Here is a 144,179-nt window from a genome sequence, read left to right on the forward strand (position 1 = left end):
TAAAGCAAAAGTCTATAGCTGCTCTATTTTGTAATACGGCATGATTAACACTTTGTACACCTGTAATTAATAAGTCTAAAACTTCTGTCGTTTTATTTGGCCCATTTTTGGCCCAACATCTCAATCGTTTAGCTCACTAGCAATAATACAACAGCAGCAATGAAATGCATCTCGTGTAGCTTTCACTTCTTTTCTCCCTTCTTTCTTTTGAGTTTTGCTGTTCCCCACTTTCCTACCTTCAATCTCTGAAGGTTCTCGATGCACTGATCTAATGCTTGGTCAGGATCCCCCTCAAAGGGCCCTACCACAGATGTTTGGGTCAGTGGGACTTGTTGTCTACACCGGGCAGCTACAATGTGAGAATTTCTCTTTATTTCTAGTCCCTTTAGTTCGTGATTCAAACGCCACCTTACAAAAGCAGTAATTATTTGCTCTGCACTCTCATACAAATTAAGTCCCTCTCTTCTTGGCAAACTTGTAAATTTACTTAACGCTCTAACTCAGTTACGTTCTCTTACCCATTGGCTACGACACCTCCAACACCAAATTTGCCACACAAGTGCCTGATCATACCAGTAAGTATACTCGCACCCAGCACACTTTAGAGCAACCCAAGCACAGCAGAACATATTACTACAAGCACAACAGGTTGTACTATTCAGTGGTTTGGATTCATCAAATTGCGTGGTAAGAACCCAGTTTATCTAATCTTGTGGTGGGTTCGTTAGGGCTCTGGCAGCGGGTTCACTATATTGCGCGAGACGCTGGAGGTCCTGCTGTACATTAGAGAAAAGCTTTCTCAGCAGTCGCCGTCCTTCATCTCCTGCTGTTATTCTACTCCACCACTCGTCATCTCAGATACGTAAGGCTTCACTCATTTAGCAGGTATCCAGAGAGTCTCTCGAGAACTCAATGATCAGAGTTGTAAAGGTTTGAGGTGGAGTCAGAATTATGATGTCTGCTTCTCTTGTTTGTTCTCCGGAGCTTTCTTGACCCGTGAGAGTGGATCCACGTGGGTCGCTCCTTGATCTGAACTGCAGTGAAGGTAGTCAGCAGCACTTGGAAAGGTTCCTCCCACTTTTCTTGTAGGGGTTCTCTTAAAAGATTCTTAACATACCTAATCACCAGGATTAAACGGATGCAATTTGCAATCAGGTTGTTTGGGTTGGTGCTCTATCATCACAGTAGCATTTTTATGCTGTTTGATAAGATAATTCATCTTTTCCACTTGCCCACTGGCCTGTGGACAGTAAGGCGTGTGTAATTGCCATTTGATTTGTAATGCTTTACTTATTGTTCTTACTACTTTTGCACAGAAATGTGTACCCCTATCCGAAGAAATGCTCTTCGGTACCTCAAACCGTGGAATAATTTCATTCAACAGTACTTTAGTTACCTCTCTTTCCTTATTTGTCCTACAAGGGAATGCTTCAGGCCACCTAGAAAATGTATCAGTTAACACTAACAAATACCGAAACCCCCCCTTTTTCTTGGGAGTTCAGAAAAATCAATTTGCCAATTTGTTTTCCAGACACTGCTCGCACTGGGACGTAACGTGTTTTACTGCGGTAAATAATTTCGGTCCTGCTATCCTGGTCCGCAAATATTGGTAAAGCGGATCTAGACCCCAATGGGCCTTCTCATGTTCTGCTTTTACAAACTGCCACATCACGTTTCCTGGTACTACTAACTGTCTTGTTTCTAATTGACCCCAACCATTTTCTAATATTTTGCCCTTATTTCTTTGAATCCATCTATGATCTGATTCCTGGTAATCTGGCTGGATATCGGTATCCAGCTCTCCTGGTATTAGGGTCACTATTTCCACTTCCCTAGTTCTTGTGGCAGCTAATTTAGCTTCTGTATCTGCCTTCCTGTTTCTTATTTCTGGAATAGTGTTACTTTTCAGATGTCCCTTACAATGCATTATGGCCACTTGTGCTGGGAGTTGGATTGCCTCTAGCAATCGCAGAACTTCCTCTGCATGTTTAACTGTTTTTCCTTGTGTAGTCAACAGTCCTCTTTCTTTCCAGATGGCCCCATGAGCATGTACAACGGAAAAGGCATATTTAGAGTCTGTCCATATATTAATTTGCATGTTTTCTGCCAATTCCAGGGCTCGAGTCAGAGCTATCAGCTCTGCCTTTTGGGCTGAAGTTCCTGCAGGCAAGGGGTTCGACTCAATTACCCTTTCTGTAGTAGTGACTGCATAGCCAGCCATTCTTACTCCTCGCTTCACGAAGCTGCTGCCATCTGAGAACCAGTTGTCTGCATCTTCGAGCGGCTCTTCTTTGAGATCTGGGCGACTGGAGTAGACGGCTTCAATTGTTTCCAGGCAGTCATGCTCGATGGGTTCTGCTGGGGCTCTCCCTTCTAGAAATGAAGCTGGATTCACAATGTTAGTTACTTGAATGGTTACATCATCTGATTCAGCCAGAATGGCCTAGTATTTTAGGAATCTGGAAGGCGACAACCAATGGTTGCCTTTCTGTTCCAGCACAGCCGACACAGTGTGAGATACTAACACAGTCACCTTTTGGCCCAACGTGAGCTTCCTGGCTTCCTCTATGTTAATTATCACTGCGGCCACTGCCCTCAGACAGCCTGGCCATCCTTTACTTACTTCATCCAATCGCTTGGAGAAGTAGGCCACAGCTCTCTTGTGTGGTCCCAACTGCTGCACTAGGACTCCTAGGGCTATCTCTTGTTGTTCATGGGAGAACAGCCAGAATGGTTTTGATACATCTGGGAGACCTAAGGCCAGTGCTCTCATTAGTTCCAGCTTCAACTTCTTGAAGGCCTCTTCTGCCTCGGGAGTCCAAACTAGAACGTCCTTAGTTTCCTTCAACAAATCATACAGTGGTTTAGCGAGTATCTCGTACTGGTAGATCTATAGCCGACACCAACCTGTCATTCTCAGAAAAGCACGCAGATCTCTCACTGTCTCTGGTTTAGGCATCTGACAGATGGCCTCTTTTCTAGCTGCCCCCAGGGATCGCTGTCCTCTGGAGACCCCGTATCCCAAGTACACCACTTCTCTTTGCACCAGCTGTGCTTTCTGCTGAGAGACTCGATATCCACTTAAACCCAGGAAATTTAACAAGGAAATAGTCCATTCAATGCATTCTTCCTCTGTCACTGTTGCTATTAGGAGGTCGTCTACGTACTGCAGAAGGGTGCCATCTCCCAGCAGCCTTTCCCACTGTTCTAATTCTTTGGCTAACTGATTCCCAAAAATCGTGGGAGAATTGATCTCTCCTTAGGGCAATACCGTCCAGGTAAGTTAGGTCTTTCTTCCTCTATCTACAGATTCCCACTCAAAGGCAAAAATCTTTTGACTCTCGGGAGCTAAGGGAAGGCAGAAGAATGCGTTTTTTAAATCTAATACGGTGAACCAGGCCAAATTATCCTTCAGTCTAGTTAAAAGCATGTATGGGTTAGCAACCACTGGATGCAATGTCTTGGTTATTTCGTTTACTGCTCTCAGATCCTGAACTAGTCTATAAGTTCTAATAGGTTTCTTTACTGGCAGGATTGGTGTATTAAAATCCAATTCACATTCTACCAATCCCTTTCTTGTCTTCTATCTTCAGAGGGTACTGTTTCTTTACCACCGGTCTTGCTCTAATTTTAAGTTCAACGACAATCGGTGCTGCTTGCTTTGATTTCCCAGGTATATCAGTAGCCCACACCAATGGGTATGCCTCGCTCAGGATTCGCTCGAAATTGCGATTCTCAGGTTTAGGTTCCACACAACTGATTGTTAGGCTTAGAGCCGTAATCAGTTGTTCTTTATTTACTTGAAACTCCAGTTTGTCCTTGTTGAACTTTATTATGGCTCCCAAGTTCTCCAATAGGTCTCTTCCCAATAAGGGCTTTGGCGAATTTAGTAAATACAAAAAAAAACTGATGAATTCTCATTTGTTTCTCAATATTATAGTTAATGGGTTTCAAAAAGTATGCCTTTTCTGGTTGGCCTGTTGCTCCCACAAATTGTACAAATTTGTGATGACAAAAAGTGATCACAAAAGGCTCTTGTTTCTCAATATGTCCGTCTATACAAGTTATCTAAAATCTAATGTGCCACTGGTTTTGGCATCATAATTCTATCATCAAGAGAAACTCACTTTTCTTCCTTAAATGTTGCTCCTAATTTCTTTATAGCTGTTAATTTTACTAGCGGAAAGGAAAGAGTCTCCTGCTGAATTTCTGTTTTTTGTAAGGTCATGATTTCAGCATCTCCCTTTCTTAAGGTCGCTCTTTTTGCTTCTTTGTCAGCCAAATTATTTTTCTGACTCTAATATCCCTCCCCCTCTGGTGTTCCTTTATATAAAATATAGCTTTTTTTTTTTTTTTTCTTTTTTTCTTCTCTTCAAAATTATCAATCTCTCATATATTAACCCCTTCCTTTGAGTGTTTATAAGTCCCCTTTCCTTCCAAATTTCTCTAAATGTATATACTACACTAGAAGCATATTTGGAGTCTGTGTAAACAGTCCCTTCTTGCCTTTTTTAAAATTCACAGGCTTGCGCTGACCAGGAGGGACTAAGGGGACCAGACTCCTTCACCCTAAACTTTTTCCACTTCACCTGAATGCCAACCCGTGCCATTAATTTCTAAATTATCTTCTTCAGGTAAAGAATAAATTTCAAGTTTTCCTTCGCAGTGTTTTATCTGTAAATTTAGGGCTATTATTAGATCTCTGCCTAACATATTCTCCTCGGCCTCTGGTATCAACAATAAATCGTTTACTCCAAATCTGTCATTTGTTTCAATTTTTGCTCCTTTTATTACAGGAACAGGGAAAGCTTCTCCTGTAATTCCGATTATTAAAACTTGCTCACAACTTATCTCACATCCCTGGGATAATTTTGTCACTGTTGACCGAGAAACTCTTGTATTTACTAGAAATACAAATTCTTCACTCTGAGGACCTACTCTTAGATTTATTATCAAGGGCTCTTCTAGATGTAATTCGGTCCTCTTCGTTAAACAAAACTGTTGCCCTCTCCGATTTTTCTGAGAAGTTTTCTCATCTTGCTGTTTCTTTCTGCAATTTTTTTGCAGGTGCCCCTTTTTATGACAATAAAAACAGGTAGGTCCCGCACCCTTTTTTTTCTTATTTCTACTACATGCATCACAGCAACGTTCCTTAGGCTTTGGACCCTTCTTGTCCCTTTCCAGGGCTAATACTAGGGGATCCTGAGGGGCTACATCAATTTTGCATTCTTTTTGCCACTCGGGTTTATTCCTTAGGGTGAAGAACATGTCTGCATACATTATCTTATCCCATTTATTGAGCCGGCGGAGGAAAAGCATTAGTTGTAAAATAGTGTTATAATTAGTTGTTCCTTCCGGTGGCTATTTTTCATTGTCATCTAACTTATACAACGGCCACCACTGTGTACAATATTTAAGGAGTGTCTTTTTACTGATGTTTCCCCCTGGAATCTCTCCCAAGTCCTTCCAGTGCTTTAAGATACATCCTGAGGGGGTTTTCATATTTACATCCTTACTCTGTTGACCTCCCATGGCTATTCCCTGTGTCTGTTTAACCGGATCAGTCCCTTTATCGCAAATACTATATGCCAATGCAGAGTGGGACTCCCTCTCGCTTCGCAGCGATGCTGCGTTTCATTCACTCTCACCCACACCCACACACCTTTATGAAATAGTTCCTACCTTATGGTCTATATCAGAACAGACTGTTTTACCAGGTTTGGTCACGAGAGGTTGCCTACAGACCGTGAGATACCGGTTTGCTAGATTCATGCAATCGCAACCGTAAACAGTATAAAGATGTTTCCTGTAAGATTTTGCAACAGACACATAGAACAGACACAAAAAGATCACCGGCTGACAGACCTCTCAGAGAGCAATCTTAGTTCTTAACCCTTAATCCACAGTATTATAACATTAAACACAATGTTAAAAACAGTTTTTCACACAGTAAAAACAGACCAAAGATACCAAGATAAACAAATACTCCTTCCAGCAGGACTTTAACCTGCGTTTTCTCTTTTTTTTTTTTTTTTTTTTTTTTTTTTTCTCTTCTACGTTCACAAAACCAAATGCTGGGACTCTAACCCAGTAGCAGGACTTTAACCTGCGTTTCTATTACCGGGACTCTAACCCAGTAGCAGGACTTTAACCTGCGTTTCTATTACCGGGACTCTAACCCAGCTGGGATTCTTTACCGGGGCGTCCCCCAGCTTTCCCTTCAGGCAGTCACGTCTGACCCCCGTTTCCCAACAAAGCGCTTTATTCCAAAACCAATAAACAATTGAAATACCTCTTAATTGGAGCAGGAGATGCAGGGTACTCTTCATCCACCAGAAGCACTGGTCCGGGGGGGAGTCTCTTCTGACAAAAATTCGTCAGGGGCGCCCAGAGGATCCCGACCCCGGACCCGGCTCGGGGAGGACCCCTCAAGGCCTGGATCTCCTGTCTGGTCTCATCTGGGTCGCCAGAAAATGATGCCGAATTTTGCCCCAAAAGGCGAGAATAACTGCTTAAGAGACTCAGCCTAAGTCAGATAAGCAGGAGGTATTTTATTGCGACGCGTCGGAGAAATCACAAAATGGATTTCTGAGTTTCCTGTAACAAAGCAAGCCTTTTATACAGTTTTGAATAGAGGATTGCATCAGATCATATACATAATCATATCTTTGCATGAATATTCATAGGGGGCGTGGAGTAGGCGGAGCGTGGGCGGGGACACTTCTTTTGAGGATCATCTTGGTGGTCGTTCCGGTTGCCTTCATCATGGGCTGGGGTCTCCTGATGAGTCTTCCTCTTTAAACCTTTGAACTCTTCTCCTAATTTGGTCAATTCTCGGTGTACTTGGCTTGGTCTCTATGGCTTGGCAAAGTCCTTAGGGTCAGTTTGACATTGTTGGCTCTGAACATGCTTAGCCCATCAATTCTCTTAACCCTATCTCTTTCCTGTCATAGTGTTCTATGCTTTAGCTGATTAATAATTACTCTATGTGTTTCCTAATATTATGCCTTCCTCAAATACCTCACATTCTATGTTTTAACTCATGATTTCTTGAAGGCTATCTGTTTTGGGGCTTCAGGCCGGGAAACGGAGGCCATAGACAGTGGAAAAAAAAACCTATAACAATAATATTTTGGGGTTTTTTTTGTTTTGTGGGCATATTGGTAATTCATAATGTCATTTGGGGTGGAAGCTTGCCGGTATTTCTGGTCCCTAGGGGTTGTTGAAGTTTTAATACTTTTGTGGTCCCTCGGGTTATTTCCTTACCCAGAAATACTTCTGGTGTTGTCCCTAATAAGTAGCTTTTGTAAGCGGGGAGCACTAACCAGAATAGTCATTGGGCTGGTCTTATGTGTGATGATTTGTCGGAGGTTTATAAAAATGCTGGACTTTGTTTCAGGAATGTATGGGTTGTTGTTATGGCTGTGTACTCAGTTTGTTTGGGGAGAAGAAGGGGAAGGGACTTTTCAGCCTTTGTCTTCCTTCTTCTCCTCCAAATTGTTGACATCTCTATTAGAAAATACTGAATTTCCCCTGAGTTTAAAAGAAACCATCTTTCTGGCATTTAATTTATTAAGCCTTTTCTATACTGTCTGGAGTGTATATAAAATGAAAGCTGAGATTTCTAGAGGGGTTAGAGAGACTCCTGATTTAGGAGTAAAACAAAGCAGGAAAAATCTTGACTGGAGTTGGAAATGGGAGGATATGGGCCAGACTTTAAAGGAATTTTCTGATCCTATAGACTGGGACTTTCCATCTGATCAAATTCAAAACCCAGTCGAGGTGGCAAAGTATTTGAGGGAGAAGTGCCATGGTAATACTAAGGAAGAAAGGATTACTGCAGTGAGCTGGGCCTTGGCGTTTGTTTACCGTACTCTGCTAGATACTGTGGAGCAGCAGATAGCAGAAAGGGAACAGGGAGATAAGTTAGTTACTATCCCAGTGACCCAGGCTGCAGCTAACATCCCAGGCTCCAGGCTAGCAGCTGAATCAGACAATAGGCCTCAACCCATGGCTGTTGCAGCTAATACAAGAGGTGGAAAGTGTAAAGGCAAGACCGATCGAAAGGTGGAGGATGATGATGATGATGCGACTGATCGAAAGGTGGAGGATGATGATGATGATGCAGGAGAAGGACCCTCACCAAAATCAGAGGCCACATCAAGGGGCACAGAATCTGGAGCTAAGATTGACTCCTTTTCTCTGAAGGACCTCAGAGGCCTAAGAAAGGATTACAGACGACAACCTGACGAATCTATAATTAGTTGGTTAGTCCGCCTTTGGGATGCTGCAGGGGAGGTTACGATTTTGGATGGTACTGAAGCAAGGCATTTGGGATCCCTGTCACATGATCCTGTCATCGATCAAGGTATGATGAGGAGGGCTAACCCTCACAGCCTCTGGGAACGGGTCCTGGATAGTGTAGCACAAAGATACTTATGTGCAGATGATCTCTATATACAACAGACACGATGGAAGACCATAGAACAGGGGATCCAATGCCTGAGAGAGATGGCGGTGGCAGAGCTCATTTTCTCAGATGATATAACAACTAGGAATCCAGACCTGGTACCATGCACACCTGTAATGTGGAGGAAACTTGTGTGACTTGGGCCACCTGAATACGCTTCTGCCCTAGCAATAATGAAGTGGGATGATACATATGAGACTGTGCTCGATATGGCAAAGAAGCTTTGAGCGTATGCAGATGCTGTGCATGGTCCAACTCATGCCAGAATTGCAGCAGTGGAAACCCGACTGCAGAAACTGGAGGACAAAATAGAGGAAAATCATAAGAAACTCCGGGAAGAGATTAAGGATCAAATCTTGGCTGTACAAATTAGAGGCCCTGGTCTCCAATGCTGGCGCTCCTTTGATGGGGGGAGAAGGTACATCCCACGGTCTGAGTTATGGGTTTTTCTGCGTGAGTCTGGAGAAGACATGAGTATTACCGCACCTGTGTGGGCGCGGGTGGTGGTGAGAGAGGCGGTGAATCTTGTTTCTTGATCAGAAGGCTTGATTTATTATATATTATATAGAATACATTATAACTATGCTAATAGAATATAGAGAGAGTTTTGCAGAGCAGCTAGGCTAGGCTAAGAATCGATAAAAAGAATCTACAACAAAGCTGTGGCCAAGGACTCAGTCCCCTGGCTTGCACTTTGTGATTGGCCCTTAATTATAAACATAGAAAATGAGCCAATCAGGAAACTCCTGTTACATTCCACAGCATCTGATAATAATTGTTTACCTTGTCTTCTGAGGCCTCTGGCCTCCAGAAGGCACAGAAATCTGAAAGAAAGGATTTCTGTGAAGAAATGTCTGCGACAACATGAGGAGATGGGATGGAAAACCCACTGCTGCTTTGGCACAACGGGTGCGTGATTTGAAGGAAAGAGGAAGTATCACCAAAAAGAGAGCAGCTCCGGTCGCTCGTAGCCGAGATGTTAAGTATGCTGATGACGATGACATGTCTGATCCCCTTGAAGGAACTTCTAAGGCATACGCCCAAGGAAAGAAGGACAATCTGGCTTAGAGGGGCCCTGCCTCCAGCCAGGAAGAGGCACGGGAAAACCGGGTTTTTTGGAAGGTGTGGATCAGATGGCCTGGCACATCAGAGCCACAAGACTATGAAGCATTGGTTGACACTGGATCACAGTGTACCTGTGGTAGCTAGGGAAGAGGCGCTGCGGAAGATTTCGCGATGTCACGGAAAGCTAGGACCCTCGGTTCCCCATAGATAAGACCCTCAGGTACTCATAGATAAGAAATTAACATAGGAATGTGGTCCCACTAACAATAGGAATGTTGCCCCACTGAAGCCAGTAACTTTCCATCCCTTACCCAGTACTTTTCCATCCCCTACTAACCATAGGTAAGAAGGACAAACCCCTTTTTGACGTAGAGACCCCTAAGACTATAAGACCCCATGAGAAGAAGTAATAAACGCCTTTTGACCGTCCACCACATTGGTGTCTGCGTATGTCATTGGCCCGAATGGCCCTAGAGAGAGGGCTGTCGAGCTGTACCTCAGAACCAGGTCGCCTGCCTTGATCCAGAAGGCAACATTTGGTGCCGGAACCCGGGACAGCGGCTTGCGCCCGGCCAACGGGGACACTCCTGGAACGAGGACGGCGGCTGCGACAGCGGGACTGATCGCAGCGGGGAGGACGCTCCCGGACCAGCTTGGACGATGGAAGCCATAGCGAAGGTCGTAACAGAGATGCATGCACAATGGGGTATAGAATGTAAACTTAAGGATTTAACTCTCGCATTGACGAGATTGATTAATCTTGGGGCTATTGAAAGCCCCGTGGACGTCCTACATTCGGACGTGTGGGATAACTGTACAAAAGCCCTGGCGGAGGATGCTATGTCCTTGGGCTCAGGGAAAGCCCTAAAATCGTGGGGCAGAGTTGTCCAGGCTCTGAAAAAAGCTCGACAAGAGCAAGAAACCTGGAAAGCCGCGCGAGCTTGTTTATTAGCCGTGCCGCAGTTGGGGGTGGGCGCGGCGACACAAACCGCGGAGGTGCTTGACCCAGGCGGGCGCGCGGAGGCGCGAACGCCGGATCCCCCTCAGGGAGCGGACTCACCATCGGAGGGGGGGGAACACACGCAGGCGTTCTGGCAGGGGCTCGCGGAGGAGGCGCGGAACGCGGCCAGAATGTCGGACCCCATAGGGACCGATAGAAACGCCCCCCCACCATATGCGTTTGAAAACGGCGCCGGACCGCATGGTCAGGGCGGAAAGGAGGAGGCGGGGGGCGGAAACGCAGTCAGCCCGCTGAACAACGCATGCGCGGGCGAGCGGGGAGACGGGGCAGCCCCCGCGGAGGCGCGTAAGACCAATCAGAGCGCTTTATTCAAATTAAGTCCTTGTAGGGCAAGGACCTCCCCCAGCAGGAGGCGGGGGGACCCCAGGGGGAGGGAACGGCCCGACCCCCGCAAGAAGGGGCGGGGTCGGAGCCCAAGGAAAAGGCAGAGCAGCCCGGAAGCGTCTCTTTACTCGACTTCCGGCTCGGACTCGGACGCGAGCTCGGAGCCCGAGACAGGGTCGGAGGATTCCGACTCAGATTCTAGCTCTAACAGAGAGAGAGCAGCGGCATGTAAGGTCATTAGCCACAGCGCTCCTGCACGGGTGAAGGGGTTACCTGAGAAAAACCGAACCCCGCTTACAAACTGGCGGAAAATAAAAATGGCTTGCACGGAATGGGCTCCGTCTGCCACTCTGGTGTTCCCGGTTCGTGTGGGGGGGGGCAGGCGGAAACCAAAGGATTTATTCACCGGTTAATCCAAAAGATGTGCAGGCAATTGTTAAAGCGATTGCGGATAAGGGAATTAATTCTGCCATGGTTTGCACACTCATTGATGGCCTTTTTGGTGGGGACGATATGCTTCCCTTTGATATTAAGCAGACGTGTAGAATGATATTTGATGGTGCGGGAATGATCGTTTTTAAACAAGAATGGGAGGATAATTGCCTCAAACAGCTAGCCTTGGTAACGGGGGCAGACCACCCACTGCACGGCTCCAGCATACAGAGGCTAATGGGCACAGACCCCACTATGATCACCCCCCAGCAACAGGCTGAGGGTTTGCGTGCCCATGAGGTCATGACAACCACCCGTGCTGCCCGAGAAGCCATCCGTGACACTTCGAAAGTGGTAGCTAAACCATCCCCGTGGTCTCTCATAAAACAGGGTGAGAGTGAAAGCTTCACTCAGTTTGTGGACAAACTTCAGGCTGCATTAGATTCCTCTGCGTTACCCCCAGAGGCGAAGGGTCCCGTGCTGGCAGACTGCCTACGCCAGCAATGTAACTCAGCCACCAAAGACATTTTAAGGTCACTGCCGCAGGGGTCCAATATAGCTGCCATGATCAGACACGTTGCAAAGGAGGAACATCTAGTTCCCATTCAAGCAGCAGTTCACACCACAATAACCAGTGTGATGGCGTGCCTTAAGTGCGGCCAGGCAGGCCACTTGGCAGTAAACTGCCCCCAGCCAAGGCGCCTATCAGCAGATGCTCCACCACGCCAAGGGGGAGGTAGGGGGCCGTGCTGGGTGTGCGGAAGGAAGGGGCATTTAGCTAAGGAATGCAGATCCAGGTTTCAGGGAAACGGGAGAGGGAGGGGGCAGCCAGGCCGTATCCAGCCCCCTCCCACCTGGAACATGCAGCGGCCCAGCTACAGCAGCCCCCAGTGGGGCAGGGGACCCTCATACCCTATGGCCCCACAGGGAGCAGTCAACTTTGCATCCCCTCCAGCAATACAATGGCAGAGTTGCGCAGCACCGCCCTCAATACCCTCGCACCCCCCACCGCCACAAGCCGCGCCGGAGTCACAGGAACAGCAGGGGACGTCCCAGAGCGGGATCCCTGGGTGGCCTTGGTCATGAAAATAGGGAAGGAACCCCTGATGGTGTGGGGGACATGCCGCCTTTATGGTAGTCAAGATCCACACGTCATAGGGTTCCAGTTCTGGGCGGACACGGGATCAGACTGCACGATTATTCCCCAAGCACACTGGCCCGGACATTGGCAAATCAAAGAAGTCCCTCCAGTGAATGGAGTGGGGGGGCAGTCCCGGGCATGGAAAAGCACCCAGCTGGTGGCTATAACACTTCACACGAAAAAGGGACCAGAACAGACAGTAGCAATTTACCCCTACATTTTGCAAAATTCTCCACCCCTGTTGGGAAGGGATGTTCTTTCCTTGCTAGGATTTCGGATTACAAATTTATCCTGAGGGCCACTGCCGTGCACCCCCCGCTGCCAATCAAATTGACTTGGAAATCATCAGACCCTGTATGGGTTGAGCAGTGGCCCCTGACAGAGCCTCGAATGGCAGCTTTGCTGGAACTGGTCGACCGCGAACTGCAAAAGGGTCACATAGAACCCTCCACCAGCCCATGGAACACCCCTGTATTCGTGATCCCCAAGAGGTCCGGACAAGGCTATCGTCTCGTCCACGACCTGAGAGAGGTGAACAAGACGATCCGACCCCTGGGTCCAGTTCAGACACTGCTACCCGCGAATTCAGCCATCCCCGAAGGGCAGCCGTGCGCAGTACTGGACATCAAGGACTGCTTCTTTTCAATACCCCTGCACCCTGAGGACAGAGAACGATTCGCCTTTTCCGTGGCGTTTCGGAACGGCGAGCGGCCCAACCTTCGCTTCCAATGGAGAGTGCTTCCACAAGGCCTAGTCGACAGCCCGACCATATGCCAGATCACCGTGGACAAAGCACTGATGCCAGTCAGACACTCCAATCCCACCACAACCATCATCCAGTACATGGACGACATCCTGGTTGCAGCACCATCAACAAGCCAAGTAGATGACCTGGTGACCACAATCACAGAGACCCTTCAGGCCAACGGCTTCGAGATCGCGAGCGCAAAGATCAAGAGAGGACCCTGCGTGACCTTCCTGGGAGTAGGAATCACAAGCTCCTACGTGACACCCCCCGAGATGAAGATCAACCGAGAAGTCAAGACGCTCCACGACGTGCAACGCCTGGTGGGATCGCTGCAGTGGCTTCGCAACGTCGTCCTGATTCCTCCCGAGGTCATGGACCCTCTATACGACCTCCTGAAAGGGAAGAACCCCTGGGATCCCAAGGAGCTGACGCCGCAAGCAACGAGCTCCCTCGACTTCATCGAAAACCAGATGTCCGCTGGCACGCTTGCCAGGTGGAACCCAGCCATGCCACTGGACTTGTAGGTCCACTTTACACCGAAGGGGGGAGTGGGAGCACTGGCTCAAGGACTTGCTGAAAAGGTCCGACCGATCCAATGGGTGGTCCTTGGAAGACCCGCTTGTGCATTTTCCCCAGGAATCGAATGCATCGCCAGTCTCATCATGAAAGGCAGGAGACTCGCCTTGAAACACCTAGGGACAGAGCCGACAAGCATCCACCTTCCGTTTCGCAAGCAGCCGACCTCGGAGTCAGCCACAATATCAGAGTACCTGGCCCTTGCTCTCTCCGGTTTCGGAGGAGAAATCTCCTACTCCTCCAAGCCACCCTGGACAAAGCTGCTGACCGCAGTCGACATGGACGTGCCACCAAAGGTCAAGGACAGACCGCAGCCAGGACCAACGGTCTTCACAGACGCTTCCTCCACGACTTCAACCGCAGCAGCAGTGTGGCAGGCAGGAGAACAATGGCACTGCGTCAAAGCGTGTGACCCCACACTGTCGGTGCAACAGCTGGAGGCAGCAGCAGTGGTTTTGGCGTGCGCACTCTTCCAAGACGAACACCTCAACATCGTAACGGACTCTATATTCGTGGCAAGGCTCTGCCTGTCCATGGCAGGACCAGGAGTGTCGACATCAGCAGCAGCCCTAATGCTGGAAGAAGCACTTTCCTCGCGACAGGGCACCGTGTCAGTCATCCACATCAACAGCCATGACCCAGTCAAAGGCTACTTCCAGACCGGCAACGATAAAGCGGACGCCGCAGCGAAAGGCGTTTGGACCCTGCAAAGAGCTCGTCGACTGCACGAGTCGCTCCACATCGGAGTCAAAGCACTGGCGAAGAGATGCGGAATCCCGACGACGGACGCGAAACATGTGGTAGCCACTTGCGCTTGCTGCCAGAAGTCACCCCTTTGGACCTACGGAGTCAACCCGAGAGGTCTCAAGCCCTCAGAAATCTGGCAGTCGGACTTCACCTGGTGCGAACTGATGAAGCCCCGAGCATGGCTTGCAGTGACAGTAGACACTTATAGCGGGACGATCATAGCCACACAGCACCCCAAAACCAACTCCAAAAACACAATTCAGCACTGGCTGACAGCCATGGCTTGGCTTGGTATCCCCAAGCAGATCAAAACGGACAATGGCTCCAATTTCATCTCTAAACAAGTACAGGAATTCGCTGCGAAATGGGGCATCACGTTAGTGCAAGGCATCCCACACAACAGTACCGGGCAGGCCATAGTTGAGAGAGCAAACCAGACCCTGAAAACCAAGATAGAAGTATTGGCAAAAGCAGAGGGCTTTGCCAATGCCATTCCCCCAGGAGATCAGGCACGTATGCTGGCAACTGCTTTGCTGGCACTGAATCAATTCCCTAGGGGAGACGAAACAAACAGTCCCGTCCAAAAACACTGGGCCACTCGAGCGCTAGAAGAGGGCCCACAGGTGGTGATCAGAAACGAGCTAGGCGAGTGGGAACGGGGTTGGAGGCTGATGCTCACGGGGAGAGGGTACGCAGCTGTCAAAAAGGACGGCAAAATCAGGTGGTGTCCACTTAAGTCGATTAAACCGGACCTTCATAGCGAGCAGAATGAGACTGACGAGAATTGCGAGTCTTTGTTTACAGGACCTGCTCGTGGGACGTCCTCGTGACACATACATCCCGGTTCCAGACGAAAGTGACAGACCACCAAGCCGTCAGGCAGCACCCGAGAGACCCGCACGGGTGAGACCCAAACACCAAAGGTGCTTCTGTGTGATTTTGCTGTTGGGGCTTGTCATCAGAGGGCAAGCCAGCCCAGACCACTACCCCCATCGGCCCTTCAGGTGGGTCATGCGACACCTTAGTAGTGGCAAAGCACTCAGAGAAATCACCACACCGAACACTCCATCCTTCGTGCTCCGCATCACCGACCTGTTTCCAGGACAGCCAAGGGCAAACCCTTATTCCCTACACGCCAAACACTCGTACCTATCCTACTGGTGCCCAGCTTCAAACCCTGGGAAAAGCTACTGCAATCACCCAGGGTGGGGATATTGTGGGCACTGGGGCTGCGAAACCATAGTCACAGATGCCAGACCGTCGGGACCTGGGTGGGATCCACAAGAGCCAGACGAATTCTTACAGTTCACCTGGGCACCCATTGGCTGCAAAATACCCTTCTTCTTTCGCGAAAACCCCCATCGAAACCAAATTAAAATCCCTAACTTTCGGGCATGCACTGATTACAACATGACGGTCTTGCAGCCAGACCACTCTAGCTGGGCCACAGGCAGAACGTGGACAGTGGTCCTTCAAGGGTCAAAAGAGAGGGTGAACGTGCAAATTATCAGGCTCCAGCCGTCAGCACCCCGAGCAGTTGGACCCAACAAAGTGATTAAAAGCGTGCCGAAAGGGAGAAACATAACCTACCCCAAAACCTTACCCACAGGGGTCAGCAATGTCCCGACCGGTCAAGCGGAAACCTTTCAGATGAGTCGCTTAACCGAGTCAGACGCAGACCCAATCCTTCGTATGTTAGAGGCTACCTTTGTATCCCTGAACGAATCCAACCCTAACCTAACCGAATCCTGCTGGCTTTGTTACGATGTCAAACCCCCTTTTCACGAAGGAGTCGCTTTAGACACTCCCTTCAGTTATTCCTCAGCCGACGCCCCTCACCAGTGCAGATGGGACACCCCTCGCAAAGGAATCACCCTGAGTCGAGTCACAGGCCGAGGCAGATGCTTTGGCAATTCAACCCTAGCTAAGCGGGGAGGCAACATCTGCACCAAAATTGGCAGGCTGAACAGGAAAAACAATAAGTGGGCAGTCCCATCCGCATCGGGGATGTGGGTTTGCCAGCGATCCGGAGTGAGTCCTTGTGTGTTCCTTCCCAAATTCAATGACTCTAACGACTTCTGTGTCCAAGTTCTGATTGTTCCTAGGGTCTTGTACCACTCAGACGAAGAGATGTACCATCTTCTTGAGGGACCCAGCCGGATCCACAAAAGGGAAATAATGACAGGTATAAATATCGCAATGCTGCTCGGCCTGGGAGCAGCAGGAACGGCAACGGGTGTCTCAGCCCTAGCGACACAGCACCAAGGACTGTCCCAACTGCAGGCAACGATTGACGAGGACCTGCAGAGGATTGAGAAATCCATCTCCTATCTAGAGAAGTCAGTCTCCTCACTCTCAGAAGTGGTCTTGCAGAACAGGCGGGGCCTGGACCTCCTGTTCATGCAGCAAGGGGGCCTGTGTGCCGCCTTGAAAGAAGAGTGCTGTTTCTATGCAGACCACACGGGAGTCGTGAGAGACTCCATGGCAAAACTCCGGAACAGACTGGCTCAGAGGCAGAAAGACAGGGAGGCCCAACAGAGCTGGTACGAGTCCTGGTTCAATCAATCACCATGGCTAACCACTTTGATTTCTGCCCTGATAGGTCCTTCCGCGATGCTGTTTCTAACAGTCACCTTCGGACCATGCCTGCTGAACAAGCTGGTCTCATTCGTTCAGAGCCGCCTGGAACGGACCAACATCCTGTTCATAGGGCGACGACAGTTGCTGTGAATTCAACCAGGGAATTCAACCAAAGAACACTGCCAGTCACAAGATTTTCCAAACTTGTCTGGCAAAAGCTTACTCAGGTTTCCCAAAATCCCTTTCCCTTGTCAAGTTACAACTTTATACCTCAATTCAGTATCTATGTACACGACTACCTCATTCATTTGTGAAAAGGGAGGGGGAGATGTGGTAGCTAGGGAAGAGGCGCTGCGGAAGATTTCGCGATGTCACGGAAAGCCAGGACCCTCGGTTCCCCATAGATAAGACCCTCAGGTACTCATAGATAAGAAATTAACATAGGAATGTGGTCCCACTAACAATAGGAATGTTGCCCCACTGAAGCCAGTAACTTTCCATCCCTTACCCAGTACTTTTCCATCCCCTACTAACCATAGGTAAGAAGGACAAACCCCTTTTTGACGTAGAGACCCCTAAGACTATAAGACCCCATGAGAAGAAGTAATAAACGCCTTTTGACCGTCCACCACATTGGTGTCTGCGTATGTCATTGGCCCGAACGGCCCTAGAGAGAGGGCTGTCGAGCTGTACCTCAGAACCAGGTCGCCTGCCTTGATCCAGAAGGCAACAACCTTAATGCCATCGGGACACGTGGGGACAGAACCTGTTTCCATTGCTGGAGTGACGGGGGGATCACAACAGTTGACTTTGTTGGAAGCTGAGGTGAGCTTGACTGGGAAGGAGTGGCAGGAACATCCGATTGTGACTGGTCCAGAGGCTCCGTGTATTTTGGACATAGACTTCCTCCGGAATGGCTATTACAAAGATCCTAAGGGATTCAGGTGGGCTTTTGGAATAGCTGCAGTGGAGATAGAGGGTATTAAACAATTGAATACCTTGTCTGGACTATCAGAGAACCCATCTGCAGTAGGACTCTTGAAGGTAGAGGAGCAACGAGTGCCAATTGCCACCTCAACAGTGCACCGCAGGCAGTACCGGACAAATCGAGATGCTGTGATCCCCATCCACAAGATGATCCGAGAGCTGGAGAGCCAAGGGGTGGTCAGTAAAACCCACTCACCCTTTAACAGCCCTATCTGGCCTGTGCGAAAATCTGACAGAGAATGGAGATTGACTGTGGACTACCGTGCCTTGAATGAAGTGACTCCACCACTGAGTGCGGCTGTACCGGACATACTGGAACTGCAGTATTAGCTGGAGTCCAAGGCAGCCAAGTGGTACGCGACCATCGACATTGCTAACGCGTTTTTCTCCATCCCTCTGGCAGCAGAATGCAGGCCTCAGTTTGCTTTTACATGGAGGGGAGTGCAGTATACCTGGAACCGACTGCCCCAGGGGTGGAAACACATTCCTACCATCTGTCATGGACTGATCCAGGCTGCACTAGAAGAGGGTGAGGCTCCAGAACATTTACAATATATTGATGATATCATTGTTTGGGGGAAGACGGCAATAGAAGTGTTCAAGAAAGGAGAGAAGATCATTCATATTCTCCTGAAAGCCGGATTTGCCATTAAGAAGAGCAAAGTCAAGGGACCTGCCCGAGAAATTCAGTTCTTGGGGGTGAAGTGGCAAGACGGACGGCGTCAGATTCCTGCGGATGTTATTAACAAAATCACTGCTATGTCCCCACCAACTGATAAGAAGGAAACACAAGCTTTCTTAGGTGCTATAGGTTTCTGGAGGATGCACATCCCTGAGTATAGTCAGATTGTGAGACCCCTTTATCTGGTTACCCGCAAGAAGAACGACTTCCATTGGGGCCCTGAGCAGCAGCAAGCTTTCGTCCAGATCAAGCTGGAGATCGCTCATGCTGTAGCCCTTGGTCCAGTCAGGACGGGACCAGATGTGAAGAACGTGCTCTACTCTGCACCCGGGAGCCATGGTCTGTCCTGGAGCCTTTGGCACAAGCTGCCTGGCGAGACCCGAGGCCGACCATTGGGATTTTGGAGTCGGAGCTACAGGGGGTCTGAAGATAACTATACTCCAACAGAAAAGGAAATCTTGGCCGCCTATGAAGGAGTCCAAGGCGCCTTGGAGGTGATTGGTACAGAGGCACAACTCCTTCTGGCACCCCGACTACCGGTGCTGGGATGGATGTTCAGAGGAAAGGTTCCCTCTACCCACCATGCCACCAGTGCTACTTGGAGTAAGTGGATTGCCCTCATTATGCAGCGCGCTCGAATTGGGAAGTTAAATTGCCCTGGGATTCTGGAAATAATTACAAATTGGCCCGAAGGTGAAAGCCTTAGTGTCGCGGATGAGGAACAAGAGCCAGTGACCCGGGTTGAGGAAGCTCCGCCATACAATCAGTTGCCAGCAGAAGAAACACGTTATGCTCTATTCACCGATGGTTCTTGTCGCGTCATAGGGATGAAACGGAGGTGGAAAGCAGCTGTATGGAGTCCCACTCAATGGGTTGCAGAGGCTACTGAAGGAGAGGGTGAATCCAGTCAATTTGCTGAAATCAAAGCTATTCAACTGGCCCTAGGTATTGCAGAGAGAGAGAAGTGGCCAAGGCTCTATTTGTATACCGATTCTTGGATGGTAGCCAATGATCTATGGGGATGGCTGAAGAGATGGAAAGAGGCCAACTGGCAGCGCAGAGGAAAACCAATTTGGGCTGCGGAAGAGTGGAAAGATATCGCTACTCAGTTAGAGAAGTTACCTGTGAAGGTTCGCCATGTAGATGCCCATGTCCCCAGAAGTAGAGCTAATGAAGAGCAGCAAAACAACCAGCAAGTACATCAGGCTGCAAAGATAGGGGAGTTGAAGATAGATCTCGACTGGGAGCATAAGGGAGAGTTATTCTTAGCACGATGGGCCCATGATGCCTCAGGCCACCAGGGTAGAGATGCCACCTATAAGTGGGCACGAGACCGAGGGGTGGATCTAACCATGGACAGTATCTCTCAGGTTATTTGTGACTGTGAGACGTGCGCTGCCATTAAGCAGGCCAAGCGGGTGAAGCCCCTCTGGTATGGGGGGCGGTGGTCTAAGTACAAATACGGGGAGGCCTGGCAGATTGGTTACATCACACTGCCTCAAACCCGCCAAGGCAAGCGCTATGTACTAACCATGGTAGAAGCCACCACGGGATGGTTGGAAACCTACCCTGTGTCTCATGCTACAGCCCGTAACACTATCTTGGGCCTTGAAAAGCAGGTCCTTTGGAGGCACGGTACTCCTGAGAGAATTGAGTCAGATAATGGAACTCATTTTAAAAACAATCTTATTAATACTTGGGCTAGGGAACATGGCATCAAGTGGGTATACCATATCCCCTATCATGCACCAGCTGCAGGGAAAGTGGAAAGGTACAATGGATTGTTAAAAACCACCTTAAAAGCATTGGGTGGGGGGTCTTTAAAAAACTGGGAGCAGCATTTGGCAAAGGCTACCTGGTTAGTTAACACTCGAGGTTCCACCAACCGAGCGGGTCCTGCTCAGTCTGAGCTCCTTAATATAGTAGACGGGGATAAAGCCCCAGTGGCTCATGTCAGAGGTTTGTTGGGAAAGACAGTATGGATCAACCCTGCCTCGAGTACAGACAAACCCATCCGTGGGACTGTCTTTGCTCAAGGACCAGGTTATACATGGTGGATAATGCAGAAAGATGGAACAACATGGTGTGTACCTCAGGGAGACCTGATTGTGGGATGAGACTCATATATGAATGTCATTGTTTGTTGAATGTGAGACAGGAGGAAACCGTAAGTGTCAAAGGTCTGAGCAAGTAAGATGAGAGGAATGCGTAAGTGTCAAAGGTATGAGTAAGTGAAATGAAAGTTTTTTATTGTATGTTCACGATATGGGATAAGGGGTGGAGTGTCGTGGGTTGACAGCCTTTATCCCAATATCGTGTGTTGTGTCTGGCAGCTGTGCCTTTTCTCTCTTCCCCCCCCCCCGCCCCCGGCCGTCTTGCCGCGGCGGGGAGGGGAAGAGAGGAGGGAGTGTGACTGGGCACTTTCGCTTTTGGCTTCTGGCTGCTTGGCTTGGCTTGCCACTGCTTGCTTGCTCCTGCCTCGGCCCCTAGCTGATAGTTTTTTTGCTGCTTTTGCTTTCTGCGCTGTTTTTTTCTTTTCTTTTGTTCCCTCTTTCTTACCCTCCCCTGAAGATACTGGACTGGCTCCGGACCTGACCTGGGACGTCCAGGACCGCCCCCTCGGAGTCTGCGAGAAAAGCTCAGCGCCCTCCGCAACACTGCCTGGTTTCTTTTCTTTTCTTGTGTTGGGGAGTGTTCTTTTGTTACTTGTTAATAAATAGGTTTTGTTTTCCAATTTGCTCCTCCGAGGAATTCCTTCCCGAACCTGGTATTGGGGGAGGGGTGGTTGGAGGTTTGTTTTTTGGGAGGCTCCCTTTTGGAGATTTCCCCTAATTTGTCCTAAACCAGGACAGGGGGGGAGGAGAAAATCCCTTCTGCGCAGGCTCCTCGGGAGAAAGAGTAAAAAAAACTTCTTCACGCGGCGCAGTTTCGCCCCCCCCCCCCCCCGCTGTGAAGCAGGGGGGGCTGGGAAGCAGAATGTCATCCCCCACCGGGTCTTCTGCCGGGGGGGTGGAAACGGGGCCTGGCCATAACAGTTAGAAATCCATTGAAAGGCAGCTGCTCTGCGTTTCAGAACTGGAAAAAGCTTTATAAATGCTGGGTAGATAGAAGGAAGAACACGTCCCTGGCTCCAGATGCACTGGATAATCGAGTCCATGCACTCCCAGACAAAAACATCCAAAGCGTACGGGACATCAGTAAAGAACCCAAAAAGCTTTGCCCATCGAAAGAACTCATAGAGATCTGTTGCTGACAGAAAAAACCCATCTTCTCTACACCAGTGTTGCCAGAGGGCATAAAGCTTCTTCTCTGAAGGAGTAAAACGAACCACATACTTCAAAGGGTATCTCCCCCATATAAACAGCCATAATTTTCTCGCGGCTGAACCCTCAGGGAGAGAAAAGTGAACAGTACCTTTTTCAAATGTCCAGCTTGCTCTGGCCAGCTCTGCAGGTATGCTGCTCTTGTCTACCATCTTTCCTGAAGGTTTTCCAGAAGAAGGTTCTCTTTGTGGTCACCCTTGGCTGTGAACTCTGTCCAAATCAGGATCTTCAGTTCTTCAGCTCCTGGCTTGAATCCACTTCTGTGGTCACTTCAAAGCAACCATCAAATGCTACACATACAGGATTTTACCCAGTGCAGCAATTTTGCTCCTCTGGTCTTATCAAATTAATCTTTGCTCTGACATGAGGGGTCACCAGATATTACAGCATCCTGAGTGTGTCGCTGCTGGTGAGAGAGAGACGGTGAATCTTGTTTCTAGATCAGAAGGCTGGATTTATTGATATATGATATATAATACATTATGACTATATTAAATAGAATAAAGAGAGAGGTTTGCCGAGAGCTTGCTAGAGCTAAGAATAGAAAGAAAGAATCTATAACAAAGTTGTGTCCAAGGACTCTGTCCCTAGCTTGTTCCTTGTGATTGGCCCTTAATTATAAACAAGAAGCATGAGCCAATCGAGGTGAATCCTACTGCATTCCACAGCAGCTGATACTAATTGTTTACATTATCTTCTGAGGCCTCTGCCCTCCAGAAGACACAGAAATCTGAAAGAAAGGATTCCTGTGAAAAAATGTCTGCGACAGCCAATTATAGTCCAGCTGTATCGGACTGTCTGGTCACTCACAAGATTTTATTATCATTCCATTCTTTCTTTTCCTTGCAAGCCTTCTGATGAAATCTTTTCTTCTATTCTTTTAGTATAGTTTTAATATAATATATATATCATAAAATAATAAATTAGCCTTCTGAAACATGGAGTCAGATCCTCATCTCTTCCCTCGTCCTGGGACTCCTGTGAACACCACCACTTGGGCCAGTCAGGACAAGACAGGATGTGAGGAACATGCTCTACACTGCAGATTGGAAGAATGGTCCTTCCTGGAGCCTCCGGCAAAAAATACCTGGGGACACTCGAGGATGACCTCTGGGATTCTGGACTTAGGAGTGCAGAGGATCTGAGGCCAGCTACACCCCAACTGAGAAGGAGATCCTAGCAGCTGATGAAGGTTTTCAAGCTGCTTCAAAAGTGATTGGCACTGAAGCACAGTTCCTCCTGGCACTCTGACTGCCAGTGCTGGGCTGGATGTTCAAAGGGAAAGTCCCTTCCACGCATCATGCCACTGGTGCTTCATGGATTAAGTGGATCACTCTGATCACACAGCAAGCTCAGAAAGGAAATCCTAATTGCCCTGGGATCTTACAGATCACTGCAAACTGGCCTAAAGGTGAAAATTTTGGATTATCATCAGAAGAGGAGGAGGACAAGGTGAGAGGTGCTAAGGAGGCCCCAGCATATAATCAGCTACCCAAAAATGAAAAGCAATATGCTCTCTTCACTGATGGGTCCTGACATATTGCAGGGATATATCAAAAATGGAAAGCTGCTCTACACAGTCCCACACAATGAGTCACAGAAACTATTGAGGGACAAGGTGGATCAAGTCAGGTTGCAGAGATGAAAGACATCCAGCTGGCTTTATATATGGCTGAAAGAGAGAGATGGCCAAGAGTCTACTTCTACACTGACTCCTGGATAATAGCAAGCACCTTGTGGGGATGGGTGGACCAATGGAAGAAGGCCAATTGGCAGCACAGAGGAAAACCCATCTCGACTTCTGAATTGTGGCAAGAGATCGCTGCCTGGATAGAGAAGTTGACTGTGAAAGTACATCATGTAGATGTACACGTACCGAAGAGTAGGGCTAAAAAGGAGCATCACAACAACAGACAGATTGACCAAGTTGCCAAGAATAAAGTGTCTCAGGTAGATCTGGGCTGGTAACATAAAGGTGAGTTATTTCTAGCTCAGTGGGCCCATGACTCCTCAGGTCATTGGGGAAGAGATGTAACACACAGATTGGCTCATTACCTGGTGGACTTAACCATGGACATCATCTCCCAGGTTATTCATAACTGTGAAATGTGCTGCAATCAAGCAGGCCAAGCGGATAAAGCCTCTGTGGTATGGGGGATGATGGTCAAAATATAAATATGGGGAGGCCTTTCAGATTCTTTACATCACACTCTTGCAAACCTGCCAAGGCAAGTGTTAAGTGCTTATCATGGTGGAAGCAATCACTGGATGCCTGGAGACGCACCCTGTGCCTCACGCCACTGCCTGGAACACCATCTTGGGACTTGAAAAGCAAGTCCTGTGGCTTCATGGCACCCCAGAAATAATTGAGTCGAACAATTAGACTCATTTCAAAAACAACCTCATAGACACCTGGGCCAGAGAGCACGTTATTGAGTAGGTGTATCATATTCCCTATCATGCATCAGCCTCTAGGAAATTTCAACAGCAGAATGAACTATCAAAAACCACACTGAAAGCAATGGGTGGTGGGACCTTCAAACACTGGGATCTGCATTTGGCCAAGGCCACCTGGTTAGTTAACATCCGAGGTTCTACCAATCAAGGTGTCCCTGCTCAGTCAGGACCCTTATGTACCACAGAGAAAAAGTCCTTGTGGTGCAAATGAGAAACAAGAAAGACAGATTGGATTAGCCCTGCCTCAGGCAAAGACAAACTTATCGGTGGGACTGTTTTTGCTTAAGGATCTGGTTGCACTTGGTGGGTAATGCAGAGGAATGGAGAAGCACAATCCCTCAAGGGGATTTGATTTTTTGGTTAGAACTGTCTGTAATGTTGAATTATATATGTAATATTGGTTGTTGAATGACGCTCCCATTATATATCATAAATACTCTGGCCAATGAATTTGGACTACTCAAGTTACACTAGTCATGGACTAAAAATAAAAAAATTATTGGGGGAACTGTCATTGAGCACTTAAATAATAACTGTGTTTGTATATAGTTATTTGTATGTGTATGTGCATACATTTAAAAGCTATAAAATCTGGGCATGAGTTGCATGGTATAGAATAAGGGGAGACAATGTCTTGGGTACAGAGACAAGGGGGTGGAGCTTTCAGTGCTGTTTATTCAATATTCAATACCATTTTGCATCATAACCATAGGCATGTGTTGGGATTTGACACTGGCTAGAAGCTAGAAGCCAGGCACCCACAAAAAACCACTCACTCATTCTCCTCTGCTATAGTTGAGCAGAGGAGGGGGAAAGAACAATCAAAGGGGCTCATGAATTGAGGTAAGGATTGGGAAGAAACACTCTAAGGGCAAAACTGGCTCAAAACTTGAAATCTTGAAAGAAAAATTTATTAACAGAATTAAAAGAGGAAAATGTGAACTAAAATAAACTTTTAGAACACCTTTCCCCTCCCCTCCAGCCCTTCTTTCCTTTCTACCGACAATGAAAGGAGGCAAAACATGGGGTTTTTAGTCAGTTTGTCACTTCTAAAAAATCTTTTTTCCGTTTTCTTAGGGAGAGGAGTCTCTTTTCCTATGCCGTGGGGTCTTTTCCATGGGAGCCAGTTTGCTGAGAACTTTTCCAGCATGGTTCTAATTTTCACAAGTAGCAGTCCCGCCTGACCTGCTGCAACGTGAGTCCCTTCCACAGGCAAACAGTGGACCAGTGTAAGAAGGCCAATTGGCAGCACAGACTTCTGAATTGTGACAAGAGAAGTTGACTGTGAAAGTACATCATGTAGATGTACACGTACCGAAGAGTTGGGCTAAAAAGGAGCATCACAACAATAGACAGATTGACCAAGTTGCCAAGAATAAAGTGTCTCAGGTAGATCTGGGCTGGTAAAATAAAGGTGAGTTATTTCTAGCTCGGTGGGCCCATGACTCCTCAGGTCATCGGGGAAGAAATGTAACATACAGATTGGCTCATTACCATTTGGGACAGGTTTATACATGGGAAGAGCTTGAACCTTGCCTTGTGTCAGAACATGATCCTCCCAAACCACCTGTGCCCCCCTCACAGATGCCAGATAAGGTGTCTTACCAACATCTGTAGCCCCTTTGCCCCCAGATCAAGTGTGGTGTCCGCTGTACACTGTGGCCTACCTGCCCTGTCTGACACATCCCCATCTCCAGCTTCTGAAACTCACATCTTAACTGTGTCACAAAAGCTGCAAGAGTTCTTGGGGCGCACAGGGAGGCAAAGTCCAGAAATTATGCACGGATGATTATTCCGCCTGTCGGTGCCTGCATTCCACCACCAGGGCCTGCCACTTCTAGGAGGCTGGCCACTGGCATTTATCGCTGTTGCTGTCCCCATCCAGGGATGGGGAGGACAGCCTGCAAGCAGCAGGGAGTGGTGGGTTGGCCAAAGGCTCTGAAGTCAAGGGGCTGGCCGTGGAATGCAAGGCTGAAGGGCTGGTTGCAAACCTAGACACACAGAGGCTGGCTGCTGCCAGGGGCCCAGCCGCAGATGGCACGGCCATGGCTGGCAGCACTACCGCCGCTGCTGCGGGCTGCAATGGCAGAGGTGCAAAAGACATTGTGAAAAATGCCAATAACTTGTTTTTAAAATGTTAAAAGTTTAATAGTAATAAAATGGTTATAAAAATGGTCATACAATTGGAGTAATAATAATTTTAACAATTTGAATTAGGACAATATGAGACAATAAAAACAAAGAGTTCTGGACATCCGGGTACCTTTTCTGGGCAGCACAAGCCCGGCAAAGGACGCAAGTTAACAAAGGATTAACCCTTAAAAAAAATACCCCAATGCATATTCATACACCTCATACATGATGCATAAATTCCATTAAAATAGAGGATTCTCTCTGGTCATAGTCAACTTCTTCCTCTGAATCCTAACAGCGCCTTCGAGGTGGGAAGAAGTTAGTTTCTTCTGATAAGAGGGCAATAAATTCTTTTTCTCTGAAAGATTTAGGTGTCCTGTGGCTGCTATCTTACTGTGAGTACTTTCTTTAAAAAAAGTATCCTAAATAGCATAGTTTCTATTTTAACATTTCTTATAACCTAGAACTATATTAAACACACTACTTAAGAAAATTAATACAGCATTAATTTCTAACATAACACATATAATATTCATTTTAATATTTGTGAAAAGCCAATCATAAAATATGCATTTTTCACAATCCCCACTCTTATTCTTTGTAAATTGTCACAGACATTTTTTTCATAAAATCCTCTCTTTTAGGATTTGTCCTTTCTGGGAAGCTGGGGCCCCAGAAGAAAAACCTAAACAATAATTATCTGCTGATGTGGAATGTAACAGGTGCATCTGTGATTGGTCTTCTGTGAGTGTTTGGATTTGGTGACCACTCACGGGAGAGTTTGTCCTTACTTTCTGCTGGACACAGAACTTTGTTATTCATTCTTTCCTATTCTATTCTTAGCTTAGCAAGCCTCTGCAACTTCTCTCTTTATTCCTTTTAGTATAGTTATAATGTATTATATATCATATATCAATAAATCCAGCCTTCTGATCATGAACCAAGATTCTCGTCCATCTCTATCACCCTGAGGAGACCCTCATCAGGTCGCTGTAATAGTAAATCATTTGGCTTGAGCAATATTTCTTGTCTACTTGCATCTTCTGGACTATGCTGGCAAAATAAAACAGGAGATTACAGAAGGAAGAAATATGAAAACAGTTGTAACACATAAAATAAAAAAATCTTAATTTCTTCTAATACATTACCCCACTAGCTAGGTTTTAACATTGTTTTCTTATTTTTGGACTGGTACCTGGGTTATTATACATATATTTTTTTCTTTGATTTCTTTTTCTTTTCCTAGAATGACTTTTCTGTGGTCATCAGTTTTCAACAATCTGATATATTAAACTTTCAACAAACACCCCCTTCTTTAGCCAATAAATAGTCCAAAGCCAATCTATTCTGATTCACTACAGTTTTTGTTGGGCTTTGCTGACTTGACATTAACTCTAATGCCTGGGCGGCTTTATTCGTTATCATTTCTATAACTGCTTGGAGTTTTGTAATACGACTCAATAGATAATTTGGGGTCAATACAGTGTTAAATTGCTGTACTGGCTTTACCTTTTTGTTTACTATTTGGTTTTTTTTTAACCAAATCTTGAACCGTATCTTTAAGATTAAATGTAAAACAAATCCGTCTCTCTCCTTTTGGACATTTAATTCCAAATCTATTACCACTTTTTCCTAAGTTCCCTGTAATCCAATAATTTTCTCCTTTTTGCATACAGGTTCTTAATTTGGATGGGTTATAACAGTGGCTGTTGACCTAGTGTTTTGTGGACAAAAACAAAAATCCACAACTTTGTGAAAGTTGTAAATCCGGTATGTTTATTGCAGTGCTGGAAGCACGTGGAGATTACTCTCCTTAAAAGACATGCATACCTCTGGGAACTCCAGATCCCTTTTTATCCCCCTCTCAAATACATATGCATGCAATTTCACAATAGGTTCATATATATTAATTTTTACAAATTTCACGTGACATTTGTCCCTAGTTCTTCTTTATCAGAAAGAATTCCTAGGTCAGGTTGACCCGCTCCCATAGCAGTTTCTCTGTGTCTCTGTCTCCCCCCCTTATCTCTGTCCTTCACCGAAGCAGTTTCTCTGAGCCTAGGCTTTTTACGAGAACAGGCAGTCAGACAAAACAGCTATGTTTTCAAACTACAGACTTAACTCAAGGATGTACATTTCACCTAAATCAAAATGGATTTATACTCTGGAAAAATTTTACTCTGTCTCAATAGGTGTGTTTAATAAAAGAGGAACTTTGGTTTTCTTCTATGTGATGCTTTCTATAGCATTTGTGACACGATCTTGCTGGTGTCCTGAAAGGGAAAAGACAACAAACGAGTGCCAGAAACAGGAATAACAGAGGTCCAGTATGGCTTATACTCCCACCTCCCATGCCTGTGAGGTTGCAACCCACAGCAGGTGCATTTGATCTTCTTGGTGGCGAATACAGAGGCCAATCTGGTCTTGCCCTCTATTTCCTTGTCACTTTCTCTTAACTAATTTCCAGACAAATTGTTTTTGACACCCTTTAACTGCGGTTTCCCACTGTTCCTCAGGTGTCTCCCATTCACCAGGCACTAACAATTCCCATCCACAAGACAAAGTTATTACTTTAACACTTTTTGCAATAAGAGCATAAATTTTGTGAACTACAATACTAATTATTCCCAGAATTCAAGCATTTACTTATAATCCAGATAGCATGTCCAATATCAGGATGAATCAAATAAAGTTTACAGTATGGTACTGATGGAAATATTAATTCCCCTTCTTCCCTGTACAATTTATGGACTGAGGTCAGAATACAAAAACAGTCTTGACCCCTCTGTCTGAAGTATTCCTCCCCAAGGAGATGTTTTATTCAGGCAGTGCTTGAAACCAGTGATACAAGCGGTTCCTTATTTCTTAATTAGGTGTTATTCTTTGTACATTTCTTGGATCATTGGGGTTTTCCCAAACTATTACCACTCAGTCCCCATTGGAAAGTCAGTTCGGTATCACCCAGTTTAAATGTGATAGCCCATTCTTCAGATTTTTTTACAAGTCCTTTGATTCTGCTGGCATGAATTCACCCTCTTTCCGTGATTCATACTGTTGCTTCAGTAGTACCTGGAAAGGACTTCCTAATAGCATAGTAATAAGAAAACAATACTGCATTAACTTTTACCATTCGTTTTTCTTCCAAACTTTCTGGGTTTAGCTAAAAGCTTTCTCCACAGCAGCCTCTTCTAATATCCATCTGTGCTAATAGCTGCAGAGGTAAATTCTTCTTTCTGTGAGTTTCAGTTAGTTAAATAAGAAAGGCCAGGCCGATTTTAACATGAGATGTATCACATCTATTGCTTTTTATTTTTGGGCAACATTTAATTGTTTAAGTCTTACACACCCATTCTTCAGGAAAAAAATTTCTTCGTTTAAACAGTAAAGAAAACAAAAAACTTCTTACTTAAGAAAAACAAACTACTTTGTGAAGTTTGGAGAGTCAGCAATCTCTGCTTTGATTTTATCATTTAGTGATAGCCCCTTCTCCCTCTCTTCACAGCCTTGCTGTCAATGCTGTTCTTCGCCCTTCCCGCACTGCTGCCACTTGGCTGCAGGGCTGGAGCAGGGGAGAACAGCCATGGGCATGGGGACCCTGGGGGCATGCCTTGGGTCTCTTTTGCCCCCTCTCTCTCTCTTCTTGTCTCTCTTTCTCTCTTTCTTTTTCTCTCTCTCTCTCGACCCACTTACTGGGGCCGGCGCTACCATCCTGGACTCGGGACCCCGACAGTCTGGGAGCCACTCCGGCAGTTCTGCCACTGAGCCGGCCCGCTCCTGGCCGGCAAGCCTGTGTAATCTGCTCCTAGGACCGCCGCCGGGTCACCTCCATGAATCGGTCCCTGCGCAAGTCCCCGAGACCCTGCCGCTCGAAGGGAGCGGTCAGGCACCTCCCAATCTTGACAACCCCAAAACTTGGCGTCTTCAGGTGCTCCTGACATTCTTTTTCTTTCTATAGTCAACTTATCTTCTTTTCCCTTCAAGCAGGGCCCGTTCTGCTAAACCCTTTCTGGACCCCATTTCGGCTCTTAACAACCATGTGTTAAGACACTTGCCTGCCTTTCATCCAAAAAAAAAAACAAACCCGCATTCACACTTCTGCTCTCTTCTAGCACCAAGATGTCATCACTCCACATTCCAACATCCCAGAGTTTGCTAACCACCCCCCTACTTCAACTTGTCTCTTTCTTCTCTACTTACTTTTTTTTTTTTTCTTTGATTCAACACACCTCAGACAGTACAAGGTGTACACGACTAGTTTATTTCCAAAAGTAAGCTTACAACTGTCTTTTACTAGGATTGCAGTAGCTGTTATAGCTTAAATACATACTGGCTAGCTGTGGCTTACTGAGTGTAACATCTTTGTGATATATATATATATGCTACTAGATTTTTACTCTTCCTCGCTCCTGAATTAAAATTTTATGAGGTACTCCATTTTCTGTATTTATGTATAAATGATAAAGGATTTTTCTAACAAGGGTAAGCTTAAATCTGGTACTTAGGCTAGTTTTAACTTCAACTCTTAATTTAACAATATCTTCCTTGGTCGTTTTATATAATTTCCCTCTGTCAAATTTTCATACACAAATTTTACTGCCTGTATGTACCCCTCAATCCATAATCTATAATATTTCAATAATCCAAGTAATTTTCTGATCTCCCTCTTTCAAGAGGGAGGGAGAAGGGATAAAATTCCTGCAATTCTCTCATGGCTGAGTTTCCAGCTACCTTTATTTATTAAGTGTCTAAGATATTTTACCTCTGGTTCTACAAATTGCAGTTTCCCCAAGAAAATATAAAAGTTGTATAGTAGCATCTCTCACTTCAACTTCAGCATCCTCAGATAGTAAAAGATCATCCACATATTGGATAATTTGTATTCCAGGAGGAGTAGGGAAATCTTGTAGTATTTTTTCTAAAGCTTGCCCAAATAAGTTTGGGGATTCCGTAAACCCCTGTGGTAAATTTGTCCATCTTAATTGCTGCTTTGTCTGAGTTTTTGGATCCTCCCATTTGAAGGCAAAAATATCTCGGCTCTCCTTGGCTAGTGGGCAGGCCCAAAAAACGTCTTTAAGATCCACCACACTAAACCACTGATGCTGGGGTGGGACTTTACTTAGAAGAGTATAAGGGTTTGGTACCACTGGGTAGCAAGTCTGAGTTCTTTTATTAACCTCCCTTAAATCTTGTACTAGTCCATAACTCCCATCGGGGTTCTTTACTGGGAGAATAGGGGTATTATGAGGAGACATACAAGGTTCAAATGTCCCATCCTTTATTAGTCCTTCTATTACTGGCTTCAAACCTTCCCTTCCTTCTAAGGATATAGGATATTGACGTACACGTATAGGACAATCTTCTCTCTCAGTCATAACCCTTATGGGGTGGATATTTAATCCTCCCCTATTTCCTTCCCGAGCCCAAACTTCCTTGTTGATTTTTTGTCACAGACATTTCTCCACAGAAATCCTTTCTTTTGGATTTCTGCGTCTTCGGGAGGCCAGAGGCCCCCGAAGAGAAGGTAAACAATTATTATCAGCTGCTGTGGAATGCAACAGGGACACCTTGATTGGCTCATTTCCTATGTTTATAATTAAGGGCCAATCACCAGGGCAAGTGAGGGGACTGAGTCCCTGGACACAACTTTGTTTGGGATTCTTTTCTATCTATTCTTAGCTTAGCTAGCAGCTCTGCAAACCTCTCTCTATATTCTATGTAGTATAGTCATAATGTATTATATATCATATCTTAATAAATCAAGCCTTCTGATCAAGAAACAAGATTCATCGTCTCTCTATCACCAGCTGCGCCCACACAGGCACAGCAACAATTTTTCTTCATCCTCTTGGCCTAATTTTAAAACTCTAGCTGTCTTTTTCCCATTTTCTGGTATAACTCCTATTCCTAATTGCACTTGTATGTCTCTTCCCAATAAGTTGCTACCTGCCCCTGGGACCAATAAGGCATCTCCCATCCAAATTTTAGTTTCCCTCTCAATTACCACATCTTTAATGACCAGAACTGTAAAACTTCCTCCTTTTGCCCGTTACTTTCACTGTATGTTTGCTCACACTATAGCCTTTTGGAATATTTAACAGGCAGGTTCTCTCTGCCCCTGTGTCAACTACAAATTCCAATTATTCTTCTTGGGGACTCACTTTTAAAGTTATCACAGGCTCTAGATGGTATTTGTCCCCTAAAAATACCAAAATATAGTCTATGACCCCCCCCAGTCCTCCTCTGTGCCCATCTCTTTAAAGATTTTCGGATCTTCTGCTTGCTTAGGACCTATTTCTCTTAAGTTTGTTTATCTATTTAGTTGGAGTTTCTTCTTTTCCCTCTGTTATAAATGATCAAATCAGGACCCAAATTTATAAAAATTTGACAAAGATTTATTAAGTCAATTAACAAAAATAGAAAATTTCAAAAAATCACCCACAGCCAAGACAGCGTCTGCCCTGGACACAGGCACTGGGTGAACTAGGGTCCACTGACAAAGTGGCAGCATGTCCCTAGGAGTTCACCCCGAGTGCTTCCAGCAGCTGGTTTATATACAGTTTATTCTGCCTGAGGCAGAGATGACTACATAGTTCTTTGTCTTTCTTGGCATGTAAAGTTGGGTCCATACATGTGTAGAATTAGACAAAGAAAGTGTCCAAAGCCCAGACGAAATGTCTGAGTATTCCAGGGGAAAGCCATTCACATGTAATAGGTGATGTCATCTCGGGTCCAGGTGTGAGACCTTGTGAGCTTCCTGAGATGTCTGTTCATCATCATCCAGGAAATTCCAGATGATATCTTTCCAGGTGTAGAGTAAATCGACCCCAGCCTGTCTCTTGCATCTGATAATGGGTCCAGCGCACTCCCGGAGCCAGTCCGGGAACTGGTTAACATGTGAATAGCCCTAGCCCCGGTATAGACAATCGCAGGCACCGTGGCTGGAGCTGCTCTGTTCATATGTGAACAGGGTTTGATTTTATCTTAACTCTGTCCGGGAACTGGTAACAATATGAATAACTTCTGTTCCTGGACAGGAGAGGGGGGAGTTTTCACCAGCTTATGTTTTAACCTTCACCAATATTTTATACACAAACATGAGTTTAGACTCTACTAATATTTTATACAAACATATTTATATTTCTTATAGCATGAATTATCTACACTACATATAACAATCCCTCCCCATTTATTTCACCAATTTAATTCATGCTACCCTTTAAATTCTCTTTTTCTACCCATCACCAGTGAGGGACTCCCACCAATAAGGTATCTTTTACACTATTCGATAATCTCCTGGTGGGAGACACTGATACTCCACATTATTCATTTTAACAGATGTTTTTTTCTCAAATTTTGCCAGTGCTTCAGCAGCACTACTGGCATACTTCCTTTCTCCTAGTTGCATGATCTTGGATGTGTTGTTTCTGGAAGCTCCCTCCAATTCCACAGGAATTATAGCAATCTGCATTCCCTGGACAATGGAATGGATCAATCTGATGGAACAGGGGATCAGACAGGGAAGGAACAGGATCCCAGCTACCGAACAGAGTACAAGAAACATTACTTTGTTTCACCATGCCCCATTGAATAGTTTGTCCCACCAGGTCGATTGTAAGATCGAGTTCCACTTCTGGATGGGGACATGGGCCAGCTTTTTGATCTCAGCTGCCAGACCTCTTATGGTTTCCCCATAATCATTGATCTCAATGCAACATTCGGATTCATTGAACTTCCCACACACCCCTCCCTCTTCGGCTAGCAAATAGTCCAAGGCTATCTGATTCTGGTACACAAAAGCCCGTACCTGGGTGTGCTGCCGACTTAGCAAATCCAGAGCCTCAGAGGTGTGATTTGAAACGACTTCCATCACTGCTTGCAGCCTAATCAATCTGTTCAGTAGGTAAATCAGAGTCCTGTACCCGTAGCTTCCATCCTGAGCCCAAGTGGCCGGCCCATAATAATCAATTATTTGTGATGCTGGCCACTCATCCTCCCCCCAGGTCTGCTTACCACTTATCACCAATATTATCTTTTTCAGGCTCCTCTCTCTCCTCAGGATCTCGTATAATGGAGCCCCTAGCAGGTTACTTTTTGCTCTTGGGAGAGTGAAGAAAACTGGACGAATCATACCTAACGTGCATGATCCTTTCCATCTAGAGGGTACTGTATGCCTTTTTGCCACATATCCAATAAATTCCATCAGGGGCCCTCCATTTGAGGGTAATTTTCCCTGGGTTTCCCCAGTACTCTCTCATACCTTCCAAGGATTGGAAAGGATTAGCTCCTGGACTTTTGATCCAAAACTGATGGAGAATTTTGCTCAGACATGGCTTAAAGAAAGAGGCCATGAAAATATACAGCTGATGGAAAAGTAAAAGGCAGCTGTAAAGCAGCAGTTCTCAAGCCCGTTTCTGTAAATAACTAGGTTCTCAGGCACATTTTATAAACAGCAGGATTATCAGACCGTCTTCTCATAACAGGTAAACATTCTGTCCTTGGGAACAGACATGGAGGTTGAGAACCCTTCATATCAGGGTGAGAACAAAAATCTTGGTTTCAATAAACAAACCACAGGTATTGAAAACAGAGGGAGGGGTTAATGTTTGCTTGGTAGCCTATCGTGAGCTCGAGTTTTGCAATATGTATGATCTTAATTAACACCGTTAAAAAAACGTGCCTTTGGATCAATAAATTTGGAGTCGATGCTGATCAACAAGGATGGGTCGTCTCCCTTCGCTTTCAACACAACACAACCCTATTCTTTGATCCCATTCACAATTTGTTCCATTCTTCTGGCTCCAGTACCCCAAAGGAGGGACTGGGTGCCAAACTCTGCTTTTGGTGTCTGAGTTCACTGTCAGAGTGGTGGTACATGGGGTGTACCCCACCATTTCAGTGTACTCTTTTCCCTCCTGGCTGACACAAATTGTACCTATCACTCTTTGATCCGAAATCCATCCCTCAGGTTTCTGTGCCAATTTTTGCCAACTTGTTTCTTTTCCCAGCTCTGATGTGGTTGCTCTGGATTCACACAAAGCTGCCAATGCAGATAATAAATGTGGAAAATTATTTGAAATTAAAATTGCAGACAGATTTCCCTTGTCCACTCCAGCTTTGCCCTGAGATTTACTGTCTGAAAAATGCTTCCTTCCCAGAAGCTGTCACTCAATTTTAATTTTAAACTGAATTACAAATCCAGAAGACACTACGAGTTCCAAGAACAAAACTTCCAAGGGGCATTTATGAATCAGTAGTTGTAAGGACTCATTTACTTTTCACATAGTTCTTGGTATCAAAATATAGACCAGGGAGGGCTGGATCCTCATCTGCTGTTCAGTTTTAGTAAAAGGAAGACATTCACCTTCTTTGCACCAAATGACAAAAGTAATGCAGGGTTTGTCCATCACAAGTTTGCATTCGGCAGGCATGCTGCTCCTTTCCTTTACAGACAGAAGGGAAACTGCATCCCTGGGATACTCTGGAGAGAAAGCCACAGCAGCTGACATTCATAGATTAAGATCCTAAAAAGGAGAGGCAAAACCAAGTAGTATTTCAGCAAATGGAGGTGATGCACTCAGCAAAGGACACCATTTACAGATTCTCCAGGGAACTGGGGAACTAATTCAATTAATAAAAAGCTTTCAATCCCCATTTCAAGGCAGATAAACTAAATTTTCAGCCACAAAATTAATCTGCATTGCAACAAATTCACTGGAGAAAACAATACAAAATCTAACCTCTTTGGGTAGTTTTTATCAGTTTTTATTTTGCCCCTGAAATGACAATTTCCCCAAAGCCATGTGACTCCTACATAAAAGCAAAGTGGCCTGAGCCACAAGGTGCCAAGTACTGCACAAGGAATTTGAAGCTTTTCATTCAATGTATCCTTAAGTCTAAAGACAATGAGTATGTCTTGCTGGTGGAAAAAAATATTCAGGAGATGTGTCAGTTCTCCTCTTCCCACATCTGCACCAAACTGCACAGCAGTTTTCCCTCAACTGGTGATAAATATGAAATAAAATCCAAGTCTGGTGTCTACCTCCACAACCACCACCAGACCCAGAATTTGTATTTTCAAGCTTCACAAAAGCCAAGAACTCAGTGAGGCTGAAAACCAACTCAATTCACTCTCATTGCCCATCTTGATATTTAAAATACATGGATAAATGTCTCTCCTCTCACCACTGAGAACCTTCTCACAGGATACAAACATCGGAACTGAAGCAAACTCCCTATTTAGCTGGAAATGTAATGAGTTGTTATTATTATTGCTATTTCCATATTGCCTATGAGAAGACTGGCAGGCAGTGGGACCCCAAGTTTAGCACAGCAGTTATTCTTACTATCCTTCTCTTTACTTGTGGCTGTAAATTCCCTGGTATAATTTAGTGGTAACAAAATGCAGTTCAGCCTAGCACCACCTCTTGTGGTCTGCACGGACCTGCCCAGACCTTCATAGCTAGTCTACACATCCATTTCGAACGGCAGTAGGTCTGAGCTTGTCAGCACTGTCTGTGTGAGAAAATCTGAGTGTGACATTGGTCTCATTGACCAGCTGGGAGCTCATTGAAAGCTGGGAGAATGGGACAAGGGGATGCAGTCAGAGAAATACTGGTGTGAAGGTTGCTCAGACACCTTAAGGACTGCTGTGTGTGGGGACATGGAGGCTGTGCAGAAACCACATGCCTAGAAGGGATCCTGCAGAGCACAATGAGCTCCCAACATAAGGAGGATGCGGACCTGTTGGTGCAAGTCCAGAGCAGGTCACAAAGATTCTCAGAGGCCTGGAGCACTTCTGCTATAGAGATAGGCTGAGAGAGTTGGGATTGTTAAGCCTGGAGAAGGTGGCTCTGGGAGGACCTTAGAGCACTTTCCAGTACCTAAAGGGACTACAAGAGAGCTGGAGAGAGACTTTGGACAAGAGTATGGAGGGATAGGACAAGGGGGAATGGCTTCAAACTGACAAAGGGCAGGTTTATATTAGATATTAGACAGAAATTCTTTACTGTGAGGGTGGTGAGGCACTGGCAGAGGTTGCCCAGAGAAGCTGTGGCTGCTTAATTCCTGGCACTGTTCAAGGCCAGGTTGGATGGGGCATGAAGCCACCTGATCTAGTGGAAGGTGTCCCTGCCAACTGTCTTTAAGGCCTTTTTCAACCCAAATCATTGTATGGTTCTATGATGGGCAGCAGCTGCTTGTTACTGGTACCTGGACATCCCCTGACATCCCTCACCAGTGTTACAGGGAAAAGTGATGGTCCTGCCCTAGTCTGACAGATAAAAGCAAGCTTTTGAGTCAGGAAATCACTTTTACATTCTAAATGTGCAAAACTAAACACATTAGAGTGGGGAAAAGTGGTAATTTGGACAGTTGTAACCCAGACCTTAGGGCTTTAGTTTGGTAATGTGACAAAGCAGATTGATGCAAGTGGAAAGAAATCCCAAACAAATTTCTATTATTTAAATAATACACCATTTTATTTTGTCTTTAAATAGTTTAAACTTTATGCTACGGACTTGATTCAAAAAACAGGTCTTATCTTGCACAAAAAAAAAAATATATATATATATATATATATATATATATACCACTCTGTTTTATTATTATTATTTTTTCTTCAAAGATTATTAAATACTAGATGGAAAATGAGAACTAAATAATGACTGTTGAGAACAGTTTAGAATTTTTAACTAGGGTTCCACGTTTTAAACATTTATATCCTAAGCAATGTGTTGTTTTCACTAAAGAAGATTCCAAGTTCACACTCCAGCAATTCAGGAACTGCTAAACCCTGAAGGGCTTGAGGCAATGCATACTAAAGTTCATAAGTTCATGGAAAGTCCCCCATCAACTCCAATGGGTTTTGGATCAGGCCCAAGTGCATTGGTTCTTAGCCATACAATGGCTATCATTTCTGTTTCCTGATGAGAAGAGCAAAATCACACAGGCACCTTTTGCTCTTATTAAAAGAAAAAAAAAAGGAAAAAAAAAAAAAAAGAAAACCAAACAACTTCCTAGGTATCCAGTGATTGCACTTTTCAGATTACTCATCACCCTTTCAAATTTGTTAAGAATAAGAAAAAAAATGTAGTGTTTCGTGTTTTAAATAAAAGAAAACTTGCATCAGACTACAATACATAAATTGTTTAAACAAACACAGTGCACAATTGGAGTAAGCTTGGTTAGGACGCAGTTGTTTTTATATATATGTGGAACTCACATCATATACAAAGTGAAAAACAAGAGCGTTAGCTTGCATTTTTAATAGAAGGACTACGAATGGATTTCTGCAACTTTCCTCACAACTGATGTTCAAAAGACTTTGTGGAATAGGAAAAAGCAGCCACAGTATGTCACTGTTTAAGTTACTGTTGCAAAATGTGTGCTAGCTCACTAAAATAATGGCTGAGTTGTGTGATTAAAATGCAAGGAGAAAAGATTGACAGCCACTACTGATTATAGTGCCCAAATAGCATGGGGCTTTTCCCTACTGCAGTGTGAATGGGCTCCATCCACACTCCCCTCCCTACCTCTTTCCTTCCCCCAGAGAGAGAAATCAGTCACTAGAAGCACCACATACATTTTTCTGGCCATGCAATATATTTATATTCAATGTTTTAGAAAGCTTGAAATTGGAATATCAATCCCTTATCTAATTGTTCTTTAAAGTGCAGTCTGAGCTGGTTTTTTTTGTTTGTTTGTTTTTGTTTTTACCTGCAGATAAAATTATTGGAAGCCAAATAAAATTTATAAACCAGCTAACACAAAAAGAAAACAAAACTTCCCATGTCCTCATTACTGACTGTTCAGCCTCAAATGGCAGAAAATCTGATGACAGAGCGGTACAAAATTCCCACTAGAAACAACAGGAATACAAAGAAATGTTTTAATTACACAACTGACATTTAAAGTGAATATAATCTTGTAAAGTCTAATCTTTGGTTTTTGCCTTGAGAAAGGCTCAAAATGACAGGTGAGTGGCAAGAATTTCCATATACACTACAGAAACTACAGCCTGCTAAAGTAAGTAGTTTTGCTGATTTCAGTAAATATTCTGGTAGAAAGTGTTTCCTGAATCATATCTGAAAAAACAATTCCAAAATTAGTGTAAGAGACATGACCTAAAGCCAGGAAAATAATCCAGATCTATTTAAAATAATAATGATAATGATAATGATAATGATAATGATAATGATAATGATAATGATAATGATAATAATAATAATAATAATAATAATCACAACTTTAAGTTCTTATCCTGCAACACCTTTTAGGACAGAGTTTTAAGCACTTGAGTGGTCCATCTAGTTTCAGCAAACTGTCCTTGCTGAATGTTGCACAGCTGCTAAAGTGCTTTGCCAGACTAGGATTTTGGAACTTGTTTGGGGTTGGGTTTTTTTTGAGATGGTGAATGATGCAAATAAGCAACAGTAGAAATGAGGACTGCAAGCAAAATGTTTCATTTCTCTCCTTCTACTCCAGGCAAGACTCATTTAGGAAAAAAAATTCAGCTCTATTTAAAAAAAGAGAGGGATGCTGGGCTTTTTTATTACTTTTCTTTTTCCTGTGTTTTGCCATAATCATCTGCTACTAAGTCACTACTATTACTATTTTAAACCATAACAAGACATGATAAATGATCAGTGAAACACAGTAGTCAGATAAAATACAACTGAAGAGTGCAAACTATAAATTATATTGAAAATAAAAATGCTTAAAATAAAAGCTGTTCAGTGCATATGTTATGGGCCATTTGCATTAAAGACAGTCCCTCCTGCTGCTAAAATATCCAAATCAGCTTGGGTAAAAATACTCTTGGCCCAATTTTCAGAAGTACTGAATACCCCTCAGTTCCACTGAAATCAGTGAGGACACAGCATTTTTCAAAATCACTGATGCTCACACAGCAAAGCACTAGCTTCTACTAACCAACTCAATATACTGATAAATTAAAAATGTTCTGAAATTGGAGGTGAGAAAGAGTGGGTGGACATAAGTCTGCACACAGTTATTTCTTCAGATTAACATACACATGTTAGAAACTGTAGATGTGTTTTAAATTTGGTGCTATTAGGTTTTAATTGTGAGAGGAATCCTTCTTTGAAAAGGCAAAACCATTTTAAATTATATTGAAATCATACTACATTCTTATGGGAATGAAAAAGATCATGAGTTTGAATTTCTTAAAGCCAAGAAGGGAGCTTCTAAAGTTGAAGCTTTAACCATGAACTTCTATGCCACAAAGGGGAGAAGGGGTGGGGACAGAAACAAAGGGATGCTGCATTACAGTAGATATTTGCGTCTTGTATCCTCATCCAAAGTGAGGTCTACTACTTCTGGGGGTGAAGACCAGTTCTGTTGGGGAGTCACTGCTGTCCATGATTGTGTTTGCTGAGTGTTAATATATTGTGAGCTTGAGCCACGCTTCCAAGATGACACACTCTGAATCACACCTCCCCTGGGATGCACATACCTGTAGCAAGGCAAAAACCACAAAGGAATAAAGCTACTATTGAATTCAGGAGCAAAATTCTTAGCTGCAGTGTTTTATCACATAGGCATCTTGTTAACATGCCCCTCTCTAAAATGTCCTCATGGATTTTCCATTTGTAGAGTCCATCACATCTTAAATACCCAGTAAACAAAGCTGAGACTAAATTTAAACTTGGTGGTGACGATAAAATTATTTTTAAGAACTGAATTCTGCCAGTGGGTATAAAGTGATATTCCTTACAAAATATGTGCACGGATTCCAAGGATCTTGAAGAAGTCTGCCCTATTATGTGTAATACCATGCACTATTGAGAAGCATAGTTTCTTGATAGCACTTTTACCTGCTGCACTTAAAAAGAGAAAAATTTTAAGTGAGGTTGGATGTGACAAAGAAAAGCTATCTTTCTATATGAAATCAAACCCGTGTTAAAATAAGTAGGCAATGATACTTTAATTACAATATTTTAAAAAGAAAGCTTGTCAATTCCATGATTACAGTCATTGCATCTGATATTTATTTTGGTCTTCTTAACTAAAATTACAATAATGCTGAGAAATGCTCACTGATAACAGTACAGCCCAACTTCAGCAAAACAATGAATCTTTCAGTGATTAAAGTCAATGAGAATAAATAATGTATTTAAAGATAAACACACACTCAAGTACCTAGCTGAAGCAAGGTACATATCTACTTATTTGCACAGTATTTTTACTTATTACATTCATAGTAGATATGTTATGATTGAAGTACAAGATAATAATAATTAGTAAAAAAACACAACACAATGAAAGACCAATTTTGTTATATGATGAAGTGATGACAAGAATTTACTGGAGCATTTAAGATGATAATTTCCACCTGTAAGTCTTAAACAAACACTAGGAAAACTTGCTGTCTGGTGCTCCAAAAATTGGTTTGCCTCTTATAAGCACTGATGGTGGCTGCACACATAAGTAGGAGGTGTTTTGGCTGCTGGGGTAAGCTTTTCCCATTTCTTTGTGAATGTGCATGTACTGTATTTCAGGAACCTAAATTTTATGCGTTGCTCAAATATCCCAGGCACATTTTAATTTTTTTTTTTTTGAGGTAATGCAATTTATTTTCTCCAGCACTACTTAGGTTATGCTCATCTCTCTTGGTTCTCGTTATAATTTCATTAAATAGAATGAAAAATCTCATTCTCTGAGCTGTAACTTCTCTGAATATAAATGTCTCATTGCCTTCTCAGATACACTATTTACTTTTGGATGTGATGTTTTGATGTTTAAAATGACTTTTTCATTACTTCTTCAGTGTTAAAAATACATACTTAAAGTATGTATCTACAAAGAATTAGCAATAAGAGACCAGAACTCTAAAAAATGTATCTGATTTCTTTCTTTTAAGAAGAAATATTTTTAAGCATAACTGGAAAAAATTAAACAAACTAAAAAAAATAGTCTTTGTGTCTTAAGTAGATGCCAAGTAATATTCTAATGATGAAAAACTGCACCGATACGTTAATAATCTGAAAAACTACAAATGATGGATAAACTCCAGGGTGTCATGACTCACACCAGTCCAATAATGACATGGAATATGGAGCATGATAAAAAACAGTGTGAGCAAGAGAACAGAATCCAAACACCATGCTAAGCATGTAAAAATACTGATCAAAAACCTAAACCTTTTCCAAAAGACAACCCTGAAAGAAGCCCACCAATATTTCATAACTGCAAGCCTAGACCTGCAAGAGAAATACAATTCTAAATAGGATTTGAACAACTGAGACACATGAGTATTTAACAAAGGCAGTAAAAACTAGTCTGTGGGAGATGACAGATGGTTACATGAACAAAGGAAAGCACAAAAGTGTGCTTTAAGTCTGCCTTTGTTGAAATTATTTCAGTCCATATCTACTAAAACTGATTTTAAATGGCAGTTCTGCATTTACTTCACATTTCCCTTCTTGTACACAGTAAATATTATTGAGGGAAGTGGCATGAAAAGTTTTTGAATAGGGGACCTCAAACAGAAGGGTTGTGCATGCATAGTGCTAGACAGATTTACACAAACTAGTATTGGAGGACAAGTCCACACTGCTTATTATTGGCACAAAGATACTCCAAGCCCTGGGCTGCTGGATAAACAGTCAGGACAGCTACTTCCTAAGGAATTAGTACCTTCCAAAAGTGTTAGCCACTCAAGGACTTTCATTATTCTAAAAGCCAAGACAGCTTCCTGCCTGGGAAACTAAGTCCTACACACCTTCCTCCTTCCTTTCACCAAGAAAGATGTGGTGAAGGGACAACAAAGAACAGCTCTGCTTTGTCCCTCACATGCCTTTTCTGACTCCAAGCATCCACCACATCCACCAGGCAGCAGACTAGTTTTAGAGAGACCTTGTCCATATAGTGTTTTAACTTGCTTTTATTCCACCAAATTGACACTCCATACTATATGCAAATGCCAGTCTTGTTCAACTGCTTCGTGATATCTTAAGGCAAAGGAAGATCATAGATTAAAGATGAAGAGTAACATTAAAAAAATGCCTAGTAAGAATAACACCTGAAGCACAGCTGGACATCTTTCTATCTGAGCTTGAAACCTCTGGTTTCTGTACCCTCCTTTACTTTGGGGATTTGAACTCTCTTGTATCCTGAAATAAAACCAAGATTCATGAAGATATGATTTTCAATCTAAAGGGGTTATCTTAAGATATAAGCTATTGAAAAGTTATTAGCATTTTTACAACTACTGATTAATTAAAGTGGAAGCTGATTAAATGCTTAAAGCTAATATTTTGAAAGGAAAAAAGAACCTATATAAATATTTTAGTTTCATTATTTGCATATTCACACTATGCCTTTAAAATCTGAAGTCCTGATGTCTATACATTTGGTATCTCAATATTTGGTACTTTAATAGTACATATCTTTAGCCTGTTAATGTTTGATATCAAATCACAAGCTTAATATGAATACTTATCAAGTTGGTAGTGTTCTAAAGAAAAATAAACTCTGATATTACCATGACCAGTGGAACAGAAAAAACAAGTGCAACATTTGGTGCCATGATCAAGTTGAGGTGTTAGAACATGGGTTGGACTCGATGATCTTATAGGTCTCTTCCAGCCGAGAATTTCTGTGATTCTGTGATTTGCTACCTTTTGGACATCAGTCATGGATGGATAACTAAAGCAGTGGAAGTCAGCATTTTTTTTTCTTTATTAATTTTGGCAATACAGATATTCTGATAAAATGAAATAAATATTAGAACAAGAAAAAGGAATTCATACCTGGCATGTTCCTGAACTCCAACAATCTCTACTTCACTATCAGAAGAGGCGATATTAATTTCTTTATTGATCTGGGCATTACTTAAAGATATTTTGTCACCTGCAAGGAAGCCTGGATCCAAATGACCTATAGATGGGGAAAATGCAAATACAGCCAATGTTTAACAACTTACATAACTCAGAAATCAGCTGAAAAAGGAATTTCCCAAGTGAACAAAAAAAAAAAAAAAAGACTGAAACACTGCAAATGGAAAATCTTTTTAGATTAAGTTATCCAACTTTCTGTTTATCACCCAATACAAGATGACCGCTGGATTTCTCCAGTCTCAATAGCTCCAGTGATAGTGTTATCACACAAATGTGAACCAAGTCTGATTGTTGCATCAAGAACATTCAATGTAATTAGGATTTCCAGCTGTTCTTTTATGACAATGCTGAGTTAGACTGCCTAAACTCCCGTAAAATAAAGAAACAAGACCATCTAATGCAAATAAATCAAACTCAATGATACTGTGAAAAATAAAGCCTATAGGCTGGACATAAACATCACACACTGAGGAATTTTTTTTTTTAGATAGGGGAAGCCAGTCAATGAAATAAAAAACAATAAACCCATCAGTTTCTGGCCATGCTGCTTCACACATCTGCTCTAACATTATTGCAAAGACTTGTAAAAAAATCTTCTGTTTTTCTCAAGTCCCATATACAGCAGTGTTTTTTTTAATTACAGTTCCTCAATGATATCCAGTTCCTCAGTCTGTCCTCTCTAAACACTAAGAAGGTTCTTAACCCCAATTGGTGAAGCTTTGTTTGGACATATTAAATAATATTTGCATAGAAAACACAAACCAGACCAAATTATTTCTTTTACAGTAAATAGATTATTTTAAAAATCAATTAAAAATAAGATTTAAATTGAAAAAGATAATTTTTATTTTTTAAAATGTTGTTTTAGGGAACAAAAAAAGGCAATTACTTCTACTGTCTCTTTAGCAGTAACCTGGGGGATAATGGGCAGCCTTGAAGCAGATGACACTACCTACTCCTTGGGAACCACTCACTCATCTGTATTACACAAGAGAAGAATCAGTAGTCAAGCAGGAAATTTGAGAGGAGGTGAATATATTATGCATATCTAGCTTGAGTAGGCATGTCTTCAAAGATGAGAGGATGTAACGGTTTTACAGTGATGAAACATTTAAGATTGAATGAGCCCTTTCCCCCTTCCCTCCCTCATGACAGTGGAGGGAAGAAAAATACCAAAAAATGAAACTACAAGAGGTTAAAAAAGGTTAGATACAAATTTTTATTGAATAAAATAGCAATAAACACAACAATACAAAAGAAAATTGTACAAGAGTGGTTTAACCAACAAAAGCAAGGTGTTGATGATGTTTTGGGGTTTGCCTTTTCTTCTTTTATACGTTTTTGGTATTCTTTGCACACATATTTGTAGCTCTGTAGTCTATTGTATTAATAGCTAGTTTTCCCAGTATTTTTCCATGACCTTTCCCTAGGCAGAAAGACAAAACAAATTCCAGAGCTCCAAGCCCCAGGGGGTACAAGGCCCCTATGCTTTCTTGGTTCTTCCTGGGAATCAAGGTTGAGAACAACTCTTCAAGATACATTTTCATGGACTAAGTACAGCTAGTGGTGAAGAGGAGGGACTCCAGAGAAGGGGCTTGACCTGGGGGGAAATTGCATCACCACTTGTCCTCCTAACTGTTGCTTTTTATCAATTATGCTAATTTCCTAAAACCTATAAAAATGTACTCACCCCTGTGGAGGTGGGCTTTTGTGCACATCTTTCCATAACTGCCCCCGAAGGCCTTCAAATAAAGATCTGCTCTTATATTATCTCCTTACTAAAATTATCTCCAGTTTCATTTCCACACTCAGAAAAAGTCAACAATATCATGTGGCCTCTCTGGAACAAAGAAAAGATGGCAGGGACTTACGGAGCAATTCCAATGGGGGATGGGAGGTGCTGGTGCTGCCTGGAACAGCTCCAGATTTGCAGTGGAGGGTTTCCTGCTCTGGCACTGCAGCAGTGGCAGTGGCGGTGGCAGTGAGTATCTCTCCCTGCTGAGTTCACTTTGACACCAGGTTCCTGCACTGCCACTACCACTGGGGGTGTGTGAGGAGGTTGGTTCTGCAACCTTACTGCCTCTTCTTACCACCTCACTGGGCTCCTTTTCGTCTCAGCTGGACTCCCTCTTGGCTTGGCCGGACTCAGTTGAAATCAGTGCCCTTGCTCCAGGTCACTTTGCTACCCTGAAGGGGGGGAAGAACTGGTCCCATGGTGAACTGAAACTGTGCAGCCCTGGCTCCACTGGTCTCAGCTGCATAACAGAGCTGTCACTTCAGCACCATCCCCCAGAGTGGCGCCCATGTCTCTCCTCAGCCCCTTGTTCTGCAAAAACATCCTGGAGGGATGGGAAATAGGGGGAAATGGTGGGGCATGGGGTGCTGGGATCTGCAGGTCCTTTAGCTGGAGTGAGCCAAACAAAAATGGCCCCCTTTCCATTTCTGGCCATGGCATTTTCCCTGCCAAAAGCACGCTATGTTAGTTTAACACAACCTGGCTTTTAGTGGAGGCGGAGGAAGCCACAGGAGCTGCCTCTGAGAGACAAACTCCTAGAAACTTCTACTATGCCCAGCAGAGCCAATCCCTGAAGGCGCTGATGATGGACATATTGGCTGACCCAATTAGAGAAGTTGGAAATGCCTCTGTGATAGCATATTTAAGAAAGAAAAAAGCCATGGGAAGCTCTCTTTCTTCCTCAGAGGGGTGGGTAGGTGCCGGTGCCCTCCTAGCACTGAGAGCAGCCTTGTGGCTGGCACTGGGGGTGGCCAGGGCCAGGAGCAGGCACACAGCCGCCGTCATCTCAGAGCTGGGAGTGGCAGCACAGCTGGGGTGGTGCAGTTGGGGTAGCACAGCACGGCTCGCAATGAACTTTACTTGCTTAGCTACTTTTAACCAGCTGTGCTGTGGACAGAAGAGCAGGGGCAGTGACAATAGCTTCTCCTTCTTGATGCCCCGCATGAACAGAAGCCCTAAATGGCAGCTGGCACCACCTGCTCGGTTCTGGCAGGGACTACGTGGCCAGCAGCGAAGGGCATGGCAAGCAGCTCCCCAACGCAGAGCCCAGATGGGATCAACCTTTCAGCACTGCAGAATTCTATAAAAACTTTTCAATTGATAGAACTTGAGAACAAATGAACCTACAAACACCAATTCTCTCCTGAGTCAAAGAAAAGGTGAAGACACGTGAGGAGAGCAACATGACGACACTAAGGTTGGTGCAAAGGAGGGAGGGAGAGGAGGAGGTGCTCTGGGCATTGGAGATGAAATCCTTCTGCAAGCTGTGGTGAGGACTATAATACAACAGTTTCCCTGTAATTCATGAACTGTATGGGGGGGATGCAGAGTTCACGCGCAGCCCGTGAAAAAGAGTGGTCACACTGGAGGGAATGAATGCCGAAAAACTGTAATATAGTGAGAAACTTGAACAGGGAGAGAAGACCCTTGCTTTCTGAGATAGAGAAAGAGGACCCTAGCTTCCAGACTAGAACAGCTCATCCTTAAAAGACCACACCCCATGATCAAATGACTCCTGAAAACAGTTGTGGGAAGACTGTTTGCCTGTGGAAGGGACTCACGTTGCAGCAGGTCAGGCGGGACTGCTACTTGTGAAAATTAGAACCATGCTGGAAAAGTTCTCAGCAAACTGGCTCCCATGGAAAAGACCCCACGGCATAGGAAAAGAGACTCCTCTCCCTAAGAAAACGGAAAAAAGATTTTTTAGAAGTGACAAACTGACTAAAAACCCCATGTTTTGCCTCCTTTCATTGTCGGTAGAAAGGAAAGAAGGGCTGGAGGGGAGGGGAAAGGTATTCTAAAAGTTTATTTTAGTTCACATTTTCCTCTTTTAATTCTGTTAATAAATTTTTCTTTCAAGATTTCAAGTTTTGAGCCAGTTTTGCCCTTAGAGTGTTTCTTCCCAATCCTTACCTCAACTCATGAGCCCCTTTGATTGTTCTTTCCCCCTCCTCTGCTCAACTATAGCAGAGGAGAATGAGTGAGTGGTTTTTTGTGGGTGCCTGGCTTCTAGCTTCTAGCCAGTGTCAAATCCCAACACATGCCTATGGTTATGATGCAAAATGGTATTGAATATTGAATAAACAGCACTGAAAGCTCCACCCCCTTGTCTCTGTACCCAAGACATTGTCTCCCCTTATTCTATACCATGCAACTCATGCCCAGATTTTATAGCTTTTAAATGTATGCACATACACATACAAATAACTATATACAAACACAGTTATTATTTAAGTGCTCAATGACAGTTCCCCCAATAATTTTTTTATTTTTAGTCCATGACTAGTGTAACTTGAGTAGTCCAAATTCATTGGCCAGAGTATTTATGATATATAATGGGAGCGTCATTCAACAACCAATATTACATATATAATTCAACATTACAGACAGTTCTAACCAAAAAATCAAATCCCCTTGAGGGATTGTGCTTCTCCATTCCTCTGCATTACCCACCAAGTGCAACCAGATCCTTAAGCAAAAACAGTCCCACCGATAAGTTTGTCTTTGCCTGAGGCAGGGCTAATCCAATCTGTCTTTCTTGTTTCTCATTTGCACCACAAGGACTTTTTCTCTGTGGTACATAAGGGTCCTGACTGAGCAGGGACACCTTGATTGGTAGAACCTCGGATGTTAACTAACCAGGTGGCCTTGGCCAAATGCAGATCCCAGTGTTTGAAGGTCCCACCACCCATTGCTTTCAGTGTGGTTTTTGATAGTTCATTCTGCTGTTGAAATTTCCTAGAGGCTGATGCATGATAGGGAATATGATACACCTACTCAATAACGTGCTCTCTGGCCCAGGTGTCTATGAGGTTGTTTTTGAAATGAGTCTAAATGATCGACTCAATTATTTCTGGGGTGCCATGAAGCCACAGGACTTGCTTTTCAAGTCCCAAGATGGTGCTCCAGGCAGTGGCGTGAGGCACAGGGTGCGTCTCCAGGCATCCAGTGATTGCTTCCACCATGATAAGCACTTAACACTTGCCTTGGCAGGTTTGCAAGAGTGTGATGTAAAGAATCTGAAAGGCCTCCCCATATTTATATTTTGACCATCATCCCCCATACCACAGAGGCTTTATCCGCTTGGCCTGCTTGATTGCAGCACATTTCACAGTTATGAATAACCTGGGAGATGATGTCCATGGTTAAGTCCACCAGGTAATGAGCCAATCTGTGTGTTACATCTCTTCCCCAATGACCTGAGGAGTCATGGGCCCACTGAGCTAGAAATAACTCACCTTTATGTTACCAGCCCAGATCTACCTGAGACACTTTATTCTTGGCAACTTGGTCAATCTGTCTGTTGTTGTGATGCTCCTTTTTAGCCCTACTCTTCGGTACGTGTACATCTACATGATGTACTTTCACAGTCAACTTCTCTATCCAGGCAGCGATCTCTTGCCACAATTCAGAAGTCGAGATGGGTTTTCCTCTGTGCTGCCAATTGGCCTTCTTCCATTGGTCCACCCATCCCCACAAGGTGCTTGCTATTATCCAGGAGTCAGTGTAGAAGTAGACTCTTGGCCATCTCTCTCTTTCAGCCATATATAAAGCCAGCTGGATGTCTTTCATCTCTGCAACCTGACTTGATCCACCTTGTCCCTCAATAGTTTCTGTGACTCATTGTGTGGGACTGTGTAGAGCAGCTTTCCATTTTTGATATATCCCTGCAATATGTCAGGACCCATCAGTGAAGAGAGCATATTGCTTTTCATTTTTGGGTAGCTGATTATATGCTGGGGCCTCCTTAGCACCTCTCACCTTGTCCTCCTCCTCTTCTGATGATAATCCAAAATTTTCACCTTTAGGCCAGTTTGCAGTGATCTGTAAGATCCCAGGGCAATTAGGATTTCCTTTCTGAGCTTGCTGTGTGATCAGAGTGATCCACTTAATCCATGAAGCACCAGTGGCATGATGCGTGGAAGGGACTTTCCCTTTGAACATCCAGCCCAGCACTGGCAGTCAGAGTGCCAGGAGGAACTGTGCTTCAGTGCCAATCACTTTTGAAGCAGCTTGAAAACCTTCATCAGCTGCTAGGATCTCCTTCTCAGTTGGGGTGTAGCTGGCCTCAGATCCTCTGCACTCCTAAGTCCAGAATCCCAGAGGTCATCCTCGAGTGTCCCCAGGTATTTTTTGCCGGAGGCTCCAGGAAGGACCATTCTTCCAATCTGCAGTGTAGAGCATGTTCCTCACATCCTGTCTTGTCCTGACTGGCCCAAGTGGTGGTGTTCACAGGAGTCCCAGGACGAGGGAAGAGATGAGGATCTGACTCCATGTTTCAGAAGGCTAATTTATTATTTTATGATATATATATTATATTAAAACTATACTAAAAGAATAGAAGAAAAGATTTCATCAGAAGGCTTGCAAGGAAAAGAAAGAATGGAATGATAATAAAATCTTGTGAGTGACCAGACAGTCCGATACAGCTGGACTATAATTGGCCATTCATTAGAAAACAGCCACATGAAACCAATCAAAGATGCACCTGTTGCATTCCACAGCAGCAGATAATTATTGTTTACATTTTGTTCCTGAGGCCTCAGCTTCTCAGGAGAAAAAATCCTAAGGAAAGGATTTTTCATAAAACATGTCTGTGACACACGGGCTACTGCATGAACAATCTGCTGTTTAATCTGTTCAAAACCTTGTTGCTATTCATGGCCCCATTTAAAATATTTTTTCTTCTGGGTCACAAGATAGAGAGGGCTTAAAATCTGACTTTACTCTGGGATGTGCATCTTCCAAAAACCCACAGTACCTAAAAAAGCCTGTTTCCTTCTTGCTGGTCAGTGGGGACATAGCTGCTATTTTGTTAATCACATCCACTGCAATCTAACAATGTTCATCTTGACAATTTTACTCCTAAGAACTGAATTTCCTGGGCAGGTTCCTTGACCTTACTTTGCTTTATGGCAAAACCAAATGTCAGGAGGATTTGGATTATCTTCTCTCCTTTCTCAAAAAACTTCCTCTGCTCTGTTTCCCCATATAGTAATGTCATCAATGTACTGCAAGTGTTCTGGAGCCTCACCCTTTTTCATGGCAGATGATTGGGCTGTGTTTCTACTCCTGGGGCAGTCAGTTCCAGGTGTACTGGATGGCCCTCCAGGGGAAAGCAAACTGTGGCCTGCATTCTGCTGCTAAAAGAATGGAGAAAAACGCATTAGCAATGTTAATGGTAACACCACTTTGCTGTCTTGGCCTCCAGTTCGTACTGAAGTTCCAGCATGTCCAGCACAGCAGCACTCAGTGGTGTGACATCATTCAGGCCATGATAGTCCACTGTCAGCCTCCACTCTCCACTGGACTTACGCACCGGCCATATAGGACTATTAAAAGGTGAACAAGTCTTGCTGACCACTCCCTGGCTATCCAGTTTACAGATGATCTTATGGATGGAAATCATGGAGTCTCAGTTGGTGTGGTGTTGGCAACAATGCACTGTTGCAGTGGTGATCAATACCTTTTCTTCTTTGACCCTCAGCAGTCCCACAGCAGAAGGCCCCTCTGAGAGACCAGGCAAAGTATTCAGCTGTCTTGTTTCTTCTGTGTCCAGAGCAGCTATCCCCAAATGCCAACAGTACCCTTTTGTGTCTTTGAAATACACTCTCCTGAGGTAATCTATGCCAAGGATGCATGGGGCCTCTGGGCCAGTCACAATGGCGTGTTTTTGCCACTCTTCCCCAGTCAGGCTCACTTTAGCTTCCAGTACAGTCAGGTGTTGTGATCCCCTCTGTCACCCCAGAAATAAGGATAGATTCCATCCCTTCATATCTTGATGGAACATCAGGGCACATTGTGCACCAGTGTCAACTAGAGTCATATTCTTGTGGATCTGATGGCCAGGCCATCAGATCCACACAGTCCAATAGATCTGATTGTCCCTTGCCTCTACCTGGCCAGAGGCAAGGCCCCTCTAGTTCTATTCACAGTGCTTGTTGCTTCCTCCCTGTAAGTATGAACTGGGAGTCCCTTCCAGAGGATCAGACAGCATCATCTATTCTACCTAGGGGCTTGCCCACGAGAGACCAGAGAAGCATTTATCCTTGATGAGTTTCTTGTGGCAGTTGTTCTTCCTCTCAACTCCAGTAACTGTGCTACTAGGGCAGAGGTGGGTTTTCCATCCCATCTCTGTGTCTTCTCCGTGGTCATACAGGTAAAACCACAGATTACCTCATGGTGTGTACCTTCTTTCTTCCCATCTGGGGGATGCCTGCTCCTAATAGCAGGGGCTCTGGTCTGTACTGATGAGACATGGAACATTCCCTCCCTAAGCTACTCTATGAGTTTCTGATGGCCCTCTTCAATTTTTCTCTTCCAGTTTCTGGGTATGCTTGTCCGGTTCTGTTTCCATGGCCAAGACGTGGGCCTTAAACAGGGCGATAGTGTCTTTATCTCCAGTTTGGTAGCCAAAGTACCCACTGTGTCTTCTCTCTCCTTTCATTGCAGGGGTGCTAAGTAGTAGGAATATATGCTCGACCTGAGCCATATGAATTTTGTCCACATCTGTGATGTACACTGGACGCAGTCTGGACTTTTAGGGAATTGTTCATCATCTGAAAAAATTATCTCCATCTCAGCTATTTCTCTCAGGCACCAGATACCTTTCTCCATGCTGCTCTACTGGCCTTGCTGCTCATAGGGGTCTTGGGCTTCCCTGCTGTCAAGGATTGTTGCTGGCTGGATGCCAGGCATCCACCAAAGCTGCTCACTCACTCCCCTCCACAGATGGACAGAGGACAGAAAATTTAAGAAAGAGTTCAGGGGTTGAGATAAAGACCTGGAGAGATCCCTCACCAAATACCATCATGGGCAAAACAGGCTCAACTTATAGATAGTAAGTGAATTTATTGCTAACAAAATCAGAGCAGGATAATGAGAAGTAAAAGAAAACCTTAAAAACACCTTACCCCCATGTCTCCCTCCTTCCCAGCTCTACCTCCTACCCCAGCAGCGCAGGGAGCCAGGAAATGGAGGTTATGGTCAGTTCATCACTTGTGGCTTCTCCCGCTGCTCAGAGAGAGGAGTTATTCCCCTGCTGCACCATGGGATCCCTCCCATGGGAGACAGTTCTCAGTGAACTTCTCTGACGTGAGTTCATCTCACTAAATAAAAGCTCTGCAAACTGCTGCAACGTGAATCCATCCTACAGGCAACAGTACCCCTCAAACTGCTGCAGCATGGATCACTCTTCCACAGGGTGCAGTCATTCAAGGATGGGCTGCTCTAGCATGGGAACAGGGCCTCTCTTTCCATAGGTCTCCCATGGGGTCACAGCCAGGCATCCACCTGCTCCAGTGTGGGTCTCCTCCATGGACTGCAGGTGGAAAGCCTGTTTCACCATGGTTTGCAGAGGAATCTCAGCTCTGGCACCTGGAGCATCTCCTCCCTCTCCTTCTCCGCTGATATTGGTGTCTGCATAGTTTTTCTTCTCACATATTCTCACTCTTCTCTGGCTGAAATTAAAACTGCATCACCACTTTTTGTTTTGATTTTTTCTTAACTATGTTATCACAGTGGTGTTACCATCATTTCTAATTGGCCCAGCCTTGATCAGTGGCACATCCATCTTTGGAGCCACCAGGGACTGGTTCTGCTGGACACTGAGGAAACCTCTAGCAGCTCCTCACAGGAGCCACCTCTGTAGCCCCCAGCTACCAAAAACCAGGCCATGCAAACCCAATACAACAGTGAAGGTATATTTCCCTGACACTTGATAGGAGTCACCTCCAAAGGCTGAGAGATTTTTTTGCTTTTTTCCGATCCCCTTATCAATAAACACATCCGGGGACAGGGATCCTAATTGCCTGACTTCACTACCATCTAGGTTCATGTCTTCAGTTGTGACATTCCAGAGGTGAAACAGCCAGGTCAATGTGGACTCTCTGTCTGGCAGGAGAACTCTCTCTGCAGCTCATGCAGCTCACCCACGGATGTCATAGCATGGAAAGTCGTACAGGATTTGAGAGATAAAGTAGCAAAATATGGGCTTGGTTCTTCAGAAGTTATGCAAGTTATCAGGGTGTTAAACACTGATCTGCTTGCTCCATTTGATATTAAACATCTATGTCAAGTGTTGTTCCAACCTATGCAATTTAGAGTTTTTGAGGACAACTGGAGGCAGGTGTCTGATAAGACTGCAGCAGATAACATGCAATTGCCTCAGGCTGATCCCAGATATGCCGTTGGAGTAGATGCTCTTATGGGGAAGGGTATCTTTTCTAATCCTGATGTTCAGGCGACCTGGGACCCTCGGATTCTTGAGCAGGGTCAAAAGATAGGCATTGGGGCACTGTTAAAAACTATAGAAACGGCTGCTGCCAAGCCACGATATGTGAAAATAACTCAAGGAATAAAGGAACCACTTCGGCCATTTGTTGAGAAAATTGCAGCAGCCTTAGAAAAGCAGGTTGAGGATGACAACTTGAGACAGATTTTATGTAAACAACTAGCAAAGGATAATGCAAATGAAGATTGTAGAAAGATCATAGAAGCTCTTCCGGGTGACCCAACATGAACGGATATGGTCCAAGCATGCTCTAAAAGTGGATTCTGTAGACTATAAAATGTCTGCTTTGGCTGTTGCTTTACAGCCAGCCTGGGCATCCTGTGGGTGTGGACAATAGAGACATGTGAAAAATAAGTGCAAGCAAAAACAGTTAACAGAGAAGCAGAAAGGAAAGAAGGGTCATTTTTTGTGTGCTAGATGTGAGAGGCCAGGTCATTATGCAAACCAATGTAAGTCTAAATACCATGCTAATGGTCAGCTTTTTGCATCAGGCTCGGGAAACAGGAGAAAGAGCGCAAAGGGGAACTGTGCTCTGACACAAGTGATTCCTCAGGGCATGGTATCAGCACAGGCTTACTCAGCCATCTTAGGGGCAGTACCCAAGGAGCAGCCGGGGTGGATGTACACACCGCAGCAACAGTCATCTTAGAATCTTGTCATGTATATAAGGTTCCTCTGGATGCATTTGGACCTTTGGGTCAGGGATTGAGTGCACTGCTTGTGGGGAGATCTAGTGTGACCCTTTAAGGAATCTTTGTGCATCCAGGAGTCACTGATGCTGAATTTACAGGCCAAATTTGTAGCATGGTTTCCACACCCACCCCCTCGTAACTATCCCTGCAGGGACTCGCATTGTTCAACTAGTGCCTTTTCAGTCATGTGTCCCCAGGACTGATCAGCAGAGTCATGGGGATGGCAGCTTTGGATCTACAGGATTGTGACAAGTTTTCTGGACTGCAAATATTTCTACTCAGCGACCACAGATGACATGTACCCTGATTCTACTGGATGCCAGCCCACCTCAGATCCAGCTTCAAGGTTTGATCGACACAGGGGCTGACATGATAATAATTTCCTTCTCTGTGTGGCCTCTTATGTGGTTCTTGGCTTCCATAGGTTCGGCCATCGAAGGGTTGGGAGGTACAACCACGGACCTTTGTAAGCCAACAGTCTGTGTTGGTCAAAATTTCAGAGGGGCAAATGGCTAGAGTTCTACCTTATGTCACTGCAGCTCCACTCAACCTCTGGGAGTGGGATGTATTGGCAGCCTGGGGGGTACGGATTGGGACATATTTTTGATGGTGGCCACTGTGCTGAAGGGTGCACAGTAGCCTATGTTGCCTTTGTGGTGGCTAGTAAACAGACTCATCTGGCAAAACCAGTGGCCCCTGACAAAAGAAAAATTGGTCACCCTTCGTGAATTGGTTCAGGAACAATTGCAGTAGGGACACATTGAGTCTTCCACAAGTCTCTGGAATACTCCTATCTTTGTAATTAAGAAAAAAATCTGGGAAATTGAGGCTGTTACAGGACCTCTGGAAAATCAATGCAGTGATGGAAAACATGGGGGCGTTGCAGCCTGGTATGCCCTCATGCACCATGATCCCTATGGGGTGGAAAATTTTGATCATTGATTTGAAGGATTTTTTTTTTTCACAATTCCTTTGCATCCTGATGACAAGCCAAAATTTGCCTTTACTGCACCTGCAATTAATGATGCTGAACCTGTGCAGAGGTATCAATGGAGAGTTTTGCTGCAGGGCTGTAAGAACAGCCCGACTATTTGTCAATGGTATGTGGCTCAGGCCTTGTCCGGAGTCTGCGAGCAGTTTCCTGAAGCATATTGCTGTCACTATATGGACAACATCCTGGAGGCGGCATCCACCCAGGATGAGCTGCTGAGGATACAGCCTCAGCTGTTCGCTGCTCTGCATTCTTATGAGCTGCAAGAAGCTCCAGAGAAGGTTCGACAGCATCCTCCTTGGAAATACTTTGGAGTCAAAATTTTCAATCAAGTCATTCAACATCAGGAGGTGCAATTCACGGATTCTATTAATACTCTGAATGATGCCCAGAAATTGCTGGGTACCATCACTTGGTTACGTCCTTATTTGGGGCTTACCACAACACAATTGTCCCTGTTGTTTAACATTTTAAAGGGGGACCCTCATCTGAATTCACCCTGGAAATTGACTCCTGAGGCACAACAAGTGTTGGAGGAATTTCAACAAGCTATTTCTGCTCATCAGGTTTATCGAGTAGATCCCTCCATTGATATCACTGTTTTCATTACCAATCCAGATTCTCATCCTACAGGTATCATTGGCCAATGGAGTGAAAAATGGTACTATCCTTTGCACATTTTGGAATGGGTCTTCTTGCCCCATCAACCAAAAGAGACAGCACCCACACTGTTTGAATTGATTGCTCATTTGATAATCAAATGCTGTCAACGGTGTTTGCAATTAATGGCAGCTGATACTGCAAAAATTATTCTTCCAGTAGAGGGGGAAGACTTTGAATGGAGCTTTGCTAACAGCGCTCCATTACAAAGTGCGCTGCAGAACTTTTCAGGGCAGATTGCCTATCATCTGCCCAGTCATAAGTTATTGCAGTTGGGAAAATCACCTAATTTGTCTTTGCAGCCAAAAAATAGCCCAGTGCCAGTGCAAGGACTCACTGTCTTCACTGATGGCTCAGGAAAACAGGGAAAGCCATTGTTACTTGGAAGGATGAATCTGGGTGGCAGGTGCTAGAAGGCCAAGAGTCAGGCTTGGCCCAGTTGGTTGAATCAAAGGCTGTTGCCATGGCATTCCAGCGATTTTCTCAGGTACCTCTGATTCTGGTCACTGATTCTGCTCATATACCAGACATAACCAAACGTTTGGATTTTTCATTTCTGAAGGAAATCAATAATGCAGCATTGTTTCAGTTGTGGTGTGCAATTCAGACCAGAGTTCATCCATATTACATCCTTCACATTCAGACTCACACCAATTTACCAGGTTTCATAACAGAAGGTAATGCCAGGGCTGATAGGTTAGCTAACCCTGCATGGGTAGCAGCTCAGCTTGACAAAACTGCGCAAGCCAAAGCATCGCATGATTTTTTCCATCAAAGTACACATACTTTGCAAAAACAGTTTTGTTTGACACCAACTGAGGCTCATGACTTTGTCAGTTCTTGTGCTGACTGTCATAGACTTGCTGCACCTTTACCAGCAGGGATAAACCCCAGAGGCCTAAAGGCCTTGCACCTTTGGCAAATGGATGCCACTCATATTGCCAAATTTGATAGACTTAAGTATGTGCACGTGTCTATTGACACCTTCTCCTCTGCTATGTGGGCATCTGCTCATACTGGAGAAAAGGGTCACGATGTTATTCGCCCATTGGAGGATGGCTTTTGCAGTCTTGGGAATACCTTATTCTGTGAAAACTGACAATCGCCCCACCTGTCTCACAGAAGACGTGGAAGTTTTTACATTTATGGGGAATGTGGCATGAATTTGGTATTCCGCATTCTCCAACTGGTCAAGCTATTGTTAAATGTGCTCATGGCACTTTGAAGCGTGTTCTTGAAAAACACAAAGGGGGAGTGCCTGGAGAAACCCGACACAGTCGATTGGAAAAGGCTCTATATGTAATTCATCACCTTACAGTGCCATAGAATTCAAACAATTCTGTAATTTTAAATCACTTTCTTTCGTTGCAGTCTTCAGATGAGACGCACCTGCCTCTAGCAAAAGTCTGGGTATTGGATCTAACCAATAATAAGTGTGAGGGCCCGTTTGAGCTTATCACTTGGGATCGTGGGTATGCATACGTTTCCACAGATGCTGGGGTACAGTGGAAACCTGCAAGGTGTGTTTGCCCTGACTTGCGACACCAAAAGCAGAATGTGGCCAACAGGCAACCATCGAATGATGATCAGGATGCTGATCATCAATCGGATGGTCCTTCTATTGATGCCTCAGGTTTTAGCTTTTATATTTTTCAGATTATATTCTGCTTTAGTGTGTAAGTCTAGGCTTCATATTAGGGGACAGTAAACTCTCTCCACAGAATAGGTAGACAAAACAATTCCTTCTCTAGCTGGGGACCCAAGGAAAGTCGATCCAGATCACAGGCCCAAAAGCATAAACAATGGTGGACCGAAGAGAGAAAACAAGAAGGATGGGACTTCATGGGCTAAAGCTGTAACTGGACAATTAGCTCCAATATGTGAATGGACCAAAACTTATGAAAGTGTCAAACCTCGTGACCAATTGTCCAATTGTTGTGGCCATTTTGGGTTGTACTGCCCCAGGTGGATCTATTTGAGATCTCTTAATAAATACCTACTTTATTCTTTAGCTCTGCCTAGTCTCTGTTCTAGGTCAGCCTTCACAAGGCTGAGTAGAGAATGAGCATTCCATCTTTTCCTTTGTTTCTGGAGTAGTGAGTGTTGACAAGTTAGACTGCCAGTTCTTTGAGCAGACTAACTAGGAGAAAGGTAAAGCAGGTTTAAAACTTTAAAAGAGCATAAAGAAAATTTTATTACAAGTAACTAAAAGGAAAAAAGTAGTAAGAATTAAAATAAACATTTAAGAATACTTTTCTTCTTATAACTTTTTTTTCTTATTGAAGATGTAAAGAAACTAAGATTTTTAGTCAGTTTATTACTTTTAAAATTGTTTTTCTTTAGTTCGCTTAGGGAGAGAAGTGTCTTTTGCTAAGGTTATGGAGACTTTTTTACAAGAGGGAAACAGTTTTCTTGTGGTTTTTAATTTTGTTACGAATAGGAGCTGCTTGGGGAACTCTGCTACTGTGAAGTTTTTTTCATTTCTATAAGTCTTCTTATAGCTTGTTGATGGGCTATGTTGACTTATGGGGTATTGTTTTAAAGATGAGCTGTTTAAAGGTAAAAGTTCTTATTATTTATTTCTAAAATAATTTTCATTTTTGGGAACAGAGTTTGTTGTTTGTTTTTTTTTTTTCTCTTGGAAGTACAGGACTACTCTTCTCTCTTTTTCTGTTCAAGCTTTTTATGGGATTACAGCCATTTTGATTGAAGTACTGAAAGGGTTAACATTACGTTTGAGACTTACTTGACCTGCTGGTAACTTGTGGTGGGGGGCTGTGGTTGGGTTGTGTTAGGATGGGCCTCATGGTTGGTTTTTGGTTTTTTTGTATGGGTTGTAGGGCTGGGTCTCTGGTCTCAGCCACGCTGGGAGGAAGAGCCTGATGGCATGATCTTTACAGCTGTGGCTAGCCCTGCTCCAGCCAAGGCTCTGCAGCCTCCCCTGTCTTTTTGCTGGGTAGCTGCTGGGGTCTGGCCCGGCCAGAATGGGGCCTGATGGTGGGAGGTTCAGCAGGCAGCCCGGGGAGGGGGGAAGGGGCCCGCTACCTCCTCACCGACTGGTAAAGGGAGAGTTCCTGGGTTTTTTTTGTCTTTAACATGTGTGTTTTACAGAGGCGTGTCTAGCTTCTCAGAGGTTCAACAGTGTGTCAGTTGCACAAAAAGCTTTGCATCACTTCCCTGAATTTCTTCCCATTCTAAACCATGACACTCTACCCCTTGCCTCTGCAAAATACACATGTTAAAGAACTACTATCAAAATTACATTCCTTACACAACTTTTACTTAGAATAATAAAACTTACTAAATTAAACAGATGGGGAAAAAAACTTCAACTTTCACTCTTAGACTTTTACTATAATTACAATAAAACTTTTTTACTATCATTTTACTTACTTTTATGATCTAATATATGTCTTGCTATTCATTTCTTTTAATAAATTCTCTATTTTACAGTGTTTATTAATTGTTTGTATTTTCTATTAAAAGATGTGGCGACTTTAGTTTGGAACCAGGCAGAAACACCAATTTTGCGTAGTGGTTTTGGTTTACTAATTTTAGATTTTTTTAATTTTGAGATTTCTTAACTAATGAGTGTGGTGGGCTTTAGTGTTGGCTAATCACTAAGGTACTTCTTGTTGTGCGATAGGATTAAGAGAAAGGCAAAGCAGGTCTAAAACTTTAAAAGGGTATTAAGAAAATTTTATTAAAAGTAATTAAAAGGAAAAAAAAGTAGTAAGAATTAAAATAAACTTTTTAGAACACTTCCATTCCCCTCATAATTTTTTCTTTCTTATTGACAATGTAAAGAAATTAAACTTTGGATTTTAAGTGTATTACTTCTAAAATAGTACTTTTTCAGTTTATTTAGGGAGAGAAGTCTCTTTTGTTAAGGTTATGGAGACTTCTCTACAAGAGGGAAAACCAGTTCTCTTGTGGCTATTAATTTTGTCACAAATAGCAGCCGCTTGGGGAACCCTGCTATTGCGAAGTTTTTCTCATTTCTACAAGTCTTCTTATTGCTTGTCAATGGGCCATGTCAACTTATGGGGTATTGTTTTAAAGATGAGCTGTTTAAAGGTAAAAGTTCTTATTATCTATTTCTAAAATAATTTTCATTTTTGGGAACAGAGACCTTTTTTTTTCTTTTGGAAGTACAGGATTTCTCTCTTTTTTTGTTCAAACTTCTCATGAGATCACAGCTATTTTAACATCTGCTTACTTTAACATGGAGGCTTTTACTCGATATCAATTTGAACACTTATTTCTTTATAGTTTCATGTGTTTTAAGGAAAAGGGGTCTTTTTTCTATAGCTTACAAGAGGATTTCAGCTCTAAAAACAAGGTATTTCTTAACCTCTCTTATCTGGGACTTCTTTACTGACTTTGATGCCTTCAGAGGCTTTGATTCATGTGCTGGTGGCTTCAAACTGACAGAGGGCAGGTTTAGATTAGATATTAGGAAGAAATTCTTTCCTGCGAAGGTGGTGAGGCACTGGAACAGGTTGCCCAAAGAAACTGTGGCTGCCCCATCCATGGGTGTTCAAGGCCAGGTTGGATGGGGCTTTGGGCATCCTGGTCTAGTGGAAGGGGCCCTTGCCCATAGCAGGAGGGTTGGAATGAGATGATCGTTAGTGTCCCTTTCAACCTAAACCATTTGATGTGTTTATGATCACCATCTCAGAGATTCTCATCTCCCCTCTTCTGAATGTCACTGCTGCTACAGCATGATTTTTGGAGGAGATATCTTGTGCATCTAGCCAAGTAAAGAATACCTGCTTTTTAATGCTACATTGGTGTTAAGGAGGTTTTTTTTTATTTTACTGAATTTTTGGTAACAATTTTGGCAACCCAGGTGGAACATACTCCTGAATTTCAACAGATTCAAGGGATCGCAGGACCTCCAGTCAGCATCAAGGGGTTCTCGGAGACAACGTTCAAGTCCCAGTCCATAGAAAATCAAAGCAAGACTCCTGGTCAGATAAAGGCATTCTTTACTTTACTTTAAAGGTGTTAACTGTTAATCTGCCTGTTAGGCCCAGCAAAATCTTTGCAGGGTTGGGTTTGAAGGTACCTAAGGTAGGAGGGAACAGGGAAGGGTTAGAGTCCCTTCTAGGAGCTCCTAAATGGTAATTGGTTGTAATGGGAAACAAAACCTCGAAAGGAGTTTAACAGGTGTCTCCACTGCACTGTATCTTGAAACATTGGAAACAAATTGGAAGTGATCCCCTTCCACAAGAAAAACATATAAAATTTTGTAATCAGTGATGGCCACTTTACATACTGGAAGATAAGAAAAGTGGCCTAAGGATGGAACCTTACAGTATAATACCAGATTGCAATTAATGCTCTTTTGTAGAAGGGAGAATAAGTGGGATGAAGTTCTTTATGTTGACTTGTTTTTTCACATTAAGAAATCATCCAGAATGGCAAAAGGAATGCAGGACAACCCCACAAGATCCATTCATTTTAGCCCTTGAAAAGGAAAAGAATGGCAAATAGTTGAAGATATATTGTTCTGCGTGTAGAATAGGACAGAGGTGCTTAAAGTGCAGGTGAGAAGAGGAGGAGGATTTACAGCTGATGGTTGCTCCTCGGCAAAGAATGGGAGGGGAAATGATCAATCACCCAGGAATATGTTTAGATGTATGAGGAGGTTGTGGGAAAGTGGACTGGAATGTCGACAAGTTTTTAGGGGATGGGAGGATTTTAGTCTGGTTGTGGGATGCACCAGAAGGCAAAAAGGAGACCTTGGGGGAGATGCTGGGAAAGTTCTAATGGTTCCCTTCCAGGAGGTGGTCAGGAATCATGGTCCAGTAACAGTAAAAAACCAATTTTTAATAGTGGATTTAATGTCATGGAGAAAAGTGGCAGGAGTTTATAGGGAAGATCCAGTTAGAGTTGCTAAAGTATTTGAAACCATAATTAGGACTCAGGACGGCCTCACTCGAAAACAATTGGTTGAATATTTTAATAGTTGGTGGCTGAAGTATACCTTGGTTATTGTAATAATTAGTGCTTGAAGTATATTTGGCAATTTGTATTGTAATGATTGGTGGCTGAAGTATATTTTGGCAATTTGTAAAGAAAGGGGACATTGGAAAAGGGAGTGTCCCCAAGGCAGGGGCATTCAGACATAAAAACTAAACCCAACTCTTCAAGCCATCAAGTTCAAGACCTTAAGTGAAGATGAAGAATTACCCTGAAAGGGAACCAGGGGAATCATCTTTAGCTGAGTGCCTGGTTACATTATTGCTGGGGAATGAAAAGGTAAATTTTTAAATTGATACAGGAACAACTTATTCAGTACTGAATATGTGCAGAGGAAAATTTAGTTTGAAACCTGTAAGCACTGTGGGTGTGACAGGGAGGAAAGAGAACAGGCCTTTTTTACAACTATTACTATTTAAATTAAGAAAACAGTGGGGGGACCACAGCAATTTGTATATGCCTAAATGCCCAATCCCCTTGTTAGGAGAGAGATTTATTGGGAAAACTGGTTATTCAAATAACTTTCTGGGATGGGGAAATACAAATACAAATACCCAAATAAAAAGCTGTTGGGACAAAGATTTTATGTCACAGGAATGAAAAGAGTTGGAAGAAATCCTAGAGGAGGTAAAGAATGCTGTAACCATGTTGGTATAGGCAACTAAGGTGCCTGGATGATCAAAGGTGGCCACACCAGTGAGAATTACTCTCAAACCTGAAGCCAGACTGGTAAAGCAAAAACACTATCTTATTAAGTGGGAGGCAAGGAAGGGGTTGGAAAAGCTTAGGGAAAAATTTTTAGAATATGGTTTATTGAAAGGGTATGAGTCAGAATATAACACCCCAATATTATGAGTTAAAAAGCAAAATGGGGAACATAGATTAATACAAGATTTAAGGGCCATTAATAAAAAGTACCTGATATTTATCTAGTAGTAGCAAAACCATACACACTCTTGACGGCACTGAAAAGGGAATACAAATGGTTCACAGTGCTCAATCTTAAGGATGCCTTTTGTTGCAATACCTCTTGACCCAGGTAGAAATTGTTTGCTCTTGAGTGGGAGAATCCAAACACTGGGTGGAAGGCACAGATAGCATGGACTGTGCTACCCCAGGGCTTCAAAAGAGCCTCACTATATTTGACAATCAGTTAGCAAAAAAAAAAAAAAAAATTGGAAACCTGGAAAGAGAAAATCTGGAAAGAACTTTACTACAATGTGTAGATGATAGTCTGACAAGACTGAAAGGAAGTGCCTTGATGTCACTGTAAATCTGTTAAATTTCTTGGGACAATCTGGATACAGGGTGTCAAAGAAAATGGCACAAAATAGGCAGAAAAACAGTAATATATCTTGGTTTTGAGATCTTGCAGGAAGAAAGAATCTTGGGAAGCAGCTGAAAAAAAGCCTTTTGCCAGATTCCAGAGCCAAGGACTACAAGCCTTCTTAGGTATGGCTGGATGGTGTCATTTATGGATTGTCAGCTATGGGGTACTGGCAAAACCTTTCTATGGTCCTCTGCTGGAGAATTTTGCTCAGACATGGCTTATAGAGTTTTGTTCAGACATGCCATAATCATATACAGCTGATTGAAAAGTAAAAGGCAGCTGTAAGCAGCAAATTCTCAAGCCTGTTCCTGTAAACAACAAAATTCTCAGGCACGTTTCTGTAAACAGCAGAATTCTCAGGCTTGTTTTTTAATAACAAGTAAATACCTTGTCCTTGGATAGTATGGGAAAGCAAAGTGACAAACATGGAGGCCTTGAGAACCGTTCATAAACGGATGAGAAAAACAAGACTTGGTCTTAATAACAAACCACAGGTATTGAAAACAAAAGGAGGGGTTGGTGTGTAATCTGTAGCCAATGATGAGCTCGGGTTTTGCAATATGTATGAACTTAATTAACATGGTTATAAAATGTGCATGTTGATCAATAAATTGGAGTTTGATGCTGATCAAAGGATGAGTCGTCTCCCTTTGCCTCGTCAAATGGTGACCCCAACGTGATACGGCAACACACCACGGAGGAGCGAAGACACGGGTCAGGTCCTGAGCAGCCGGGACGGCAGTAAACGCGACTGAGATGCGTCGTGCCTCGGGTGTCGTACAGGCGAGCCCGACTGATACGTGCTGCACGGACCTTGAAGAGGCTGCAATCAGCGCTGACGATTTTAGGTATGGAAAGGCAAGCAGCATATGATTTATTTACTGCCTTTTTACAAAAACAGCAGGTTAAGGGGATAGATTTGCAAAAGGATTTACCAGGACTTTGGACTTATGGCTACGGTAGGGGAGTTTTTATTAACCCCCATACGGTTCACGAGTTAACGGAGTGGCGTAAATTCGGTGATTTATTATGGGAGGCTACTTTAGAGGGTGATAAAACTGCCAAGAAGTTAGGTAAGCTATGCCAGGTAGTGCACAATACACTGCTTCAGCATGTCTCTGAGCGCAAGGCAGCAGCCGCGGCTCGGGGCGCCTGCGGGGCTGTGCCGCTCCGAACTCGGCATGGGCGCTGCGCCATGGAGAGCAGCCGCGGCGAGCGACCGCCTGAAATGCTGCGCTGCAGCAGCGGTAGCAGAGGCAGCCGCGGGGGGAGCAGAGCCGCCACAGGGGGAGCGACCCGCGCCGCCACGGGTGCAGCACTGGGTGCGGCGCACGCAGTGATTCAGCCTGCCGGCGAGTCTCACGAAACAAGGAGCCCAGCACAGGGGGATCGCCTGCTCTGACACGAGCGGCGCTGGACCGGAGCGCTTTTCCAGCGCCAGCGTTTCTCCCTCCGCCCCGTGGCCGGAAAAAAGCTTCAGTTTTAGACCTAAGAGCCGTAATAAATGTGACTCTTGTCAACAAAAAGAAAAGATCCCTACTGCAATTAAGAAACCAGTGATAATAAACAAGCGACACCAAGGAGCATTACTACCAAGATGTTCCTCACCTAAGTTAAAAAGACCTTTTGTTCTTCCTGGCAGAGACTGTGAAAGAGAAATCAGCGTAGTGAATGCGTGGGTCAAATTTCGGCCGATTTGGCTTAGCATCCGTTATGCTGTCAAAATCACCTGTATTAACATAGACTTTAAACATCAGAAGCCCAAATAACTCAGTCGGTGGAACATCAAACTCTGAAATTGTATTTTGAAAAATTTAAAGATGTGTTAAAGTGATTGTATAAGTAAGATGTAATAAGTAAGTTATAGTAAATGCTATATTCTATTTCTATAGTAAGTTTTATCCGTTGCTAAGTAGTTTAAGTTAAATTGTCTATTAGGTGCCATTAAATGTTAAATACTGTTAAGGTTAAGTTTTGTTAAGTTTGTCTCCTGTTAGGTTTAAGTGCTGTTCAGTTTAATTTCTGTTAAGTTTAAGTGTTATTAAGTTTAAGTGAAGTTAGATTCTGTTAAGTTTAAATTATATTAGGTTTAAGTTATGTAGAATTTAAAGTCAGTTAAGTTCTGTTAAAGTTAAGTTTAAGTGATTTTACATGTAAGTTCTGTTGATTTGAAAATCTGTTAAGTTCTATTAAGGTTAAGTTTTTTTAAAGTTAAGGTCTGTTAAACTTAAGTTCTGCTAAGTTAAGTTCTGTTGAGTTTAATTTCTGTTAAGTTTAAGTGATGTTAAGTTCTGTTAAGTTTAAATATTTTAAGTGCTTTAAGTTTAAGTGCATACCCCTTTCCCACCACTCCAAATCAACAAAGGACTGAGAATTGCTCAGCTGGTGCCACTTGAGCCAAATGACTAAGGGATTACAGACTGTAAAAGGACAAGAGAGGGGGGAAATGGTTTTGAATCCACCAGAGGACTTACCTTACTGACTTTGAATCTTTCTGAGAGACCCAAGAAAAAGGGTGGAAGTGCAATTTCAAGGACAGAAAGGATCATTTTCAGGCTTGTTGGACACTGAGGTCGATTCCAGCATTATTAGCCCTAGCTGTTCACCTCCTCTCCGGGTTCGCATGAATGAAAACAGCTAACAGCCTTCTTTTCTTAGTCCAATTACCACCTACCCTGCAATGCCTGATAAGGCAGGACATTATGGCTCAGTTGGGGGTGGTTTTAACCCTTTGGGGTAAAAGCAATCGCTCGGACTGTGGCTGGGGAACCTTATAGAGATACTGGGCGTGCTTTTAAATGCTTTTGCTAATTTTACCTTGTGTTTTTAATTGTATTCAAGATTTGGTCAGTAGAATGATAGAGAAACCCTGGCAGACTAACCTCCTTGTGCAAAAAAGAAAAAGGGGGAATTTGTTGGAGAATTTTGCTCAGACATGGCTTATAGAGTTTTGTTCAGACATGCCATAATCATATACAGCTGATTGAAAAGTAAAAGGCAGCTGTAAGCAGCAAATTCTCAAGCCTGTTCCTGTAAACAACAAAATTCTCAGGCACGTTTCTGTAAACAGCAGAATTCTCAGGCTTGTTTTTTAATAACAAGTAAATACCTTGTCCTTGGATAGTATGGGAAAGCAAAGTGACAAACATGGAGGCCTTGAGAACTGTTCATAACAGGATGAGAAAAACAAGTCTTGGTCTCAATAACAAACCACAGGTATTGAAAACAAAAGGAGGGGTTGGTGTGTAATCTGTAGCCAATGATGAGCTCGGGTTTTGCAATATGTATGAACTTAATTAACATGGTTATAAAATGTGCATGTTGGATCAATAAATTGGAGTTCGATGCTGATCAAAGGATGGGTCGTCTCCCTTCGCCTCATCAGTCCTCCAATGAAAAATTACTTGGTATGGACTCCTGAGAGTCAGAGGGCCTTTCAAGTCCTACAAAAGCCTTAATGCCAACCCTTGCATTGGGATTCCTACACAACCAAATCACTTTAGTTATCTGTGTGTGAAAGGATCCACCTGGCACTAGGGGTACAGGCAGAGCATTTGGGGTCACAGAAGAAGCCTGTACAAACAATTGAATAATGTGAGTAAAGCATGACCCAGATGCTTGAGAGAAGTGGTAGCTGCAGAGAAGCACGAGACAGAGTGGAAATTTTCCGGAGCAGAAATTCATTTCGATTTAGGTGAAATGTACATCTTTGAATTAAGTCTGTAGCTTGCAAACGTAGATGTTTAGTCTGACTGCCTGTTCTCGCAAAAAGTCTATGCTCTAAGAAACTGCTTCAGCCGAAGGACAGAGATAAGGGGGGGGGCTTGAACTCTGAAACAGACGGAGAGGCTGCTGTGGGGAAACAGGGCAGGATGACCCAGGAGTTCTTTCTGATAAAGAAAAATTAGTGTCAAATGTCACATGAAATCAGTAGAATGAATGTGTATGAACCTATTGTGAAATTGCATGCATATGTATTTGAGAGAAAGATAAAAAAGGATCTGGAGTTCCCAGAGGTACTCATGTCAATTTAAGGGGAACAATTCCCACATGCATCCAGCAATTCCCACATGCGTCCGGTGCTGTAATAAACATACTGGCTTTACAACTTTCACAAAAGTTGTGGAGTTTGTTTGCTTCCACAGATCACACAAAAGCTGATATGTGCCCCACATAATAATAGCTGGTTTGGAACAAAAAGGAGGACATTGGATATCGCCAGCAGAATGCTGAAATACCAAGTTGCCCTACTGGAGCAGGACAATGTTGAACTTCAGGTAACCACTGCTTTGAATCCAGCCATGTTTCTCCAAGCTTCAGAAGAAGCCCAGATACTTTTGTGCCATGACTTCATGGTAACTATTGAACAAGTATGTTCTGGCATACTGGATCTCAATAGTGATTCCATCTGGGAGCCAGAACTGGATGTGCACACTGGTAGGAACAGCACGGTATGAAATGGAACATGGGTAGCTGGGTATGTAGTGGGAACCTTGACCCAGGTAATAGAAGCCCAGGCTTTACCTTTTAACACTTCAGCACAAAAAGCAGAATTAATGACTTTACAGTGAGTGCTAGAAATCACTGAAGGAAAAAGAGTAAACATATGGACTGATTTAAAATATATTTTTGAAATAATACACTCCCATGAAACCATATGGAAGAGGATTGTTATTGGCACAGATGTCTCCTATTAAGTACAAAGAAGAAGTTAGTCAACTACTACAGTGTGCAAAAGTAAAAGTCAAAAGAAGTGGCCATGGTGCCCTTGTAAAGCTCATCAGTTTGGAGACTCTCCAGTTAATATAGGGACTCAATTAACTGATAAAAATGCTAAAGACATTGCTGAAAAAGGTATCCTTGCACTAATACCTAGCAAAAGTTGAATGTCCTGGAACAAAAACCAAATTATAGTAATCAGGACAGGCAGCCCCATCATTAGAAGGTGATTGGTAATCTCATGCAGGCAGATAATTGCACCTCCACAATTAATGTATAAGATAATAAAACTAAAACACATTAGGAAATAGACAACATGGTAACTAGTTTACAAAGGCATATAGTAAGCACAAAGATGACAGAAATTCATAGATCAGTTGTTGCAAAATATGTGATTTGTTTTGCCTAATAATCTCAAGGAAGGAAGAAGGCCACCTCCAGGGCTAGTAAAACAGGGGAATTCACCAGGTGATTCTTGGCAAATTAATTTTGAAGAACTGCCCAGGAAGAATGGGAGTTAGTACATTTTAGTATTTTGGTACTTTTTCTAGATGGCCAGAAACTTTTCCATGTCACACCAACAAGGCAAGGGAAGTGTCAAAAGTTTTTCTAAAATTAATATTTAATAGCATTGGGACTAACTCTTTCAAGTCTTAAAAGGTACATCGTTATCAACAGATAAGTGGGGTTGCACTTGCATGTACATCCTTTCCAACCAGAAGATATGGTGTGCATCAGAACCTGGAACTTTGGATCAGTCCAGGAGAAGTGGAAGGGACCATATCAAGTCTTCCTGGTAACCTACACTGAACTCAAGGTAGAAGGAATCAAACACTGGGTTCATCACATGCAGGTAAAACCAGCAACCACACATCAAACACAGCAGAAACAAGACTGACTAACACTGTGTAGGTTTTTTAATATATAAATTCTGTTGTTTTAGGTAAAGAATATGATCTTCTAAGAGGATACTATTTATTGGATCTAGATGAAGATGATAAATAATTGCATACCTATAATAATAATAGAAACTACATTCTTATCTTCTGGGAAGGGGAATGTGGTCTTCAAGTTAGTGCAAGATTTTGGCAGATTACAAAATTTAACTTCTATAACAGCTTGTTTGCTAACACCAACCTCTGCAGAAAATCCAGTTCTATGGGGAGCTTTAGTCAGGAATTTGACAAAAATCTGGTAACACATATGGGAAAGATAAAGGGAACAATAGTGGGATGGATATAAGAATCCATCTTTACTCCTCAAATATCTACCTTTAGGAACAGACTAGCTATACACAATTTGACTCTGCAAATGGAAATTTTAGCAAATGCAACTCAGTGAGGGTTTACTGAAATAGATGAACAATTGCAAGCCATGACTAAAATGGCCTTACAAAACAGATTGGCTTCAGACTTATTGCTGTTGCATGAACATGGAGTATGTAGATACTTGAATTTAAACAATACTTGTGTGCACATTCTGAATGTGACTGCTAAATTGAATGATCAGGTAGAGAGGATAAAATCAGTTGCTGCATCTAGCAGAGAATTAAGGACAGGATTAGAAAGCAGCTGGTTAAATAAAATATTTCAAGGATTTGAATTTTCTCTAACTGGTTGGTTGGCCGGCCTCACATTTGCAAAGTATAATTGTGATCATAGTAATAATTGTTATTATGTTACTTGCCTCAAGCTGCATAAAAAACATGATTGCTAATGCAACATGAGGAACTTATATGATATTAGTGAAAAAGCAAAGTGAGGCTTATGAAGGCTTGAAGGGAAGACAAGCTTCACAAGTCTCAAAGGGGAGGGATGATACCAGATGATAAATTGTCTACACCTGGTGAGATAACACAATGTTTATTCTTCAAAAACCACTGGCCTATGGAATTGCACAATGCCCATTGCAAAAGAAGAACTGGAAGTTCACCAGCTCCAGTGTTCTGCCAGCTTTACCAAGTCAGCTGTAATGCTGGGGTCCCTGACCACTAAGAATGCATGCGTAAAGGGGAGAGAAAATATGTTAACAGTTTTGGGGAAATGATTATCATATGTATGTTTATTCTAGGACAATCAATGAATATGTATGTAAAATACAGAAACTTTCCTGTATTCAGTATGCATGATTTTTGGAGGACATATCCCCTTGTGCATCCGGCCAAATAAAGAATGCCTGCTTCTTAATGCTACATTGGTGTTAAGGAGTTGGGGCTTTTTTTCCAAATTTCTGGTAATACATGCAGCAGAAGAGCAACATAATCCTTGGCCATTGATTCACACAAACTGGTGTGGATATCAACCCACTTTATTATGTTGTATTAATGTTTTGATTACATATCACCATTCTGCACCTTTTGCTTGACAGGGTAATGCCTGGCAAAGGATTAAAGCAAGCTGAGTCTTAAATAGCCCCCAAATTAATCCCCAGGTATATAAAGGGGAGCTCCAAAAGAGCGTCCATATCTTACCATAGCTTTAAGTTCAGACATAAAAACTAAATAGCAGTAGAGAAACCATGCTTAGCAGAGTAAATACTGTAAACGTAGCTGAGTGTCAATCAAGATTATAACATACAGATAAATTTACAGCCTCTAGCCATATTAATTTCATGCCTAGTAACATGCCTATGCTGTTAATTTCTTTTCATGAATATTAGGATGATGTCCAATGTGTTTTCTCTGTCCTACAACATAAAGGCTTGCAAAACAGTCTAAAATATTTGCCTATTGTCCTGGTTTGAAATAAATTTGGGAAGAAACGTCCAAAAGGTGTCTCCTCTGAAAAGGCAGATTCCAGCAGCCCCTCCCCCAACTGCTTTATGAATTAAGAAAAGGGAAGCCCACGTGTCTTTGAGTTAGCCAGGCTATGCTGCAGTGGCTAAAAGGTATGATCCTGCTACTGACTGCCATGGGAGCTTTGACTTGCTCCTTTCCACTTTCTTGAGCCCACGATCCTGACATTAAGAGTCTCATGCTCTACTGACTGAGCTAGCTGGGCTCACTTTCTTAAACCCACAAGAAACACATGCCAAGAGAAAGGAATCCAGGGGAGGAAGTGAAGAAAAAGCATTCCAGCACTTCTCCTCCTCTTTCACTCTTAAAGGCACAAGACTTATATCTGGACCAAAATGACAGATGATGGGAATGCCGGACCATACAGTCATAATAAGATTTTTCACTTAGATAAAGTTTATGTTGTTATTCTCCCATGGGTGCCCATCCTTTAATGTCTGTTAAACTAGATACTGGCTGAAGATGAAATTTGTAAACAAGATGAAAGATTTGAAAATTTTGCTTTCCAAATGTGCAATCCTAGAGACTGTAAGAAAAGGCCAGTACTGAAAAACATGCACTTAGAAGTATACCAAGATGTATTTGGTCTGGTTGAGATAGAGTTCATTTTCCCACAGCAGACCTCACAGTGCTGTGCTTTCTATTGGCAGCTGGAAAGGTAGTGATAACACACCAGTGTTTTGGCTACTGCTGAGCAGGGCTGTCACAGCATCAGTGCTGTCTCTCAACATTACCCCCCCCGTCCATCAAGGGGCCAGGAGTGGGCAAGACCCTGGGAGGGGACATAACTAGGCCAGCTGACCTAAATTGACCAAATGGGGTATTCCGTACCATATGATATCAGCTTAGATATAAAAGCTAAGGAAGGGAGAAAGGACAGGGGGGGCATTTGTTATTTACAATGTTTGCATTCCAGAGCCACTGCTATGCATGCTGAAGCCCTTCTTCCTGGGAAGTGGCTGAACAATGCTTGCCAATGGGAAGTGGAGAATAATTTTTTTTCCCCTTTGCTTATGGGAGGGCAATTTTTTTTTCTTTAGTAAACTGCCTTACCTCAATCTACGAGCTGTTTTCCATCTTATTTTCTATCCCCTGCCTCACTGGGAAGGGGAGTGATAGTGGCTTGGTGGGGAGCTGGTGTCCAGTCAAGGTCAACCCTGTACAGTCCTTTTTGGCACTTAATGTGGAGCCCAAATCCATGATCCTAAGAGTCTTATCATCTACCGACTGAGCTAGCTGGCCAAATTTTAATGATAATTTTTAAATATGTGATTCACACAGGCAAAGGGTGGAATGTATTGGGCTTGCGTGACCAAGCTTTGGTAGCTGAGGCCTACAGGGGTGGCTTCTGTGAGGAGCTGCTGGAAGCTTCCTCCATGTCTGGGAGACCCAATCCCTGGTGGCTCCAAAGACAGATGTGCCTCTGGTCAAGGCTGGGCTGTTATAGATACATATTATAATATTGGCTTTTTGCAAATATTAAAATGGATTTTATATGTGTGATATTAAAGTAACTTTGTTATAAATATATAGTTTTTATTTCTGCTGTTAATTAATCTTAGACATAGTAGTGAAATAGCTATGCTCGTGTAAAATGCCTGGTTGGATGGGATAGCATCCAATGAACATAGGATGAGGACACCTGCTACAGATATGCCAATTATCAGCATTCACTGTCTGAAGAAAGCATGGACCAAGGCCCAAACTGGAAGTGATAAGGAGAAGGAGCCTAAACCACAGCCAAGAAACACGCATGCTCTAAAAAGGCAGACCTGAGGAGGGGCCATGTAAAACATTTCCTGTAATGTGTAAACAATTATGGATATGCATAAGGGTCTAGGAATATGCAAAGGGCTGATGTAATTGGAAAGGTATTTAAGGGGTATCCCCAAAAGTCTTAGCTGAGTTCCAAGATGCACCTGGCTGTAATAACCTTTGCTCTATGGTCCTTGTCTGCTATTGTCCTTTATAAAACTTCTTTAATTTTCACAGAAGAGTGAACGTGTTTTTCACAGGGCCAATTAGCAATGGTGGTAACCCCTCTGTGATAACATATTTAAGAAGAAAGAAAAAAAAAAGTTATTGCACAGTTGTAATTGTGGCCAGAGAAGAGCGGAGTGAGAATACATGAATATGTGAGAAGAACAACTATGCAGATACCAAGGTCAGTGAAGAAGGAGGGAGAGGAGGTGCTTCAGGCACCAGAGCTGAGATTGCCTTGCAGCCTGTGGTGAAGACCATGGTGAAGCAACCCATGGAGGTCCATGGGGGATGCAGAGATAAACCTGCAGCCTATGGAGGAGACCCACCCTGAAGCAGGTGTATGCCTGAGAGGAGGCTGTGACCCTGTGGGAGGCCTGTGGAGAAAGGAACCCCCACTGGAGCAGTCTGTCCTTGAAGGACTGCACCCTATGGAAGAGTGGGTTGATGCTGGCTGGATTCCAAGCACCCACCAAAGCTGCTGAGACATGGGGGTTAGAACTTAATTTAGGATTCAGGATAGCTGTTTTAGATGATTTATGTTGCTTAACTTGCTTGCAAGGCCTGTGAATATGGGACAGGAAGGAATGGAGGGATCCTGATAAGAAGAGCTCCTTACCCAAAACAAGGTAGAAGGAATGGGAGAGCCTGCAAGCTGTTGGAGATAAGAGAGGCTCCTCGGACTCTAAACCAGCTTAGACCAGCACTATAGTTAGGGCTACAGCCAAGATACTAAAGAGCATGCACCAGGAAGAAAAGGGGAAAAGTTCACATTGATGAAGACTCGTTTGCCCTTCCTCCTGCGACCACTGCATAAGCGCAGAAGGACTGATAAGCTAATTAAAATACAAAGCAGGGCTAGGTGGGGCTAGGAAATTAATATGCTTGAAACTATTGCGAAAATTAATGCATATGTAGTATTTTATAAAATAAAAAGAGGGTATTTTATAAAATAAAAAGAGGGTTAGGTTTCTTGGGAGGCACAAGTGCTTTTGGAGGAACTATCCCCCATGCGGCCAGTGCCAAATAAATACATACTTAATGTACAACTTTATGAGTTGTGGAGTCTTTCTGCGAATCACTGCTCTCTATCACTCCCTGTCACAACTGGACAGGGGAGAGAAAATATAACAAAGGGTTCATATATTGAGCTATGGACCAGGAGAGATCATTCGCCAAATACTGTCACAGGCAAAACAGGTTAGAATTGGAGATATTAATTGAATTTATTACTAACAAAATCAGAGCAGGATAATGAGAAGTAAAATAAAACCTTAAAAACACCTTCCCCTCACCCTGTGGATGTGACAGCCTGGTCAGAGAGTGAGAAAACTAAATTCGTTTTCTCACAGTGGACTTGTGAGACTTTTTAGGGAGTTGTAGAGAAACAATGATAACTTGTTAGTATAAACAACCTGCAGGTTGTGTTTTCCTACTCTGTTTTTCTGGTCTTCTCAATGACTGTGAGAAAGATGTTTTTGTTAATTAGCCAATCAAGTAGAATGTGTCAAAGCTGTCTATAAAAGAAGAGATCTTTTCGTATTAAAGCTGTTGTGCCAACCAGCCTTCTTGTGAATCTGTGTCATTTCTTGCTCAACAGTGACATCACCCCTCCCTCCTTCCTGGCTCTACCTCCTACCCCAGTGATGCAGGGAGACAGGGAATGGGGATTATGGTCATTTCATCACTCGTGGCTTCTCCCGCTGCTCAGGGAGAGGAGTTGTTTCCCTGCTCCACTGTAGGGTCCTTCCCACAGGAGACAGCTTTCTGCGAACTTCTCTGACATGGCTCCATCTCACGAGCAACAGCTCTTTGTGAACTGCTGCAACATGAGTGTGGAAGCCCTGAAGGGGCATCTCCTAAGTTATACCCCATTGGCTCCTTCCCCTGTTCCTGTGTCTGAACATAGGTGTTCCTGAGCCACTCCCTCCCATTTCCCTGATTGGCCTTCACCTTGATACTGCCCGGAGACCAAGGTCAGCCCGGGAGTCCCCTGGGGGGGGGAGAGCTGGACCCTCGGGGTGTGGGTGTGCCTGGGACCTGAACATCTCATGGCACGGCTGAATTAAACAGCTATGGATATTATGCAAAGGCCCTTTTTGTTTCTTTACCCTGGACTTTACTAGCAGCAATTCAGGCTGCAACAATTGCGCCCAACGTGGGGCCTCTGGATTAGTCTGAGACCTCTTCTCCTGGAAAACATGTGCACTAGACCACCCTGAGAATTTTCTTACTCCAGTGTGGTGAGTTTGAAATTTTGGTTCCTTCCTCCTGGTACTCTCGGGTGTTGGAAAGAGACTGGGCTAAGATGGAGACAACACTCACCCACACACAACAAGAAGTTTACTTTAAAAAGTCTTTTCTTCAAGAAAATTTTTGCTTTTCAGAGGAGGAGTTGAAGTATTTTGTACAGTGGTTATTTAAGCATTTTCCTTATATTTCACGGAACTTAGTCCTAACCGATGAATTATTGGAAGTACTTTGGGAAAGGTTAAAAACTAACACAGAATTCCATCCTTTATTTAGTATGATGATGAAATGCGTTCTGAATCTTGAGGATGAACATCAGCTGAAAACCCCTCCTCCATGTTCCCCTCTTCGTGCCCCTGCACCCCCTCCCTTGTCACAAGGAAAGACTCTCCCAGGTTCTCCTATCTGTACTCCTGCTGCCCAAGATGGTGGAGACCGCATGGCAGGGGCCGCAGGGTCTCCCGTTCCGCTGTCTGGTCCCCACACCTCCTCCTAGGGACGTGTTTACCTCAGTTGCTATAGCACCGAAAGATGTGGTGGGGGTGGCAAGATCCGTATCCCCTCGCACAGCCCTGGCAGCAAACCCACAGCCCCCTGCTCACCGTCACTGCTCTGAGAGCCCCGCACTGGCAGTGCCCGCAAGCACCAGGTGAGACAGACCTCCGAGAGGGGGCCAAGCCTGAGTGCGGCCACCAGCACTGGGAGCGGAACAAACTTTGCATGGCAGCGCACCAGCACCAGCAACATGTCCAGAAACACCAACACAAACCCACTGGCAAAGGTAAAAAAATCCTTGCCATGAACATTTTGGGGACAGTAAAATGGTTCAATGTAAAAAACAAATACGGTTTCATAACCCGGAATGATAACTAAGAAGATGTGTTGGTTCATCAGACTGCTATAAAAAAGAATAATCCCAAGAAATACCTCCACAGTCTAGGAGATGGAGAAATTGTGGAATTTAATATAATACAAGGAAGAAAAGACCCCCAAGCAGCCAATGTGACAGGACTTGGTGGAGTTCCAGTGCAAGGCAGTAAACATGCACCAGACTACAAACCTGCAAAATATTATCCACATCATAGAAGACCTCCACACACCTACCAAAGAAATAGAACCCAAAACTAACAACCATCAAGCACCAGCAATAGTCTAAAAGCAAGAAGAGCACAGAACACTGGCAAGCTGTCCTGCATCCAAAGGCCCATGCCAATAATGAAAGAACCTTCCAGTCCAATAAGTCCCACTTCTTCTAATACCCTTCCCCAATTCCTATGGCCTTCCTGCCCCCCTCCCACTTTGTCCTTTTCCTTTCCATTGTCCTATTACCCCTTTTTTATGTTCCCACAAATTCCTGCCACCCTTTTCCCTCTCCCATGGTCTCCCTCCACTAATCCCTTTCCCCACAATTCCTTCATAATACCAGAGGGAGCGTGATTAGGAGGGAAAGAAAGGAATGTTTCCCTAAAGTAACCATCTTTTTCCTAAAGTAATGATTTCTATTTGGAGTTTCCAACAGGCACACCACCACCTATGCTACCTTGTGCAGAGTCTATCGCAGCCAACCACTTTACCACAGGAGACAGAGAAACAGCCCCTGCTGAAAAAACTTTCTCCTGACTCAGTTTCCTGATAAACCATGCTAAGAAAACTCCGCATCCTTCCTGCCAGCTCTAAGACATTCCAGAAAATCTTTTTGGACATTGGGGACTCAGAATTGTTTGCATTTTGAAAATTGTCTTATGGGCGCTTTTGATTGTTTTTGTCATTTTGTGTTGATTCAGTTAATCCTTCAGAGAAGCTTTCTTAATAATATAAAAAAACAGGGAGCTGTGGAAGCCCTGAGGGGGCTTCTCCTAAGTTATACCCCATTGGCTCCTTCCCCTGTTCCTATGTCTGAACATAGGTGTTCCTGAGCCACTCCCTCCCATTTCCCTGATTGGCCTTCATCTTGATACTGCCCGGAGACCAAGGTCAGCCCGGGAGGCCCCTGGGGGGGAGAGCTGGACCCTCGGGGTGTGGGTGCGCCTGGGACCTGAACATCTCACGGCGCGCCTGAATTAAACATCTATGGATATTATGCAAAGGCCCTTTTTGTTTCTTTACCCTGGACTTTACTAGCAGCAATTCAGGCTGCAACAATGAGTCCATCCCACGGACAACAGTACTCCTCAAACTGCTGCAGCATGGATCACTCTTCCACAGGGTGGAGTCCATCAAGAACAGACTGCTCCAGAGGGGTCTCCTCTCTCCACGGGCCTCCCATGGGGTCCCAACCTCCTCTCAGGCATCCACCTGCTCTGGCGTGGGTCTCCTCCATGGGCTGCAGGGTGACAGCTACTTCACCATGGTCTTTGCCACAGGCTGCAGGGCAGTCTCAGCTCCGGTGCCTAGAGCAGCTGCTCTCCTTCCTTTTCCTCTGACCTTGGTGTCTGCATAGTTGCTCCTCTCATGTATTCTCACTTCGCTCTTCTCTGGCCCCAATTACCACTGCACAATAACTTTTTTTTTTCTTCTTAAACATGTTATCACAGAGGTGCTACCACCATTTCTAGTTGACCCAGTCTTGACAGCAGCACATCCATCTTTGGAGATGCCAGGGATTGACTGCCAAACAATGAGAAAGCTTCTAGCAGCTTCTCACATAAGTCATCCCTGTAGCCCCCTCACTACCTAAACCAGGCTATGCAAACCCAATAAAATGCTAAGCTCACTTACCAGCACCTTTTTACCCTTCATGTTTATCTGATGCTGGTCAGTCCGATTTTCTAAGGTGCAGAAGGTATATGGGAAGATTTACTGCTTGTATTTTAAAGAAATGAAGAGAGAAAGAAAAAAGATACAGACAATTCCAATACTTAGATTGTCACCTGTTGGGGATCAAATTAAGTTTACATTTAAATATGAAATATCAGAAATTAATTGTATAGGTTTAAGTTTAATTGCAACTTGCTTACAGCTTGGCATGAGTGGACCCTGCATAAAGCTTAGGAACAGTGAACTTTAAATGAACTCTGTTAGCATGGGTGGCTAAACAGAGGAGAAAACAGAAAGGCTGAATATGTTCAGATAAGGGTTGAGACCCTGGAAGCCCCCAAGGCTGACCCAAGCTGGAAGGTAAGAGCAGTTAATGGTCTGCCCATGTGGACATGGGGAAAGAATCCAATGATGTGTTAGAAGACCCCAGACTATAAATCACCATTGGACCAAGAGATGTGTGCAGGGTGTGTGAAGATCGGGTGCACAGACTGTAAGGGTATAAAGGTCCACTAATCTCTTTGTTCAGGGTCCATCTCTGGAGGCACCCAGCTTGAGCTGAAATAAACTAACTCTGCCTTAGAACCTAGGCTCCAACCTCTTCTTCAGCAGACAAGTTTAACAGCTGGTGGCATGGGTCATCATAATCAATCATTCAGTAACAAGCTTAGCTCATTTTCATTAAAAAAAATCCAAAAACAACACCAAAACCCCAGACCTAAGTTCCAAACAGTAATTAGAAGGAAACAAAGGAGAAAAAATAAATAAGAAAATTAGTGTCAAAAATACATTGCAGGAATCTCTGTCAATTTTTATGAGTTATATTTTGGAATAAATGTCAGACCTTTTTAATAAGCACCAGTACTGGGGTTTTTTTTGCAAAATCCACTTAGGGAGCTTTAAAGTTGTATAAACTATAAAATTACTGAAACAAAGAAAGAGAGATACCTACTGAGATGTTGGAACAAATGTCAGAGGAAGAGAATTTAACCAAACCTGTATCAGCACTCAGTTCATCTAGCGGCCCTCTGGTTCTCCAGGTAGATCCTGAGTCCTGATTTCCTAAAGAATTATTGTGCTCTTGAACTACTGCAGCTGCCAACAGATTGTCCACATTTACCACTTCTGGATCTGAGTTTGTGTCTGATATATCATAGTGAGCTATAACTGGAGGTCCATCTGCAGAAGTAGAGAAAAACAACACAGATTAGAAGTCTGCATACTGTGAAAACCCTCTCTAAAAGTACAAAGTACAATAATTTAAGGATTAATAACATCTCCTACGTGCAGCTTATAGTTTATAGCGATACATTCATTATATGAATCATTAAACTTCAGTTAATGAACATAGTCTGAAATTACAGAGACATTTTAACCTTTGCATACACAGAAAAACGCATTTATGAAATTATCACTTATTTGTGTATTATCTTTTACATTAACGCATCAACATCTCCATATCTGATGACATTATATTTACAATCTTAAAAGGATTCAGTTTCAAATAAAAAATAATAAAACACAGGACTTTAAATTTGGCAAGACAAAATATCTAGAGAATTTTACAAAAGTCAAGTGAGAGCTTACATTACAAAATGGTTGATTGAATAAGACTAACTTTTTGATATAACTGACCAAGTGACGATAAATTTAACATTAGGCAACTTTCCTTTCATAACATTTACCTGTCAAGGGCAGGGAATTTTTTCAAAGTAGCAATGTTTTTTGGTGATGTTTTTTTAAAATCAAGGCTAACAAGAAACAAAACTATCATATGCAGTGATAAATGTGCTTTTAATTCAATATGATTACCATATGCATTTTTGGTCACCAAAGTGAATAAGGTAAGAGGGAGAGAAAATAGCTTATGGGATTCTGAAATCTGTTCTTGAGGAATAACAAAAAGCTATTTTTGGTTTATTTTGTCAGGACCAACAATATTCTTTGTAATGAATGAAAATCACTTATAATTGGAAAACATGCTAGAAACAGAAGAGGCTCAGAAAAAAGTCAAATTCAAGACAAAGATTAATGTAGAAGCAAAGAGAATGGAAAAATAATTCTGAAAGGATGTGCAGTTTAACTTAAATCGTTCACCCCAGCTACAGCTTATTGACTCATAGTGGATGAAAGTGGCTGGAGTTCCCACTCTCCAAATGAGGCAATCAAAACTCTTTCGGCCAAGGCTTCATCAACAAAATCAAGGATTAAATAGAAAAAAGTTTCAAATTTAATTATCTTAAAAGCTGTTTCTCCTGAGGTTTTTAGGGTGGGATTTCTTTTGTTTTGGTTGTGTTGAGTTTGGGTTTTTGTAACTTGGTGCCTGAAACATAATTCAACTCACTATTTTCAGAAGTGCCTGTTTTGTGGTCAGCAACACACTTCGTTGAAGAGTGACCATATCACTTAAGTCATACTAAAGATCAGTATGGCAACAAGGTATGAAGAAATTCACAAAATATTTCAAATCAGACCTGCCTCCAAATCAACAATTTCATAAAATGATGTTATATTAGAAACTTAAAACAGACCTCACAAAAATAAATGGGCAGTTAAATGACAATGTATTAAAGGTCAAACTGTTTGCAACATAAAAAACTGATGATTATGACTGGAAAATAAGTCATGATAATTAACTGAAAGGCAATCTGTCTTTTTAAAAGGCTTACAAAATAATGGAAGACCAAGTTCAAAATTAAGCTGGCTGATGTTCAGTTAATTATTTGTGACAGCCGATGATTAAATTACATGCATAAGCTACAACTGGACTGAATCATAGAGAGGCATGTTGTCTTTCAGTATTATCATTAGAGTTCAGTGTAAACATATATAACATGAGCTATAAAAATAAACAGTCGAGTGGAGAAGATACGAGGGCCAAGTACAATATTGACTATTTGCCCATTTTTTCAATAGGTTATCTAAAATTTCAGGAGCTACGTACTGTTCCTTCAGGTCTTTGTTTCTCTCACTTCTTATTCAGATCTCCAAAAGCAGAAGTGAAATTTGATTTTTAGATAGACATGCCTACATAAATAAAATTGCATTGGGAAAAAAGGCACCAATAGTCTCAAGTCAAAATTGTACCACTCCTACATGTATAATCATGCAAAAATGTATTATAAATATATATACATGCAGAGTGATATTCTCATCACCTACCCATAGAAATAACTTGTGTGAAAGTCTTCATCAGTAGGAAATACAAGCATAAACTTGTTATCTGTAGCTCCACTCTTGTATCTTCCACACTTCCAAACAGAACACCGTATAACTCCACTTCAATTTAGTATACATCAAACAGACAAAAATACTTTCAATATAATTTAAATACTGTCATTACATCTGTCAGTGTAAGAGCCACCAATTTACCAATCTGGAAAAAAACAAGCTGCTTATTTACAAAGCAATCACACCAGAGATCTATTTTTTTCCTCAACCTTGTTTTTCAGAATCAGATTTGAAAACATAAGGGCCCAACACCAGTTTTAACCATATCTATCACAAGGAAACGACCAACAAAGACAATAGCCACGATGCTGCAAGTTCCTGGATTCTCAGCATGTATAAAAGAAGAAATAAGCAATAAGTGCCTATGTGTGTTTAAAAATGTCCAAACAATAAGTTGCAGAGAACTACAACTAGATAAAAGTTGCAGAAAAGGCATATAAAAAAAATCCTCTGTTCCCAAAAGCCTGTTTCCTTTTCAGTGCTATAAGGATGGGACAGGAGCAGTTAAATTTGGAAATAAATAATACTTCCCTAGCCAATTATGTGATCACCTGGTGACATGATGCAAAGTTTATGTGTAGTACCAAGTAATAAAGAAGATTGGCTTCAGCTAGGAAATAAAGTGAAAAAATGCTTTCAGGTTGAAAAGGTAAAAGGATTAACTACAAGCAAAATAGAACTTTATAATCTTTTCTTTGCAATAGAGCCACTCCTTGCAATTACTTACTGTAATGGGATTTCAACAGATAGAAAAACAGACCAAAACAAACCATGCCAGAATCAAAACAATGTAACACAATTAGGAGGTTCCCTTATCAGCAATTTAAGCAATCTGTTTAAGAAAAATCATGTCTTTTGAGAAGCCAAGGTGATGCTGGCTTGGGTTTTGCATTTTTTTCCTATGTTTTCTATATTCTTTGCACATATATTTGTAGCTCTTTAGTCTATTGTATTAGTGACTAGTTTTCCCAGTACTTTTCCATGACCTTTCCTTAAGCAGAAATACAAAATAAATTCCGGAGTTCCAAGCCCCAGGGGGTACAAGGCCCCAATGCTCTCTTGGTTCTTCCTGAGAACCAAGGTTCAAAACAAGTCTTCAAGATACATTTTCATGGACAAAGTACAGCTACTGCCAAAGAGGAGACTCCAGAGAAGGGGCCTGACCTGGGGGGAAATTGCATCACCACTTGTCCTCCTAATTGGTGCCTTTTATCAATTACGCTAATTTCCTAAAGCCTATAAATATGTACTCATCCCTGGAGGGGGTGGGCTTTTGTAGACATCTTTCCATAAGTGCCACTGAAGGCCTTCAAATAAAGATCCGCTCTTATATTACCTCCTTACTAAAATTATCTCGAGTTTAATTTCCAGGTTGGGAAAAAGGCAACAAAGGTAGCTGGAAGATGTACATATCCCCTGGTGATAAGCTATAATTCACTTCTAAAGCAATAAATGCTTGAAAAAGGCAAAGATGAAAGTTAGTAAATACCAGCAGAAAAATCCAGCTGTTTACATTTAATATTAATAGGGGGAGGGAAAGACTGCATTTTTTATTTTTAAAGAATTCAGAGGCAGAGGTCAGCTTGGGGTCAATGTTCCCAAGTGTCCAATTCTCCCTTATTTTACACATTAAATCTAACTCCACAGGACAACTAAATCAGAAGTCACATGCACAGAAATCCATGTCTACACATATCAACCTTCATTTTAAGCTTGCAACATAGAAAAGTCATTAATTTCTTATTTGCTATCTGCTCCCATGTTTTTCATAGAGCCACATTTCAACATTCAGTGGTCTAAACTGTGTTGTAAGATCCATGCTCCTATTATCCCTTATTTCATTATAATGGCAGCACAAGTAAAATGGGAGAATCAACAGTAAAATCTCAGCTATAGGTTAAAAGCAGTGATTCTATAAGAAGCACCATACTTTTGCACTGCAACCACTGTGTATCAATGCACAGGAAACAAAAATATATTAGCTAGCAGAACCTGAATGGGGAATTTAGACCTTTAAATCTATGTAGACAGGCTGAGAGAGTTGGGGTTGTTCAGCCTAGAAAAGGCTCCGGGGAGACCTTGGAGCACCTTCCAGTACCTAAAGGGGCTACAAGAGAGCTGGAGAGGGACTTTGGACAAGGGCATGGAGGGATAAGAAAAGGGGGAATGGATTAAAAATGACAGAGGGCAGGGTTAGATTAGATATTGGACAGGAACTGACTTTGAGAGTGGTGAGGCAGTGGAGCAGGTTGCTCAGGGAAGCTGTGAATTCCCCATCCCTGGCAGTGTTCAAGGCCAGGTTGGATGGGGCTTTGAACAACCTGGTCTAGTGGAAGGTGTCCCTGCCCATGGCAGAGAGGTTGGAACTAGGGAGTCTTTAAGGTCCCTTCCAACCCAAACCATTCCATGAGACTGACTCTAAATCATTACTTTAGGTTTCCTAAATTTAGGCAAGTTCTTCCAAGCTCATCATCACCTAAACTCCCTACCACTGTAGCCAGAGACAAATTGTTCAGAGTAAGGTAATCCCAGTCTGGAAATTGCAGCCTGGAGCATCACCATCTCCCCTCCTTCCCTAGTAAACACAAAGACCTTAGGCAGCCACCTTAGCCAAGGCACCTAACTTTTACATATCTGAAGTTCAGCAAGATTAATTCCAGCTTTAGGAATGGGATTTAAACTTTGCTGTTTTCTCTACAAGTAGAGGAAAAAGACTGATATCTCCAGAAGGCTATTCCGATTAAAATAATTTCAGAATTAAAAGTCTAATTTTGGTGGTCTGAATTGCACTCTGGAGTCATCAGTGTATTTACAGTGAAGGAGACGTGGAGCCTTATTTAGGTGTAAATATCACACTAAGCTTTAAAACACACATAACAGGTACAATAATATTAGCAATAATAATTACAGCACTTAACTCTCACAGAAAGCTTTCCACTAGAGGATCTCGAAGAACTCTGAGGTGCTTATTAACCTCCTTTGGCCTATGGGGGAAATTGAGGCAAGCAGAGATTCGCAGCTTGCTCAAGGCTAACAAGGAAAAGAGCTCAGCTCTGGTGAAAGCAATACTCCCCTCAAATTACTGAGGAGCTTAAAAATAGTGTCTAGGAATGCTTTCATGAAATGTGCAAAAGCTAAAATGGTGACACACAGAGGCACCTAAGTAATTGAAAGCCAAAAGAGACACAGCTTCTTCCAGCCTCACCTCTACATCTTTACTGTGAATATAGGTACTGCATTGTCTCAATCTCTCAAACTCAATTGGATGTATTTTTATATAACAAAAGGAAATACTGAAACATTTTAAAATAATAGGAGTTAAGAATGCCCTCAATTACACTTGACATTTAAATTTAAGCAATAATGCCATTTACTTCAAGATTACACAAAACATGTATTGGAGTCTAAGACCTATATAAATTTTAAGATCAGATGATCATTACAGTAATTGAAATATTTTGTGTGTCAAAACCTAGAGGATTCATCTTAAATTTGTTAAAATATTTTACAGTAGACACATCAGTAACTTTGATCCAAACAGAAAGGCTTCATATAAAAGACTACAGGCTAACAGCCTTTTTGTTTAGATAAGCAATACAACCCTGTTATTATTTCAAATGTGACCCAGAGCTACTGTTTCATAAAGTATGCACAGTTCAAATGGCATAATATAGCTAGACACTAAAACAATTCCAATGAGGGGATGGGGGGCAGGATCTGTGCTTTTTTTAATGTTGTTTAGCAACATGAAACACTTCATTATGATGATTATTTATTTATTTATTTGAGGTTACAGTATTTACATTTCAAAATTTACAGAGTTAGGCAAAGAATACACTGTAAATGCATTAAAAAATAGTGTAACAGCATTCCTTCCAAAATCATAAAGTGAACTTTATTGGTGAACCCACTTTCCTCCCCTTTTCCTTAATTTCACAAAGCAAAGGGTTTGTGTTTGTTTTTTTAACCATAATAAAATAATAAAATCAAAACAACATTATCAAATGAGTATCTGTTCTCAGACTGGATCATTTTTAATATATCACATCAAAAGAGATCTCAAAAAATTCAAGTCTTGCTGATCAAAATTAATTTTTTCAGGCTTTTTGATGACTAGATGGAAAATATCTTGGATTTGTTTAATCAAATTATATATAAAGATATAATAAAGTCTTTTTCATTGTGTGCTAAGCAAAGGCACATGGAATATGGCTGTGCATTGAAATTATTGGGAAGTGGCCTCTATTTCTCATTACAGGATTTATTTACCCTGATGCCATCTACTGATTCATTAATTATGGAAACAGATATATTAGACAGATCTCTTCCCCAGTTTTACTTGCAAAAGTCTATCAGGAGGCTTTTGGAAACCATCACAACCTACACTCTTACATAGCCATGACAGTTAAAAAGAAAATTCCGGGTGTAAATACCACTTACATTAGGAAAAGGCAGCAAACACACACCCCCTACATACCCCTCCAGAAAACATCACATTTTTGCAAGTACAAACTGCATTTTCCCAAGGAAGGACTGATACAGCCTTGATGCAAAGCTTTTGATGTTCCAGACTAATCCATTGCTCCCATCAGTTGGTGAGATTTAACAGAGTGCTTGAACTTCCTTCTAACTTAATAAGCCTATTTTTCACATGCCTTCATTTTGATGATCTAACACTATGAAAGTAACAAAATGTGTGAGAAAGACTGGTTTCTAGCTTCATGTTTTCAAGGTACTATTTCTATCAATCAGCCCAAATATTTTAGCTTTTACAGTACAAATTACAAAGTGCATTTGTTCTACTGCTTCCAAATGTAACTGCAGTGGTCACAGTGCAGACTCTAATTATTTCAGAAATATCTACTCAACTGGTCTGATTCATACACCCTCATCAGGCAAAGACTCCTCTGAAATTCATCTGAAGGATCTGACCAAAAACTACAGAATAATTTTATTTCTAATGAGATTAAATGCTAGCCCCATTAAAACCAATAGCAAACTTCTACTAATATCAATAGGGCTAGAATTTAATTTCTTAACACACTCAAAATATTACTTTAAGAAAAAAGAGATTTACAGTATGCGGATACAGGAAGAGGCAAAATATATTAACAAGAGAAATCAGTGAAAGTAAACATATTTCAATTTGTAAAATAGCTACCAAATATAATCCTGTTTCACTGAAGTTAAAATTGGTCATCCAGTCTTAACTCTGGCAGCTCAGATAAAATAACCTAACTATTCTGCAAAAACACCAAAAGACACTGTGAACTAAAAAAATAGAGATGTATATTTCTGCCTGAATTATTTTATCAAAATACTGTTAAAAATTATACTGAAGTCTAGTATATATGAAAGGTTGAAGACTTCTTTTTTTCCTTGCTCAGTTAAGTTTTGCAATGGAAAAACGGAAAAAAGTTTCACTGCCTTTACTTCAATGTTTTTTCTAAATAAAACCGGAGAATTCAGATGTTTTAAGCAAAATCTCAGATATTCAGATTTTTTAAAAGTGTGAAGGGTAGAACTTCCTAAAGACCTTGCTTGCCAAACCCCACTTGAGGGAGGGAAGCAGCACAAATGCCTGGGAAAGAACATGCAGCCAAGTCTGTAAAACCACTGCACATTAAAGCCCCTGGACTTTCAAGGATTCCAAAAAATAGTCAAATTCTAGGAGAAAATCCTTTAAATTTACATTTACTGAGCTGTCAGTTTGACATTTAGAGACATTTAAAGGAAGCCTTTATATAAACTTTTTTCTTTTGCAAAGGAAGCTGTGTTTCACCTGCTGCTAAATCCTAACTCCACAGTGATACCATTACTCCTATGCTGAAACGGCTGCCACATTAGAAAACATGTAATTCAATATTCAAAATTACAATATAGGAACAGATTGCTCAGAGAAGTTGTGAATCCTCATCCCAGGAAGTATTCAAGACCAGGTTGGATGGGGCTTGGAGCCACCTGGTCTAGTGGAAAGTATCCCTGTCCATGGCAGGGGGGTTGGAAATGGATGGTCTTTAAGGTCCCTTCCAACCCAAGCTATTCTATGATTCTCTGACCTCTAGGAGTATACACCAGAATTACACCAGTTTACACCAGTTAATCTGAGTCAATGTATTTAATCTTTGAAACCATAAGTAAAATTCTTTAAAGAAAATGGAATGTTTCTTTACTCCATTATGAAGTATAAAACCTAGGGAAATTAGAGAAACCTTATCATCTGTGATTCTCCACATCTGTGAAAAACTACTGATTTCTCCTCTACTTGTTACATTTGGTAGTTTTCAAGTAATTTCTTGAGATGTGAGCATAAACATACATTCAAAATGTAACTGAGTTGGAAAGTAGGAGTTTCCTTCTGATAATCTTAAAATAAGTCAGACTGATTTCATGAAATACAGAATGGATGAGGTTAAAATTTATATGAAAATTTCAGCTGAAGCAAGTTTAACTTCCCAAAAATTCATAGTCAAAGTCCTTTAAAAATAAGACCTTATAATGGAAATCATGACAAACATATGGCTGCATTTAATATAGCAAAAGAATTCCCAGAAGAAAAAAAAACATAATCTGCAAATATGTATTGGCAATCTGTTTTCTCAAAGAGATGCCAAAGTCTGTCGCACACTTATTAAAAATGCAGACTCATCACTACTATTGGTATCTGAAGGTTGGTTTCTTCAGGGCTCGGAATCTCTCAAATTCACAATACAAAGCAAGAAAAGAGATGTTCCTGTTTAATGCCACAGCTTGCCAAATCCTTCATCAGGTAGATTATACTACACCAGAAAAACAACAGAAAGGCGGGGTTCCCCTCTCAGTTCGCAGAGAAACATACTGCTTCACATGGAAAACAAGCTCATGGACCAGCTATTCAGCTGTGTAAATCAACAAACACTTTTCGTTTCAGAGGAGCTGGTTTATGATAGCTGAAGACCTGGCTCCAGTTTTGAGGCAAGAGAAAAGAGTGACCAAAGAAATTAATATTTACCATTTACAACCGTTGATCTTGCACAAGTGTTCTTAACACTAGATAGGTTTTATGGGGAAATTAAGTTTAAATTATATCTAATATTAACTATTCCCTCAGTCTTCTGGGTACCTTGGGATAATTTTATCCTGGAAAGAACACAACTTTAAAATCTATGCTCAGCTGCTGTCATCCTCTGCTTGTTCTTTCACATTCAAAGTTGCTTGCACTGAAATAAACAATTAACTGAAATTGATGAAATTAAAAGGTTTTAAATTTTGACTCTTACTAACCAAATCCAAATTTTATCTATTAATACACAGAATTATTGCAATTTTAATTTTTAACTACCTGACTGAGACATTTAAGCTTGGCAGAAATTTCACTGGCTACATTCCAAACAAAGCTATTATCCATTTATGAGATCTGTATATAAAGGTGTTTCAGTCTGAGAGATAAATAAGTTAAACTTATCTCCTTACAAAATTTGTTTACAAATACCTAATTGCTCCATATATATATACTATTTTATAAGAAAGGTTAAAGTCATGCTTTTTACACATACTGTGTTAAGTGGCTGTCCTAGTTCCAGCCAGGACAGAGTTAATTTTTGCAGTAGCCAGGATCAGCATGGCTAGGACCAGGAGGTTACTCTATACCACCTCAAGGTCATTTTCTGGGAAGGAGGGAAGAGACCTTCCCAGACCAGACAAAGGTCTGGTATTGTCAGGCTCTGTTGGTGGTACATCGGTGAGCATTTGCATGTGAATCACTCACCTCTCTTGAACACTTTTGTTATTAATATTGTTGCTGTTACTGTTCTTTATGTTGTTTCCAGGAAATTGTTATTTCAACCTGTAATATTTACCTTTTGTTTCTCCAATTCTCTTCTCCAGACCAGCAGAGAGGGAGGGTGGAGTGAGCAAGTGGGAGCACTAAATCGGAGAATATCATTCCTAAACCATGACAGTCGTATTTAGTGCCCAATGTGAGGCACAAAGGGTTGAGATAGCAACAGATCTGCCTCAGGTTGGAAACAAATTTGATCTAAGCATCTGTTGTATGAGGCAATGAACCACTGGTCACAATGTTGCTTGGTCTGTTCATTCACGTGATTGTGGAACCTAATCCTGTATATATTCTTTGTATATGCAATGTGCCCATCACAGTGGTCTTTTTCAGAGCAGGGAGAAGGGATCAGGATTTCTTTGTTGCTGTACTGAGGGATATCACCTTATGACATGATAACATCAAGGGCAATGAGTGTCATTTGGGATGTGTATTCAGTGCTGCTCTCCTACCCTTGCTTCAGGCACTACTTTTGGGACTGCACTAATAATCATACCCAGTCTGTGGAGGGAACAGGGCAGGATGACTTTCCCCAGGCTTTCACCCCCTTTTCCTCCTTCAGGCCTGGTAGAAAAGGTTCTGAGAATTTTGAATTTCCTTTGAATGCTAAGGAAAGCATGTTATTGTTGCTAAGTCTGCCAGGTCTCCTCAGTGAGGTCCACACCCCATTTAGAGTCACAAAAGAGATTTCTAGGGAGGTCATTCAAAGATCTGCCTCGAAGGTGGATAGTCATAGGTGGTATGGAATGTGGGAGGAAATGGGCCAGTATTTGGAGGACTTCTCTGATAGTCTGGAAATTCACCCCTGAACTACAGGACCTTCCTAAAGTGAAAAAATATGTGAAAGGAAAATGATGTGGAAATTCCAGAGAGGCGCAAAGTTATGCAACATGCTGGGAGTTGGCTACTATTTATTGGACATGGCTCAATACTAGACTGAATCCTCAGAGGGAGGAGGAGAAAAGCAGACCAACAGTCACTGTGGCAACTCAAACTGCAGCTGAACCAGAGGAGCAACTTGTACCAGTAGCAGTCACCCCTATACAGAAGAAATCCAAGACCAAATCAGTTTGCTTAGTGGGGAATGAAAAGAAAGTAGGGCCCTCGCAGCAGAAGGAAGATGCAGAGTCAGAGATAATAGTCCGATCCTTATCCCTGAGTGAGCTGCAAGACATGCAAAAAGATTTCAGTCACAAATCAGGTGAGCCCCTGGTGACCTGGCTGCTCCCATGCTGTGATATCATGGCTCATAACATGAAACTAGATGGTAGTAAAGCCAAGCAACTGGCATCCATGGGAATTAATGAGGGGATTGGGAAAAGAACAGGAACTCTCAGCCTCTGAAAGCGACACCTGTCAAGCGTGAGGGAAAGGTATTCTCTCAAGGATGATGCAGTAGTGCACCCAAGCAGGTGGAATGCCATGGAGCAAGGTATCCAGTATCTGAGAGAATTAGCTGTGCTGGATGTAATCTATAGGGATTCAAATACCAAGCAGTCCCCTCTAGATCCAGATGAGGTCCAGTGTACACAGTCCATGTGATGGAAGTTTGTACAGTGTATCATCATCGTACACCAACTTGTTAGCATTGATGTCAATGAAAGAAGAACAATCGGTGCTTTAGTTGACTACTTGACTCCAGCAATCTCATCTTTTTTCCTCCCTACTCACCTGCACCTCAGCTCTGTAACAATTGTCCAAGACTGCAGACAGACTTGAAAGACTCAAGCAAGTTAGGAAGGAAATGTCCCATGCCCTGCAAGAACAGACCAGTCTCTGCTACTGGGGCAAGCGCTCCCCTGCTAGAAAGGGTACACACCACCAGGTAAGCTGTGGTTTTACCTGCATGACTGTAGGGGGATAGAATATAACAAAGGTAGTATAGAAAGTAATCTTACCCCCTAAAGAGTTGCAGCTGGGTTAATTATTAAAGATTAGGAGCAGGCCTGATTTTAACAGGCCACAGCTGTAGCCAATAAGAAGAGTGTTATAAAAGAGTGGATGGTTTGGTTGAGGGGAACTGGAGTCAGTTGGCTACTGCAAGAAGAAGAAAGAGTCAGTGCTTACAGGAGCTGCCTACAAGAAACATCAAGGAGACGTGAAATTCTAGCAATATGGAACCTTTGCAATATAATGACAACACGTGACCATGGAGAAGACATGAGGAAGTGGGATTGAAATCTGCCCCTGGCCTAGCAGCATGGAGATGTGAAATGAGAGGAAGAAGAACCACCACAGGAAATTCTTCACAGATAAATGCTGCACCAGTTTCTAGTGGGCAAGTCCTCAGACAGAAAAAAGGGCTGATGCTTTTTCAGATCCTCTTGAAGGGACCTCCAATGCATATTTACATGAAGTGAGCAACAAGTACTATGACCAGTGTTGTCACATTGCAGCTGATCTGAAGCGGCCCCCTAAACTCAACCAACCTAGAAGAAAACAAGTCCTCAGATAAGGCAGGATGGGTTGGATTCAAACCCAAGCAAAGGCTTCAGCCAACCCTGTTCTAGCTAAGATGCAGATACACTGCTGGGCAGAGAGAGGTCTCATCCAATTCTAAACCTGGGAAATCCAAAGCCCTATAAAAGGGGCAGCCATATTAAACTCGTGTCTGTTTGCTAATGACCCACTGGTGTTGTGTTGGGTCTCCAACCATGACCCCACATATCAGATCAGAACAAGAGGGGCCCTGCCTCTGGCCAGGTGGACAAAAGGGACAGTCAGATCTACTGGACTGTGTGGATCTGATGGCCTGGCATGTCAGACCAACAGGAGTATAAGGCTTCAGTCGACACTGGTGTACAATGTATCCTAAGCCACTGAAATATGTAGGGACAGAATTTATTTCTGTTTCTGGGGTGACAGGGGGATTCCAACAGCTGACTGTACTGGAACTGAAGTAAGCCTGACCAGGGAACGAATGGCAAAACCACCCCACTGTGACTGGCACAGAGGCTCCATGCATCCTTGGCATAGATTACCTCAGGAGAGTGTATTTCAAAGACGCAAAAGGGTATTGTGGGGCTTTTGGGATAGCTGCTGTGGAGGCAGTGGAAATTAGAGAGCTTAATACCTTGCCTGGTCTCTCAGAGGACCCTTCTGCTGTGGGACTGCTGAGGCTCCAAGAACAATAGGTACCAATCACTTCCACAACACTGCACCGTTGACAACACCACACTAACTTGGACTCTCATCCATGAGATGATTTGTGAACTGGAGAGCCAGGGATTGGTCAGCAAGACTCATTCACCCTTTAATAGTTCTATATGGCCAGCACATAAGTACAATGGAGAGTGGAGGCTGACAGTGGACTATCGTGGCCTGATCAAAGTCACACCATCACTGAGTGCCGCTGTGCTGGACATGCTGGAACTTCAGTAAGAACAGACCTGTCTATCATGTGACCCAGAAAAAGAATGATTGCAAGTGGGATCCTGAACAGCAACAAGCTTTTGGACAAATTAAACAGGAAATTGTTCATGCAGTAGCCCTTGGGCCAGTCAGGACAGGGTGTGAGGCACATGCTTTACTCCACAGCTGGGAAGAATGGTCCTTCCTGGAGTCTCTGAAAAGAAGTACCCAGGAAGACTTGAACATGGCCTCAGATTCTGGAGTCAGGGATACAATGAATCCAAGGCCTGTTAAACCCCAGCTGAAAAAGAGATACTGGCAGTTTATGAAGGGGTTCACACTGCTTCAGAAGTGATTGACACCAAAGTACAGCTCCCCCTGGCACCCTGACTGGCAGTGCTGGGCTGGGTGTTTAAAGGGGAAGCCCCTTCAACACATCATGCCACTGGTGCTTTGTGAATTAAGTGGATCACTGATCACACAGTAATCTCAGATAGGAAATCCTAACTGCCTTGGGATCTTGGAGATCATCACAAACTGTCCCAAAGCCAGATCAGGTCAGGTTGTAGAGCTGAAAGATATCCAGCTGGCTCCAGCTGAATGAGTGAAATGGTCAACACTACATCTCTGCACTGACTTGTTGATGGTATCAAATGCTCTGTAGGGGTGGGTGGACTGATGGAAAAAGACCAATAGTCAGTGCAGAAGAAAACCCATCTGGGCTGCTGAATTGTGGCAAGAGATCACTGCCTGGGTAGAGAAGTTGGCTGTCAAAGTCCATAATGTGGATGCACACGTACCTAAGGGTTGGGCTAATGAGGAGCATCCCAACAACAGACGGGTAGATCCAGCTGCCAAGAATCTGTCTCAGGTAGATCTGGACTGGCACCATAAGGTTGAATTATTTCTGGCTCAGTGGGCCCATGACTCCTCAGGTCATCAGGGAAGAGATGTAACATACAGGTGGGCTTGTGACCAAGGGGTGGACTTAACCATGGAGACTATCTCCCAGGTTATCCATAACTGTAAAACATGCACTGCAATCAAGCAGGCCAAGCAGGTATAGCCTCTGTGGTATGGGGGGGGACAATAGTTAAAATATAAATATGGGGAAGCCTGTCAGATTCATTATATCACACTCCCACAAACCTGCCAAGGCAAGCACTATGTGCTTACATTGTTGGAAACAAACACTGGATGGCTGGACACACATCCTGTGACTCACACAACTGCTCGAAACACCATCTTGGGCCTTGAAATGCAAGTCCTGCAGTGACATAGCACCCCAGAAATAACTGAGTTGCATGATGGGACTCATTTCAAAAATAGCTTCATAAACACCTGGGCCAGAAAGCACAGGATTGAGTGGGTGTATCATATTCCCTATCATGCACCAGCCTCTGGGAAAACTGAACAGTACAATGGACTGTTAAAAACCACACTGAAAGCAATGGGTGATGGAACCTTCAAACATTGGGATCTACATATAGCAAAGGCCACCTGGTCAGTTAACACTAGAGGTGTTGCCAATTGAGCTGGCCCTGCCCAATCAAAACCACCACGTGCCATAGGAGGGGATAAAGTCCCCATGGTATATATGAGGAATGTGTTAGGAAAGACAGTTTGGGTTAGTCCTGCCTCAAGCAAAGGCAAACCCATCTGTGGGATTGTTTTTGCTCGAGGGCCTGGGTGGGTAATGCAGAGGGACAGGGAAACACAATGTATATCTTAAGGAGATTTGATTTTTGGGTGAGAACAGTCACCAATGTTGAACTGTATAATATTAGTTGAGTAATGACACTGCCACTGTATGCCATTACTACCATGGACAATGGGGAGGGACTGCTCCAGATACACCAGTCATGAGCTCATGATAGAGTAACCAGCTAACAACTCACAAGCCCTTCTGCCCACAAAGACATCTAGGATGGATAGAACCCACAGTCATGGACTAAATAAACTCAACAAACATCTTGGAGGGAACAGCCATTGACTATATACATGTGCGCATGTGTATATAGTCGGAAGGTGTAGGATCTGGGCATAACATAGATGGTGTAGAATAAGTACTGGAAAATGTCCTGGTTCTGTCCAGGACAGGGTTAATTTTTACAGTAGCCAGGATGGGTCATGGCTAGGACCAGGAAGTTATTCCATACTCCTTCACACAAGTTTTTTTGGGAATGGGGAAAGGGGTCCCTTTTGATTTGAGGTAATGTGGCAGCAGTTGCATGTAGTCAGGCTCTGTTGGTGGTACAGTGGTGAGCATTTGCACAGTGAATTACTTGCCTCTCTTGTACACTTTTGTTATTAGTATCCTAGCTGTTACTGTTTCTTTTCTTATCTCATTGCTGTTTCCAGGAAATTGTTCTTATCTCAACCCATGATCTTTACCTTTTGTGCCTCCAATTCTCTGTGAGCAAGCGGCAAGTAGTTAGGAGTGGTTTCAGTGTGAACACTAAATTGGAGAATACCATTCTTAAGCCAGTACAGGGACTCTTACACATTGAAAGAAAGCAGTCACAGCAAAAAGGTGGTTCTACATGCATGGGAACACTTGTGAAGTTGTCATGCTTTAAAATATGCTGCTCTTATCATCATCATAAAGGTATATATATATATATATATTTAGTCTTTGAACACCAGAAGCATTTGATTTATTTTTTCCATATATATCAGCAAATAATCTACCCTGAAGGATATTAAATGCTAAAGAGATGAGAACATGTTTATTAAATTACAATCAAACATAGAATAACTTGTTTAACTTTTACCTGAAATGCACACAATTTTAGATAAGGGATTTTTCTAACAAGCTGTCCTGGATTGTAAGATAAGTGTGTATTCTATTGGCCATCTGTTAGAGGTGGTGCAGTTATTTTCTGCTAATTGGGAAGTTTTCATTATCTCTTCCACAAACCAATCCTCCCTCGGGGAAATATCTTCTGTTAATGGGCCATTGAGTCTCACTGCATGACTGATAAAAATTACATCATCCCATTGTGAGATGCTCCACCCAGGGGAAGGAGCCAAGCATTCCTAACTGGATATAATCTGAGATTTTGGGACACCAGGGCAGCCTTCTCCACTGGATTCCCAGAGGAAGACAAGGCCCATCTACATCACCACTGGCTCTTCAGAGAAAGACTACACCCTTCTACAGGATCACTGCTTCAACAGAACCACATCTGTCACTCCAGGAGGACTGCAGCCACCATTTAAATTGGACTGCTACCAACATCCTGACCCACAGGGTGTCAGGTTGTATTCTGACTATATCAGTGTTGTTCTGTATTACTGCATTGTTTATTTTATTTTTTTATTTTCTTCCCTAATAAAGAACTGTTATTCCTACTTCCATATCTTTGCCTGAGAGCCCCTTAATTTCAAAATTATAACAATTTGGAGGGAGGGGTTTTACATTTTCCATTTCAGGGGAGGCTACTGCCTCACCTGTCTTTTCAAACCAAGATAGAAACTCATATCAAAATCTTTATCAAAATTATACATGAAGGTAATCTGGCAAGAAATCATTCCAGTACTTAAAATGATCTCCTGCAGAGTCTTTCAAACAGTTACTCTGAAAATAAGACAGCTCTCTAATCTAATTTTTTTTAATGAAGGCATCATATACTTAAAATAAAAGTAAGTCTAGGCCAAGAATAATGTAAAACCACCAGTGTTATTATACTGATTTAAAAAAATAATTTCTTGAGTTTCTGTTACATGTTTGATCCAAACCCCAATAAAAATTGATAAAAAAACTCCCACTGACTTCAGGGAGATTTAAAAAAATTAAAAATCAGACTTACAGAAGATACAGTGGATATTTCCCATAGAAAGAAAAGGAATTACACTAAAATAATTAGGAAAAAAAAGTCTCTTTCAAAAAGCAAAATAACAGAGCTTATGGAGACATATAGCATTCTCTTTATTTAAACTATTTCTATGAAGACTTTCAATTTCCATTACTAAAATTCTGATTTAATTTGCATTAGAAACTTTTAGCAAGTTTAACTGATGAAAAATATACATTTTTGGCAGCTACAGAGAAGTTATTTGACATGAAGATAGGTCTCAATGGAAAGGTAACCAATAAAATTCCAGTGTATAGTCATAATAGTAAAAATTAAATAGAGAATTCTAATATATAGTTTAAATTAATCCAACTTTAAATATCACAGTTTCAAGCCTGTCTATTTAGGATAACTATTAGTATAAAAAGATCCATACAATAGCAAGTTTTTGCATTCATTAAATGAAACTAATGTTCTGGCATTCCCCATCACAAACAAATAATTATTTCAGTAGCATTCAAACATGATTCAGAAGAAGCTCTTGCTGTCTGACCCAGAGCAGCAATCTCCAGACCACTGCAGTTTATTTACCTGACTGTCAGGCCTTCCTCTAACATCCTGTGTTAAGGCTCAATCCATCCATTGACAGCTGCTTATCTTAGGGACTGACAAGACTATTTTTATTCCATCATGAAGAATGCAGTTTGATTGCATAAACAGAAAGAAAGCAGAAGTCATTTGTGGACACAGGTCATGCATGCACATGCAGTTGGGTGTAATTTATCTCACCTCATTGCAGCCAGAAGTTATCTATTCTAAACTGTTGATAAGGAAGGTTTAGACAACTAATACAAGAGAAAGACTGCCAGAAGGTGTCCTCTGTAGGTGCTTCTCTCTTCCCATTGATTCAGGAGATCCAGGGAGCAGCAAATTAAACACCTAAAATGAGAGATTACTTCCACCCAAACCAAACATATATATATATTTGTACATGTGCCTATTTGTGCACACAATATAAGACAGCTACTTCCATAAATATGCCATGTGCAACACAGCAGAGACATTAATAAAAACTCTAGACAGAAAATTAACCACTAATTGGGAGACAAAAAAAATCAGTTGTGCACATTTGTTATGTATAGCTAAATCTTAAAGGTAAGCTTATTTATTATTTCTGCCTAAAATGAAAAAGAACACTAATGTATGACATGTTCAAGCTGAAAAACTCAGAAGTAAACATAGTTAAGAAAATGCTATGAGTTTGTATCTAGTCTGGTACTTATATAAATGTTTTAACATGCAAAAAGAGCATCTGGATGAATGCTCCTACTGTAGCAAACATAGCTCTACTGATTTTGGGTTATCTAAACAAGGATTTTAAGTTATATTTTCTCAAGTTTGGTGATGAAAGCTTAGGGTAGTTTCCCCTACGAATCTTTAAAGGTGTTTATATGTGCGTGCTGACACATGCATAAACAACATATATATTCGCTATAAAATGAAAAACGAAAAAAAAACCCACCATGGTATTAAAACCCAAAAGAGAAAACAAAACAAACATATGGAGAGAAAAGGAAACCTTGTTTTTAGCATAATCCAAAGTAACATCAAAATTGCAAAGATGAGGGGTTTTTTTCAGTTTATTATTCATTCAGATCAGTCTCTGCAATATTCCCATTCTCTGAAAAGATAGGTAAAAAACTGTTATTAAAAATCACAGGAAACTCTAACGTAGCACTGACATTTTGATAGCCCATGTAAAAATTAAACAACTGCTGTGAAAGTACTTGGCTATCAGGCATCTGTATGAAAGCCCCTGACTGTGTGGTAGGGGGGCTTCTTTGGACAACTAGTTGAATTTTAGGTTCTCTGGGCTCCAGTTGTTGCTTGCTTTCTTTGTCCATGTCAAGATGAGTAAGCTTTTCTATCCACATGCGAAATTTCTCCTCTGTCTTGTCACAGACATCTGTTTATGAAAATCCTTCCTTGGGGTTTTTTCCTCCTGAGAAGCTGAGAGGCCTCAGGAACAAAATGTAAACAATGGTTATCTGCTGCTGAGGAATGCAACAGGCAGGTCTGAGATTGGTCTCATGTGAATGTTTGGAATTAATGGCCAGTCACAGCCCAGCTGGCTTGGACACAGTGTCCGAGCCACAAACCTTTGTTATCATTCTTCTTTTCTTTTCTATTCTTAGCTTAGCTAGCCTTCTGAGATGAAACCTTTTCTTCTGTTCTTTTAGTATAGTTTTAATGTAATATATATCATAAAATAATATATCAAGCCTTCTGAAATATGGAATCAAATCCTCGTCTCTTCCCTCATCTGAAAACCCCTGTGAACACCATCACGTCTGCCTCTGCATCTTGGCAAAGCAGTTCATGGCCTCTTCCAGGACATTGCCTATGCAGTTCCTATCCCACATGGTGCCCCTGTCAAGCAATCCTGGAATTTCCCTGGTCGTTTCTCCAGATCCCCCAGCACGACTGAAGCCAGCTTTAAAGACATTGAGGCCATTTGATAAGATATCATTAAGTAAGAACATATTATTGCTTATTAAGGCATGATAAGTCAAGAAAACAACTTTTCTAATGCTGTCTCTTAGATATGACAATTGGGGAGGAATTAGCAAATATCAGCCAACAGTATTACTGTAAAAAAAACAATTTACACCCACTGTGTAAATTTACACCCACTATTATAACAATAGACATTTTGGCTTCAAAATTATTCTTATTCTAGAATTCTCAGACAATTCTGTCAAAGGTTTTATTTTAAAAATAAACTAAATTAGTCCAATTCCCTTGCAATTTCTGTTTTTAATTAAACTGAAGGTGGCAAAAAAACATCATAACATGTTTAGTTCTGTTAAGCTGTGATCCAAAATACTATTAACTTTAAATGTGAATAATTATGCATATTGTACTTACATACTTGAACCCTTTTATAACAGACTGTTAAACACAGACAAAATTCTACATGAGAGAAAGGCTGATATAGTGACAGCAGCATCCAAAGTAGCTAAGCCCAAAGCTCTTGGTCTAATTTTGGAAAACACAAACTCCAATGAAGAAAATAAAAACACACAAGCATGAAAAGTGAATGCTATGCTAATATATGAGGTAAAAGCAATCTCTGTTAGGTCTGATGGACGCAGCTCCATCACAGGGTTAATACACATGACATGTAGGAGTGATCAACCTCACAACAACTAGAAATGTGCGTTTCCTCACATGAGCCACCAGCTGTGCAGCATTCCTAGCATTAGTCCTAGGCAAGGCAGAAAACAGGGCATAGTTTGAAGGAAATTGTTCTCCTTTCTTCTATCCATCAAAATGATGGTTAAAATGACTGGCTTTGGGATTATAAGAAAGAACTTTAGCAGCAAGAAGAAAAGGCCATCCTTATTACCTTACTCTACATATCAATAACAAAAGGCAGCAGTATCTATATTTTTATGTTTAGAGGAATCATCTAGGAAGCAATAAAACCAAAAAAACTCAGAGACTTTGTACCTCTTTGAGGAATAATAAACTATATGTGCATGCCATCCAAACACACAAACATTACCTAAGGTAATTCTGAAACAAGACAAGCATCATATTACAATACACAAAGCAGCTACAGAACCTGACAATTTAATATGTAAATATGAAACTTGTGGGATCCTCTAGCTTAAGAATAATAGAAAATATCCTAAGAATGAGAGAAATCATTGCACAACCTAACCAAATATTTACTAATAAAAATATAAGGCACTGAATCTTTTTTTCGGATTTCAGTGTGTACATTAAATTACAGTATTGCTTAACAACACATTCTTTTTTTGGAGCTATATAAATGAGGTATATATAAGACCTTCAGTAACAGCTAAACAAAGCCCAGGATTATCATCTTTTTTCCGAGCAGCAGCAACACTACCCATCAGAGGCTAAAAATATTCTATTAAACCCTCATCTGTTTACCTATCAGACAAACTGGAAATTGAGCATTCATGTCTTCTACTAAAAAATAAATATAGACTTTATAGTAACTAATTAACATTCCTCTGACTGCATTTTAACTAAAATAATTACATAAAATGGTACCTTTTTCCTAAAATGTGGTTCCTTTTATATATTCAATGTCTTTTTCCTCCCTGAAAAAAAATATTCATTCCATTCATATACTCCTAGTATTGAACATCCAATATGATACTGATCATCTTTAGTCAGGGATCTTATCCTAAAATCAAATAACTAAATGACAGTCTTTCTGATTTCCACAGGCTTATGAACAGACACCTCTGAGTAACATTGAGTAAGTTTTAATTGCAATTTAAATAAAAACTATTGATGATGGCATGTGAGACAACCTAGCCAAGTTTTTAAAGTTAAGAATGAACTATCATGGTCAAAGTTGATAAAAATGTTTTGCAAACTTAAGAAACTAGGTATTGAAATATATAGTACCCTACAATACTATTTTCAAAAGGCATCGTTCATAGTACATCTACAATATACAGTAGCAGCAAATCAGTGTTTCAAATGCTCCCCTTGCAGGTCTTATAACAAGCCTTATTCAATCTTTTCTTTATTTGTGGCTTTCAGCATTAAAAAAAAAAATCAAGCCTAATAAAAATGCATTTTATATTAAAAATATTAGCATTTATCTAACTGGTCTCTTTGCTATCTGTAAACTTACAACTCTATAGTTTTTTTTTTAATTATGCCAAGTTAAAACACAGAGAAATTTGCAATTACAAAAGGGGTCAGAAGCCAAGATTCGTAGCTTATTTTCAAAACTACTGAGACAGAATAGAAATTCTCCAGAGTAGAAATCCATTTTGATTTAGGTGAAATGTACATCTTTGAGTTAAGTATGTAGTTTGAAAACATAGCTATTTAGTCTGACTGCCTGTTCTCGTAAAAAGCCTAGGATCAGAGAAACTGCTTCAGTGAAGGACAGAGATAAGGGGAGGGAGACAGAGAGAGACAGAGAAACTGCTGTGAGAGCAGGCCAACCTGACCTAGGAATTCTTTCTGATAAAGAAGAACTAAGGGCACATGTCACGTGAAATTTGTAAAAATGAATATGTATGAACTTATTGAGAAATTGCATGCAACCGGATTTGAGCAAAGGATAAAAAGGGATCTAGAGTTCCCAGAGGTATGCATGTCATTGCATTTTAGGGGAACGATTCCCACATGCATCCAGAGCTGTAATAAACATACCGGCTTTACAACTTTCACAAAAGTTGTGGAGTTTTGTTTATCTCCGCAAAACACTACCTCCTGCAAAACAGCACTTATGAAATGCATCGACACTATGTGATCTATTAAGTATCATCTAAATAATAACCAAATCTACAGTTATTTAATATAGGAATTCTGACAAGACAACAATTTAAGGAGATATGTTACATCTTCATTCTAACTAGCAATGGTGTATTCCTCCATGTTGTTATGCTTACTGACATTTGCAAATGAGTATCTTACAGCAAATCCTCCTTAATGGATTCTTTTTTCCTCCCTGTTCTTATAAGTGTCATCCTGAGTTGCTTGAACCAAATTTATCCCTTGCAAGATGCTTTTTCCAAGGTCTATGTACAGTTCTTGAGAGGAAGTAACCTGCTTGAGAGTCCCTCATACATACACACTGTGCCCTCCCCTTTGGATTTCTTAATATTAAAAAAAAAAATTTTTTTCCCTTTTTTTTTTTAACAAAGTGAGCTGCAACACATTTTCAACATCAACACTCAAACTTTTCAACAGATTCTTCTGAAAGCCTGAAACGTGAGTCACCCTTATTTCACTTCAGAGTTTTCTGAGCTGTAAAAAGCACAATAATGGTGAAATGCCAATATCTTTCTATTATACTTGAATTTTTAAAAACCTTTTTGTTCTTTCAAAAAAAAGTGTTTGCATAGAAATAAATATTGATTCCCCAACTTGCTCTCATGCCAATTTCATTCAGAGTTAATTTGTATGGTCAAATTCAAAATTGTTTAAAGGAAAAACTTTCAACAGCAGCAGATCTAGCAGAACCTATTCAAGGATTTAAAGATCATCCTCTTAGGCTATAAATGCTATCTAGCGTTTAAGAATGGCAAAATCTTATATGCCAACAGAGAGGCTCAGTCATTAAAAGATAAGAAATTGCTCTTCGTCTGCAGTAACTCAAACATCCTGGCATTCCCTTGAATTAACGAGTCTGAGACTATGCTCAGTTCAGTGAGAAGATTCTCAGTAGCATCATTGAAGTTTAGATTGAACCTGTATTTTCAGGTGTAAATTAACACCACAGAAAGCATTCAGAATAAAATAACTTACTTATATTGTGCTTAGGTCCTATGGACCTCACAATACTTGTATTGAAGTATCACCAGTAAGATCTCAACTCTTTACTCTTCAATCTTTCTTGAGAAGAAAACCATGCCTGACAGTATTTTAATGCACAGGACATTTGAGTTCAGCAGAGAGAACTGACTCTCTACAGCATAACTGCTCTGTTTGTAACTTAATGGCATTATGTATTCACTAAACATTTTCCTTACCTTACTAGTTTAGCCAAACCCATGCTATTTAAATGGACAAAATTTAGTTACATAACATGAAAGACTACTGTATTCTCAAATGTGGCACTTCAATTTTCAGACCACACACAAGCAAACTGTTGGCTGTTACAATACATACACTGAGAGAAGGTTAAGAGCCAGAGTATGCATAACCTTCATACATGAAGGCCATATTAACTGTCACTAAAAATTTTAGAGCATCTCTGTTGGCAAAGCTATTTTTCAGAGTGGTTGAAAATCAGTCCAAATAATAAGCGATGTTGAGACAGTAACCAGCACTACAGCTGAAATGTCCAAATACACTAAAACTGAGGGGAACACAGACTACCTGTAAGACTCTTCTGCGTCAATGCATACAGACTTTTTCAAAAGTAACTGCAAAAGGTTTTTCATGCTTATGTCCTGATACTCAAATTCAAGCATCAAGTTAAACCTCTTTAAACTTGCGTGCAGAGGACACTCATGCACTGAATTTCCAGTAATGTTTTTTGATATAATAATTTCTATGTGTTCATTCCCTAAATTTTTAAGCAATTCACAGTGTAATACCAAGTGCACTAAAGCAGCTTTGTAGTCAAGAAAAAGAATTTAAGTACTTTGCCAGTTCCAATAAGAGGGATTGCAAATGGCATGTGAAACTACCACTGCAATGGAGAGCTCTAAGTCCTACTCACACTCACAACTCCACTGCATCTGTTAAGACCACAATATTTCATTAACCACAAGTAGCATAGGATGCATTTTTGGCCAACCTTGTCCTTATGTCTATAAAGAATGTTTTTCACTTGTACTTGGAAAACATTTCCCACAAACCAAAGTAATTTCTATTTAAAGGAAAACCACAATGTGGCAGGTACATATTGCACCTAATTGCAGCAAAAGGACAGCTCGAACATTTGAATGTCATAAGTGGAATTTAGCATAAAGCAAATGATATGTGCCATGAATAAGCATCATTGTTCCTCAGGATTGTTTGTGCGCTCTCATATCTTGCATCACAGGCAAAACTGGGCCTTAGTATAATCATCATTAAATAATCAAGTTTTTCTGTGTACTGCAATGGGAACTCTTCACTGCAAACATCTCATGGTTAAGACCAAGAACTCAAATACAGAAGAGCCTAGTGACACTAGAGTGGTTTCAGGTCTCTGCAATGGAAGTCAGAAATCTAAGCAGATGTGAAAATACCCTGTGGTGCCTTCCTGGGTCACAAGATCCTTTAATGAATTTAAAAAAAAAGAATATAACTTGGGGGACTTATTGTGTAAGTTTGGTGGGGTTTGTGAGGTGGGGAAAAACCTGTCCCAAAACTCAATGAAGTAGTCTTCTTCAACAGGCTTTAAATGAGGCTTTAATTGCCCAGCAAAGTATAAATATAGCAAAGAGAAAGGCATAAAATTATAAAAGCTAGAAGTCTGAGTAACTATTAAATTGGCAAATATTTTTAGATCTCTATTAAGAGTTTACTACACAATAATTATAGACTATGCCTTTCACAGACTTTCTAATAATAAACATTTACTTTTTGCAACCTGCTTCCTAGCAATATGTGGGAAAAATCCCAGTTCTCATGATGACAGAATTATACACCATAACCAAGTCAGTTAAAACAGTTATTTGCAAAATCTGCTGCAAATATTTTAATTCATCTAGCAAGCATTAGTTCAGCAACTCAAGACTAATTATTGCAGTTTTCCTTTAAATCTTCTTGCCCTATGCAAGCTGATATTTATCTCCAAAAAAGCCGCAACACCCAACTTCTAACACAAGAGGCATAAAAGCATGTAATCTAGTAAAAATTGGCAAGCCAAAAAGTTTCTTTTTATGTAATTTTATTTTTGATTGCCGTATGGTGATGGTTCTGTGGTATAATATGCTGAAATAGTTTTTCACACAAAATCCTGGCCACAGCACTTGAGCTGATAACAAAGACTCAGCAGACAAAAAACTTGAAGAATTAATGTTTCTTTTGCTAATAAAATGATGAGAAGGCCCCTATAATTTGCTGCCTATAATCTTAACACAGATGTGTCAGAAAATTAAAAATACAGAAATTATAGATCCTTAGGACATAGTAAAATGGTAACAGCTTTGTCTAAGATGTTGAAAATTTAGGTGTGGATATAGCTTGGGCACCTGAGTAAACAAATTCATATTTATATCCTAAAATAGGTGACCAGCTGCAATCTGCAAGAACTTACAATAAGTCTAAGCATGTTTGTCATGCACTGAAACATAGAGCTGAAAGGACAGTGCAGTAATGAACAGGGCCTTACTGTAATACAGGCAAGAGGTATGCTGCATTATTTTTAACACAGCTGCCAATCTGTGGTCTTGAGATATTAAAGCAAAGCTGGCTATTTATCTTCAGAATGCATTTATTAGATTATCACCATCTAATGGGATTTGACAGCACTAACAAGAGCTTATCTAGGCTTATAAATGAAAATATCTAAAAATTCCAGAATTCAAAGATAGTCCTTCCTCCAATTTACCATTTCTATGCTTTGTTGGTGTGCAAAAGTGATCTGAAACCTCAGGACATTTGCCCATGTCTTAATACACTGCAGTCTTCAAATTTACACAGAGCTGCAGTTCTCCTGTTTTTTCTCAAGTGTGACTCATCTAATTTAGCATGACAACTGAAAAATGATGTCAGATGTGTTACAGTTCAGTTTAAAAAACATCCTCTACCTGGTATCTCTGCAGTGATTGTCTTGCTGGTCCCTGAAACCTCTTCATCATCATCTGATGAGCTTGTGCTTGAGTCACACGTCAAGTCACTGTCGCTGGTACTGCTGTCCTGAAGCAGGTTGTACTTCTTGCGAGCAGCTGCCTCCCGCTTCTGTCTCAAGAGACGGATTCTTTCTTTGTGCTTTTGACTTCTATGACCTTTTACCTTGGTAGCTCGACCATTCTGCTTATCACTAGACTGTCGGTTTTTCTTGGCAGCCATTGCTGAAGTTTCACTTTCAGACCTGCATCTCCTGGATTTCCTCCCAACTGCAGCCCCAGACACCGCAGAAAGGTCTCCCTCTACAGTACCTTCAGCTTGACAGGGCTCATTCTCTTCTGCAGAAGACAACGTGTCTGAGTCAGCCAAATGCCCGCTGGAGGAAGGGGAAAGCATGCAGTGATTAGAAGAGTCACTCTCATAAACTCGACCACCCATTGGCCTATCACTCTCTGTAAATGCCACCTGAGACTCTGAAGAGTCTCGCCTCAGTTCCATCAGTAAGCAAGGCATTGAAGAAAGCACCACTGAGTCTGCTGCAGCACGCATGTTGTCTTTCTGAGTTTGTATCTCAAGTTCTATAGGTCCATGTTCATCAGGAGCAGTTTCTTGCTTTTCAGAAATCTTTGGTGGAACTGAATCAACAAGTTCTGCTTTTCCCACTGTCTCCATCTTCATTTCAGAACACTAAGGTCCTCCTAGTCTCAAAGCACGGAGCACATGGTCTGGAAGATTGGCTGAACTAGATAAGGTCTTCAGCAATACAGCAGCCTAAACAAGAACAGAAGAGGAAGAATAATTTACCTAAATAACTCAGTCCTGCTCTTCACAGTATTACCTAAACAAGACATTGCTTTCAGTTACAGACAGTATGTTCATAGAATCCTAGAACGGTTTGGGTTGGAAGGGACCTTCAAGATCATCTCATTCTAAACCCCCTGCCATGGGCAGAGATACCTTCCACTAGACCAAGTTGCTCAAAATCCCATCCTGGCCTTGAATACTTACAGAGATGGGACATCAATGACTTCCTTGGGCAACCTGTTCCAAGTGCCTCACCACTCTCAGTCAAAACTTTCTTCCCAATATCTAATCTAAACCTGCTCTCTGTCAGTTTGAAGCCATTCCCCCTTGCCGAAGCCCCTCTCCACTTGTAATTCAACATATAATAAAGATCTTTCATTCAAGACATTTGCTTACAGATGAATGGTATGGAACAAATAAATTATACGTTTAGAAGTATAGAAATCATAAATTTACAGCACTTTAAAAAGTGTAGATGAGAAAAATCAGTAGAATTTTTAATTTACTGCTTTTAAAAAATGCATTTTTGCAGACAAGGGCAATTAGTACTTGAAGAGCCTGAGAAAGCATGGATGGCTCAGAAAGATTTTTCAGTACCTGGACAATCCTTCATCAGATTCCTGATCCATCCCAAGCTTCCTGTAACTGTATGTTTGTAATTGCATGCTGTTTCTCCCCCCTCCATCTGCAGCACAATATGAGGCTACTTACACGATTCTAAAAGGTGCTGTGAAAAGCTCAGTGTTGTCCTGCCCACCCTAACCCACTTTGAAACTTCATTTTTAAAGAAAATTAAAAGAGAGTTTATGCTTCCTTTGGGCTAATGAATGAAATGCTGTATGGTGCAAGAGAATGATGAAAATACTTATGGGAGAGAAACACCAGTGTTAAGGAAAGAAAGGTTAGTTAATCTCAGACAACAAAAGAAAGATAAGTTCAGATCTGCAAAATGAGAAAGAAAAACCCCAAACACACAGCAAAGCATTTTACTTCCAAAAAAACAAAAAGAAGAATAAAATACATACCGGAAAATACAAGAACATACATATAAAGGAAAAATGTTTGTTAATACTGAGTAAAACTCTCTTAAAAGCAACTTAAAATAAGAATTTTCAGAAAGTGCAATTTAATGTAGGTACCAATTTATTTCCAAGGTCACAGCACAACATCAACAAACTCAAATGAGTACACATGTTGAGACACAAATACATCCCTGTACCGTAATAAAATCACTATTTCTATCTATTTCACCCACAAATCTTCATTATCAAATAATTCTTCTATTACATGGGTAAGTAAAACACAGATTTGATGACTGAATGACTAACCAAGTGTTATACACAGTGGGATTTGTATTGTACCTGCTAGAGCAACTCCCAGCTTTTCTAAGAATTTTTAAATGTACATGCAAGGAAAAATTTGGTTGCTCAAACATATATCAAAAGAGTACCAGTCTGGCCAAAATGAATATATTTAAATAGTCATACTAATAAGTGCAGAACAGCTTCTGCACTATTCAGCCTTTTAGCCCAGAGAACAAAGAAGAGAGCTTGACAAGAATCTAAAGGGCAGCCAAAATGAACTAGAGACTTTCCACAAATATCCTACTTGGAAATATCATCTACATAGCAGCTTCCAAAGGGACTATAAGAACACATGTACTTGCTTTTCCATCTCTCTGGCCTATGAGGCAGAAAAAAAAATGTTTCATCTACATGTTGCCACCTTGCTAACAGTCTAATTACAGTGTTTTTATAAGATTTTTTTCATCATTAAATAGGAACTTTAACTGCTTGTGGAAAATGCATATTAGATGATTGGCTTTTCCTAAATATTAAAATGAATATTATATGTGTTATGTTAGAAAGTTATACTGTATTAATCCTTTTCAGTAGTGTGTTAAATATAGTTATAGGCTATAACATAATATTAAAATAGAAACTATGCAATGTAAGATACTTTTTCTAACTAGCTCAAGAAATTCTTCACACAGAGATAACAGCAACAAGACACTAAAATCCCAAAGAGAAGAATTATTGCCTCCTTGTTGGGAAGAACCAGACTTGGTGGGGACAAAGATGACTGATTTACAAGATGAGGGGGGAAGCTGACAATAACCAGAAAACACCCTTTGTTTGAAAAGAATTTTTGAATCATGTATGAGATATATGAATATGCAACAGGCTATTGCTTTTAAGAGTTAATCCTTGGTTAGCGACCCATGCTTTCCACAGGAAAGCATCCGAACATTCGCAATTCTTTGCTTTTTTATTGTCCTTTATTGTCCTAACTCTGATTGTCCAAATTCTTATTGCTCTAATTTGTATTACTATTTTATAACCATTTTATTACTATTCAACTTAAAAAATTTTAAAACAAGTGACTGGCGTTTTTCACACTACTCAAACCATGCTGGTTTGATCCCTCATACAGTGATCAGTGAATTATATTTTCAGTGAGATGGCAGCACAGGGACTAGTAAACTCACAACACTACATCTGGTCAACATCAACCCGTGTTTCTGTATACATGGAAAAATAATTGCTCTGGTGAGGTTTGTACTCTTTAAGTCCCCTGAGCTGGCTATTTAGACATCAAAAATTTGAGTGAGTATTAGTATGTAAATAAAATACAACTTTGTCTTTATCTCAGTGGAAAAAAAAGTCTACTGTGACTCAGAGTTTGATGCAGGAAAGAACAAAGTTCAGGGGAAAATGTTTATGCCAAGGAAAGCCTTGTCTCAAAGAAAGAAAAACTAATGTCCCTATTTAGTTCTACTTGAGAAATTTATAGATCAGAGAGAGGAAGAGGCTATACTGAAAAAATCACATTCTTTTCTTGCCACTCACTTTTCTAGTAGCAGTACTAGAAAAAGTAATCTTGAGGTGATGCTGGAGAAAGACCAGTTTTTTACTTAAATGAGAACACAGCACTGAAAAATGTTGTGATGCTTACTGACACAGATGGATACTTAATCAGACATTGCTTAGAAATATTATTCTCCTTTCATCGATGCACCGAAACTGCACTTATTTGAAAAGGCAATTCCGTAAAAACGTCTGTGCTAGATTTTCCCATCAGAAATTATTTTATTTCCCAGGCACACAGAGAACACATCAGTATGCAGAAGCCATTAAGCATCTAACCACCCCTATCTGGGAAAGTATGTGCCATGTTTTTCTAAGATTTTAACAAATTTTCCCACTTTACCTATCCATTTCTGTTACTCAAAGGAAATGTATTCTGTGTTTCCTCTGCTGGTTCATGCTGTTCTATATAAATAAACCTCCTCTTTCCAACAAATGTTTATCTATTGTTCTACCATGGTCAATAAAGTAATGCTCACAAAAAAAGCCACATTTTAAATTGCTTGTGCATAATAGTAGTAAATTAATCATGCTTTTCAGATTAAGAACATTTATCTCAAATATCCTGAAAGTAATCAAACATTGACTTATTCACTAATAACTCGTTAGCAGATCAGGACAACTGCAATGTAACTTCAAAGTAGTAAACCTATATCAGTACAGCAGTATTCATTTGAGAAGATCTTGTGTTGTCTCTCAAAAAAATCAAATCTGGTCCAGCACAGATAGGCACAAATGTACCTTGCTATTGCTGATATTTGGAAATATTGAAGCAGGAATGAGTGCCATGAGGCACGGGCTGTTAAGAGACAGAACTGCCAACATGCTGGGGCAGTGAGCCCCCATCAACTCCTTTTGTTATTCAACTTCAAAGAAGAAAGCTATGCACCTTGGATAGTTGACTTAATGCGATCAGTCAGGGTCCAGAAGGACAGCAAGGTGAGTATTTTGCCTGACAGCAGCCATGGGCCTGGAGCAAGGGAGAGCATTGGAGATTCACCTGATCTTGCAAAACAGTGCTCCAAAATTGCACAACCCTTGACATCTGACTCTCAGCAGATAAGAGAGCTGTTTTCTCAGGTTCTCTGCAATGTTCCTTTTCAGAAACAGTGCTGCCTACTTAACTGACACTACAACCACCCTGGCTGTCTTATGGGCACTTCTGTAGCTCACACAGCAACTCACCAGCATCTCTCCATCTCTTACAGTTATCTAAGAGCTGAAGGCACTGAACTAGAAGTGGTATGGACTTATGACAGCCATTTGGTGAAGATGAGTCATAAGATATTAAGCCACTACAGTTTGTAAACTTTTCATGATCAGATCTTGTCTGGGTTTGAAAAGAAAAGTGTCCGCTAAGGAAGGCAGAAGCCTTCCTTGAAATGGAAAATGCAAACCCCCCTCCCTCTGAATTATTATAATTTTGAAATTAAGAGTCTCTCAGGCAAAGATATGGGAGTAGGAATAACAGGTTTTTACTAGGAAAATTAAAAATACAACTGCAATAGTACAAAAAAAAAAAAAAAATAAAACCAAAAAACACTGACAGAGTCAGAATACGACCTGACACCCTGTGGGTCAGGGTATTGGTAGCAGTCCAATTAAATGGTGGCTGCAGTCCTCCAGGAGTGACAGGTATAGTTCTGTTGAAGCACTGATCCTGTAGAAGGATGTAGTCTTTGTCTGAAGGTCCAGTGGTGGTGTAGATGGGCCTGGCCTTCCTCCGGGAATCCAGTGGAGAAGACAGCTGCTCCTCTTGAAATCCAGTGGGAAAAGGCTGCTTCTGGTGTTCTAAATCTCAGATTCTATCCAGGTCGGAATGCTTGGCTCCTCCCCCTGGACGGAGCTTCTCACAATGGGATGAATTAATTTTATCAGTCATGCAGTGAGACTCAATGGGCCAGTAACAGAAGATATCTCCCCAGAGAAAAGATTGGTTGTGGAAGAAATAAAGAAAACTGCCCAATTAACAGAAGATAACTGCCTCACCTCTAACAGATGGGAAATAGAACACACATGTATCTTACAACCCAGGACAGACCTTTTTACACATATAAGCACAGGAAATAAACAAAGCCAACTCTCAGATAATTTAAAGCTTAAATACTTTCATTCAATTCCAATTAATGTCTTTACTTTCAGCCAGTATTTTCCTGGCATGGAGCAGTAACTCGCTCATTTTATGGTGAGAAGTTTTGATGCCGTTTTGGTTTTCATCTTTTTTTCTTTTAAATGCTCTCTGTATTTTTCGCACATATTTTTGTAGCTCTTTAGTCTATTGTATTAGTGATGAGTTTTCCCAGTATTTTTCCATGGCCTTTCCCTAGGCAGAAACACAAAACAAATTCCAGAGCTCCAAGCCCTGTGGGGTACAAGGCCCCAATGCTATCTTAGTTCTCCCTGGCTACCAAGGTTGAGAACAACTCTTTGAGATACATTTTAATGGACAAATTACAGCTACTGCCGAAGGGGGGGCTCCACAGAAGGGAAGGCTTGACCTGGGGGGGGGGGGGGGAATTGCATCACCACTTGTCCTCCTAATTGGTGCCTTTTATCAATTACGCTAATTTCCTAAAGCCTATAAATATGTACTCATCCCTGGAGGGGGTGGGCTTTTGTGGACATCTTTCCATAACTGCTCCTGAAGGCCTTCAAATAAATATCCACTTTAATATTACCTCCTTACTAAAATTATCTCGAGTTTCATTTCCAAGTTGGGAAAAAGGCAACAGTTTAAGTCCAGCTGGCAACTAAGCACCACGCAGCCACTTGCCCACCACCCCTACCACTCCAGGAGAACAGGGAGGAGAATCCAAAGTAAAACTTGTGGGTTGAGATAAGAAAAGTTTAATAATTGAAACAAAGTTAAATATAAGAATAATAATAGTAAATAAAAAAGAGAAAACCCATGAAAAACAAGTGATGCACTGTCACAGACATCTTTTCATTAAAATCCTTTCGTTAGGATTTTTCTCCCTTCTGAGAAGCTGTGGCCTCAGCATCAAAATGTAAACAATGGTTATCTGCTGCTGTGGAATGTAACAGGTGGATCTGTGATTGGTCTCCTGTGGATGTTTGGATTTACTGACCACTCACGGCAGAGCTGCTCTCGCTTTCTGCCAGGACACAGATCTTTGTTATTCATTCTTTTCTATTTTTAGCTTAGCTAGCCTTCTGAGAACTTTTCTTTCTATTCTTTTTAGTATAGTTATAATGTAATATATTTATCATAAAATAATAAATCAAGCCTTCTGAACATGAGGTCAACATTCTCGCCTCTCTCTTCATCCTGCAACCCTTGTGACCACTGTCACAATGCACAATACAGTTACCACCCACTGACTGATGCCAAACCCCATCCTCAAGCTGTGATTAGCCTCCCTTCCAGGTAACTGCCTCGGTTTATATACTGGACATGACATTCTATGGTGCAGAATCTCTTTGGCCAGTTTGGGTCACCTGTCCCAGCTAGGCTCCCAGCTTTTTGTGCACCTCCTCACTGGCAGAGCATGAGACACTGAAAAGTCCTTGACCTGGGTAAGCACTACTCAGCTGTTACATTTGTTGCAATTTTGGAGACAGGCACACAACTGAACATGCCGAGATCATGCGACAACAGCCAACTTTTAGTGAGAGGGTTCAAAATTCCCATTCCTAAACACCTGATTGGTCGAGGTCTTAACATTGCCCAGCTCACTGGCCAATTAGATTTCTGCATTCAGGATTGAATGGAATTGGCTGGGGTCCTCTGTTTGAGTTCGAATCCAACCTATCATTGTCTTACCTGGGGACTTGTTTACTTCTATTCTCTAACAAACTAAGCTGGGAGTTGGGGTCTGTTATGGCCTATTTCATCTGTTCAGGTTACAGACCAGCTATAGCTGTGACACTCACTAACAACCAAAACATCACTGTGTTATCAACATTATTCTCATACTGAATCCAAAACACGACACTATAACAGCTACTGAGAAGAAATTAACTTTATCACTGCTGAAATCAGGACATATGGTCTGGCCAACTGAGAGAACAGGAGACATGCCCAAACTCTACAGAAAGGCTGGAAAGAAGCTGTAAGCCAACCAATCCCTCACCTCAAGTAATTTTCTCATCCACAAGCCACTAATATTATTTGTTTATTTAATTACTAAGCTCATAGAATAAAATCTAAATATTGCAACATGGATTTGCAGTAGGCATACTACTGAAAAATAAATGGTATCAATACACTAAAGGTAAAGTCATGTTGCATTCAAATTATGAAAATTTGACAGTAAGATACCAACTTCTGTTGGGCTGCTCTTGCCACCAAACCTTGATCTTTTCTGACCAGTATTAAGAGGTACCAATTGATTTCAGCACCCACCAGATTGCTAACAATCAATACCACAATCTTTACATGTCCAAAGTGCTCCTAAAGAAGAAAACACTTGTGACAGTAGTCTCAGGACTCAGTAAGCAAGAAGTATATGGAAACAGAGCTGGCTGGGATAAATAGTAGTTTAGTCTCAGTAGCATATACAGGAGGCATCAACCGAAGACCATGGGAAACAGGATACTGAAAAAGGGACATCTAGTCAGGTCATGGTGAGAAGAGTGTGGTCATGGGAATCAATGTTAATGGAACTATTCTATACTTGGTCAGGTTTCTGGTTCTTGTTCTCAGTTGGTTCGGAACCTGTAACAAATAAGGTCATGTTCCAAGTTCACGTTCATGATTGCACCCCTGCTCTCAGATTACCCCTATACCTTGTTGCCTTCGCCACACCCTTCCCATCTTTGGATCTTGACCCTTAATCATGTGGTTTCTACATTTGTTTTTTCGCTAATAAAGTCTTTATTTTCAGGCAAGTCCATCGCACCCATTCCTTTATTTTGCCATGTTTCCCCCGGCCAAGCCGGACTAGGGGTCGCAGCGAGCGAAGACTGCAATAGTTGGCATGCAAGAACAGGGACCTCATATTGAGAGACCTTCTCAGTTCAGTTTGTCTGGGTCTCGGCCAACCGGTAGGACTTTTTTTCTCTTCCGTGGATTAAATCATCAGACCTGACGTGGTTATGAGCTACCCTCAGAGTTGGCTCGGTTCCTTCGGATGCCTGCCCAAAAAGCAGGTAAGTGGAGTAAAGGGACACTTATTCTTGTTGCACCTACCCCAACCAGGTGGGCATACCCCATTTAATCCCAATTACTCTACAGGATCGGAATAAGACTGTCAAGATTAGAAAGGGACGTATATGGACGTTTTGAACTTTTGTTAGCAGTCCACAGAAGAAAGGTTGAAAAGCATGAGTTAAAGAAATCTAAAGTGGGTATTTTGCAACTTCTCAGCAACTGTAGCCAGCAGTGCTGTGCCAGGTGCTGTCGCTGCCGCCACCCCCCATGCTCGTCTGCCCACCGGGCTCTGCTCCACCCCAGCCCTGCTTGCCGGCACCGCCACTTCTGCCTTGGCATCCATGGCCCATGGGACAGCCTCACCTGCTGCCAGCCCAGCAGCCGCAGCCTGCAGGACAGCCACACCTGCTGCCAGCTTGGCCCCACACGGTGCTTCGGAAAACAGCACAAACTGTAAAATTTTTTCCGTGGGCTTTTGGGACTTGGTAGGGGTCACGCTTTATGACCTAGCTACTAGGGGGGACCCCTTCGCAGCGCGTCTGTTGCCTGATTTCCAAAACACTAAAAGCTGAAGAGGAGCGACTCCCATCGCTCAGCCCCGCCCCCACTTCACCATCGCAGCATGAATCTAGTTTGGACTCTCCCCACAGAGCCACCACCGCTCCCAAGAGGTCCAGGGCTGTCCCACCACACACAATTTCTTCCCAAACCGAGACTGCTTTTAACCCTTCTAACCCTGGAGGAGGATACGATACAAGGGCGGAGCCCATCCCAGACACAGGAGCCCATACAAATTGTAACTCCTGCCCCTTCGTACCCCTCCCTTTCTTGCCCTTCTCTCTACTCCAGATTGGGACATGGGGCCAACATTGCCAGCGTGCTCAAAGGAAACATCAGTCCGCCCCGTTACTTCGCCACCCCATGTCCACCTCCAATTCCTCCACTTGGAGTCCAAGACAACAGTGGCCATGCTGTCTTGGATCCTCCTCCCCCACCTTTCCTGTTCCTTCACCATCCCAACCTCCCTCCTATTCATCCAAATATCCTGTTGTATTACCTGCTAAACACCCTTCTGACGTCCGAGTCGCCATGTTGCCTCAAGGTTCCTCCCTCAGCTCTACCCCTGTCGCTCCGGATCCCACCTCTCCCACTTCAGACTGCAACTCCCAGCATGCCTTGGGCCACACCCCTCCTGGGAAAACCAGAACCACGCCCACCATGGTCCCAGAAGTGCTGCTCTCCAACATGGTGGCACCCACGTCGGTGACTGTGCTGGAGAACAAGCTCTGCCTTTACCTATCCAACAATAAAAACACTGTGCTTGCATCCTTCCCCTCCTCCTCGGAAGAAGACCTAACCTCTCCTGGATCCAGTGATTCCATTGATCCATGGGAAAGGATACAAACAAATGTGGTAAAGGATAGGAATTGGGAAATGGTTTCAAAAATCACTGCTTTTCCAGTGCAGTAGAGAAGGGGGAGAACTAGGCCTAAATGAGAACCTCTAGCCTATGGGGAAATAAAAGAACTGTGCAAAGCTGCCAAAGACCATGGAAGGGATTCTCCTTTTATTAACAATCTAATATGGGCTACTTTTACTGCACACGTATTAACTCCCCATGACTTAAAACATATGATGACTGTGCTGCTATCCTCAACTGAATTCACTCTGTGGGAAGGGGGGTGAAAGACTGTTATAACAATTTTTGCTTGACTGTGCAAAGGACCAAACACGGGCAATGCTAACACTAGAACATTTAACTGGAGAAGGGGAATACTCCCAGCCCAGTGAGCAAGCCACAAACCTCCCAAGGCCAGTGCTTGATGATATTAAAAACTCAGCAAAGAAAGCACTCATGCAAGTGCCAGATGGTAACACACCTACACATGATTTTGTAGATACAAAGCAAGGGCCTGGTGAATCATACATGAAATTCATTGACCACCTTAAGCAAGCCATTGAAAAACAAATCATAGAAGAGAAAGCTAAAGACAAATTAGTGAAAAAATTAGGCATGTCAAATGCAAATCCCGAGTGCAAGAAAGTATGATGTGCCCTTCCCCTTGAGCCTGAGCCAACTTTAATGCAAATGACTGAGGCCTGTTATCACCTTGGAACACCAGAACACTTGGATATCCTAAAGGCTCAGGCAGAAGGGCGAAGCATAGCAGAGGCTCTGGCAACAATGCAGATTATTCCTCAAGGACCTCAACAACAGTAAGGTCCTAGCTCTGCCACACAAACTGTCCCTCAAGGACTACAACAACAAGGTCCTGGCCCATGTTTTGAATGTGGCAAACACAGACATTTCAAAAGCGACTGTCCCCAACAAGGAGCAAGGGCCAAGGCTCCTGCCTGTTCCAAATGCAAAAGGACTTACTCTCAGACTAACCAATGTCACCCAAAACAGGGGGGTTATGGCAAGCTGGCCTAGGGAAACTTCCAGCAGAATGCAGAACGGCCCTGCGCCATGACACAAATGCCTCAGCCATTTCTGCCCATGACCACTGGAAACCAGGTAGCTCAGAGCTTCAACACCTCCTCCCAGGGCTACGAGCAGCCTTGCCCCCAGGTTCCAGGTTGGAGCTGGCAAGTGCCAACCCATTAACACTGACTGATTATTTTACACACACCATATGAACAGGTCAACTTGGGCCCGAAGATTGGCCCCATGAATTGTTAATTTTGGGGATGTGTAGATCAAGGACTGAGGGATTTTTTGTGTTGGCCTCTGTGTTATCAGTGACATTCCAACAAGAAATCACTGTGTTAGCTATGTGCCCTGACCCACCTCGCTTTATGCCCCAGGGACTGGTAATTGTTCAAGCAATTTTGCTCCCCAAACAGGACTCTAACAACGCATCAGAATCCTTAGTAATGTGGACTAGGACAGTAAGCCACAATCGACCTCAACTAATCTGCACTCTAGAACTTAACAGCAAAAAGATTATTCTCTCAGGACTCATTGACACAGGTGCAGATGTGACAGTCATCTCACAGCCCAAGTGGCCTCCCAACTGGGCTCTTACACCTGCTTCAGGAACACTTGAAGGTATTGGAGGTACCAGTGACAGCCTGAGAAGTATGCAGATGATTAGGTTTGAGGGACCTGAAGGTCATATCACTACCACCAGACCCTTCATGGTAAAAACCCCCATAGTTTTGTGGGGAAGACACATTTTGTCCCAGTGGGGAATGCGCCTAGAGACAAATTTTTAATTGGAGCCACTGAGCAGTGTGAAGTCCTTAAATTAATCTGGAAAACTGATAAACCTGTGTGAATTAATCAGTGGCCCCTCCCTGAAGCAAAACTCGTCACTCTTAAGTCTTTAATACAAGAACAACTCCAAAAGGGTCACATTATACTGGCCACAAGCCCATGGAATACACCCATCTTTCTCAATCAAAAACAAAACAGTGATAAATGGTGACTCCTACAAGACCTACATAAAATCAATGAGGTCACTGAAGACATGGGCACACTACAACCTGGTTTACCATCCCCTGCCATGATTCCTAAGGAATGGAAATTGACTGTTATAGATTTAAAAGACTGTTTCTTTGACATTCCCCTTCGTCCTGATGACGCCCCCTTGATTTGCTTTTAAAATACCAAGCCTTGACAGTCAGGCACCTCTCCAGAGGTACCACTGGATGGTACTACCCCAAGGCCTGAAAAATTCCCTGACCATATGCCAATGGTTGGTGGTTAAAGTTTTGGCTCCGGTTCTCCGAGATCATCCACAAGTGATTATTTACCATTATATGAATTATATACTTATTGCAGCTGAAAATGATTCATCTTTAGATACAACTTTAAAAGCCACTGTCACACCCATCCAACAAGCAGGACTTACCATCACAGAAGAAAAAATATTACATCACTTTGGAAATATTTGGGACTTAAAATTCTCTCTCAAACTGTACAGCACCAGCCATTGCAACTAAATGAGACACCAGAAACACTATACGATTTACGAAAACTGTTATGAACTATTAATTGTGTTAGGTCTCTGCTTGGAATTACTAACAAAGATATTGTTCCATTGTTTGTTTTGTTAAGGGGGGATTCTGAGTTAAATTCACCTAGGCAACTAATTGACAAGGCAAGGGATGCCTTAGATAAGGTATCCTATGCCATTCAAACTCGTCAGGCACACAGAATAAATCTAAACTTACCATTCCTGCTAGCTGTTTTGGAAAAAGGACCCTAACTCTATGTTTTAATTTTTCAATGGGACCCTGAGGCATCTGATCCTTTGTTAATTTTAGAATGGGTTTTCTTACCCCACCAGCCTGGCAAAACCATAACAACAAAGCCAGAGATGATGGCTCAGCTTGTTATAAGAGCCAGGTCACATTGATTTTCTCTTGCTTGGAAAGATTTCTCTACTATATTCTTACCTACAACTACTGTATATTTAGATTGGCTATTACAACAATCACAATGCTTGCAAATTACACATGAAAATTTTACTGGGCAAATTTCAATTCATCACCCTAAACATAGGCTGTTACATTCCTCTCTTAGCTTAATTCCTAAACCTTTAAAAAGTGATGTACCCCTTAATGCCCTAACCATCTTCATCGATGGATCAGGATGGTCCCATAAATTGGTTATAACCTGGCAAAACCCTGTTAAATGATTGGGAATCCGACATTGAAACAGTAGAAGGTTCACCCCTAATAGTTGAATTAGCTGCAGTTGTTAGAGCTTTTTCTAAGTTTATATGCCCTTTTAATTTGGTAACTGATTCTGCTTATGTTGTAGGTATCGTTGAGTGTTGCATTGAAAACTGATCTGTAGTTAGCATTAATCAAGTTATAAATAAGCAGTCCAGCTCAGCTCCATGAACCAGCCTCTGGGCTGACTGACAGAAGCTCATATCCAATGGGAGCTCTCCTAGGGTGCAGGCATTTTATTGGTTCAGAGTCTGGGGGCACACAGATAGACCAATGACCTGTTTCAACCTGGGAGTTTTGAATGGGCTATAAAAGAAAGCTCCGGACAATAAACCAGGCTGTTTTTTCTGAGGAAACACATGTGGTCTGTCTTATGTCTCAGACATAGGAACACCAACGTAACAGTTGAGAGAGCTGAAAATTCATTCCTAAAAACAGTTTCTAATGATCAGTTATACTCTTTGTTCAAAACTATAATTTTTACTCTTTCCCAGAGACAGCATTCCTATTTTGTCATGCACATACATTCTCACACTTCTTTGCCAGGATTCCTAGCAGAAGGCAATAGACAAGCTGATATCCTTGCGATGACCATACAAACCACGCTTCCAAACATCTTCGAGCAGGCATGGCTCAACCATGCATTCTTCCACCAAAATGCACTTGCACTAACACCAGAGACCAAGCTAGAGCCATTGTCACTACATGCCCTGACTGCTAAAAATATTCTCTGCTGTCTGTGGAGGCAGGAGTAAATCCTAGAGGGCTTCACAGTTTACAAATTTGACAAAGCGATGTTACCCATTATGCATCTTTTGGTTGCTTTAAATATAATAAATGTTTCCATAGACACTTTCTCAGGAGCAGTCTCTGCCTCTGCTCACATAGGTGAAACGGCAAAAGATGTTATTAAAGATTTCCTACAAGCATTTTCAACTCTAGGCATCCCACAAGAAATAAAAACAGATAATGGGCCTGCCTACGTCTCCCAGAAAACACAGCCATTTCTTAATCTGTGGGGAATCAAACATATCACAGACACTCCACACTCTCTCAAAGGCCAATCAGTTATTGAAAGAACACGTGGGTCTCTTAAACACCTGCTAGAACAACAAAAAGGAGGAATAGAGACATTATCCACAGTAGAAAGACTTGCTAAGGCCACATTTGTATCTAATTTTTTAATAATTCCTTTATGGAATCAAATCTCCCAATTATCAGGCACTTTTCTAATACAATGCAGGCACAATTAAAAGAGAGACACCCCCCCCCCCCCGCCCAGTGTTAGTCAAAGATCTTGAAACAGGCCAAATTATAGGACCCTTTCCTCTAATTACTTGGAGGAAAGGATATACTTGTGTTTTTCTACAGGTAAAGGACCTTGGTGGGTTCCAGCAAAGAACATTAAGCTATATCTGCAGCCTCTACAAAATCATCAAGAAGCTCAGCAGGAGGAACCCTATAGGAATGTGCCCCTGTTGACAGAATGACCAAATTATCCTTTGTCTCCTTAAAAAGTTTCTCTCCTCAATTTGGTAAAAAGACACCTCATAGGACCTTTGAGACTTCACCTCAAACCTAAGGCTACCCAATTGGACAGAAGCCAAAAAGGTCCCGCCTAAGTAATTCACTAGAAAAAGAAGACAAAAAAGGAAATAATTGCTTTTGTGGGCTGTTTTAGCAGGAGCAAGAACCTCTTGACCCGGGCTCGGGTTTTCTCTGCAAGAGCGTTGTTATTTTGCCTTTTATTAAAACCTTTTCTGTTTCCAACACTACCTCAGAAGTCATCCTGCTAATTTTATGCCATTTGAGGTAGCTGGGCTATCTCGGGTGTGATAGGTCCTCTGAAAGTTCATAAGACCTGGCTTGAGGAGAAAACCCATCAGAACCCTAGGAAGAACCTACAGGAAAGACACCTTGAGGCTTGCAAATAACCATCCCTCACCTCCTACCCATTGCTGATTAATACCACTGGTTTCTTAACTCCTTAAGCATTATTAATTTTTAAGTTTAATCCACAGGTTGTTCCACCAGACATGACTCCCTAAAGGACTCCTGCATGCTATTCCCATTCTGATCGCTGCCATATTCCTTGCTAAGATCTGGAAAGTTCTGCAGTCAAAGAAAAATGTCTGGGTTACATTAGCTGACAACACCAAGCAGGAAACCCTGTGTCTGTCAGTAGCCACCTGTGACAACCCCTTTTCCACCTATTTAGTTGGGTTACCAATTGATGTGTGGCCACTAACCAAGTATGCCATCCGTGTGTTGTGTCCCCACAATGAATGGATTCACAATCCCATTGATAACAGGGATTACTGGGCCTGGAAATTACCACATGCACTGTTGGAGAATTTTGCTCAGACATGGCTTAAAGAAAGAGGCCATGAAAATATACAGCTGATGGAAAAGTAAAAAGCAGCCATAAAGCAGCAGTTCCCAAGTCTTTTTCTGTAAATAATTAGGTTCTCAGGCACATTTTTTATAAACAGCAGGATTCTCAGACAGTCTTCTCATAACAGGTAAACATTCTGTCCTTGGCTGCTCTGGGAACAGATATGAAGGTTTTGAGAACTTTTCATATCACGGTGAGAACACAAATCTTGGTTTCAATAAACAAACCACAGGTATTGAAAACAAAGGGAGGGGTTAATGTTTGCTCGGTAGCCTATCGTGAGCTCGAGTTTTGCAATATGTATGATCTTAATTAACACGGTTATAAAAACGTGCCTTTGGATCAATAAATTCGGAGTCGATGCTGATCAACAAAGATGGGTCGTCTCCCTTTGCTTTCAACATAATGGTGACACCCAATCGTGATACGGCAATGCACCACGAAGGAACGAAGAAAACGGGTCAGGTCCTAAGCAGCGGGACGGCAGAAACGCGATAAAAGGGATAAAAAAGAAGCTGAGTCGCGTCATGCCTTGGGTGATCGTAAAGGCGAGCCCGACTGATAACGTGCTGCAGAGACCTTGAAGAGGCTGCATTCAGTGCTGACAAATTAGGTATGAAAAGGCAAGCAGCATATTTATAAAAACGGCAGGTTAAGGGGATGAATTGGCTAAAGGATTTCACAGGACTTTGGACTGACGGCTATGGTAAAGGGGTTTTCCTTAACCCCCATATGGTTTACGAGTTAGCGGAATGGCGTGAATTCGGTGATTTATTATGGGAGGCTACTTTGGAGAGTGATAAAACTGCCAAGAAACCGAGCAAGCCATGGCGGGTGATATACAATACACTGTTTCAGCATCTCTCTGAATGCAAAGCAGCAGCCGCGGCTTGTGGCGCCTGCGGCGCCGTGCTACTCCGAACTCGGCATGGGCGCTCTGCCATGGGGAGCAGCTGCGGCGAGCGGCCGCTTGAAATGCTGCGCTGTAGCGGTGGTAGCGGTGGTAGCGGCGGGGAGAGCGGAGCCGCGCGCCGCGGGAGCCGAGCCGAGCCACGGCGGGAGCCGAGCCGCGCCTCCGCGGCAGCCCGCTGGCAAGTCTTGCGAAACAAAGAGCCCAGCGCGGGGGGGGGCGGTTCGCCCGCTCCGACACATGCGCCCCGCAGCCAGCAAAAGCTTCGGCTTTAGATCTAACAGTGATAATAAACAAACAACACCAAGGACCATTGCGCCAGCGTTTCTCACCTAAGTTAAAAAGACTTTTTGTCTTCCTAGCAGAGACTGTGAAAGACAAATCAGCGTAGTGAATGCGGGAGTCAAATTTCGGCAAAATTGGCTTAGCATCCGTTGTGCTGTCTTGAAATCACCTGTATTAACATAAACTTTAACATCAGAAGCCCAGATGGCTCAGTCGGTGGAACATCAGACTCTAAAATTGTATTTTGAAAAATTTAAAAATGTTAAGATGTGTTGGACTGATTGTATGAGTGAGATGTTGTGAGTGTGCTTTTGGGTATAGAAATGCTATAGCAAACACGTGAAAAAAAGTTGTTTTAGCTTAGTATTTTAGAATCAGGCCTGTAAGTAAGTTATAGTAAATGTTATATTTTATTTTTATAGTAAGTTTTATTTGTTATTAAGTAGTTTAAGTTAAATTATCTATTAAGTGTTATTAAGTTTAAGTTAGATTCTGTTGAGTTTGAATTATATTGGGTTTAAATTGTGTAGAATGTAAAGTCAGTTAAGTTCTGCTAAGTTAAGTTCTGTTGATTTGAAAATAAGTCTGCTAAGTTAAACATTTTAAGTGATGTTAAGTTCTAATAAGTTTCAATATTTTAAGTGCTTTAAGTTTAAATGCTTTTGCTTATTTTGCTTTGTATTTTTGGTTGTATTCAAGATATGGTCAGTAGAATAATAGAAAAACCTGGCATACCAAAGAAAAAAAAAGCGGGAATATGTTGGAGAATTTTGCTCAGACATGGCTTAAAGAAAGAGGCCATGAAAATATACAGCTGATGGAAAAGTAAAAAGCAGCCATAAAGCAGCAGTTCCCAAGTCTTTTTCTGTAAATAATTAGGTTCTCAGGCACATTTTTTATAAACAGCAGGATTCTCAGACAGTCTTCTCATAACAGGTAAACATTCTGTCCTTGGCTGCTCTGGGAACAGATATGAAGGTTTTGAGAACTTTTCATATCACAGTGAGAACACAAATCTTGGTTTCAATAAACAAACCACAGGTATTGAAAACAAAGGGAGGGGTTAATGTTTGCTCGGTAGCTTATCGTGAGCTCGAGTTTTGCAATATGTATGATCTTAACACGGTTATAAAAACGTGCCTTTGGATCAATAAATTCGGAGTCGATGCTGATCAACAAAGATGGGTCGTCTCCCCTCGCTTTCAACAATGCACCACTAGAATCCCAAGACTGGAAATTCTGAGCTCTGTAAAAATGGATTTTTGTGTTAGATTTCATTATATTAAAAATACTCCCGAATTAATATGAAGTATCACTGATGTCCAGGCTATAGGAAAGCAATCAAATACATGGTGGGATGTTTCCCCACATAACCCAGTCTATAAAAGTGAAAGGATGTGGTGTAACTACACCTCGCCCATCTTTTCCTGGTCCAGTGATTCCCAGTTACAGTTATGATTTGGGATGTTTCTCATTTGTGGAAACAAAGCATGGTCTGCCATTCCATCTTGCATCAGAGGAGGTGTCTTAGGTTGAAAGATTTAGCTGGAGGTGTGCATTCTATTACCCATCTGTTAGAGGTGGTGCAGTTATCTTCTGTTAATTGGGCAGTTTTCTTTATCTCTTCCAACCAATCCTCCCTCTGGGAAATATCTTCTGTTAATGGGACATTGAGTGTCACAGTATGACTGATAAAATTACATCATCCCATTGTGAGATGCTCTGCTCAGGGGGAGGAGCCAAGCATTCCTACCTAGATATAATCCGAGATTTAGAACACCAGAGTAGTTTTTTCCCACTGGATTCCCAGAGGAGCAGCTGTCTTCTCCACTGGATTCCCAGAGGAAGGCCAGGCCCATCTACACCACCACTGGACCTTCAGAGGAAAACTACACCCTTCCACAGGATCACTGCTTCAACAGAACTATACCTGTCACTCCCGGAGGACTGTAGCCACCATTTAATCAGACTGCTACCAACACCCTGACCCACAGGGTGTCAGGTCATATTCTGATTCTGTCAGTGGTTTTTCTTTTTTGTTTGTACTATTGCAGGTGTATTTTTAATTTTCCCAGTAAAAAACTGTTATTCCTGCTCCCATATCTTTGCCTGAGAGCCCCTTAATTTCAAAATTATAATAATTTGGAGGGAGGGGGTTTACATTTTCCATTTCAAGGAAGGCTCCTGCCTTCCTTAGCCGATACCTGCCTTTTCAAACCAAGACAGACAGACCATGTAGCTTGAGGAGGTTTACTGTGCTAGTACCTGAGATTGCTTTAATTCATGATCAAAAAATTAGGTGTAAAAGATTTATCCAGCAATTTGAACTAGATTTCAAAGACTAAATTAATTTTTGGAGTAAAGGAAAAAGAATAGCAGCCTCACTATTGGCACCTGGAGTTGCTGCAGCAAAAGCTTTGAAAATGTTAGGCAATCTAGGATGTTGGCTGAGTAGGCAAACCAATGCCATGTCTCAGGTACTAAGTGAGCTACTAACAGACGTTGACAGTATCAGACATGTTGCCCTGCAAAATAGAGCTTCAATTGACTTCCTGCTGTTATCACAAGGACATGGTTGTGAAGACTTCAAGGGCACGTGTTGCATGAATCTTTCAGATCACAGTGAATCCATACACAAAAGCATCCAAATTCTCAGTATATAACTTGGTCTCGTTACAACAAGATCAAGTTGTATCCACTTATCTCCCTAACATTTAGTGTCCAAAGCCTCTCATGATTCTCCATATTTACTCTTGGTAATTCAATCTTATTTTACCTGATTAATCCCTACCTCCTCCACACTGTCAGCTGCCAGTGTGATCTGCTCATTTTTGAAATGTACACAAACATCTTTCCTATTTCTCTTTTATCAGTTAGAGCAGGGTTTAGTTTCTGTGTCGTGATCACTCTATCAACCTTTCTCAGCTGCCTTGTGGTTGGCATCAGGTTCCTTACCTTTTCCCCTCCTTTCACAATACCCAGTTTAATGTATCCACTCATTTCCCAGGTTGTTTGTGCACTTTAATTTCTACCAGGCAGGCAGACTGCATGCACTTATTGAGCGAAAGCATAAATGCCCAGGCTGTACTGCAATACACATCATGCGTAAGACTATGGTCACTTTCCTCTTCCCGATTTCTCAGGAATCTCATTGCACCTCTTCATGTCAACCAGCAATTAGGCTAAAGAGCAAACAGAAATAGTCAACACATTATAATTAAAAAATAAAGCACTTAAAAATGAGTCAGAAGTGTTACCCTCATACTTGGGCATAAATACCAGCTGCCCAAACTCACGTACTATCTTCCATTACCCCCACAGTCCCTCCTCCTAAGTCCCTACACAGAATACCAGCATTACTGGTATATATGAACCACAAAAGGCACTATTTTATAAGCCTTTAGCAGCCACATAATCACCCCCTTTAGAGCTTCTTTTGCCAGCATCAAACTATGCTAGATCAGTAAAGGTAAGAAATATTCAGAAAATATGCTTAAAAACGATTGCTGTCAGACAGCTGAGTTCTCCACATTTCATCTCACTGTTTTGGTATCATACATGAAGGATGGGGAGGAAAGTTATTTGGGCTTAGAAAACACATAACAAGTAACTTAATGACTCCTTAGAGCTTGTTACAAACCTATTTGCTCTGCAAAAGCGATGTTACCCTCTTCCAGAGTAGCGGAAAAGCTGTGCTGTTGTGACTGCCTGACTTTCAGCTCTTATATCATAGAAATGGCCATTACAGGTGCTAACTAAAGCAGGAGAACCACAAGATGAAGACCCCAAAAGAGTACCATACTCAGTTTCCATCTCAAGGTCAAACATCACATTTTTAATAGACTTAAGCAACATAGGATACTTTAAGAGAAACCTTTTAAATTTAATGTTTGTTTGCTGTTCTAAGGGGAGAGCTATTACTGTTTGGACTTAAAACTTTAGCTTGAAAACTGAAAATAGGCTAGCCCTTGCCTATAAGTGAAACTATTATTTGGTCTTATGGTCTTGAAAAGTACCAGAGGAGACTTAAAAAGAAAAAAAATCTTGGGAATGGGAATAAAGAAAAATTTTACGTTTTTAAAGAGATACTCAAAGGTCCAAATATTTACTACTCATTTGTTTTTAAAAGCTAGAATTACCTGACAGTGAAAAAAAACCAAACCACAATACCAAACAGGACTGACTTATGCCATAGAATCTCAATAGACAAGATTTTTTTCCAGCCTTTGAAACAATTAGGTACTTTGTGCTGGTTTAAAGTGTGTAACTAGTTACAACCAAGACCTTGTTTAACTAAATTCTTACAGTTATGGTTTCACAAAAGTACCTACAAACTTTAAAATAAGTTGCCTTATTCTGCTATTAACAAACTAATACAAAAATACAATTAAAAATAAAGGCAAATAAAGTTTCAGTATTGGAGTTGGGGTAATAGTTAAATTATTCCAAGTCTCCTCAGACTACCTTTTTCCTTCTAAAAAGAAATAGGTAGCAGTTAAATTTTACATTCTTTACGGATGACTGTGTTGCTCAAAGCCACAACAGCAATCTAGATATTAGGAGCTCAAGGAGAACTCCGGCTAGATTAGCAACGAACAATTTGGAACTTTTTTCCACATAAAATATAGCTTCCCACAAGGTGAACAAAGAAGCAAAAAAACTAGAGAAGCATAAAACTGAAGCAGTTTACACCCCTTGTTTTTCAAAGGGTTTTTTCGAAAGAGCTAACACGATCTCACAGCACTTTACAGATGTCCCAGGAAAGACTAAGTGGCCAAAATTGCTTCCAGGAGATGTGGTGAGGCTTTCATCCGCTGACTCCAGGCAAGGTTAGAGCTGAAAAGAGACGGCTAGGCTGGATCCCACGGTCCCAGTACCGGGCCGGGCCGGGCCGTGATGGAGATCACTATTACCGAAACGGTCAGTACTGAAAGCTCCCAAGAGACTCCCATGTTTCCCTGGAAAGCCCTCGGCCAGCGCGGGCCTTCCCGACCCTGATGGGACCGGGCCCCTGGAGTGTGCCCTCCCGCCTCCGCCAGTCCCAGGGGAAGGTTGGGGGAGTGCGAGGCCAGTATCCGCCTCTCCCACGGCGCCTCGCTGTCTCTCGCCCACGCGCAGCCGGGCTAACGACAACGGCTCAGGCGCCCCCGCGGCTGAGGCACGGTGGCCCGGCCCTACAGAAGCGGACAGTGGATGAGCCCTGGCCGCGCCGGCCTCACTCACCTGGACACCGCAAGGCCCGTCCTAGCCTCCACCAGGGGGGTAACAGCTGGGACATGGGTGGCCGGAAGGAGCTGGGTCTTAGCCGTGCGGACGCCACTCCGCGTCCCCAGCGCCAGAATGTCACCGGAGGCCGCAGGACTCTGCATGTGGCGTCACTTCCTTTATCCGCCACCGCCGGAACAACTGAGCACCGCGCAGAGCGGCCGCCGAGCCCGCCAGCACCACTCCACGGCGCAGAGCGGCCGAAGCCCCGTCCCCTCCTTCCCCTGCCCTCACGCCCTAAGGGGAGCGGAGGGTGATGGTTCGCCAGTGGCGAAGTAGAGTGTGTAAAGCAAGCGCAGTAGTCGGACCGACTCACCAAAAGAAAAGAGCTGAGGAGGAAGCTGAAGGAAACAAGAAGAAAGAAACGTCTTTCCCTGGCGCAGGGGCCGGGCGACGAAGAGGGTTGAGCTCGGGAGAGACGCAGGTGAAGGCGTCAGGATCCCGGCACCGCAAACGCTCTCCCCGGTCCCTTGTCCAACGTTCCATCTTCCTACGACACTGATCCTTGTGAGAAACAGAGATCACTATTTAATTTTTTAAAATAAAAGGTTAATAAGGGATAAAACAGTTTAATATCCAGCTCTGTGATGTTGGCAATACTCTTAAAACAATGTTCTTGTATATGGTTACGTGAGTCACATGCATATTCATGAGAGTTTATGCATATTCAAACATTCCTGTGAGTTTAGATGTTCTCGGAATTCTTTTACTTGGTTTTAATCCTTGACTTGTCTTCATGCCATCTTGTCGATTAAATCAATATATTTTATTTCTTCTCGTAGTTCTATCCTGTTGTTATTGCACTCCCTGATAAGAGTTAATAAATTCTTCCCTCGGTGTTCTGGTTTTTGTCACTACTGTCTTATCTGAATGATAAGATAGTCCACAAATGTGAGAAACCACATAATTATTTTACACCATTCTCTGAGTTAGTTACACGAATAAAATCGTTTTAACATTACATAGTGTCTATTTTAATATTATGCTAAGGCCTAAGATATGTTTCTTACACTAATATAAGCTATACCGTGCATATATAAGCTGTCAGATTATACTATACCAAAAAGCAGTTAAAAGGAATTACAAATTGTACTATATCAAAAGCTTTGTGATCAATAATAACTTGCAAAAGCTAATACATAAATTCGAAATCCACTAACCATATTTGTTATTTATAACATCCTGGTGATCCTGCCTCTGCACTCCCTGAGATCAGAGACCCGGGGACTGGGCAGGGGAAGATGATGTGCCATTAGGGCGACATTGTAATGCATACATTAAACATCCTTCTGATGTTTCTTAATCAGGGTATTTAGTTTTGCATCCCTGGGGTATATATGCTGCACAACTGCACAATACATTGCAGGTAGTGCTCTGCAATTTGAAAACATGTGGCAGCAATCAGTTCAGTATAGTTCCTAATTCCTGATCTGGACCTACAAATGCCTGGGAAATTCAAGTGTTAAACATGCATCATACAACAGAGGTACCCTTAGAGGATCCTGATCCTCCACAGTCACTGCTTCTGGCGCAGAATCAGTCATAGGGTTGGTAGTATAGAAACATGTGCATGCATCTACCTGCATCACCATCCAAATCATATACATTGACTTAGAAAACACAGACATCACATACTACCTCAAAAGAATTTATCATATTAGGAGAAATAAGAGACAGATTAGGTCAAAGTAGAGCTACGTAGTCAGGAATTAATTATTCTTTTTTAAAACTACTTTGTAAGATACTTCTCACCAAACATGTAAAAACTTCCTTTGCAAGAGCATCAGCATCAGTGGTGCAAGCAATATTGGCAGTATGAGCATAAGTAGGAACACTCAGGGTGCTAATGAAATTTCCACTTAAGAAAAGATAAAACCTGCCCTGCACAAGGCTCCTGGAGGCTGTAAGCCTGCTGCTCTGATTTCTTAGGTAGGTTTAGTTGTGCATTGCCAACAAATTACATCAACCTCCACAACCCGGCTGGCTATTTTTGGGGGAAAAATATCCAGAATCTGCATTTACATGGGAGGATTTGCTTTGGAGGCAAAACTCCTGAAAGACACCTGGAGGAGGGCATGCTGTTGCACAGATGTTAGGACATAGCAGTCAGGAACAGGCAATGCAGTTTTAGATGGCATACAGAAAAGCAGTGACACAGATCAGGGTGAGAGCATTCATCTCATATTTGAGCTCCTTTCCATTTATCACATTTTTTGCAAAGAACGACTGAAAGAATTAGCAGGCTGGAGGCATTAACAAATGACCTCTCCTCTCCTGATTCTCCTGCTTTTTCTTGAACTGATGCCTTGAGAAGGCTGACCTAGAACAGAGGCTAGACTGAGTTAAAGAATAAAGTTGGTATTTATTAAAAGACCCTAATGAATACACCTTGGGCAGTACAAGAGCCTGGACAGGGCTACACTCAAGATGAACCCAAAATGGTCACAAAGTGGATGACCGGTCATGAGGTCTCACACTTTTATAATTTTTGGTCCATTAGCATATTGGAGTTAATTGTCCAGTTACAACTTCAGATTATGAAGTCCCATCCTTCTTGTTTTCTCTCTTCAGTCCACCATTGTTTATGCTCTTAGGCCTGAAACTTGTAATGGTTGTCCTTGGCCCCAAGCTAGAAAAGGAATTGTTTTGTCTACCCAGTCTATGAAGAGAGCTTACCAACACTTAATATGAAGCTCAGAACTACACGACTGGGAAGAACAGAATCTGAAACATATGAAAGCTAAAATTTAAGGCACCATTTCCCCCCTTTCTAATCAATGATACAGACCTGTAGCTCTCCTCTGCTGCTCCAGAGGGGCCCCTATAAATCTATGGCTGGCTATCATTGTGTTGCAGTTTAGGATTTTTCCCTTTGTTTATTTCTCTCATGCAATTTTGTCCCATTTGTTGCTAAGATGTTGCACGTCCCAGCTAGATGGTGACAGTGGGGGGGGCGACAGAGGAAGGGGTTTGAAACTTGGCAGGAAAGTAGCTAAATAACAACAGATAAACCGACACCTGGCTCAATTGAATAACAAAGGCAGGTCTGTGTCCCTCTAAAACAGGGGGAGAAAAAAACCCAAAAGGATTACCAAAACACAAATCAAACAATAACCTGCAAAATAAAAACACACTGCAACATCTGCCAGTTTGTTTTTTTTTTTTACAAAAGCAAGGGAAAAAGTGTCAAAGTTGAAATGGACTTGCAAAAGGTAAATACTTCACAGCATAGGATACAAACAAGTAAAAAATTTTACAACTATTGAAAAAGAAACAAATTATTTAAATGTGTCCAATTTTGATAACTGCTGGATTAATTATTCAATTAACCTTTTACAAAACAAAGTAGAATTTCTAGGTAACTGATTACAAAAGAAAATTAATTGAAATTTTTCTGAAACTTGAATCTGCTTTGGGGACTCAATTATTCTTACAGTTAGCTTAAAAAATTTTGCTCTAACAAGTCTAAAAGCAATAAACTTAAAATGACTTAATCTTTCATAGTATCCAGGAGTTAAATGTATAAAAAAAATAAACTCATTTCATGCTAAACAGTTCCTAATTTTCTTTTAATTTTTACTTCAATTTATGATTTAAAACTAAAAAATGTAGTATTAAATTGACTAAAAATAAACTGGCTCCTGGTTACTATTTTTTTAACAACTTAACTTTTCTTTTTGTTAATACAATTACAAATTATTTTTTAATACAACGTAAAACAGTGAGTTGTTCATCACATTAATTTGGCTGATCTTTCTTGGCTGATTTTCTGGACAATTATCTTCATTTGCACTTAAAAAACTTCAGTTATCTTCTTCATCCATGGGAGAAAATCGAGTTTGAAGGTTTTTTTCTTCAAAGAGTTCAGTTCAGCGAATGGTCGCAATTGAGTATAGCACAGTAAACTTTGGCGAGATTACAATCTTCTTTCTATAATATATAACTTAACAACTGGGTTAATTTCAAAATTACTCCAAATATGACGGGCAATTATTTTTAAAACAATATAAGAACATACATTTGGGATAAAAAAACTGCTTAAGTAATAACTAAATCAAATTCAACAAAGCATCTAACATTTTAATTTTGGAATTAAGGGAATATATATTTTTTCAAAATTTAAAACATGTTCAATAATTAAACTTTTTATAAATTTAATCAAATTAACAATTTTATTTTTATAAAAACATGTTGTTCCAAAAATCTTAAAAAAGCATATTGTAACTTAAAATGAAATTGAAGACAGCTTTTCAAGTTAAGAAATTTTTACTGAAGGGATTAGCTCTTAAAAAATTTATGTTCAATTTAAAATTGTAACACTTGATTTTTAAGTTCACCTTTTATTTTCACAACCATGAGAATGGCCTTTCTGCAGGGCCCTTTGCAAGAAAGGCAATGCTCAGGGTATAAAAGGTAATTCTATAACCTAATTTTTGAACTCATCAAAGTTGTATAAATATAAACCAAATCAATATTAATGTCTTTGCCAATTCATAATAATATAAAAATTAAAAGGGAAACTGGGTATGGAATGAGTAGGGAGGTGGACAGGGAACCTGAGCAGTCACCTTTACAATTAAAAGTTTAAAACACTTAAATTATTAAAAACATGTAAAAAAATCACAAAAAATATTATAAACATTATTTTGTTTAGACTGTCTTTTATTTTAATCAAAGCTTGCAAATCTATAATTTAAAAGGGCTTTTTCAGGGGTTTAAAAGAGTCTAATCTTTCAAGGAAAATCTTTATAAAAATTAAATGCCAATCGAATTTGAATTTGGTGTAATTCACAGGAAATGTGACAACAAATTTGATGGCTGCTCAGGTAACAAAGGGAGTAGATAGGGAGGTGTATCCGGGCGCTGCCATTTCGGGGGAGGGGGGCAAGATTGCAGTTTCTGGATCTGGGTTTCCTGCCCCCCTCCCCCAAGGGAGAGAGAGCCCCTCCAGGAGGAGGGGCGGTCCCACTGGACACCCTCTCCCCAGAGGAGGGACTGGAAGAAGGATTAGGATTGCTTCCGTCCCACCCCTCCCCTGCAAAGGGGACTGGCCTACAACCCATACTGTGGGGGGGGAGGGGGGGGTGGCCCTTGCAGAAGAGGTGGACTGGGGGCAAGATTGGGACTGGAAAAGAAGGGCTGTGAGGGAAAGCATGGTCCAAGCAGCGTGGCCATCGCCATATTGGACAAAAAAAAAAGGGGGGGGGGGGGCTCGGTATATTGCAGTTCCCTAGTGAGGTCTGAACAGTGTCTGGCTGGGCGCTCGGAGCAGCTCGGCCAACACTAGCTCCAAGTGAGGACAGGGAAGGGCTTCGGGAAGTCTAAGGGACAGAGGGTACAGGAATTTGAATGTGCTGCTGCTTGATGAAAAAATTTTTTTGCCCCACCTTGGTGTTCTCTGCTCTCTCCCTCTCAAGGGATGCCCCAGGTCCCTGGGGGAGAGCCCTGAATTGGGGGAGGAAAAACCAGAAAGCAGACGGAACGCCTCTCTGATAAGTGAGGGAGGGGAATGAACCAGATGTGGAAGTCCCTGTGGGCTTGGCCGACAGCCCTCAGGGACAGATCCCACCCGCCGGAGAAAAAAAAAAAAAAAAAAAACAAAGAAAAAAAGAAAACCCCGCTCTGACTCGCTTACCCTCCAAGTTCCGGTGTCTGGTCTTCCAACTGGTCGGAAATCTGCCCGCGCCTGTCCCTCTCTTTACCAGGATTCGCCAAATAAATCTGATGGTTGTTAGTAGGCTGGGGACTTTTGCTTTCTTGGCTCACCAGTGCCAGGGACTTGGGTGTTCCCAGTGATTCAGGACTTGTCCCTGAAGCCCTGGGCGTGGCCACTGTGGGTCCCTGGTGTGCTCATCCCAGTGCAGGCACCTTGCCTTGCCTGCAGCTGCCACACAGCTCCCCGCTGCTGTCTGCTCAAGGCCTTCTGGCAAGCTTTCTCTCTCTGCCTCTGGGTAAGCGTCCGAAAACCAGGAAGGGTGGGAGAGAGTCCAGGAGCTTTAAAATTTCCTCACAGCAGCTCCTCTTAGAGTCACAAGTAGAGCCCCACGTTGGGTGCCAACTGTCGCACGTCCCGGCTAGATGGTGACAGTGGGGGGGGCGACAGTCCCCTTCTTTCGGGGCTCCGCAGAATCCCAGCTACCAGTGGAGGCGCAACGCAGAACAAAAAGGCACAGCACGGGCCTGGGTGGCACTGGGTTACTTTATTTGATGGTAAATTCCCTGAGTCCCGAGGTCCCAGGTGATAGAACTGGTAGCAAACAACAACTTATTAAGGGGGGCAGGTCTCAAGGGAGGATACAATGTTCAACTAATCAAGAGAACTGTAAGTGAGACACAAGGCAGGGAATACAAGGGAGGAAAACTGCTTGGGACAGCAGGGGTTAACAACTGGATGTGGGAGGAAGGGGTTTGAAACTTGGCAGGAAAGTAGCTAAGCAACAACAGATAAACTGACACCTGGCTCAATTGAATAACAAAGGCAGGTCTGTGTCCCTCTAAAACAGGGGGAGAAAAAAAACCCAAAAGGATTACCAAAACACAAATCAAACAATAACATGCAAAATAAAAACACACATACACTAAGAAACTGTGAAAAACACATTCACGCTCCTGTGAAAATTTAAACAGTTTATTAAAGGACAATAGGAAACAAGGACCATAGAGCAAAGGTTATTACGGCTAGGTGCATCTTGGCACTCAGCCAAAACCACACTGTTACCATCAGGGATACCCCTTAAATACTTTTTCCCTTACATCAGCCCATTGCATATTCCTAGACCCTCATGCATATCCATAAACTAGTTCACATTTTCCAGGAACCATTTGACATGGCCCCTCCTCGGGTCTGCCTTTTTAGAGCATGCGTGTTTCTTGGCTGTGGTTTAGGCTCCTTCTCCTTATCACTTCCAGTTTGGGCCTTGGTCCATGCTTTCTTCAGACAGTGAATGCTGATAATTGGCATATCTGTAGCAGGTGTCCTCATCCTATGTTCATTGGATGTTATCCCATCCAACCAGGCATTTTAACACAAGCATAGCTATTTCACTACTATGTCTAAGGTTAATTAACAGCAGAAATAAAAACTATATCTTTATAACAAAGTTACTTTAATATCACACATATAAAATCCATTTTAACATTTGTGAAAAGTAAATATTATAATATTTATCTATAACAATCCCCTCTCTTTTTCTTTATAAATCATTTGGCTTGAGAAATATTTCTTGTCCACTTGCATTCTTTGGACTATGCTGGTAATTAAATAAAACAGGAGATTAAACAAGGAACAAATATCAAAACAGTTGTAACACATAAAAGGAAGAAGCCTAATTTCTTCCACCATTCTATCCCAAATACACTACCCCACCAGCCAGTTTTTAATATTGTTTCCCAATTTTGGATGGGTACCTGGGATATTTTTCTGATATCTGTTGCTTTTTCCAGAATGACATACCCATTGTCATCTATTTTCAACAATATGAGACATTAAACTTTCCACAAACACCCCCTTCTTTAGGCAATAAATAGTTTAAAGCCAACCTATTCTGATACAGTACAGTTTTTGTTTGGCTTTGCTGACTTGATATTAATTCCAGTGCCTGAGCAGCTTTATTTGTTATCATCTCTATAACTGCTTGGAGTCTTATAATACAATTCAGCATATAATTTGGAGTCAATACAGAGTTAGATTGCTGTGCTGATTTTACCTTTTTGTTTACTAATTGTTCTTTTACCAGATCTTGGACTATAATCCATCTCTCTCCTTTTAGACATTCAATTCCAAATCTATTGCCACTTTTTCCTAAGTTTCTTGTAATCCAATATTTTTCCCTGTTTTTCCTGCAGGTACTTAATTTGGATGGGTTATAACAGTAACTGTTGACATGGGTGTGTGTAATAAAAGAGGAACTTTGATTCCTTTCCATGTAATGCTTTCGGTAGCATTTGTGACACGATCTTGCTGATATCCCGAAAGGGAAAAGAAAACAAATGAGTGAAAGAAAAAGGAATAACAGAGGTCTGATATGGCTTATACTCCCACCTTCCCTGCCTATGGAATTGCAACCCATAGCAGGTGTATATAATCTTCTCGGTGGTAAGTACAGTGGTCAATCCAGGCTTGCCCTGTTTTTCCCTTGTCACTTCTTTTTTACTGATTTCCAGGCAAATAATTTTTTACACTCCTTCACTGTGGTTTCCCACCATTCCTTAGGTATCTCTCATTCAACAGGCACTAATAATTTCCATCCACAAAACAAAGTTATTATTTCAGTTGTTTTGAGTTCTATCTGGATAGGGGATAGATTTAGTACTCGACACTTCCTGCAACGAGAGCGTCGATTGTGTGAACTACAATACCAATTATTCCTATAATTCAAACATTTACTTATAACCCAGCTAGGGTGTCCAGTATTGGGATGAATAAAACAGAGTGTACAGTATGGCACTGATGGAAATTGTAATTCCCCCTCTTTTTTGTATAAGTCACAGGCTAAGGCTAGAATATGAGAATTCTCTGACCAAAACAGTCCTGAGATGAATCACATCTATTGCTTTTTACCCTCTGGGCAATATTTAACTGTTTTAGCATCACAGACCCATTCCTCAGAAGAAAAGCCCCTCTCCTAACAGCAAGAAAAAAGAAAAGAAAGAAACAGAAAGAAAAAAAGAAATCTTGCTTTAAAAATAAACGAACTTTGCGAGTTTTGGAGAATTAGCAAGAGATTAAGGCTATCTCTGCCTTGGTCTTATCTCTAGCTCTGGCCGCTCTCTCCCTCTTTTCACAGCAGCCCTTTCAACATCATCCCTCACCCTTCCCCCGCTGCCACCACTGCATCCCAGCGGCCCTGGCCCAGGCAGACCCTGCCCTAGCAGCTCGCTCCGGGAGCAGGGGGGAACTCAGACAGGCACCTTCATGGAGACCCTGGGGCCGTGCCTTGCCTCCCTTTCACCCCCTCATTCTCTCTCTCTCCCTCGACCCACTTGCTGTTGCCGAGGCTGCCATCCTGGACTCGGGACCCCGGCAGGCTGGGAGCCACCCCTGGTAGCACCGTCACTGAGCCAGCCAGCTCCTCATGGGCAAACCCGCACTATCCGTGCCCAGCACCACCGCCGGGCTGGCAAGCGCATCCGTCAACCCCACATCCTCCAGGACCCTGACACAACCAAGCCAGCCCCCAACCCCCAGCAGCGTCCCATGCAAACCGCGCCCTGCGCCGCCTTCGCCGGGTGGGCAAACACTGGGAGTTGTCGCCCTGGGTCGCCCCCATAAATTGGCCCCTGCCTCAGCCCCCAAGACCTCGCCGCTTGCACGAGAGCGGCCAAACACATCCTAACCTTGACAACCCCCAACCTGGCGTCCCCAGGTGCTCCTGACATTCTTTCTGCTTAGTAAGCATCTGGACAAACCATCGACATATTTTCTTTTCCCTTCAAGGAGGGCTTGTTCTGCTAAACCTTCCCGAACCCCAGTTCGGCATTGAAAAACCTCCAAACATCCATGTGTTAAGGCACTTCCCTGCCCTTCATACAGAAATTGTATTCAAACTCCTGTCCTCCTCCAGTACCAAGATATCATTATCCCACATTCCAACATCCTAGAGTCTGTTAACGACTCTTCTTCTTTTTCAACATTCAACCTGAGACAGAGTGGAAATTTTCCAGAGTAGAAATCCATTTTGATTTAGGTGAAATGTACATTTTTGAATTAAGCCTGTAGCTTGCAAACATAGCTGTTTGGTCTGACTGCTTGTTCTCACAAAAACACTATGCTTGAAGAAACTGCTTCAGCCGAAGGACAGAGATAAGGAAGGGCCCCTTGAACTCTGAAACAGACGGAGAGGCTGCTGCAGGAGACAGTGCAGGATGACCCAGGAGTTCTTTCTGTACTTTCTGATAAAAAACTAGCTGCAAGTATAATGCAAAATCAGTAAAATGAATATTTATGAACCTGTTGTGAAATTTCATGCATATGGATTAGTAAGGAAGATAAAAAGAGATCTGGAGTTCCCAGAGGTACGCATGTCATTTTAAGGGGAACAATCCCCACATGCGTCCAGCGCTGTAATAAACATACCGGCTTTACAACTTTCACAAAAGTTGTGGAGTTTGTTTGCTTCTGCAAATCAAACCTCTCTTTTTCTTATTTTTTCTTTTTTTTCTCCCCCTTTTTTTTTCTCCTCTTTTTTCCCATTGATTTAATACACTTTGGACCGCACAAGGTGTATGCACAACTAGTTTATCTCTAAAAGTAAGTCCACAGCTCTCTCCTCTTCTGGTACAACCCCCACTTCCAGTTGCATCTGGAAGTCTCTCCCCAACATGATGCTATAGAGCCCCATGCAGCACAAAACACCAGAGGTCACTCAGAAGGCTGTTTAGACTTATTGATTAAAGCAGCATGTTGCTTTTATAGTTTCACAAGATGCTTACATTTACTTAACGAACACATACACTTATTACAGCGACCTGAGTGGGCGCGGCTGGTGATAGTGAGACGGTGAATCTTGTATCTTGATCAGAAGGCTTATTTATTAAGATATGATATATAATACATTATGACTATACTAAATAGAACATAGAGAGAGGTTTGCAGAGCTGCTAGCTAAGCTAAGAATAGATAGAAAAGAATCCCAAACAAAGCTGTGTCCAGGGACTCAGTCCCCTAGCTTGTACTGGTGATTGGCCCTTAATTATAAACATAGGAAATGAACCAATCAAGGTGTCCCTGTTGCATTCCACAGCAGCTGATAATAATTGTTTGCCTTCTCTTCGGGGGCCTCTGGCCTCCCGAAGACGCAGAAATCCAAAAGAAAGGATTTCTGTGGAGAAATGTCTGCGACATCTCACCTTTCTAAATTGTATAAAATAAAAGAAAAAATGCTGATGTGGAATGAACAGGAAATTTCTTCACCTATAGAATATACAATAACTAACAAATCACTAAAACAATGCTATAATATAAGAAAAATGCAAAATACAATGTAAAGAGAATTTGAGTCCATGCAGATGAATTTCAGGAACAGTCCAAGAGCCGAAGGTGTTTCCCTTGGAATATCTGAGAGTCCTTTTGGTCCTGAAACAGACTTCTGCAAAAGAGTTCCATCAATAGTTATCAAAAACCATTGACAGTCTTAATACAATTTGAAACGATTTGAAACAACTTGAACAATTTTGGAATGTCCTTTCTGGCCCTTCAATGCTTCAGCGCTTCAGAGCTGCTGCCCAGTATTTTCAATCTTTTTTATTTAAATTTTAATTTTTTTTTTTTTTTTTTTTTTTTTGAATCGAAAAGCAAAAGAGCAGCAGCCAGGCAGAGCAGTGCCAGAGAAGGAAAGGCCCTGGGGGCCCTGGCCCATGCTGGACCAGGAACCCCAAAACTGGCCCACAACAGGGGGGCCTGGACCGGTAGGACAAACCACAATTCCCAAAAACATCAAGAGGCCAAATGATGGCCCTGGCCCAGGAACCTCCTGAGCCAACTGGCCCAGGCCAAACCCATGAGGAAGGCTCTGCATATCCACAGGCCTGAACCCTGCTGCCAGCACAATGGCAGCACGGGTAGTGAGATGCTTCCTTTCCCCATAACCACTGAGGCATGCCAGCAGCAGGGAAATAGAAGCCTTCCCCAGCAACCCCATCTGGGGTCTGGAGATGTTTGTTTCCCACAGCAAACCAGCTATGGTCTCCTCCAGCTGTGCCCTCTCCCTCTGCACTGCATCGGGTTTGTCTCTCATCTGCCCCATGGCTTCATCCCCACCCCCTCCGGGCTGGGGATCAGAGGCAGAACTCTCTGGATGCACCTGCCCCCCCATGCCACTAGGGCACAAGAGAGGCGGCGGCCTCCATGGGACAATCCCCGAAAAACCACCCCCCAAACCGCCGAGAATGCTGATCTTAAAAACAGGCAGCTGGACTGCCACAACAGTGAGCTGGCGGGCAGCCCCCGCTCCACGGAAGGAGAGTCCCCCCGCCGGGGCGACTGCTGGGACGTCCGGTGGAAGCAGCGGGGAGGGAGCCGGAACTGAGGAGGGAACCGGGCTGAGAGTGGGATCAGCCGCGGGCTGCTCCGAGGGTCCCGCAGGTTCAAGGCGGTTTTCTGCCGCTGACTCTGGGGTCCGCTGCGGAGGCGGCGGGGACGCGCGGGACCACGCTGTTGCTGCGTCCCTTGGCTCTGAAAGCGGCGGCAGGCACGGCACGGGCAGCAATGGAGCTGGGAGAGACGGCGGAGCGTCGCTGTTGCTTAGCAACAGGTCAATCGCCGAAGGTGCTGTCTGTTCTGCCTTCTCCGACACAGGCTCTGGCGGGGGCGGGATCTCCTGGAGTGACAGCTCTAGCAGGGGCGTGGAGGAAGCCTCAGAGACCGGTGCCGCCCCCATGTCTGAAGGCGGAGTCTGAGAGGCCGGCGCTGGCTTGAGCGGCCACTCCCATCCCCCCGGAGAGAGAGAAGGGGGGGAAGGAGAAAACTCCATCTGAGCATGCTCCGGAGCAAGAGTAAAAAAAACTTCGCGCCGCGAAGTTTCAGCCCCCCCCGCCGCGAAGCAGGGGGGGGGAAAAAACCCAAAGCCATCACCCACCGGGTCTTCTGCCAAGGGTGGTGGAAACGGAGCTTGGCCATAACAGTTAGAAATCCATTGAAAACAAGCTGCTCTGCGTTTCAGGACTGGGAAAAGCTTTATAAATGCTGGGTAGATGGAAGGCAACACGCGTCCCTGGGTCCAGACAAACTGGAAAATGGAGTCCATGCACTCCCAGACAAAAGCATCTAAAGCATACAGAACTTCAGTAAAGAACCCAAAAAGCTTTGCCCATCGAAAGAATTCATAGATATCTGTTTCTGACAAAAGGAAACCGTCTTCTCTGCACCAATATTTCCAGAGGGCTATCAATTTCTCCTCTGAAGGGGAGAATTGAATCTCTTCTGGCAAGGCATGGGTCTGCCATACGAACAGCCACAAGCTACGAAGGGCTGGTTCATCAGGGATAGAAAAGTGAACAGTACCTTTTGAAAGAGTCCAGCTTTCTCTGGCCAGCTCTGCAGGTGTGCTGTTCTTGTCTACCATGTGTGGTAGCTAGGGAAGAGGCGCTGCGGAAGATTTCGCGATGTCACGGGAAGCTAGGACCTTCGGTTCCCCATAGATAAGACCCTCAGGTACTCATAGATAAGAAATTAACATAGGAATGTGGTCCCACTAACAATAGGAATGTTGCCCCACTGAAGCCAGTAACTTTCCATCCCTTACCCAGTACTTTTCCATTCCCCACTAACCATAGGTAAGAAGGACAAACCCCTTTTTTGACGTAGAGACCCCTAAGACTATAAGACCCCATGAGAAGAAGTAATAAACGCCTTTTGACCGTCCACCACATTGGTGTCTGCGTATGTCATTGGCCCGAACGGCCCTAGAGAGAGGGCTGTCGAGCTGTACCTCAGAACCAGGTCGCCTGCCTTAGCATAGAAGGCAACATTTGGTGCCGGGACCCGGGACAGCGGCTTGCGCCCGGCAAACGGGGACACTCCTGGAACGAGGACGGCGGCTGCGACAGCGGGACTGAATCGCAGCGGGGAGGACGCTCCCGGACCAGCTTGGACGATGGAAGCCATAGCGAAGGTCGTAACAGAGATGCATGCGCAATGGGGTATAGAATGTAAACTTAAGGATTTAACTCTCGCATTGACGAGATTGATTAATCTTGGGGCTATTGAAAGCCCCGTGGACGTCCTACATTCGGACGTGTGGGATAACTGTACAAAAGCCCTGGCGGAGGACGCTATGTCCTTGGGCTCAGGGAAAGCCCTAAAATCGTGGGGCAGAGTTGTCCAGGCTCTGAAAAAAGCTCGACAAGAGCAAGAAACCTGGAAAGCCGCGCGAGCTTGTTTATTAGCCGTGCCGCAGCTGGGGGTGGGCGCGGCGACACAAACCGCGGAGGTGCTTGACCCGGGCGGGCGCGCGGAGGCGCGAACGCCGGATCCCCCTCAGGGAGCGGACTCACCATCGGAGGGGGGGGAGCACACGCGGGCGTTCTGGCAGGGGCTCGCGGAGGAGGCGCGGAACGCGGCCAGAATGTCGGACCCCATAGGGACCGATAGAAACGCCCCCCCACCATATGCGTTTGAAAACGGCGCCGGACCGCATGGTCAGGGCGGAAAGGAGGAGGCGGGGGGCGGAAACGCAGTCAGCCCGCTGAACAACGCATGTGCGGGCGAGCGGGGGGACGGGGCGGCCCCCGCGGAGGCGCGTAAGACCAATCAGAGCGCTTTATTCAAATTAAGTCCTTGTAGGGCAAGGACCTCCCCCAGCAGGAGGCGGGGGGACCCCAGGGGGAGGGAACGGCCCGACCCCCGCAAGAAGGGGCGGGGTCGGAGCCCGAGGAAAAGGCAGAGCAGCCCGGAAGCGTCTCTTTACTCGACTTCCGGCTCGGACTCGGACTCGAGCTCGGAGCCCGAGACAGGGTCGGAGGATTCCGGCTCAGATTCTAGCTCTAACAGAGAGAGAGCAGCGGCAAGTAAGGTCACTAGCCACAGCGCTCCTGAATGGGTGAAGGAGTTAACAGAGAAAAACCGAACCCCGCTTACAAACTGGCGGAAAATAAAAATGGCTTGCGCGGAATGGGCTCCGTCTGCCACTCTGGTGTTCCCGGTTCGTGTGGGGGGGGCAGGCGGAAACCAAAGGATTTATTCACCGGTTAATCCAAAAGATGTGCAGGCAATTGTTAAAGCGATTGCGCATAAGGGAATTAATTCTGCCATGGTTCGCACTCTCATTGACGGCCTTTTTGGTGGGGATATTGTGGGCACTGGGGCTGCGAAACCATAGTTACAGATGCCAGACCGTCGGGGCCTGGGTGGGATCCACAAGAGCCAGACAAATTCTTACAGTTCACCTGGGCACCCATCGGTTGCAAAATACCCTTCTTCTTTCGTGAAAACCCCCATCGAAACCAAATTAAAATCCCTAACTTTCGGGCATGCACTGATTACAACATGACGGTCCTGCAGCCAGACCACCCTAGCTGGGCCACAGGCAGAACATGGACAGTGGTCCTTCAAGGGTCAAAAGAGAGGGTGAACGTGCAAATTATCAGGCTCCAGCCGTCAGCACCCCGAGCAGTCGGACCCAACAAAGTGATTAAAAGCGTGCCGAAAGGGAGAAACATAACCTACCCCAAAACCTTACCCACAGGGGTCAGCAATGTCCCGACCGGTCTAGCGGAAACCTTTCAGATGAGTCGCTTAACCGGGTCAGACGCAGACCCAATCCTTCGTATGTTAGAGGCTACCTTTGTATCCCTGAATGAATCCAACCCTAACCTAACCGAATCCTGCTGGCTTTGTTACGACGTCAAACCTCCCTTTTACG

The 144,179-nt window shown here is 42.5% G+C and overlaps 1 protein-coding gene across 2 annotated transcripts; it reads right to left on the bottom strand.

The window, feature by feature from the left end:
* Nucleotides 1-40,935: 40,935 nt before the first annotated feature.
* LOC134431462 (protein ARK2N-like) lies at nt 40,936-107,263 on the bottom strand. Of its 2 annotated transcripts, XM_063179475.1 has the most exons (4): nt 106,459-107,263; nt 80,009-80,191; nt 44,458-44,584; nt 40,936-41,159 (listed from the first exon to the last, which is right to left on the bottom strand). In XM_063179475.1, the coding sequence occupies exons 1-4, from the start codon at nt 107,174-107,176 to the stop codon at nt 40,970-40,972; spliced, it is 1,218 nt and encodes a 405-aa protein (XP_063035545.1). In that variant the 5' UTR covers nt 107,177-107,263; the 3' UTR covers nt 40,936-40,969. The 2 variants fall into 2 exon arrangements, with proteins under 2 accessions (XP_063035545.1, XP_063035544.1); XM_063179474.1 differs by lacking the exon at nt 80,009-80,191 and having other exon boundaries at nt 40,970-41,159; nt 106,459-107,176.
* Nucleotides 107,264-144,179: the final 36,916 nt, after the last annotated feature.

This window comes from Melospiza melodia, chromosome W, assembly GCF_035770615.1.
Source record: "Melospiza melodia melodia isolate bMelMel2 chromosome W, bMelMel2.pri, whole genome shotgun sequence".
NCBI classification, from domain to species: domain Eukaryota; kingdom Metazoa; phylum Chordata; class Aves; order Passeriformes; family Passerellidae; genus Melospiza; species Melospiza melodia.

Excerpts from the sequence above, each read along its gene's own strand:
- LOC134431462 (XM_063179475.1), bottom strand. The coding sequence starts at position 107,176 with ATGAAGATGGAGACAGTGGGAAAAGCAGAACTTGTTGATTCAGTTCCA. Across the intron at positions 44,585-80,008 it reads TGAACTGAGTGCTGATACAG|GTCATTTGGATCCAGGCTTC; the intron begins GTTTGGTTAAAT and ends CCCCATCTATAG. Across the intron at positions 41,160-44,457 it reads GGAGTTCAGGAACATGCCAG|GTATGTGCATCCCAGGGGAG; the intron begins GTATGAATTCCT and ends GCCTTGCTACAG.